This window comes from Pseudophryne corroboree, chromosome 4, assembly GCF_028390025.1.
Source record: "Pseudophryne corroboree isolate aPseCor3 chromosome 4, aPseCor3.hap2, whole genome shotgun sequence".
NCBI classification, from domain to species: domain Eukaryota; kingdom Metazoa; phylum Chordata; class Amphibia; order Anura; family Myobatrachidae; genus Pseudophryne; species Pseudophryne corroboree.
Genome location: NC_086447.1, coordinates 151,040,251 through 151,184,429, shown reverse-complemented (window position 1 = coordinate 151,184,429; position 144,179 = coordinate 151,040,251). Strand labels below are relative to the sequence as shown.

Below are 144,179 nucleotides of genomic sequence, written 5' to 3'. Positions count from 1 at the left end.
TTCGGAGCAAGGACAAGGGATCCTCAAGCAGCATTCGTGGATGCGCTGGCGGTGCCGTGGAGGTTTCGGCTGCCGTACATGTTCCCTCCGGTGTCACTCCTGCTCAGGGTAATTCGGAAGTTCAAGCAAGAAAAAGGAAATCTGCTTCTCATAGCTCCAGCGTGGCCCAGACGGCATTGGTTCTCAGACCTGCAAGGCCTATCGTCAGAGCATCCAATTCTACTTCCACAACGCCCAGACCTCCTCGTTCAGGGCTCCTGTGTTTACCAGGACCTAGCCCGGCTGTCTTTGACGGCGTGGCTCTTGAAGCTTCCGTCTTGAGGGCTAAGGGTTTTTCTGAAGAGGTCATTAAAACTATGTTGTGGGCCCGGATACCGGCTTCTGCACGGATTTACCATAGGGTCTGGCATTCCTACTTTGTTTGGTGCGCATCTAACAATTATGATGCTTCCAAGTTTAGTACAGCCAAACTTTTGGCTTTTCTGCAGCAGGGTCTAGATTTAGGTCTGCGTCTGGCCTCACTCAAGGTTCATATTTCTGCCTTGTCGGTGTGGTTTCAGAGAAAAATTGCAACTTTACCTGATGTTCATACTTTCACTCAGGGTGTGTTGCGTATCCAACCTCCCTATGTCCCGCCTGTGGCTCCTTGGGACTTGTCGGTGGTTTTGGAGGCGTTACAAGAGCCTCCGTTTGAACCCCTTGGTTCAGCGGACCTTAAGTGGCTTTACCTTAAGGTGGTGTTCTTGCTGGCTATTGCCTCTGCTAGAAGAGTGTCGGATCTGGGTGCCTTGCCTTGTAGTTCCCCATATCTGATTTTTCACCGTGACCGGGCGGTTCTTAGGACTCTGCCCGGATATTTGCCTAAGGTGGTTTCTTCGTTCCACCTTAATCAGGAGATTGTGGTTCCGGCCTTTGTCTCCAGATTTGTCTCCCAAAGAGCGGTCTTTGGATGTGGTACGGGATCTCTGTATCTATGTGAAGAGAACTGCTTCTATTCGAAAATCTGATTCTCTCTTTGTTTTGTTTGGATTTCACAAACGTGGCTGGCCTGCTCACAAGCAAACCCTGGCCAGATGGATTAGAATGGTGATTGCACATGCTTATGTGAGGGCTGGTCTGTCAGCTCCTGCTCACATTACGGCCCATTCTACTCGGTCTGTTGGACCCTCTTGGGCGGCCCAACGTGGTGCGACCCTAGATCAATTGTGCAAGGCGGCTACGTGGTCCTCTGGGAACACGTTCATAAGGTTCTATGCCTTCGATACTGCTGCTTCCTTTGGACGCCGGGTTCTTGTGCCCGCTACAGTGCGTCCCCTCCCATAAGGAACTGCTTTAGGACATCCCCATTGTCCCATCCTTGTGGAGCCCAGTGTTCCCCGCAACAGAAAACGAGATCTATGGTAAGAACTTACCTTTGTTAAATCTTGTTCTGCGAGGTACACTGGGCTCCACAAGGCGCCCACCATGATGCACTTAGCTTCTTTGGGTTGGTATGGCATTAGCCGCCGACACTTCTCTTGTCGTGAGAGTGTGGTGTATGTGGCTACTAACCGTTGTTATCTCTTTTCCTGCTACTGCATTGGGCTGGTTAACTAAAAACTGAGCTCCTGTGCAGGGAGGCGGGGTTATAGAGGAGGCGGTGCTGTGCATTCTGGGAACAGTCAAAGCTTTGAGCTTGTTGGTGCCTCGGATCAAGATCCTACTCTACACCCCATTGCCCAATCCTTGTGGAGCCCAGTGTACCTCGCAGAAAGAGATTTAACAAAGGTAAGTTCTTACCATAAATCTCGTTTTTTTTAAAAAGCCTGGGAAAACCCTGAGAAGACATTCCAGATCCGTAAAAGGGTCCTGGTGGTGTTTCCTTTCCCTCTGGAGGAAAGAAAAAAATGGGAGAACCCGCCCATTGTTGACGCGTCTGTATCCAGACTCTCAAAAAACGTGGTTTTACCTGTTCCAGGATCCACCGCCTTGAAAGAGCCAGCTGATCGTAAAATTGATAATACGCTCAAATCCATGTACACTGCTTCAGGAGCTATATTGCGTCCCACTATTGCCAGTGCTTGGATTGCCAAAGCTATAATAAAGTGGTCAGGCACATTACTTGAAGATTTGGATACTATGGATAAATCTGACGTTGAATTGTTTTTGCGTAACATTCAGGATTCGGCAGGATTTCTGGTAGAACCCATGAAAGACCTGGGTTCCATGGCTCCAGGAATTTCTTCCATGTCTGTCTCAGCTCGTCGAGGACTGTAGCTGCGACAGTGGTCTACCATTGGGGAATCCAGGAGGAGTGTGGAGACCCTACCGTACACAGGTCAGGCTTTTTGGTGGATCTCCACGGCTACAGCGGGTAAGTCCCCTTTCTTCCTTCAGCTGCACCTGCTACGAAGAAACCCTTTTCTTCAACTACATCACAGCCCTTTCAGGCTGCCAAGCCACGAAAGGCCAGACCGTCCAACACCTTCTTTAGGGGAGGGCCGGCCCAAATCCAAGAAACCTGCTGCGGCGGGTTCCCAGGAACAGAAACCTGCTTCAGGTACGCCCGAAGTCCTCCGCATGACTGTGGACTGCATACCCCGGAGGTGGGGCCGGTGGGAGTGGGACTCAGGCATTTCTGTCATGTCTGGGTGTCGTCTGACCTGGATCCCTGGGTGCAAGGTATCGTGTCCCAGGGGTACAGGCTGGAATTTCAAGATCTTCCTCCTCACCGATCTTCAAATCAGACAAGGCTGTCCTGCAGGCAGCCGTCCAGAAGTTGGTGGAGGCACAGGTTATTGTACCGGTCCCTCCTCATATGCAAAACAAAGGTTACTATTCAAACCTTTTCGTGGTATCGAAACCGGATGGTTCGGTCAAGGCCCATTCTGAACCTAAAATCGCTAAATCCCTTTCTGAAGGAGTTCAAGTTCAAAATGGAGTCTCTAATGGCGGTGATATCAAGTCTGGAAGAGGGGGAATTTCTGGTATCCCTGGATATCAAGGATGCGTACCTCCACATTCCAATTTGGCCGCCGCATCAGGCTTATCTTTGATTCGCACTGTTGGACTGTCACTATCCGTTCCAGGCTCTGCCATTTGACCTCTCCAAAGCACCGAGGGTGTTCACCAAGGTGATGGTGGAAATGATGGTTCTCCGCAGACAGGGGGTGAACATAATTCCATATCTGGACAATCTGCTGATAAAGGCAATGTCCAAGGAGAAGCTGTTACAGTCCATCCTTCTCATGACCCACCTGCTCAGGGAACACGGTTGGATCCTGAATCTTCCAAAATCAAATTTGGAACCAACCAGGAGGTTGTCCTTTCTGGGAATGATCCCCGACACTGGAGTGCAGAGGGTGTTTCTTCCAGAGGAAAAAGCATTGGTGTTACAAACAATGGTCCGGGATGTCCTGAAGCCAGCCCGGGTGTCGGTTCATCAGTGCATTCGCCTTCTGGGAAAGATGGTGGCCTCTTACGAGGCTCTAGAGTATGGGAGGTTTCATGCTCGGTCCTTCCAACTGGATCTCCTGGACAAGTGGTCGGGATCCCATCTACATATGCACCAGAGGATACGTCTGTCACCAAAGGCCAGGATTTCACTCCTGTGGTGGTTGCAACTACCTCACCTTCTGGAGGGCCGCAGGTTCGGGATTCAGGACTGGATCCTTCTAACCACGAATGCAAGTCTCCGAGGCTGGGGCGTAGTCACTCGAGGGGAGACCATCCAAGGAAGGTGGTCAAGTCTAGAAGCCGGCCTGCCGATAAACATTCTAGAACTAAGGGCCGTTTACAACGGTCTTCTCCAAGCGGCCCATCTTCTGAGAAATCGGACCATTCAAGCGCAGTCGGACAATGTAACGACAGTGGCTTACATCAACCGACAGGGCGGAATGAAGAGCAGAGCTGCAATGTCAGAGGTAACAAGAATCATCCTCTGGGCAGAATAACACATGTTGGCGCTGTCAGCCATCTTCATTCCGGGAGTAGACAACTGGGAAGCGGACTTCCTCAGCAGACACGATCTCCATCCAGGAGAGTGGAGACTCCATCCGGAGGTGTTCACGGAGGTAAAAGATCTTTGGGGTGTACCTCAAATCGACATGATGGCCTCTTGTCTCAACAAGAAGCTTCCGCGATATTGTTCCAGGTCGAGGGACCCGCAAGCAGTGGCGGTGGACGCCCTGGTGACTCCGTGGGTTTTCCAGTCTGTGTACGTGTTTCCACCACTCCCACTCATTCCAAGAGTGCTAAAGCTCATGAGAACAAGGGTTCAAGCGATCCTCATTGCTCCGGACTGGCCAAGAAGGTCTTGGTACGCGGATCTACTGCTAGAAGAGCCGAGTCCTCTTCGGGAGGACCTGCTGCAGCAGGGGCCATTCACCTTTGAAGACTTACCGCGGCTGCGTTTGACGGCATGGAGGTTGAGTGCCAGATACTAGCTCGGAAGGGCATTCCGAACAAGGTTATTCATACCCTGATACAGGCTAGGAAAGGAGTTACGTCTAAACATTACCATCGTATTTGGAAAAAATATGTATCTTGATGAGAGTCCAAGAAGTTTCCTATGGTGGAGTTTCAACAGGGATGTTTTCTCCTCTTCCTGCAAGCAGGTGTGGATATGGGCCTGAGGTTGGGATCCATAAAGGTCCAAGTTCCGGCCTTATCCATTTTCTTACAGAAACAGTTGGCTGCCTTCCCTGAGGTTCAGACTTTTTTGAAGGGAGTTCTGCACATCCAACCTCCCTTTGTGCTGCCTACGGCGCCCTGGGATCTTAACGTGGTGTTACAGTTCCTCCAGTCGGACTGGTTTGAGCCTCTACTGAAGTTGAGGTTAAGTTTCTCACGTGGAAGGCTGTCACTTTGTTGGCCTTAGCTTCTGCTAGACGTGTGTCGGAGTTGGGGGCTTTGTCCTGTAGAAGCCCATACTTAATCTTCCATAAGGATAGGGCTGAGCTTCGGACACGTTGTTTCTTCCAAAGGTTGTGTCGGCATTTCATATCAACCAACCTATTGTAGTGCCAGTTGTTACTGACTCCTCAATTTCATCAAAGTCCTTGGATGTTGTAAGGGCTCTGAAAATCTATGTAATCTCTGTTTGTCCTGTATAATCCCAAGAAACTTGGGTGTCCTGCTTCTAAGCAGACAATCTCTCGCTGGATCAGGTTCACTATCCAACATGCGTATTCTACGGCAGGATTGCCGTGTCCTACGTCTGTTAAGGCCCACTCTACTCATAAGGTGGGTTCTTCCTGGGTGGCTGCCCGGGGGGTCTCTGCTTTACAGCTACTTGATCTGGGTCGAACACGTTTGCAAAGTTCTACAAGTTCGATACTTTGGCCGCTGAGGACCTGAAGTTTGGTCAATCAGTTCTGCAGGAGCCTCCGCTCTGTCCCTCCTGTTCTGGGAGCTTTGGTACATCCCCATGGTACTAATGTGGACCCCAGCATCCTCTAGGACGTAAGAGAAAATTAGGATTTTGGTTACCTACCGGTAAATCCTTTTCTCGTAGTCTGTAGAGGATGCTGGGCACCCGCCCAGCGCTTCGTTTTCCTGCTATCGTTATTTGGTTCAGTACAACTTCGTTTTAGTTGGGTACTTAATTGTTACTTGGTAAGTAATGTTTCAGCGGTTGCTGTGTTTCAAGCTGATGTGCCTTGTATGTGTGAGCTGGTGTGAATCTCGCCACTATCTGTGTAAAATCCTTCTCTCGAAGATGTCCGTCTCCTCGGGCACAGTTTCTAGACTGTCTGGTAGGAGGGGCATAGAGGGAGGAGCCAGCCCACACTCTCAAACTCTTAAAGTGCCTATGGCTCCTGGTGGACCCATCTATACCCCATGGTACTAATGTGGACCCCAGCATCCTCTACGGACTACGAGAAAAGGATTTACCGGTAGGTAACCAAAATCCTATTATTATTTTTTTATTGTTTTTAGGCAGGTCTGGCCGGCACCAGCCTACCTGCTTCGTGGACTTAGGGGGGAAACGGTCCAACCTCCCTAGGGTTAATGGTCCCGTTCACTGCTGACAGGACACTGAGCTCCTGAGTGTCCCATTCACAAGCCCCACTACGGCGAGCGAACAGACCCGCAGCACGCCGCCTCCCCTAACAGAGCCAGAAGTAAGAAGAGTAGTGAGTAGGTGGCCAGCGTCCCGGTTAGTGGGTCACCGGCTGCAATGGCGGCACAAGGGGTAGGAGCGCAGAACTTATGAGCAGGCTGCGGCTCCAGACTTCAGAGGTATACAGGGTGCTGTGTGTTCTGCTGTGAGGGGCGAGCTGAAGCCACAACAACATATACCTACACTGGCAGCAATTCTACGGGGTTTTAACCCACTGTAGAACAGAAATTACCTCAGCCAGTATAAAAAAAAACAGGAAGACCGCGCGCCATTACTGGGGCGGGGCTTCACTATGAGTGGCTCTAGCAGCTCACCAGCGCCATTTTCCCTCTGCAGCTATACACAGGCAGACTGGCAGGGAAGCGCAGCTCCTCCACAAGGACTCCATAGCATCTCAGCGGTACCAGGGGGTCATAGCAAAGGGGGGAGAGGGAGCAATATTTGGTATACTAAACCCTATTTAGGGTACTTATTTTGCGACCCAGCTAAACTTGTACTTTAGCTATAGGGGCGCTGTGTGGCTGGCTCCATTATACTCTGTGTCTCCCTAGAGGGCTCTGTGTGGGTTAACTGTGTTTTACCCTATTTTCCTGTGTGTGTGTGTGTGTGTGTGTGTGTGTGTGTGTGTATTCACATTTACTATGTCAAAGGAGTGTGTATCATGCACAGCAGAGTGTTTTTCTCAATCTGGGGGATCACTGCCGTGTACTCAGGATCGTACACATTCTCAGGCTAGTGGATCTGAACCTGTATGGTTAGATTCATTAAAAGGGATTATTTCAAATATTTCTAATAAATTATCCCAAAATGAGGAGACACAATACTTAAGGCAATCTGTTGATGACCTGATGAATAGAGATTCAGTGGTCATTCCAGCGTCTCAGACCCCTACCATTTGTCCGCAGAAGCGTACTCTTGCCCAAATCATGGAGGCTGATACTGATGATGGTGATGTATCAGACCCGGAGGAGGGTGAGGTGTACTCGGGAGGGGGGGGATGCTGCTTTGTCACAGGGTATACAGGCCTTGATAGAAGCTATTAGAAATGTCCTGCACATTCCTGATAAGGTATCAAAGGACGAGGAGGAATCTTTTTTTTTTTTTATGTGAAAAGGAAATCCTCAGCTACTTTCCCTGCATCTAAGTAATTAAATTCCCTATTTGAAGCAACTTGGGTAAATCCTGACAAGAAGTTTCAGGTCCCAAAACGGTTACTCCCATCCTTCCCGTTTCCTCAGGATGACCGGAAATAAATGGGAAAACCAACCGATAATTGACGCATCGGTTTCTCGGCTGTCACGTAAGATAGTTTTACCTGTTCCTGGGGCAGCTTCCTTGAAGGATGCTGCAGACCGCAAGATTGAGACCACTCTCAAATCTCTGTACACAGCTGCGGGAGTGGCCCAGAGACCCATTAGGATCTCTAAGGCCATTGCTAAATGGTCAGTTAATCTAATTGACTGGTTAGATTCCTTATCCTGGGGGGAGATAATTTTCCTCCTACAGCATATACAGGATTCTGCTAACTTTATGATGGAGGCCATAAAGGAAATTGGTTTACTCAATGCACGCATCACTGCCGTGGCAGTGTCAGCACGCAGGGGCTTATGGCTACGCCAGTGGACTGTGGACGCAGATGTGTGGAAAGCCTACCTTTCACAGGTTTAAGCCCTTTTTGGAGATTAATTGGATATGTGGATATCCAAGGCTACGGAGGGTAAGTCTACATACCTTCCTTCTGCAGCTCCCCCGGCTGGAAAATCTTACACTGCTGCAACTCTGCAGTCCTTTCGGACAGCAAATTTTAAAAACAAAAACAAAGGTGGTTCTACGGCCTTCAAAGGCAATAGAGCTAAACCCAGAAAACCAGCAACTGCAGGTTCACAGGAACAGAACCCCGGTTCTACTCCCTCTAAGCCTTCAGCATGACGGTAGACCGCACTGCCTGGAAGATAGGCAGGTGGGAGCCCGTTTGAGATTCTTCAGTCACGTATGGGCAACGTCATGCCAGGATCCCTGGGTCAAAGATCTTATAGCCCAGGGCTACAGAATGGAGTTTCAGGAACTCCCACCTCACAGATTCTTCAAATCAGGCTTACTAGCTTCTCAAGAAGCAAGTATGACTTTACAGGAAGCAATTCAGAAACTGGTACGGACTCAGGTTATTGTTCCAGTTCCACTTCAGCTGTAAAACCAGGGTTATTATTCCAACCTGTTTGTACTTCCGAAACCGGACGGTTCGGTAAGGCCCATTTTAAATCTCCAGTCGTTGAACCCTTAATTACGGGTGTTCAAGTTCAAGATGGAGTCTCTGAGAGAGGTGATCTAGGGTCTGGAGGAGGGGTAATTCTTGGTGTCTCTGGATATCAAGGATGTGTGCCTTCATATTCCGATTTGTCCTATCTAAGGTTTGCATTACAGGACTGTCACTACCAGTTCCAGGCCCTGCCATTTGGCCTCTCTACGGCGCCGAGGGTGTTCACCAAGGTAATGGCAGAGATGATGTTTCTTCTCCGCAAACAAGGAGTGAACATAATACCATACCTGGATGATCTGCTGCTAAAGGCACTACCCAGGGAGAGGTTGTTAGTCAACATTGCCCTTTCAACCCGACTACTCCAGGATCATGGGTGGATTTTGAACCTGCCAAAATCTCATCTGGAACCAACACGGAGGCTTCCATTCCTGGGGATGATATTGGATATGGAGGAAAAAACAATGGTTCCCTAATGCACACCGAGTGAAAAATATTACTACATAATAGTCAGATTATACGGAGATCTTGGTTGCGTATATCTGCAGATATAGGGTTAAGCCCCCAGGCCGATCGACAAGGCCTCTCCGTCACTGGGGGTCCCTAATACTAGGTATGGGTCCGGGGTGCAGGACCCCATCATGTCGGTACAGGTCGGCTACCCCAGGTCAGCACACAGGTGAAAATTAATAAGGGTTAATAGGAAGCACAGAAGTGCTATGTAAGTGGTGTGATTAAAATAATACAAAAATATATACAAAGTGATAGGGAAAATCATAAGTGTTAATAAAGTGTTAGGGTGTGCCGACCTGAAGCAGCCCAGCCACACCGACACAGGGGCCACCACACCCACCCCATAAATAATTACAAATATGTCTGGGTTGAATTCCCAGTGTAAGGCCACATGGTAATGGCTCCTACAACATCTGAGAGCCAGCTTACCTGGAGATACCCCTAGCTTCTCCTATGGCAGTCTAGAGTCAGCAATCCCTCTTAATGCTGACCCTTCCATGCCTCTCAATACAATACAAAAAATGGTGAGCTGCTCAATCAGATAGTGATGTCACTCAGGTGCTAAAAGGGAGGGGTAATTCTGTGTAGGAAAAAACAATGGTTCCCTAATGCACACCGAGTGAAAAATATTACTACATAATAGTCAGATTATACGGAGATCTTGGTTGCGTATATCTGCAGATATAGGGTTAAGCCCCCAGGCCGATCGACAAGGCCTCTCCGTCACTGGGGGTCCCTAATACTAGGTATGGGTCCGGGGTGCAGGACCCCATCATGTCGGCACAGGTCGGCTACCCCAGGTCAGCACACAGGTGAAAATTAATTGTTTTTTCCTACACAGAATTACCCCTCCCTTTTAGCACCTGAGTGACATCACTATCTGATTGAGCAGCTCACCATTTTTTGTATTGTATTGAGAGGCATGGAAGGGTCAGCATTAGGAGGGATTGCTGACTCTAGACTGCCATAGGAGAAGCTAGGGGTATCTCCAGGTAAGCTGGCTCTCAGATGCTGTAGGAGCCATTACCATGTGGCCTTACACTGGGAATTCAACCTAGACATATTTGTAATTATTTATGGGGTGGGTGTGGGGTGTGGTGGCCCCTGTGTCGGTGTGGCTGGGCTGCTTCAGGTCGGCACACCCTAACACTTTATTAACACTTATGATTTTCCCTATCACTTTGTATATATTTTTGTATTATTTTAATCACACCACTTACATAGCACTTCTGTGCTTCCTATTAACCCTTATTAATTTTCACCTGTGTGCTGACCTGGGGTAGCCGACCTGTGCCGACATGATGGGGTCCTGCACCCCGGACCCATACCTAGTATTAGGGACCCCCAGTGACGGAGAGGCCTTGTCGATCGGCCTGGGGGCTTAACCCTATATCTGCAGATATACGCAACCAAGATCTCTGTATAATCTGACTATTATGTAGTAATATTTTTCACTCGGTGTGCATTAGGGAACCATTGTTTTTTCCTACACAGAATTACCCCTCCCTTTTAGCACCTGAGTGACATCACTATCTGATTGAGCAGCTCGCCATTTTTTGTATTGGATACGGAGGCGCAGATGGTATTACTTCCGTTGGAAAAAGCATTGGTGATCCAGTCTATGGTGCGAGATGTTCTAAGACAAACCCGGACATCTGTGCATCTATGCATTCGCCTTCTGGGAAAGATGGTAGCTGCTTACGAGGCGCTGCAGTACGGAAGGTTTCACGTAAGGCCCTTCCAGCTGGATCTGTTGGACAAATGGTCCGGATCGCATCTTCACATGCACCAGAGGATCCGTATGTCGCCATAAGCCAGGATTTCTCTTCAGTGGTGGCTTCAGTCTTCTCACCTGACCGAGGGCCGAAGATTCGGGATTCAAAATTGGATTCTGCTAACCACAGAAGCAAGCCTCAGAGGTTGGGGAGCAGTCACCCAGGGGGAACAGTTCCAAGGAAAATGGTCAAGTCAGGAAGCCATTCTTCCCATCAACATTCTGGAACTAAGGGCCATATACAACGCCCTTCTACAGGCATTGCATCTTCTTCAAGATCAAGCCATTCAGGTTCAGTCGGACAATGTGACAGCAGTAACGTACATAAACCGACAAGGCGGAACGCAGAGCAGCAATGTCAGAGGTAATAAGGATTCTCCTCTGTGCAAAAAGACACGCTGTGGTGTTGTCTGTGATCTTCATTCCGGGAGTAGACAACTGGGAAGCAGACTTCCTCAGCAGACACGACCTCCACCCAGGAGAGTGGGGCCTTCTCTCGGAGGTGTTCAGGTGCTTGACACGTCTGTGGGGAATGCCACAAATCGACATGGCCTCTCGTCTCAACAAGAAGCTCAATCGGTATTGTTCCAGGTCGAGGGACCCGCAAGCAGTGGCAGTGGACACTCTGGTGACTCCATGGGTCTACCAGATGGTGTACGTGTTTACACCACTCCCATTGATCCCAAAGATTTTCAAAAGAATAAAAGGGAAAAGGTTCAAGCAATTCTCATTGCTCTGGACTGGCCAAGAAGAGCCTGGTATGCGGATCTACTGAAAATGCCCATAGAGGACCTGTGGCCTCTACCTTTTCGCGAGGACCTCCTTCAACAGGGGCCGTTCGTCTATCAGGACTTCCCACGGCTACGTTTGACAGCATGGAGGTTGAGCGTCAAATTCTAGCCCGGAAAGGGATCCCGGATAGGGTTATTCCAACCCTGATCCAAGCCACAGAAAGGGGGTAACGTCTAAACATTACCACCGTATTTGAAAAAAATATGTTTCTTGGTATGAGTACAGGAAATTTCCTGTGGTGGAATTTAAACTGGGAAGTTTTCTCCTTTTTCTGCAATCAGGTGTGGATGTGGGTCTAGGTCTATGTTTGGGCTCCATAAAAGTCCAGATTTCGGCCTTATCCATTTTCTTCCAGAAACAATTGGCTTCTATCCCTGAGGTTCAGACATTTTTGAAGGTGGTTCTGCACATCCAACCGCCCTTTGTGCCTCCTACGGCACCTTGGGATCTTAACGTGGTGTTGCAGTTCCTGTAATCGGAATAGTTTGAGCCTTTACAGGACGTTGACGTCAAGTTTCTTATGTGGAAGGCCGTCACGCTGTTGGCCTTGGCTTCTGCGAGGCGTGTGTTGGAGCTGGGGGTGTTGTCTTACAAAAGCCCCTATTTGATTTTTCATGAAAATAGGGCTGAACTCAGAACTCGTCAGCAATTTCTTCCAAAGGTATCTCCAGGTAAGCTGGCTCTCAGATGCTGTAGGAGCCATTACCATGTGGCCTTACACTGGGAATTCAACCTAGACATATTTGTAATTATTTATGGGGTGGGTGTGGGGTGTGGTGGCCCCTGTGTCGGTGTGGCTGGGCTGCTTCAGGTCGGCACACCCTAACACTTTATTAACACTTATGATTTTCCCTATCACTTTGTATATATTTTTTTATTATTTTAATCACACCACTTACATAGCACTTCTGTGCTTCCTATTAACCCTTATTAATTTTCACCTGTGTGCTGACCTGGGGTAGCCGACCTGTGCCGACATGATGGGGTCCTGCACCCCGGACCCATACCTAGTATTAGGGACCCCCAGTGACGGAGAGGCCTTGTCGATCGGCCTGGGGGCTTAACCCTATATCTGCAGATATACGCAACCAAGATCTCTGTATAATCTGACTATTATGTAGTAATATTTTTCACTCGGTGTGCATTAGGGAACCATTGTTTTTTCCTACACAGAATTACCCCTCCCTTTTAGCACCTGAGTGACATCACTATCTGATTGAGCAGCTCGCCATTTTTTGTATTGTATTGGATACGGAGGCGCAGATGGTATTACTTCCGTTGGAAAAAGCATTGGTGATCCAGTCTATGGTGCGAGATGTTCTAAGACAAACCCGGACATCTGTGCATCTATGCATTCGCCTTCTGGGAAAGATGGTAGCTGCTTACGAGGCGCTGCAGTACGGAAGGTTTCACGTAAGGCCCTTCCAGCTGGATCTGTTGGACAAATGGTCCGGATCGCATCTTCACATGCACCAGAGGATCCGTATGTCGCCATAAGCCAGGATTTCTCTTCAGTGGTGGCTTCAGTCTTCTCACCTGACCGAGGGCCGAAGATTCGGGATTCAAAATTGGATTCTGCTAACCACAGAAGCAAGCCTCAGAGGTTGGGGAGCAGTCACCGAGGGGGAACAGTTCCAAGGAAAATGGTGGTGTCTGCGTTTAATATCAACCAACCTATTGTGGTTCCGGTGGTACTGACACCAATGCTACTTCAAGTCCTTGGATGTTGTGACGGCTTTGAAGATCCATGTGAAGCGGACAGCTCGTCACAGAAAATCTGACTCACTGGGTGTCCTGCTTCAAAGCAGACAATTGCACGCTGGATCAGGCTTACTATCCAGCATGCTTATTCCATGGCAGGTTTGCCGTGTCCATAAACTGTACAGGCCCACTCTACTAGATCGGTGGGTTCTTCCTGGCCGGCTGCCCGGGGTCTCTCGGCTTTACAGCTCTGCCGAGCAGCTACTTGGTCAGGTTCAAACACGTTTGCTAAGTTCTACAAGTTCGATACTTTGACAAAACTGAAGGTCCTCAGAGGCCAATCAGTTCTGCAGGAACCAGTTCGGGAGCTTTGGTACATCCCCATTGTACTAATGTGGACCCCAGTATCCTCTAGGACGTAAGAGAAAATAGGATTTTAATTACCTACCGGTAAATCCTTTTCACGTAGTCCGTAGAGGATACTGGGCGCCCACCCAGTGCTTCGTTTCTTCCTGCACTGTTACTTGGTTAAGTATTGTTGGTTCAGCGGTTGCTGTTCCTGGTTTAAAGTTTGGTTAGCTTGGCCTTCCTCTAGTTTGTTTGTGCTGGTTTGGAATCTCACCACTATCCTTTTATATCCTTCTCTCAAAGTATGTCCGTCTCCTCGGCCACAGTTTCCTAGACCAAGTCTGGTAGGAGGAGCATGGAGGGAAGAGCCAGCCCACACTATCAATTTCATAAAGTGCCCATGGCTCCTAGTGGACTGGTCTATACCCCATGGTACTAACGTGGACCCCAGTATCCTCTACAGACTACGAGAAAAGGATTCACCCTTATTTTTTCCAGGATAATCTATTTTTGCAGAAGTAACCAGGTGATGGTTAATGGTTCTGGAAGTGATATTGAGCATGTTGAATTGGAGGAGAAATTGATAGAAAATTCAGTCCAACCTAACACGTTGTTCAATTCTGGTATAAGAAAACGGTTCGCTAGCTTTAGAGTTTGGAGACACTATGAGGAGCTATTGTCTGAAGACTATTGTATCTGTAAAAAAAAAAAAAAAAAATTGTAACCCCATAATTGAGAAATGATACCAACAGTGACAGGCTAGCAATAATTTGAACATTAGCGGACATCCTTTAGAGCAGGCATTCCCAACCACGGTCCTCAAGGCACACCAACAGTGCAGGTGTTAGTGATATCCAGGCTGCAGCACAGATGGTTAAATCAAAATAACTGAGCTACTAATTAAATCACCTGTGCTAAAGCCTGGATATCACTAAAACCTGCACTGTTAGTGTGCCTTGAGGACCGTGGTTGGGTAATGCCTGCTTTAGACGATTCGTTGGTGGGAAAGGTCTTAAACCAGATGCAATGCCGGTTTTGTTCCCATGTGTCACAGGGGCAAAGTAATGTAGGACTAGTAACATTCTCATTAAACATCTCTGAGGTTCTCGAATTACAGAAAGGGAGGCCAATAGAAGGAGTGTATAATCAAAGTAGGTCTCCTAGTTTAAAACTTTGCCAATACTCAGTACATAAATCATTAGTATGCCTAAATTTCACATACCAAAAGGGATCAGAGTATTGGGAAGCTGGACAGAATGATCAGACAATAGCTTGTTCCAGAAGGTTTGATGAAAGACCCATTAAAGTAAAGAAAATACATGTAACTAAAGGAGACATGTACTAAGCAGTGACAAAAGAGAAGTGAGGCAGAGGAGAAGTTGCCCATGGCAAACAATCAGCTGCTCTGTATAATTTTATTATATGCAAATTATAAATGTTATGTCAATGCTGATTGGTGGTCATGGGCAACTTCTCCACTGGCTCACTTCTCCACTTTTATCACTGCTTAGTACATCTCCCCCTATGAAGAGTGATGGGCATCGGATAAGAGATCATGTAACCAGTAATAAAAGAGTGGTAGTTGAGAAATTTCCTGTAGGCTACTGCTAAAATATTATTCAGCTTGGAATTTGCTGGGAAGAAATGAAAATACTAGGTATGGGTAATTTTACTACCATACAGTGCTGTAATGACTCCTTTTTTGTCTTATGTTCTTCCAGATGATGTATACTATGTGGGCGAAGAGCATTTAAATGGTTACATCCAAATTCTATAGGAATATGTTTACTGGGTGGAGTAGTCCCTGAGACTATGGGGTCTATTTACTAAGCCTTGGATGGAGATAAAGTGCCTAATTCAGACCTGATCGCTAGCAGGCGATTTTTTCACTACTGCTATCAGATAGTCGCCGCCTACAGGGGGAGTGTATTTTAGCTGCGCAAGTGTGCGATCGCATGTGTAGCAGAGCTGTACAAACTGATTTTGTGCATTCTCTGAGTAGCCCAGGACTTACTTAGCCACTGCGATTGCTTCAGCCTGTTCAGGACCGGAATTGACTTCACACACTCGACCTGCAAACGTTTGGACACGCCTGCGTTTTTCCAAACACTCCCAGAAAATGGTCAGTTGCCACCCACAAATGCCTTCCTCCTGTCAATCTCCTTGCGAACGCCCGTACGAATGGATGCTTCGCACAAACTCATTGCTGAGTGGCGATCCGCGTTGTACCCGTGCCACGTGCCTACGCATTGTGGTGCATACGCACTACGCAGTTTAGGCCTGATCGCCCGCTGTACGAAAACGGAGTTTAGCAATTAGGTCTGAATTAGGCCCAAAGTCAACGGAGATAGGGGGTGGGGTACTTTTATGCTGAGGCTTCTTATACTATGCTGGAGGAAGAGAAATGCAGGAGCTGGTTGGCTGGTACTTTTATCTCCATCCAAGGCATGACAAAATGATTTATATATACACAGGTCTGCTCAACCTTCTTATATACATACAATACAATAATGAAACACATAATCAAAAGACGTTTGCTGCCTGGAGGTGAACATGTAGTGCGAAATTAAATTATATTCAAGAATGGGCAAAGTTACTTGATAATATCACAGAGATGTATGATGACACTTTTAGGTATACGGGAAAGGAGTTGCAAGCTTATAAAAGAGCGATAGTTCAACAGAGAATTGTTAAAATACCTCACTGCACTCACAGCAGTGGATATTGTGTGATATTAGCAACCCGTTATGAAATGAAATGTTGTACCTACATCACAAATGATACTGAGGATCCTAAGGACATTATAGCCTGTCAAATTGTTCTCAGGGTTAGGGAAACTGGTGCAAGAACTGGTTATTGCTATACAGTAGGTAAGCTCCTTGTCCTTATAATTGGTGTCCTGATAGTAATTCATTTATGTTTTTAATGTGTTCTAAGCTGGGGTTAAATTGAACCGGAACAGGGCGGAACCAGGCCAACCTAACCCAGGGAGATTCCCGGCTTGCAGGGAGATTCCAGACGCCTGCTGAGATTTTGCTACCAGCGGGCGCTCGGCTCCTTCCCCACAGCGGCAGCCGGAGGCAGGAGCTCACTCCTGAGCTCCGGCTTTGGCAGTATGTGCTATGGGAGAGATGTCATGACGTCTCTCCCATAGTTCCGAGGAGCGGGCGCCAGATGGACAGCGGCGGTCGGACGCAGGAGCGAGGCTTAAGGTGAGTATTGTGGGGGGCTTTTGTGTGTGTAAGGGGCATTACTACAGGAGGCACCACACTACCAAAGGGACATTAATACTGGGGGCATTACAAGGGGTACTACTACAGGGGGCATTAATACTGGGGGCACTACTACAAGAGGCATTACTACTGGGGTCACTACTAATGGGGGTATTGCATAAGGTGTATCACTCCTAGGGGTATAAGAGGCACTACCACTAAATGGGCATTGCTTAAGGGACGCTACTGCTGTGGGCAATTTTAAGGGGCACTACTGCTGTTGGCATTGTGCATAAGAGGCACTAATGTGGGTATTGTGTGAAAGGGGCACTACTGTGTGTCATAAGATGAATAAGGGACACTACTATGTGGTGTAATGTGAATAAGATTGTGCTACTGTGTTGCGTAAAGTGAACTGGGGATACTTTTGGGTGACCATGCCCTTTTCTTTTTGAAGCCATGCCCCCTTTTTTGCAACATGGACCTACAGCGCGCAGTCCCTTTATTTGCTAGGCACCTGGGAGTAAGGTGGGATGAGTTCCACCACTTGTCTAGGACCACTTTATGCACTGGTTCCGAGTATGTCAAATTGTGGTTACCACGGATCACAACAATGGGCCTGGGCCCTCATTCCGAGTTGATCGATCGCTGCCGTTTTTCGCAGCGCAGCGATCAGGTGAAAAAACGGCATTTATGCGCATGCACTAAGTACTTTCACACAAAACTTCGTAGTTTTACACTAGCTCGAGCGACGCTTTTCAGTCGCCCCAGTGTTCGTTGTTTGATTGACAGGAAGTGGGTGTTTCTGGGCAGAAACTCAGCGTTTTCAGGGAGTGTGCTAAAAAACGCAGGCGTGCCAGCTAAAAACGCAGGAGTGGCTGGAGAAATGGGGGAGTGGCTGGCCGAACGCAGGGCGTGTTTGTGACGTCAAACCAGGAACTAAACAGACTGCAGTGATCGCAAGATAGGAGTAAGTATCGAGCCACTCTGAAACTGCATGACATTTTTTAGTAGCAGAACTGCTAACCTTTCGTTCGCACTTCTGCTAAGCTAAGATACACTCCCAGAGGGCGGCGGCCTAGCGTGTGCACTGCTGCTAAAAGCAGCTAGCGAGCGATCAACTCGGAATGAGGGCCCTAATTCAGACCTGATCGCAAAAGCAAAATCTTTCTCTAATGTGCAAAACCATGTGCACTGCAGGTGGGGCAGATGTAACATGTGCAGAGAGTTAGATTTGGGTGGTTATTTTGTTTCTGTGCAGGGTAAATACTGGTTGCTTTATTTTTACACTGCAATTTAGATTTAAGTTTGAACACACCCCACCCAAATCTAAAGGCCCCCATCCACTAATCCGATTTGGGCACTTTTCATTAGATTTCAACGCATCCAGCAGCGGAATGGTACGCCGGGATGGTTTGCGGGTAGGCTGGAGCGTCCGTCCTCTCCATGATGGTCGTGGCGGCCATGCTTCCCCCCCTTCCCCTACAACGCCAGGCCGTTTCATCTTTCTAAGTACAGCTGCTGACACAGTGCAGCCGCAGACTGGACTCGCTGGAGCCGCGGCTATGAAGCTGCTGGATGCCGCCCACTATGCAAATAACCCAGCCGCAGCCAGCGCAGTAAGAGGCCGCCGGCTTGGATATGTGTGATGCCTGGCCTCTCACTGCGCTGGGTGCGGTTGGGTTATTTGCATAGTGGGTGGCATCCAGCAGCTTCATAGCCGCGGCTCCAGCGAGTCCAGTCTGCAGCTGCGCTGTGGCAGCAGCTGTACTTAGAAAAGATGAAACAGCCTGGTGTTGTGGGGGAAGGTGGGTGGGAAGAACGGCCACCACGGAGAGGACTACCCTGGCTGCAGCCCACAACACTCACACTGACACAGTCCCCTATACACACACAGCACCTTACACACTGACACACACACACACACACACACACACACACACACACACACACACACACACACACACACACACACACACACTGCCCCTGTACCAGCACCACACACACACACACAGCCACCTGCACCTAGACCCTCATCACCACCTGAAACACTGCCAGCTGTACTCAGCACCACACAAACTGCCCCCTGTACCCAGCACCTCACACAGCCCCCTGTGCCCAGCACCTCACACAGCCCCCTGCACCCAGCACCTCACACACTGCCCCTTGCACCCAGCACCAAACAGACAGCCCCAGCACCTCACACACTGCCCCCTGCACCCAGCACCACACGCAGCCCCCTGCACCCAGCCCCTCACACGCTTCTCCCTGAACCCAGCACCACACACACAGCCCCCTGGCAGCCAGCGTCAGTGGAGCCCAGCGGCGGGGTCAGAAGAAGAGGAGCCCGGCGGCAGCCAGCGTTGACAGCAGAGGAGGAGCCCGGCGGCGGTTAGCAGTGCTACTGGGGGCATATCTGTATCTGGCACTGGGGGCATATGTGTATCTGGCATTGGGGCATATGTGTATCTGGCACTGGGGGCATATGTGTATCTGGCACTATGGGAGCATAGGTGTATCTGGCACTATGGGGCATAGGTGTATCTGGCACTATACTGGGGCATAGGTGTATCTGGCACTATACTGGGGGCATAGGTATATTGGGGACATTATGTGGGCATTGGGCCTTATTCAGACCTGATCGCTGCTTTGCGTTTTCGCAAAGCGGGCGATTATCGATAGACTGCTTATGCACCGCAATGCGCACGCACATCACCAAACAACAACAGGCATCGCCGAACAGCAACAGGTTGGTGCAAAAATTTTGATCGCACAGCCATTTGCATGCTGAGTGACAGGAAGAGTCTTTTTGATGGTACTGTAACTGACCGTTTTCTGGGAGTGTCAGGGAAAACGCAGGCATTCCCAAGCATTTTCAGGGAGGGTGTGTGACATCAGCTCTGGCCCCGATCAGCCTGTTCTCATCACACTGTAGGAGTAAGTCCTGGGTTTTGCACACACTGGTAAAATTATTCAATGGTGAGTTTGGTGTGAACGGATTTGCAGCTGTCCGCTGAGTGAGGGACATTTGTAGCACGGCGTACACATGCGATCGCACACTTGCACGGGCGCATATCCACGGTAGGGGCTAGTGATTACTTTACTGGGGAAGCCACCAGGAGACCCCTGGCAACGTGTAGGAGACCCCTGGCAACGCGCAGGAGACCCCTGCGAGCATGGAACCCACAGCATGAAACCCCTGACACTTTGCATGAAACCCTTGGCAATGAGCATGAGACCCCTGACAACAGACAGGTATTTTAAAAGTAATTAGAAGCCTTACTGTGTGGCATAATTTGTAAGGGGTATTATTGTGTGTGGGGCTCAAAATAGAGTCAGGGTCATAACTGTGTGTGGCATAATATGTAATTGGCATTACAGTGTGTGGCATATGGGTGTTACGGTGTGTAGCATAATGTGTAATAGACATCACGGTATGTGGCATAATGTGTAATAGGCATTACGGTGTGTGGCATATTGCTTAATGGGTATTATGGTGTGTTGCATAATGTGTAATGGGCATTACGGTGTGTGGCATAATGTGTAATGGGCCTTAGTCACTGCCGCGGCCGTACGTTCATTCCCGCTGCAGCCTCCTGCTGAGCCGCTATGGCACACACACAGCACCCAGCCCCTCACCAGCACCACACACTGCCCCCTGTACCCAGTACCACTCACACTGCCCCCTGTACCCAGCACCTCCCACACTGCCCCCTGTACCTAGCACCTCACACACTGCCCCCTGTACCCAGCACCACTCACACTGCCCCCTGTACCCAGCACCACACACGCAGCCCCCTGCACCCAGCCCTTCACTAGCACCACACACACAGCCCCCTGCACCCAGCACCAGACACACAGCCCCCGGCATCCAGCACCACACATGCTGACACACACTGCCTTCTGTATCCAGCACCACACACACTGACACACAGTCCCGTGTTCCCAGCACCACATACACTGACACCCAGCCCCTCACCAGCACCACACACAGCCCCCTACACCCAGCACCAGAAACACAGCCCCCTGCATCCAGCACCACACACGCTGACACACACTGCCTCCTGTACCCAGCACCACACACACTGACACACAGTCCCGTGTTCCCAGCACCACACACACTGACACCCAGCCCCTCACCAGCACCACACATAGCCCCCTACACCCAGCACCAGAAACGCAGCCCCCTGCATCCAGCACCACACATGCTGACACACACTGCCTCCTGTACCCAGCACCACACACACTGACACCCAGCACATGAAACACTGCCCCCTGTACCTAGCACCATACCAAGTGCCCCCTGTACCCAGCACCACACACACAGCCACCTGCACCCAGCCCCTCACACACTGCCCCCTGCATCCAGCACCACACACAGACCCCTGCACCCAGCACGACACACACAGCCTTCTGCACCCAGCACGACACACACAGCCTCCTGCACCCATCCCCTCACACACTGCCCACTGCACCCAGCACCACACACACAGCCTCCTGCACCCAGCCCCTCACACACTGACACCCAACCCCTTACCAGCACACACTGCCCCCCTGTACCCAGCACCACATACACACAGCCCCCTGCACCACACACACTGACACACAGCCCCTTGCAACCAGCCTCTCACCAGCACCTCATACGCAGCCCCCTGTACCCAGAACCTCACACACTGACACAAGGCCCCCCTGTACACAGCATCTCACACACTGACACACACAGCTCCCTGTGCACACAACACCTCACACACTGACACACACAACCCCCTGCACCCAATACCACATACACTGACGCACAACTCCCTGTATACACAGCACCTCCTCACACACTGTCACACAGCCCAACATAACTGCCGGTATTGCTGTTGGGCGTTCCTAGGTGGTTACAGGCAGTTGTCTAATCAGACGCAGTTGTAACATTGTATGGACATATATATGAGTGACATGGGCGTGTTGCTGATAGTGGTTACGTATAGGGACACTGAATTGCTCACATTGGAGGCCATACTTAGATGGATGATCTGCACCTAGCACAGGGCTGGTGAAAGTGTCAGTGGTGTGACCGATGGTGGCGTCTAATGATGCACAAAGCATGATTGCAGCGTCTGTAGACACTGACAGTGGGCATCTCAGTCCTTGTCATCCATACGCACAGATGTAAACTACGGGGTGTCACGATCCGGGTTACTGGACGCCATTATCGACCTTTCAGGTGTCTCCTGAGGCTGGCTCAGCGTTCCAGGGCCGGGTTTCAGTCATGCTGCTGACATCCTCACTTCATATCTCCTCTCTGGCAGTCCGCAGACGCTGTCACAAGGAACTCTTATAGTTGGATGGCGTTTCTAGTCCTCCGCGACCTCCGCCGCCATTGCTGCACTTCCAGTACTCAGATGGCTCTGCATGGCATCTCCTGTCAACTGCGGCCTCTGCCGCCATCATTGTATTTCAAATGCACAAACAGGTCTGCGTGGCGCCTCTCGCCCGCTGCGGCCTCTGCCGCCAGCTCCGGGTGTCTGGTGTGCAAGTTGGCGTTCACTGTCCTCTGCGGCCGCCGCCGCCATTACTGTAAATCTCCATGTGGTGCTACAAACTAGATTTCCCTCCAAAGGCCAGTATGGGCGCAGCCATGTTGGTTCAAATCACATGACGCTATTTCCACCAATCCACAGCATCGCTGAACTCTGCCTGATTGCTCATCCAATCCCTGCACTGCTGAGGGTATAAAGGGCCTGTTCCTGAACCAGGAAGTTGTCAGTGCTTTGGTTGTCATTTCCAGTGTATCCTGTCTCTGCTCCTTGTGGTTGATTATTGAGTTCCAGGTATTCCAGCTCCTGTGTCGTCATTCCACCAGAGAGCCGCACCAATCACCACATTGCAGTGCAGCCTGACTCTACAGTGTCCTCATTGCTCTCTGCTACTGGCAGTGCTCTAAACACCGGCTTCCAGCGTCTGGCTCCCAGCGGTGTTCAGCTTCACGATATTACCGGTGCTCTGCCATCGGTTTCCCTGATACCATCGGTGCTCAGTCGTCTATTCTTCCATATCACCGATCTCTAGCGTCACCAGTGTCATTCAACTCTCCTCCTGTTAACACTGGTTCATTTGCACTTCTTCAACAGTTCTTCATCACCGGTTCCATCCGGCAAACCCGGCAGTCTACGTGTACCATTTACTCTACAGTACATTCAGCCTCTGTACAACATCTGCTGACCAGTTCCTGCCTCCATCTTACTATTCAGCACATAGGTGTTGGTAAAAGAGGAAATATAAAAAATATAATGAAGCGCTGTACAAATCAATATATAATTAAAACATATAACATTTAATTAACAATTACAAGACAAACATGAATCACACGGCCGGTGTTAATTCTATTATCATTTAAAACATATATAATATATGGTAAATAATGTAGCCACTCCAGAATAATTTAGGCTGAATTAGTAGGCTGAATGTTAGTAGCCATTAGCATGCCTTAATGAAGAATGGAAAAAGTTAAAAAGCATAAATCTCTTTCAGCTGATGGTTTGATTATAGTTCAAGGCTTGAAATTGGTTAGTAGCAAGCGTATTAGTGCAGGAATCTCCTTGCTCAATTGTAACAACTGCAGACAGATCTTAGTATGTTATTGTACTTATCAGTCCAGCGTGGCCACGCTAAGCAAACAGCAACTCGGCGTGTCTTCAGACCATGGTATGGTTTTACCGGGGTGACGTCTCACTCCTTTTACTCCAGACAGGTCCTCACGCTTGCGGTGCTGGTTGTATGCAGCAATTGATCCCAGCCGAGGATAGCACTTCTCTAACGCGTTTCCCCGCCTTTGTGCAGCTCGGCGGCTTCTTCAGAGAGAATGAATGAATGAATGGTGCTGTCTTACACCGCTCTGTATTTAACGGAGCTCAGGAACCTCCCTCTCTTTCCTGTTTCCGTAGATTGCGCATGCGCACTCCGTGCGTTCCAATCATGCGTTCCATCAAGCGTTTTCATGGTTGTTATGGTATCAGTTCCTGTTTATATTAATCTCGTGTTTTGCCCATTCATTATATATATATTACTTGTGTGATATTATTTAAAAACAAGCATCAGTTTGCTGTACATACATTAATCATTACTTATTAAACTATATATCAATCATCATCGCAATTTTCCACACCAATGATATATTTAATCTATCTCAGTTCATATTAAGAAATTATTATAAAATATATATTAAATAATAATACTCATAATAAGTATAGTAGTTATAATAATAACAACCACCACAGTTATCACATGATTTTCAAACAATCAAACACATAATAGTATTTTGTTATATTATTAATTTATTAATTTATTAATTCATCATATCGCAAATGATATATCTGGAGGCTAAGATAACAGTTAAAATGATATTACATATATATAAACATAAATATATATATGTGCATATACCTCAAAATATATACGCACATATATATATATAGAAGGGAACCTAATCATAGGAATCAACTATTAGAAGGAGGAAGATATATAAGCATGTGATGTAGTATAATATCATATCTCATAATTATAGGGAAAGAATTATCTACATATACCAATCATATAGATGCTCAAATTCTAGCCAATTAGTATTCAGTTTGTTAATTTTTATGTATTCATATATTGTTTAATTCCACAGTATCATTTAATCCTTGCGGTTTTAGTGTGCATAATCTAAAAATCCAAAATGCTTCGCGTCTGCATAGCCTATTGAAGCGATCACCCCCTCTCTGTGTCGCTCCAATTTGCTCAATGCCAATTATATTAATTTTATCAAGTGAACCCTCCACACAATTTGATACATGACTTGACAGGCAATGCGTTTTCAAATTTTTAGTGATGTTTCGTTTATGCTCCATAAATCTCGTGTGTAAGGTCCTTGTGGTACGTCCCACGTATTGTTTACCACAACCACAAGTTAGTACATATATGACATAATTGGAGCTACAATTTATAAAATCTTTAATACTATAGCATTCATTTGTGACAAATGATCTTATGGTAGTGGACTTTTTTTCAGTAAACTTGCAGGTCTCACATCTATCTTTCCCACATCTGTGGAAACCCATAGGTAATTTTATTGATAGCCAATTTTCCTCTTTATTCTCATTATTTCTATTTTTATTTGTCTTTTTATAATGACTTGGGGCTAGTATACTTTTAATATTCCCTGCTTTTCGAAATATTACTCCCTTTTCTGGTCCAATGAGATCCCCAATATAGTTATCTAACACTAAAAGTTGACTATTCTTTTTTATGATGTTTTTAATTTCCACCGCGTGTGAGTTGTATTGAGTTACAAAATTCAGTGACCTATCAATTTCTCCATCTCCTACTTGTCCTTTGTTTTTACTTTTATTTTTATTATTATTATTTTTATTATCATTTTTATTTTTATTTTTTGATCTCATAAGTATGGGCTCTCTTTTCATTCCCTGTACTTCCTTGTAAGCTTTATCTATCACCTCTCTAGGATAGCCCTGTTCTATAAAGGAATTGTGTAGTCTATGTGCTTGTCTCTCAAAGGCCAATTCTGATGAACAATTCCGTTTCATACGGATAAATTGTCCTTTTGGGATATTATCCCGCCATTTTTTCAAATGATTACTCTGATAATTTAGAAACCCATGTTGATCTACCTCCTTAACATGGGTTTCTGTAGTTATTGTATTATTTTCAACGGAGAGAGCTATATCTAGGTAAGTGATATTGGTAAAATTATAATTACTAGTGAAGGTAAGACCAAAGTGATTATTATTAAAACTATTTAAAAAAGGTGTGAGGGGTGCTTGGTTGTGATCCCAAATAAAAAATAAATCATCTATAAAACGACAATAGAGAACCAGGCCCGCCCCGAGCTCGCTCCCCCATACATGTTGGTCTTCGGGGCGGGCCTGGTTCTCTATTGTCGTTTTATAGATGATTTATTATTTATTATTTATTATTATAGATGATTTATTTTTTATTTGGGATCACAACCAAGCACCCCTCACACCTTTTTTTAAATAGTTTTAATAATAATCACTTTGGTCTTACCTTCACTAGTAATTATAATTTTACCAATATCACTTACCTAGATATAGCTCTCTCCGTTGAAAATAATACAATAACTACAGAAACCCATGTTAAGGAGGTAGATCAACATGGGTTTCTAAATTATCAGAGTAATCATTTGAAAAAATGGCGGGATAATATCCCAAAAGGACAATTTATCCGTATGAAACGGAATTGTTCATCAGAATTGGCCTTTGAGAGACAAGCACATAGACTACACAATTCCTTTATAGAACAGGGCTATCCTAGAGAGGTGATAGATAAAGCTTACAAGGAAGTACAGGGAATGAAAAGAGAGCCCATACTTATGAGATCAAAAAATAAAAATAAAAATGATAATAAAAATAATAATAATAAAAATAAAAGTAAAAACAAAGGACAAGTAGGAGATGGAGAAATTGATAGGTCACTGAATTTTGTAACTCAATACAACTCACACGCGGTGGAAATTAAAAACATCATAAAAAAGAATAGTCAACTTTTAGTGTTAGATAACTATATTGGGGATCTCATTGGACCAGAAAAGGGAGTAATATTTCGAAAAGCAGGGAATATTAAAAGTATACTAGCCCCAAGTCATTATAAAAAGACAAATAAAAATAGAAATAATGAGAATAAAGAGGAAAATTGGCTATCAATAAAATTACCTATGGGTTTCCACAGATGTGGGAAAGATAGATGTGAGACCTGCAAGTTTACTGAAAAAAAGTCCACTACCATAAGATCATTTGTCACAAATGAATGCTATAGTATTAAAGATTTTATAAATTGTAGCTCCAATTATGTCATATATGTACTAACTTGTGGTTGTGGTAAACAATACGTGGGACGTACCACAAGGACCTTACACACGAGATTTATGGAGCATAAACGAAACATCACTAAAAATTTGAAAACGCATTGCCTGTCAAGTCATGTATCAAATTGTGTGGAGGGTTCACTTGATAAAATTAATATAATTGGCATTGAGCAAATTGGAGCGACACAGAGAGGGGGTGATCGCTTCAATAGGCTATGCAGACGCGAAGCATTTTGGATTTTTAGATTATGCACACTAAAACCGCAAGGATTAAATGATACTGTGGAATTAAACAATATATGAATACATAAAAATTAACAAACTGAATACTAATTGGCTAGAATTTGAGCATCTATATGATTGGTATATGTAGATAATTCTTTCCCTATAATTATGAGATATGATATTATACTACATCACATGCTTATATATCTTCCTCCTTCTAATAGTTGATTCCTATGATTAGGTTCCCTTCTATATATATATATGTGCGTATATATTTTGAGGTATATGCACATATATATGTTTATATATATGTAATATCATTTTAACTGTTATCTTAGCCTCCAGATATATCATTTGCGATATGATGAATTAATAAATTAATAATATAACAAAATACTATTATGTGTTTGATTGTTTGAAAATCATGTGATAACTGTGGTGGTTGTTATTATTATAACTACTATACTTATTATGAGTATTATTATTTAATATATATTTTATAATAATTTCTTAATATGAACTGAGATAGATTAAATATATCATTGGTGTGGAAAATTGCGATGATGATTGATATATAGTTTAATAAGTAATGATTAATGTATGTACAGCAAACTGATGCTTGTTTTTAAATAATATCACACAAGTAATATATATATAATGAATGGGCAAAACACGAGATTAATATAAACAGGAACTGATACCATAACAACCATGAAAACGCTTGATGGAACGCATGATTGGAACGCACGGAGTGCGCATGCGCAATCTACGGAAACAGGAAAGAGAGGGAGGTTCCTGAGCTCCGTTAAATACAGAGCGGTGTAAGACAGCACCATTCATTCATTCATTCTCTCTGAAGAAGCCGCCGAGCTGCACAAAGGCGGGGAAACGCGTTAGAGAAGTGCTATCCTCGGCTGGGATCAATTGCTGCATACAACCAGCACCGCAAGCGTGAGGACCTGTCTGGAGTAAAAGGAGTGAGACGTCACCCCGGTAAAACCATACCATGGTCTGAAGACACGCCGAGTTGCTGTTTGCTTAGCGTGGCCACGCTGGACTGATAAGTACAATAACATACTAAGATTTGTCTGCAGTTGTTACAATTAAGCAAGGAGATTCCTGCACTAATACGCTTGCTACTAACCAATTTCAAGCCTTGAACTATAATCAAACCATCAGCTGAAAGAGATTTATGCTTTTTAACTTTTTCCATTCTTCATTAAGGCATGCTAATGGCTACTAACATTCAGCCTACTAATTCAGCCTAAATTATTCCGGAGTGGCTACATTATTTACCATATATTATATATGTTTTAAATGATAATAGAATTAACACCGGCCGTGTGATTCATGTTTGTCTTGTAATTGTTAATTAAATGTTATATGTTTTAATTATATATTGATTTGTACAGCGCTTCATTATTTTTTATATTTCCTGTATTAGTTGTTTGTGAGGTTGGCAGTGACCTCTGGGTGAAGCAGCAGTTCTAAATCATTAATAATCAACATCATTGCAATTATTATCAGCGCCCAGTTTTTGTGTTATTATTTTTTCGTGTTGGTAAAAGGACTTTCCATCTCCTAACCTCCCAAGCTTGTCTTGTTGTGGATACCACACCTAAGGACATACCATCTACTGCTGCACCTGGTGGAACTGTGTACTGTTTTTAATAATTTCTCCTATCTTACTAATGCAACTGCCGATGTACTATCTGAACTCTGCTAAATAAAAACTCATTAATTTTATTCTTGTTGTCGTGGTCACACCTTCGGGCGTTGGTGGTACAACTCCATCTGCATGTCTAGAAGTCCTATACTGCCACCCAGGTTTACATATACACCGGCCCCTACAAATGAGACTACTCCTGGTCAGCACCAGACCTCAGTTGTGACACGGGGCTGCATTAACAGAAAATAGCAGACCCAATTTCTGTAAAAGACCCAAGGTAGACTGCAACTGCATCCAACAGAATCAGGCCCTATGAGGAGTGAGTTTCCTTCCCCCCGTGACGGACTCCACCCCCTCAACAGACTCCGCCTCCAATAGGGCTGCATCCAGAAATTTCCCGGGCTGGTTTTCTATGCCAATCCACCCCTGGACACATCTGCCCAAAAAATCTGATGAAAAGTGTCACATCGGACAGCTGCTATGCTCCGATATGCGGTCCTGTGTCAGATATGTCTGAGCTATAGATCTTTGGTGCTGCACCAAGGATTTATCTGAATCTGAAGAAATAAGGTGCACATTAGAGTGTGGTTTTTTTTTTTAAATTCAGGTGTGTCGCATCAGAGTCATCTGAAGTGTCACTTGACTGGCATCTCCCTGGCCTCTCCCATCCACCGGTGGCGGCAGCAGCTTCATATCGCATCAGATCAATCACATTTATCATGTGTGCATCAGATATATCTGAATTGAATCTAGTGAGAATTTAAGCCCAGGATCTAATCCGATGCCCAGGAACTTGTTGGGAGAGTTCAAGAAAATCTGATGCGACATGCAGCTCAGACAAGTCGGCCTAGTGGATGGGGGCCTTAACTCTCTCTGCACGTGTTATTTATGCCCCACCTGCACTGCACATGGTTTTGCCCATTAGAGAAAAAGTTTGCTGTTGCGATCTGGTCTGAATTAGGTCCAATGTCATGATATTAAGAGGGGTGGTAAGCACAGACAATGAAAACTTATATTATGACCCTGAATTGGAAGCTTAAGGTATGATAGTGTTTGGTGCACTATCAAAGGGTGGACTGTCAGAGTCAGATATATTGGATGAAGACATTTCTTAATACAGGTCGCCAGTTATATTAACATTGATAATGGTTGAGGTTATGACTTGTAAATACAGTATATAACATTGGTGCATTTAAGAGGGACTTGCAACAAAAAGTAATATTGACACTTTTTATTACTAGCCAGCACACACAATGGGTGGAATTCAAATGTGTATCTAGCCAGCAGCCACTAGATGGCATTGAAGTGAGCTATTCTAATGTAGCTCCGTTCGGGCATGATCGGCATCTACATTTCAGCTCGTACCCAATAGTGATTCAGGCAAACAACACTCTTCCCAATCATGCCCATTAGTTTAGTCGGATTTAGACACTTTGGGGTATATTTACTAAAATTCGTATTTTTCAGAATGAGGTTCAAGTTCAAACACGAATGACATCGCAAGTGTAAATTTGCAACTTTTTGAATTTATTACGACTAATTTACTAAGCTGTCATATTCTGCATTTTCGTGTTTTCCGATGTCGAGAGAATAGTAAAACACTGCCGACATTAACACAATGAATCTCGGCCGGATCTGTGAGATCCGTGCAGGGCTTCATTGTGCACCTTTCGTATAAAAAAATAACATTGTTACAAATCATTAAAAAAAATGCGTGGGGTCCCCCCCCCCCCCTAAGCTAAACCAGCCTCGGGCTCTTTGAGCCGGTCCTGGTTGACAAAATATGGGGAAAAAAATATCAGGGGTTCCCCCATATTTAATCAACCAGCATCGGGCTCTGCGCCTGGTCCCAAAAATACGGGGGACAAAAAGCATAGGGGTCCCCCGTATTTTTGAAACCAGCACCGGACTCCACTAGCCAGGTACATAATGCCACAGCCGGGGGACACTTTTATCTAGGTACCTGCGGCCCTGGCATTACATACCCAACTAGTCACCCCTGGCTGGGGTACCCTGGAGGAGTGGGAACCCCTTAAATCAAGGGGTCCCCCCCTCCAGCCACCCAAGGGCCAGGGGTGAAGCCCGAGGCTGTCCCCCCCATCCAAGGGCGGCGGATGGGGGGCTGATAGCCTTTTGAAAAAAATGCGAATATTGTTCTTAGTAGCAGTACTACAAGTCCCAGCAAGCCTACCCCGCTAGCTGGTACTTGGAGAACCACAAGTACCAGCATGCGGTGGAAAACCGGGCCCGCTGGTACCTGTAGTACTACTACTAAAAAAAATACCCCCAAAAAAACAGGACACACACCGTGACAGTATAAGTTTATTACATACATGCACACCTCCAAACATACATACTTACCTATGTTCACACGAGGCTCGGTCCTCTTCTCCATGTAGAATCCTTGGGGTACCTGTGAAAAAAATTAGACTCACATAATCCAGTGTACCTTCTGTTCTTTGTATAATCCACGTACTTGGCAAAACAAAAAAATGGAAACCCGACCACGCACTGAAAGGGGTCCCATGTTTACACATGGGACCCCTTTCCCTGACTGCCAGGACCCCCCCTGACTCCTGTCAAAGAGGGTCCCTTCAGCCAATCAGGGAGCGCTACGTCGTGGCACTCTCCTGATTGTCTGTGTGTGCCCCTGTAGTGTCTGTCAGGCTGCACACGGCAGAGATACAATGTTGCGCTTATGCGCTCCATTGTATCCAATGGTGGGAACTTTGCGTCAGCGGTTGACCGAAAGTAACCTCAGCGCTGACCGCAAAGTTCCCACCATTGGATACAATGGAGCGCATAGGCGCAACATTGTATCTCTGCCGTGTGCAGCCTGACAGACACTACAGGAGCACACAGCCAATCAGGAGAGTGCCACAACGTGGCGCTCCCTGATTGGCTGAAGGGACCCTCTTTGACAGGAGTCAGGGGGGGTCCTGGCAGTCGGGGAAAGGGGCCCCATGTGTAAACATGGGACCCCTTTCAGTGCGTGGATTCTACGTGGAGAAGAGGACCGAGCCTCGTGTGAACATAGGTAAGTATGTATGTTTGGAGGTGTGCATGTATGTAATAAACTTATACTGTCACGGTGTGTGTGTCCTGTTTTTTGGTTTTTTTTTTTTTTAGTAGTAGTACTACAGGTACCAGCGGGCACGGTTTTCCACCGCATGCTGGTACTTGTGGTTCTCCAAGTACCAGCTTGCGGGGGAGGCTTGCTGGGACTTGTAGTACTGCTACTTAAAACAATATTCACATTTTTTTCAAAAGGCTATCAGCCCCCCATCCGCCGCCCTTGGATGGGGGGGACAGCCTCGGGCTTCACCCCTGGCCCTTGGGTGGCTGGTGGGGGGGACCCCTTGATTTAAGGGGTTCCCACTCCTCCAGGGTACCCCGGCCAGGGGTGACTAGTTGGGTATGTAATGCCAGGGCCGCAGGGACCTAGATAAAAGTGTCCCCCGGCTGTGGCATTATGTACCTGGCTACCCGGTGCTGGTTTCAAAAATACGGGGGACCCCTACGCTTTTTGTCCCCCGTATTTTTGGAACCAGGACCAGGCGCAGAGCCCGGTGCTGGTTGATTAAATATGGGGGAACCCCTGACATTTTTTCCCCATATTTGTTCAACCAGCTCTGGCTCAAAGAGCCCGAGGCTGGGTTTGCTTAGGAGGGGGGACCCCACGCATTATTTTACAGAAAATTTAACAGTTTCCCACCCCTTCCCACTGATAAACATGCACGGATCTCATGGACCCGTACATGCCTATCAGAACACGGTAAAAAAAAGCAGGTATGTTTTAAATTTGCTTTTTTTCACGATTTGTATTTTTTCACGGCAGTGTTTGGCTATTGCCGGCAGTGTTTGTGAAATACACTTTTTAGTAAATTACCGAGTTATATCAAAAAACAGTGGTATTTGACCGATGGTGTATTCATTCGTATTTTTTTTCTTTGACTTCCAAAAAAATACGAATGCCCTCATCACTGCCGAGATTTGAGTTTAGTAAATTCCCGAGATGACACTTTGAAGAAAAAACACCATCTCGGTCAAAATCGGGACCTTAGTAAATATACCCCTTTATGTGGCTAAACCCGACACTAATCAGCGAGATAGGGGATAATAATTGTATATTGCCCCCTGCGATCTCCTGTCACCTTAGATAGAAGATCGGGGGTAATAACATCTGAATTCACCCCCATTCTGTACTATAGGGATAAAAGTGATTTATGTACATGGTATGCAAATACAGGGGGTTATTCAGTAAGGATTGCAGATTCTGCTAAAAAGCAGAATCTGCAATCCTTTCTATCGCATGCTGAGAGCTGCCCATCGCAAGGCAAGGCCGCCCAGCATGCTAAATGGCCTGCCCAGTGGCTGCGACCACAATTTAATTGCGGTCGCAGCACCTGTGGATGAACCCCTGTAGCTGCAGCTAAGCTGCGTATGCAGGAGGTCCGCCGTCATTTTTCCCATCGGAGAGGCTGCATGTGACGTTACGCAGCTGCCCCGAAAATGCCGCCAGCTCACCCCCATTTTCTCTGTGCCGCCCCCGCAATGCTCCGTCGCCGCCCACGCGAACGCCTCCACCTGTCAATCAGGTAGAGGTGTTTGCAGCCAATGCGATCAGATCAAATTATAGTGCACGCGCAGGATGGGACCAAAGGTCAGAATAAATGACCTATTGCACTTTGAGTACTTAGGATGTCCACACCTTTCAACCTGTGAATGATGAGCTCTAACTTCTGGCTCTGGCAGTGTGCGCTATGGGAGAGACGTCATGACATCTCATAGTTCTGAGGAGCGGGCGCCAGACGGACAGCAGCGGTCGGACGCAGGAGCGGGGCTTAAGATGAGTATTGTGGGTTTTTTGTGGCATAACTCCCTTCATACTACCTCCCGCCCCCTATGGTCGGCCAATGACCGTCAACTCAAAAGAATTGCCTGTAGACCTCCGAGACAGGATTGTCTCGAGGCACAAATCTGGGGAAGGGTACAGAAAAATATCTGCTGCTTTGAAGGTCCCAATGAGCACAGTGGCCTCCATCTTCTGTAAATGGAAGACCATAGATCATAGAGCTGGCCAGCCGTCTAAACTGAGCGATCGGGGGAGAAGGGCCCGGTCAGGGAGGTGACCAAGAACCCGATGGTCACTCTGTCAGAGCTACAGCATTCCTCTGTGGAGAGAGGAGAACCTTCCAGAAGGACAATCATCTCTGCAGCAATCCATCAATCAGGCCTGTATGGTAGAATGGCTAGACGGAAGCCACTCCTTAGTAAAAAAAGCACATGACAGCCCGCCTGGAGTTTGCCAAATTGCACCTGAAGGACTCTCAGACCATGAGAAACAAAATTCCCATGTCTGATGAGACAAAGATTGAACTCTTTGGGGTGAATGCCAGGCGTAATGTTTGGAGGAAACCAGGCACCGCTCATCACCAGGCCAATACCATCCCTACAGTGAAGCATGGTGGTGGCAGCATCATGCTGTGGTGATGTTATTCAGCAGCAGGAACTGGGAGACTAGTCAGGATAGAGGGAAAGATGAATGCAGCAATGTTCAGAGACATCCTGGATGAAAACCTGCTCCAGAGCGCTCTTGACCACAGACTGGGGCGACGGTTCATCTTTCAGCAGGACAACAACGCTAAGCACACAGCAAATATAGCAAAGGAGTGGCTTCAGGACAACTCTGTGAATGTCCTTGAATGGCCCAGCCAGAGCCAAGACTTGAATCCGTTTGAACATCTCTGGAGAGATCTGAAAATAGCTGTGCACCGAATGCTTCCCATCCAACCTGATGGAGCTTGGGAGGTGCTGCAAAAGAGGAATGGGCAAAACTGCCCAAAGATAGGTGTGCCAAGCTTGTGGCATCATATTCAAAAAGACTTGAGGCTGTAATTGCTGCCAAAGGTGCATCAGCAAAGTATTGAGCAAAGACTGTGAATACTTATGTACATGTGATTTCTTAGTTTTTTATTTTTAATACATTTGCAAAAATCTCAAACAAACTTTTTTCACGTTGTCATTATATGGTATTGTGTGAAGAATTTTGAGGGGAAAAAATTAATTTATTCCATTTTGGAATAAACCTGTAACATAACAAAATGTGGAAAAAGTGAAGCACTGTGAATACTTTCCGGATGCACTGTATGTCACTATCTTATGATGATGGCACAGCAGCCATCCTTGGCAGTGGTTATTCGCTGCTGTAACACGGTGACCTGCCTTATTCGTCTCGTCTGAAAGCTAGCATGTATTTGTCCATTTAACTACAAACAGTCTAAGGTAAAAAAAATAATCATATGATTTTGTTCCGTACGGACAAAACCATTGTGTGTGAAAAGCCCCTTAGACTTCCACTGCAAGACTGCAGGCTTTCTTAAAGTCAGAAACAGACAGAACTGTGATTGGTGGGTATGGCTTGTTGTAGGCCTTCAATGCAGTGGGAATGGCCTGTTGAGGCAGCTGACTACTTCCCTGTTCCCTTAAGACAGTTCTTCAGTGTCACCAACTAAATTTGTCTATGACTGTACAAAGGTCATGATCCTTCAGAGCCACGGCAAATGCTAGTGGTACATTTTGTAACAGCTGGTCCACAGTCATAATAAGTTGGGTATCACTCTTAAGTGATAACCGCTTGCTGGCAAGCCAAAGTCTTTTTGTGAAAGAGTAGAAGACATTTATAGGAAAGGGGTGACTGTGAAAGTCCCGATTGCACTTTTTGTGGAAAATTCACTTGATAAGGGTTAGTTGTATCAATAGATTTATTAAAAACTGCATTTGCAAGTACTGCATTTAAACCATAAGGCGAGCAGACGCTACTACTAGGCACAAGCACTGAGCAAATGAACTGGTATTTAAAATGGACGTGATCTAAAAAGTCAGCCCCTGTGGCCACAAACTCCTTTCAACTGAATTTATTAACACGACTTTCAATTCATATTGGACTTTAGGTAGTTTTTTTTACATATGGCTACTGGCCAAATCCAACTACTATATCACTGTGCGTGTGGTCAACATTATGGTGTAAAACAAAGGACGATGCATAGAATAGAAACAGAGAATGTTGACGCCAGATAAGAACCACTTGGCCCATCTAGTCTGCCCTAAATACATTGGGTTTATTTATCACTGGTAGCCAATTAACCTACCAGTACATTTTTGGATTGTGGGAGAAAACCCACGCAAGTACGGGAAGAATATACAATCTCTGCACAGTTAGGGCCATGGTTAGATTCAAACCCATAACCTCAGTGCTGTGAGGCAGTATTGCTATCCATTATACCAGCTGAACTACGTATACCTTCTGTACTATGAGCCTAATTCAGATCTGATCGCAGGAGCAAATTTGTTAGCTAATGGGCAAAACCATGTGCACTGCAGGGGGGACAGATATAACATGTGCAGTGGGAGTTAGATTTGGGTGTGGTGTGTTCATACCGCCCAACTGTCCCGATTTTCATGGGACAGTTCCACCCGCGGGCAGCAGTGTCCCATGGTGGGGGGTGGGGGGAGTTGGGAGGCCCCTGCACTGGCTGCGGTGAATAGACTCTGTGAGCATGCGCACAGCATCTATGCACAGGAGACAGAGGGAGAGAGGGCATGCCAGCAGCTCACAGAGCGTTGGGCATGCCCTCTCAGTGACAAAATGTGGGCGGTCCTCCCATGAAGACATGCCCCCTTTGTAGGCCACACCCCCTTTGGGGCGCGCACAATTATTTCGCTCTTTCCAATGATCAAATGTTGGGAGGTTTGTGTGTTCAAACAAATCTAAATTGCAGTGTAAAAATAAAGCAGCCAGTATTTACCCTCCACAAAAACAATAAAACCCACCCAAATCTAACTCTCTCTGCACAGGTTATATCTGCCCCCCTGCCGTGCAGATGGTTTTGTCCATTAGCTAAAAAATTTGCTGCTGCAATCAGATCTGAATTAGGCCCTATATTTGTAGTATATTTCAACAACAGGTAGAGGGCAGTAGATCACAGATGCTAGAGATGTACCGTATAATGGAATTTTCTACACATATTTAAAATCAATGGTTTATGGCAGTGTTTTTTAATCGCTGCCAAGTATGCGCAAGTGTGCTACCGATCCGCTGAGTTGACACTGGAGGAGTTTATCCCCCAGCCTGCCTACTGTACTCCGCAGAGACAGGGGGTCCCGGCTTTCACTTCCCACATGTGTGTCTGCTCCACAGACAGATGGTGAAGGTGACAGAGCCTGTTAGCTCTTGCATTGGGCACTGCTGGAGGTGGGGGGTTCCAGTGTTCTGGAATAGCAGGTGAAGCTTCTCCACCCTGACTCGCAGAGCCTCCTATAGCTGCATTACAAAAGGGACTTGTTTATAGGTACAGTATATTTAAAAACTGTAAGAAAGAAAGACCCTTAGTTGGCGCACTCATTAAAAAACAAACCCCATATAGGAGTTAAACTCCTATATGGGGTTTGTTTCTTAATGAGTGCGCCAACTTTCTTTCTTATGTCTTGCATATTGACTAATCAGTAATGTTCTACTGCACCCTCGGTGCACCGCCAACTCTAGATCATACACAATATCGGGGGTAATTCCAAGTTGATCGCAGCAGGATTTTTTTTAGCAGTTGGGCAAAACCATGTACACTGCAGGGGGGGCAGATATAACATTTGCAGAGAGAGATAGATTTGTGTGGGTTATTTTGTTTCTGTGCAGGGTAAATACTGGCTGCTTTATTTTTACACTGCAATTTAGATTGCAGATTGAAATCACCACACCCAAATCTAACTCTCTCTGCACATGTTATATCTGCCTCCCCTGCAGTGCACATGGTTTTGCCCAACTGCTAAAAAATTTCCTGCTGCGATCAACTTGGAATTACCCCCATCAGTACTTTGGAAAAAAAAAGTTGGTCTTCTTTTGAATATAATAATTTCGGTTCTGAATGTTTATTGGTGCGGAAACATAACTATACTTCAAGATATTTAAATACTGTCTCAGACAGTAGAATTGTCTTCTCCACTGTGTGTACATGACTGACTTCATTTTAAAGTCATTTTTCCTTGTGATTGTGATTCAGATATGGACGCAGCCGCGTGTCTGTACACATCCGCCGCCTCCATTTCCAGCCGCACTACGCGTGCGTGACCCTTCTTGCAGCCGCATCATGAGGCGGCATCACACATGCTGGACGGCCCCCATCCCAGCATGTGTGGCACCACCCCACAATGCGGCCACAAGGCAGTGTAGCTGGTGCGCATGTGCACATTTTTGTTAATGATAAAACGTCTCCTGAAACATTGTGCCTTGTTGATTTTATCATCTTGTTCAGTGTGCCTGGGGTGAAAACAGGTTGGAAATCACTGTCTTGTGGGAAAGATAAAGAATAGTTGGAAATCTCAACTAATGGCAGAAGTAAAGAATACAGAAATAGTTGGATATGTATGGGCGGGATGTAATGGCGTCTGAGATCACCGGAGGTGCGGGATGCTGGCCGATCTTAGGCTTTTTTTTAAAGAGGCAATTACTTAGAAGGCAAAACCATGCCTTGTAAGTGATTGCTCCTTTAAAAAAAAAAGTCAGAGACCATCCGGCATCCCTCACCTCCGGCGATCTCGGATGCCACTACATCTCGTCTGTATACTTTTTTATACAATTGTTGCAATCTAGTAAATCAGTGATGTGCTAGACAAAGTCCTTATTACTGTATATTATAAAACATGTTTTTGGACAGTTTCCCTTTAATATACACTATAGACTACCTGAAAAATAAGCTATTTAAGGGCTACATGTCATCAAGGGTCCACCAGTTGTACCTAATAAACAAAAAGAAAATGGGGTTGTACTGCTAGGTGCACAAAACTGAAATAAAATTTAACTTTTATTGATACATTGTATTAAAAGACCGATATTTCGGACAGTGTGCGAAAAATAGGGTTAAAATTGAATAAAGAATCCAACAATGTGCTCTAAGATATAAAGGTGATAAGAATTAAAAATGTGTCTGCTCCTTTGATTGCACTGACTCTCTGGTGGGGTATTTTTAAATATGTATTTAGTATACTTAACATATATTATATGCCCCTGATAGAGAAAAAAATCAATCAATTGTATTTGAGGATACCAATCCTTTAATAACCCACTGTAAATTGAGTGGACTATGTTATGTCGGGCAAAAATATCCTCTGTGAATTCTGCTACTGCCACTTGTCAGTTGTCTGCAGATGTTAGATGTTTTGAAGACTCAGATTGTGACATGATATACAAACTGCTCACCACTTTCAAATGTATTTGATGGGGCAATGTACTCAATTAAAGGAAATTTGCCCTATTCCCCAATTACCATGGTGGTAATATACTGAATGCTGTCTGTAAGGTGGGCTGCTGCTGGTACACAGACCGCTGATCTTGCGTCTATTAAAAGATGTGTGTGTAGGGAGCTATCCGCAAAGTGCCCCATGAACATACAAATCTTGTGTATGAATTCACATAAGTTATACCCTGGTCATTCCACGGTGACCAATCGTCTCAATTACTATTCGAACCTGTAAGGGCAACGATGGCAATGACACTGGAAGGATACTGGGTATGGAGGCACATTGTGAATTTAACAATTTTATCATCAGCCTATTGCAATTTGTCCTAACTAGGAATTATTTTGTCTGTAATGAATCCCACCACCTCCAGGTAAGAGGAACAGCAATGGGGACTGCGTGTGCCCCTACGTATGCCAACCTCTACCTGGGGTGGTGGGAGAGGGAAGTTGTATTCCATGAGTCGATGGAAAAGTACATGGAAAATATCCTTTTGTACTGCAGATACATCGACAACATTTTCTTCCTATGGGAGGGTCAATGTCTAGATTTAAAACATTTAATCTCACTGCTTAATACCAATGACTTAAATCTCAAATTGACATGCGAAATGAGCCAGGAACAGATTAATTTCCTAGACTTAACTATAAAATTGGATGAGGGGGGTATTCTCTCTACAGACAACTTTAGGAAAACAACTGCCACTAACAGTATCCTGCATGCCCAAAGCTCACATTTTCCCCCTACTATTCGTGCCATCCCAAAGGGGGAACTTCTGCGGATTAAGAGAAATTGCTCCGAAGATGAAACCTATGAGAATAGAAAATTGGAGCAGAGCAGAAGATTCAAAGATAGGGGTTATAGTGGGAGGACCATAAAACAAGCTATTAGGAAGACTGAACAGTATCCCAGGGAATCCCTTCTGAAACCTAAACTGCGGTCCCAAATTGAAGAACCCATTCGATTCATTGGCACCTTCAATGCCCAGTGGCGGAACATAGATTCCACCTTACAAAAACACTGGCATGTGCTGAAAACAGATAGTGATCTCAACAAAATCCTACCAGCCAAAGTCAAGTGTAGCTGGCGGAGATCACCCAATGTACGGGACAGGCTAGTCCATAGTCATATGTCAAGAATAGATTTGAAAACCACCGCGCAGGGTTCCATGTGTTGCGGTCGATGTAAGGCCTGCAAATACATGGTCCCTGTAAAACATTATACGGATAAATTTGACAAAAAATTGACTATATCAAGCCTCATCACATGCACAACGGTTGGCACTATTTACCATTTGGAGTGCCCCTGCAAAAAAGCCTACATTGGGAAAACCATCAGGCCCTTAAAAGTCAGAGTATTAGAACATGTGGGCAATATACGCAATGTAGACAGGGACCGCAGCAATTTCAGAATTATATCACCTGTGGCGAGGCATTTCCAGAAGTTTCACAACTGTGACCCCAGTGGACTTAGAGCCTTTGGGATGAAGCACATCAAGTTGGGAATACGCGGTGGGGATCTGGATTCAGAACTTCTGAAAACCGAAACTAAGATGATATTCCTTATGAATACCCTACATCCCTGTGGTCTCAATGAGACCAACAGTTACAGTTCTTACTTCTTCTTCCTTCCTTTCCTCTTTTGTTCATTGTTCTTACACTATGGCAATCATGCGATTCATCATAATCAGAACCCCTAAAATTATATGTTAAAACATTTTTTGACCTTATATTAAATTAATCAGGTCAATAGATTACAGTCATGATAAGTCTCCATTGGATTACATAAGTATGAATGTAGCAGCCAGGTACCCCAAAGAAATGTGTAGTTTATCCATCTAGCATAATCAGATGTATTTCCACTGTCCTCCTCTTCAAAATAAGAAAGCATTATTACAATTTTGTAAATCAGTATTTTACAAATATACTGATAGTATCGTAAGCAGGTTTAACTGCAAACACATATATGGTTGAAAGATTTCTAATGAGCACTGCATATATGCAGTACAATTAGTCATGTCATTTTGAGGCATCAATTCCAGTAAAAATTAACACAATAAAGGTTATTAATGCATGGGGTCACTGTTTTTCTCTACTGTTTTCTAAACAACACCAATACAAAATGGGGTGTATTTTGACACTCCATCCTGCCATTAAGAGGTATAGAAGGCAGGATTTATACTATCTACTTGTATTTTAAATCAATATTTCTTCACATACACTCTTATTTTGTTATGATCAACATTTTCACTATTTATTTACTTATGTCATATCAACCTATCACTTTTGTTAGTTTTTATGCACTATGCACCATTAATTGTGTTTTGTTGTTTTTGATTGGCACCCTTTTTTTAGTCACATTATTAGCACTCAGCAGCGGATTTCAACCAGTAATTAATACTGATCACTTATCAATTTTTCTTTCTCACGCTGCACCTTAATACCTGAACACCATCACAATTATTACTGAACACCTATCAATTCTACTTCCTCACGTTGCACTTCAACACATCAACACCATTATAATACAGTGAACATGGATCAGATGTCCAATTAGTAACATCAGAACAATAATACATGTGTATAACTTTTTATTTATTCATGAAGTTTTGAACGGGACAGATAGTCAATTTATCAACTTAGGCAGTAATTAATTACACCTACACATAGTAAGGAGAGCGGGCAATTAAACAGAATATTTAGTATATAGGAGTGTAATGAACCTGGCCTCATCTGTGCAACCATAACGAGGAGTTGCGCAGGGTAATAAATCAAAATACGGGAGACGAATCAAGGGTATGAGATATAACCTAACTACTGATCAATATGATACAAGTATACACATCTGACATTATTGAGAAATGATCGTGAGGGGCATCCCACGTATAATAAAATCACCGAAATAAGGTGTTAACTATAACTACCCTCTGGTATCACGAATAGGAGAGGGTCAAACAGGTTGCCATAGAAGCAGCTGTGTGTTATTATGATCAATCAGCATCACAGACTCATAGCAAAACTTTATCCGGGACAGGGCAACTTCTAAGTACTAAATCAATTTAGCTGAGACGGTCACATGACCGCAGGATAATAGGTGATTGGCTCAATGATAGGATAAATTTCCTGCCAGTAGAGACATTCGGGTTAAGCCCTGAAAAAGCTAGTTGCGAAATGCGCGCATCGGCATTGCGGTCTGCTCCGATGCTCTTGCACTGACTGTTATTTATATATCTTTTGTTTGTCGGGGCTCCGTGACCTCTTGTACCATATATTGGGTTATCACAGTACTGCACAGCGAACACGGGAACATCCGTGGGTCGGACAAATGCCGATCACAAGCTGATGCAGTCGGGATACCCACAAGAACACCATTCCCCTTTTTTTCCTCTTTTTCTCTGCACTATAATTAGGGTTATCGGAGTACTGCACAGCGAATACGGGAACATCCGTGGTCGGACAAATGCTGATCAAAAGCTTATGCAGTCGAGATACCCTTAACATTAATCTGTCTAATCCCTTGTCTGTTATATACATTGTAATTACATGATAATTGACAAGCTTTGCATAGTGTGGTCAGTAACAGCAGCCAATTGGATCAGTGCTGATCAGTATTAACACTGCTACAACGCTGTCATTCACGTCAGGAATAGACTCCTATATATCGGTAGGAGCGTGACATAGGTGCAGCTTACAGCACCAGAAATAAGAAAATATCCTGTTAATTTGATCACTGCTGATTAATTCATAGATCTCTGTAGCGGTAATACATACTCATAGTGACTTGTTACATCCGTATACATGGCCTCTTGCACATACAGCTTATAACTGATGCGGGCTCAGCGGTCTGTGTGTGTGAAGCAATACAGTTTGCCCAACAATACTTATTAGACGTGCCCTATGTGTAGATTATTCACACTGATTACCATCATTGTTAATCCCAACATTATTTAAGACAACCCAGTACCACACAATTAATAGGGCAACATATATGTGAATCAGTACAAAGGAGATACATATCCACAGGGCACCGGGCATTCTACAGCCATCTTGTGAAAATATTCTGTCAATCAGACCACTGCTGATTAATTCATAGATCTCTGTAGCGGTATTACACACTTACAGTGATTCATCACATCAGCATACATGATTTTTTGCACACACAGCTGTTAATTGATGTAGGCCCAGCGGTATGTGTGTATGTAGCAGGTAGTTCATGATTTGTTACAACGGCATTATATACACAGCCTTGATTTGACACGGGCTCAGCGGTCTGTGTGTTTATAGCAGTTTATTTTTGTAACATTCATTAGACGTGTCCCATGTTCAGATTAATCACATTGGGAATACAGGAAAATCAAACACTTGAAACTCATGGGACAGATGTGTAATTTACACTTACAGACACTGTTGTTTGCCCAGTATCCTTCCAGTGTCATTGCCATCGTTGCCCTTACAGGTTCGAATAGTAATTGAGACGATTGGTCACCGTGGAATGACCAGGGTATAACTTATATGAATTCATACACAAGATTTGTATGTTCATGGGGCACTTTGCGGATAGCTCCCTACACACACATCTTTTAATAGACGCAAGATCAGCGGTCTGTGTACCAGCAGCAGCCCACCTTACAGACAGCATTCAGTATATTACCACCATGGTAATTGGGGAATAGGGCAAATTTCCTTTAATTGAGTACATTGCCCCATCAAATACATTTGAAAGTGGTGAGCAGTTTGTATATCATGTCACAATCTGAGTCTTCAAAACATCTAACATCTGCAGACAACTGACAAGTGGCAGTAGCAGAATTCACGGAGGATATTTTTGCCCGACATAACATAGTCCACTCAATTTACAGTGGGTTATTAAAGGATTGGTATCCTCAAATACAATTGATTGATTTTTTTCTCTATCAGGGGCATATAATATATGTTAAGTATACTAAATACATATTTAAAAATATCCCACCAGAGAGTCAGTGCAATCAAAGGAGCAGACACATTTTTAATTCTTATCACCTTTATATCTTAGAGCACATTGTTGGATTTTTTATTCAATTTTAACCCTATTTTTCGCACACTGTCCGAAATATCGGTCTTTTAATACAATGTATCAATAAAAGTTAAATTTTATTTCAGTTTTGTGCACCTAGCAGTACAACCCCATTTTCTTTTTGTGTATTAGGTGTTACTCATGGTTGTCTTAGGTAGCACCCCCGACATGAGATCATAGGATTTTTCCAGATATTACAATCGGGGTTTTGTTTAGATATCTTTGTATGGCATTTTGAGAGTGCAGATTTTTTTCTGTCTTGTTGTCGGTCCACCAGTTGTACGCCTTCATCACAGAAAATACCACACACAACTTGCTGTATATATACCAAACACTTTATTAGGTTTGTAATATTTACATCTATTTACATATTGCACATGTCACTTGGAATGTTTTATACATGTAATGTACATAAAACTAATGGCATCAGCCTGGGTATGTACAAACCTGCGTCCCCCATTTATTTACTCACAAACGTCTCCACAGTAATTTACATAAAGTGAGCACTTATTTTTATATAATGGTCTCTGCATAAAAATCCACTGTCCTGCGCAGACAATGAAGAAGGCGTTTGCCATGCAATTATTAAATAAGACCTAAATGTTAGTGATCATAAATATTACATGTTGGATTAAAAAAATATTTATATATGAACCAAACATTGCTGTCCGTTGCATAAGCATTACATACATCGTTGTACCAGTGTTGCAAAGCAGAACTGTTACAGTCTTTGGATACACACGAATACAAACAAAACTTTTGCAATATTAACATTAGTTATTCCAATGAAGGTCACAGCAAGTCTTTATGGCAGCATAACACTGGAGCTAAAAGTTGTCCGGTTGTCTACAAACAGTGGACACAGCCATTTTGTGAGGTAAACCTGCTATGTAAATTATGCCAAAGTGACCTTGTGACTGGCTAGGTGACATTTTGACAAGCATTGGTTCAGTGAACAAAATGGCTGTCTCCGCTGTGAGCATGATAGGTGCGACTGAAGTGCTGTCTATTATTGGTACTAGTGGCGGTTACTTACAGTAATTATACACAACATCCATCTGCCTACAGAGTGGACAACATAGAAAATGTATGTTAAAAATGGAAGTACAGTATTCTGTCAATATGCAAAAATAAATGTATTTGTTCACAATGGAATATGCTAGAAACATTTTAAACTTGTCCCTGTTGGTTTCCAAGGCACTTTTATTTTCTTAAGTTCTTTTTCATTTCTTCTTTGTTATCTGTTGAGATGAAGAAAATGAACAGTTGTAACGTGCGTTGGAATAAAGTGTTCTTACAATTCATAAGTCCAGATCACATTTCAAAGGAAACCCGTGGTTACTGTGTGCGTTTGTTGTACATAACAGAGACAATTTTCGCATTCACAAATCTGAGGTAAACATTTCAATACTTTAGCATATTTTACTATTCTTTGAATAGTAGATGGTTTATTTTAATAATTTAGGTTTATTTCCCTGTTTAACCAAACTTGCAATATATTTTGCCTCGGTAAGTGCCGGAGGAAGGAGAGTGGATAGAGTTAACGGCAATGTAAATCTGAGTACATACATAATACATACAGTATGTTGCATGGCTGCCTTACAGTCCAGTCACTTTTCATGACTGCAGTGCATGGTAAATTTAAACCATGTGCATTTCATGTGTGTGCAGAATTACATAACACCCCTTAAAAGAGGTGTGTGTGTGTGTGTGTGTGTGTGTGTGTGTGTGTGTGTACCTTTGTAAGTGATGGGGCTATAGGTACATGTGATAATGCCTTCACCCTGGCCACTTTATTAGGGAAATGGGAGGTACCTAGGAGGCTGGTTCTGGTATGAAAGGTCGACATTCATTGGGTCGACATTGACACGATCGACATGGACAAATGGTCGACACATGAAAATGTCGACATGGGATTTAAAAAAATGTGTCGTTTTCTGTGTAAAGTGACGGGGAACCCCAATTACTGCACCGTGTCCCCTCGCATGGCTCGCTTCGCTCGCCATGCTTTGGGCAAGGTTACCGTTCCCAATCATAGTCCACGTCGATTGTAAAGTATGAAAAAGTTCCAAAAAAGAAAAAAATATATGAAAAACTCATGTTGACCTTCTCATGTGTCGGCCATTTTCATGAGTCGACCATTTGTCCATGTCGACCATGTCCATGTCAACCAATAGTGGTCGACCTAATGAGTGTCGACCTTAACATTGTCGACCATCTGAACGGATACCTAGGAGGCTAGGGGAACTCACTGAAATGTATGGGTTTCCAGGACATTACGAAAGAGCAGGCAAGTATGTTTTGTACAGTGTCGGATTGGGGCATGAAGTGCCCAGCGGGGGGAATGCAGCTGTAGGGCCCATGCTTAGGGGAGCTGCCTGCCTCCAGAGGGGGGTGGTTAGCCAACTCAGAGGCTTGGCTAACAATTAGAGAGTGCATGGGGCCCTTTATAAAAAATATTCCATGCATGATAATTTACCAGATTAATGCTCTGTAGAAAAAACACCATGTCCTGTGCAATATAATGTAACATGTATGATGTATAACTAGTCTGGAACCTCAACCCTAGATGAGGACGTGGGCCTTCAGGCAGTGGGGACCACCAGGGGTTTCCCCTGTACCCCTGTGGGCTAGTCCGACCCTTGTTTCGTATACCTCATGGATTTGGTGGGATTACCCTGCATCTCAGACCCCAGGACTGATTCAACTGTGGATAGAGGTGCTATCACTGCAGGCTTCTTATATAAGGAGATGCCTCTTGCCTGCATTAGTGATTCGTGCTGCATCCTAGGCTGGCTGCAAGAACCATGAAGTCGCTCATGCTGGCTGTTGCAGATCCAACGAAGAGAACAAGAAATCTTGTCTTCCAATGGAGATCCTGGCCTCATCACTGTCCCAAAATGGAGGCGAAACACCTCTGTTTTTTTAGGAAATTGCAGCTGTCCCTGGCTCCAAACTGCAGCAGACTGTCATATCATTGACAGTCTACAGCCGCAGTGCGAACCAACGTTGCAGACCTGTACTGCACATGTACGGTAAGAGTCCAGCGCATGCGCAAAGTACCGAACATCCGTACTTTGCAGCATGTGCCGCAGATCCAATAGGACCTGAATCAGGCCCAATATGGCCTAATGGGTGCTCAACCCCAACCTATGTTTTCCTTTAGTAAATGGAATTTCAGAGACAAGAGAAATGAAAACTGTTATTTCACCAATACTGACCACTGCAGAAGGCACAGTGGACATCTCTTAGCAAAAACAATAATATCTACACGATGGCAGGTGTCTACATTGATTTATTGTTGTTTTCATACTTTAGGCGTGTCATGGTTTCATAATATCAATAAAATGTGAAGTTGAATTAAATAAAAGTGTAACATAGTCAGTGAGGCTGAAAAAAAGGCAGAGAGTTTGATTCAGACACTGTCGAGTGTTTTGTTTTTTGTTTGCTTATGCATCTAATACTGGGTACACACTAGACAATTTTTTTTACCGATGTGGCCGATTTCAACAGATCGAAAATTACACATCACTAAAATCGTCCAATGTGTACACACTATGGGCCTAATTCAGACCTGATCACAGCAGCAAATTTATTAGCAGATGGGCACTGCAGGGGGGGATGGGGGGGCAGATATAGCATGTGCAGAGAGAGTTAGATTTGGGTGGGGTGTGTTCAAACTGAAATCTAAATTGCAGTGTAAATATAAAGCAGACAGTATTTACCCTGCACAGAAACAATATAACCCACCCAAATCTAACTCTCTGTGCACATGTTATATCTGCTCCCCCTGCAGTGCACGTGGTTTTGTCCATCTGCTAACAAATTTGCTGCTACGATCAGGTCTGAATTAGGCCCTATGTCGCTGACGATGCGAGCTCCCGTGTGTCGTCAACGACATCTTTAGTTGGACCTACATGTAGATCCGACAGGCGACATCGCCGGCAAGGGCATGTGACCGACTGCAGCATGCCCCCGGTCCTCTGACCCACCACTTCCCATCACTGCCGATGTCATGCTGGGTACACATCGTCTAGTGTGTATCCAGCATAAGTCCCACTGCGTATGCATCCAGATAGCGCACACACAGTTGGAGTTGCTATGGAGACACACAGTCTCTGAATTGTTTTGAAAATGTATTGGGTGTTCCTGGGTGGTGAGTGGGAATTCTGCTGTTCCAGAGAGCAAATAGTACCAGCAGGTGTTGTAGTATAATTACTAGTGTCTACCTTTCCTCCCTGGACCTCTTCCCCGCTCTCCTCACTCTCATCTCCAACTGTCTCTCAGCTATCTCTTCCTGGATGTCCCAGCGCTTTCTTAAACTTAACATGTCTAAAGGTGGGTACACACTAGTAGATATATCTGCAGATCAATTGATCTGCAGATATATCTATGGATGGATCGGGCAGTGTGTTCAGCATACACACTTCCCGATCCGTCGGGGACTGACGTCATGAACTGGGCGGGCGTGTACACACGCCCGCCCAGTTCAGCTGTCAATCACCGCCGGCCGCCGCAGCATGTGTACAGTCGGTCGGCCGACCGCCCCGTACACACACAGCGACGCGCCAATATATCGGTAGATATATTGGCCGTCGGCTGTGCTGCGCGGCCGACGCGATATGTCTGTGAACAACGGAGTTCACAGACGTATCAGCCGTACACACTGGCCGACGCTCCCGCGATATATCGGCCGTTCAAGAGAACGCCCGATATATCGACCAGTGTGTACGGGCCTTAAGACTGAGCTGATAATCTTCCGTCCCTCCCGCATAACCTCACCTCCCACAATTTCATTATCTATTGATGGCACGATTATGTCCTCTAGCCCCCAAGTGCGCTGTCTGGGAGTAATCCATGACTCCTCCCTCTCCTTCAAACCACACATTTAGCACCTCTCACAAACCTGCCGTTTTCATCTAAAAATATTTCTAGAATCAGACCCTTTCTGACCCAGGATGCCACCAAGACCATTATACACTCACTCATTATTTCCAGACTGGACTACTGCAATCTCCTTCTAACTGGCATGACAAATACCTCTCTCCACTCCAATCTATCCTTAATGCTGCTGCCCGGCTCATCTTCCTCACCAAACGCACTAAGTTTACCTCCCGTCTCTTACAAGACCTTCACTGGCTCCCCTTCCCTTTCAGAATCCATTTCAAGCTTCTCACACTCACTTACAAAGCCCTCACCCAATCCTCTCCCATTTACATCTCTGACCTTATCTCCCTATACACCCCAACCGTCCTCTTCGCTCTGCTAATGCACGCCGGCTCTCCTGTCTTCTGATTACTTCCTCCCACTCCTATCTCCAAGATTTTTCACGTGTTGCTCCTTTCTCTGGAATTCCCTACCTCTCCACCTCTCTATAAAACTTCAAATGGGCTCTCAAGACCCACTTCTTCATCAAACCCAGCCAAATCTCATCCTATCCCTCTGTTCCACGCTCTCTGTGTACTCCATCTGTGTCACCCCTGTCTATCTACCCTCCCCTTTAGAATGTAAGCTCTCACGAGCAGGGCCCTCTTCCCTCATGTGCTTATCCTTTCTTACTTTAATAATCTTCAACTGCACCAAATTATGCGGTCTTCTTCCACATGATACTTATTTCAGTGTCATCTGCTGATGTAGCTATGTTTATTTACCTTGTACTTGTCCTATATTGTCTTCAACTGTCAGTTGCTGTTTTCCTGTTTTATTTGTTTATGTACTCTGTAAATAGGCGCTGCGGAACCCTTGTGGCGCCATAAAAAATAAAGGATAATAATAATAATAATAAATTAATAAATACTGGGAAATGTTAAAGGGACCGCAGGAATAATCAGTAATTTCCTGAAACATAATAACTACTTCTGCAGCCAAAAATGCCTGAATAGGGGGTTATTACTGCTGGATAAGACAAAATAATTGATGGCCGTGCAATATTAACTGACAATTTAATAATACATTTTTGTCTTTGGATTACTGGCCTGCGAATTACATTTCTTTAAAAGCAGTATTCAGATACAATCATCCACATTATGTATAAACCTACTGATGTAGAAAGTCCAGCAAAATAAAAGTACATATCTGCAGCCAGGGAATGAATTGTATATGAATCCGTTACTATAGCAACTGTAAAACATCCCTAAATGGGTTGTGAAAAATAAATAAATATTTAGACACAACTGTAGCATAGAAACTCTCAACTGTCAATTATATACAGTATAACCAGGTAAGCCGAGATTGGGGACGGGTACAACACATCATGGTCACACCACTTTCAGATCAGGGCCCGATTGGCCTTTTACAGTGCATTAGCTGTGCGTGTTCTTCAATATGTGCTAAGGATTAGTGTAAGCACTATAGAATGTCAGACAAAGAACTAGATAACCCTCATGCTTTTCTTATCACTATAAGCAATGGCCACTGCTCGGTTGGTATACTATATCATGCTTTTAGATAACTGAGCAGCGACTGCATTTCTCTGGGGGAGATTTATCAAACCTTGGAGAGAGGTTTGAAGTGGAAAGGCATAAAGCCCAAGCAATCACTGCCTAACTGCCATTATACAGGATGTGTTTGAAAAATGACAGGAGCTGATCAATCTTCTCTCCAAAGTTTGGTATATCTCCCCCCCCCCCCCCGGCCCTGTAATAATCTTGTGAAGACTATTTATAAAATTATGAATCTGAGGTTTTCAGTAATCACAAAGATCTGGAGAACAAAAATCAGTTTGGTCTTGAAATATGCACATTTTCATAAAAAAATGTTCCTCAAACTCGTGGACAACAGGCTTATTACAAAGATTGCGCATAATGCCTCCATCTGTTACAGAATGCCGTCTTCCATATGTCTGGTTTCATTTTAGATTTACTTCAACTGTAAATAGTTCTGCACCTTACTTGAAAGGGACTGCTTCTGTTCTAGTCATATGTTTTTATTTTAACAGTTGATTCTTGTTAATGTACTAAAGTCTTATAGGGTTATACAGATGACTAGAATTGATAGACTTGTGTCACTTGTACACATGCCCTTCATTAAATGTTACTGAATAACAGTGATGTGCGGTGAGGTGAATGGCTGGGGAGGCACACATGGGGATTGAGTCTGAATGCTGGGAGCCTGTCTCACCCCCTACTCACTGTAACTCTCCCCTGACTACACTAAGCTACAGTGTCCATTAAGTCTCCTACTTGCATCCTTGTGTCTTCTCTTGCGGCTGCTGACTGAGCTCTGACTCGAGTGCACTTCCTGGTCACATGACACATCCAAGTATCCATCAAGGCACACCCCCACACTCAGAGGCATGCCTCTATTAGCTCCCTTTCTGACCAGCTTTACTGCCCATGTTGTGCCCGGTCCCCAGCTCTGCAAAGCAATGTCTGACTGTAGAACCCGAGGCAGAGCTCGTGCTGCCTCATCTCTCGTCTCCCTGCAGCTCCAGGAATCTCCACAAAACTGTTGAGTGTTAAGGTCCATACACACTAGACAACGTCACTCTATGAGCGACGTTGTCTAGTGTTTCCCCTCCCGGGCCGGGCGGTCGGTGGCCGCCCGTACACACTGAGCGATATGACCGTTCAGTGATGTCAGGCGGCGGACGGCCGTGCATGCAGCTCCTGGATGATAGTCCAGATAGAGCATGCATGTACTGCCGATAGCGACAATTGTTGCTGACCCACGGGGCCACGCATCGATCATCACTGGCGGCATACACGCTTACCGGGAAAATGAGCTACGTTGCTCATCTTCTCGGCAAGTGTGTATGGGCCTTTAGTTATAAAAAGGATTACAATAAACAAAGAAGATATTTATGTTATGGTATTATTCTAATTGATTTTATATAAAATCTCAGGAGTTTGACAGGGAGGACTGTATGACAGGGGAGACTACCTACTTCACTGAACGTTCCTACTAAATATGCTACTTTCTACTTCTTGCTCCCTACATGCTTCTCGCCAATTCATTTATTTAATCTAGGTACAGATGTTTATTTTTTTGTACTTTGGATACAACAATGCTGCTCTCTGTATATAACTGTTCACAAAGAACAGTGGGTCGTGACCTAATCGGGTGTGGTTCATCAAATCGACAGTGTCTAGGTCGACAATGTTTAGGTCGACCACTATAGGTCGACAGTCACTAGGTTGACATGGATGGAAGGTCGACAGGGTTTCTAGGTCGACATGTGCTAGGTCGACAGGTCTAAAGGTCGACATGAGGATTTATTTATTTTTGGTGTCGTTTTCTTCGTAGAGTGACCGGGATCCCAAATTAGTGCACTGCATCCCCTCGCATGGCTTGCTTCGCTCGCCATGCTTCGGGCATGGTGCCTTAGCTCCGCTACCGCTTCGCTCGGCACACTTTACCGTTCCAATCGTAGTCCACGTGGATCGTTAAGTATGAAAAAATCCAAAAAAAAAAAAATTGTGAAAAACTCATGTCTACCTTTAGACCTGTCGACCTAGCACATGTCGACCTAGAACCCCTGTCGACCTTCCATCCATGTCGACCTAGTGACTGTGGACCTATAGTGGTCGACCTAAACATTGTCGACCTAGACACTGTCGATCTTCAGACCGGATCCCGACCTAATCGGCTCGTGTTCATTTTGTGATAATAGCAAGCACTCCTGTGTGCTCTGCAGCTATATTACCTGTTTTAAATCCTGCCTTGGTGGTTGAGTCATGGTTCACCTTTCAGTGACGGTTTCTGCTGGAGCTGCTGGTGAATGAGACGCTGTGCAGCAGGATTCCCATCTAGGCCTAGCTTGTTGTGTGTGCGTTCCACCTCTGTTGCTTCTGTGGGGCCTCTTTCCAGACCCAGATGCCTGTCACATCTAGTTGCTGTTGTCTGCAGTCACTATGAAGTCTTTCTATGCTGGTGGTTCCTGGTCTGTTCTACCACTGTGATCCATCATCTCTCCTCTCCTGGCTGTTCAGAGTTTCCAGCTGATGCATTTTTCTGGCCCACTGCTGTCTTCCCTCTGAGCCTACTCGGCTTGTTGTATACAAATCCTATCAAACGAAGCTCATTTGGGGCTTGGATGAAGTCTCGTGGCTAATATCACCTGCTGTCCCGATTCTCAATGACAGGTCTCCATGACTGACTCTCCCTGCGCATCCCTTATTCCGATTCAGACACAACCCGCGGCAGCCATATTTAGTACCTTATGCATTATCCAGTATCCATGCTGCTTCATGTGTGTAGCTGCACTGCCCAATGTTTTTCCATTCACAGCCACAATCATGTTCATTAGTATTCGGTCTTCCACCAGTCTCATGCTAGCTGCAAAAGATTTGTCAGAAACATACTTTTCTCTGCGCACACACTTCAAACTAGCACAGAACTCTTGAGACACAACCATGACACTCCTACAACACTCGCAAGACAGATCTTTTCCATGTGTTCCGCCGCCAAGTTGACCCCCAGACTATGAGTGGTGTATGATGGAACGCCTGTGTTCTTCCATATGTCCTGGAAGGCTGCAGCTTGTATGGACCGTCGTTCCCTTAGTGTCTTGGTGTCTGGGAGAGCTGACCCTAATCTGAGAGTTACCCATATACCTGAGGGTGCAAGATGTAGGATTAAAAGTTTCTAAACGGATTTGATAATTATCGAGCATGTTGGATGACCTCTGTTGACCTGAATGCCTAGTTGTCTCCTAACTGCAGTAACATGCATCAGCGAAGCCTGAAGTGACCTGGGCCTAAGTGCAGCATAGACAAATGTGATACAAAGGTGTATAGATAAACTGGATAATTCTCTTGTACTGCCCATCAAAATCGCAATGTCCCTGAATTCGAAAGTGGTTAAAGTTGCAGCTCATGCAGCAAAGTGCTGATGTTCAAGTAGTTTAAACTTTTACAGTCTCACCTTATTATTAAAAAAGTCTAAAAGCAAAGTTCTGAGATCTTTGATATTTTGCAATTACAGTTAACACTTGGGGGGAATTTAACTGCTAGGGAAGGGCGCGAATTGCCATTGCGTTTAAACACCTTGCCGATTCGTGCCTCAATTTACACAGAAGTGCTCGCTACCATATGGGGTAGCAAACTTCTGCGTGATATCCTGCAGCCGTAAATGCGATCAACGCAACAATTGAATTTCCTCCTAAATAGTGCAAAAAAGTATAGAAATTGAAAAAACTATTTTCCCAGCAGACAACTGGAAAAAAAAATTACAAAGAGTAAAAATATTGCAAATAATCTTTTTTTGTTTTTGTTTAAATTGGGAATACGATCAGAAATATACAGATGCCTTTTATGGTATTTTTCAGGAATGCGATTTAGGCCGGAATGCAATACTGTTATTCTTTCGTTCTCTGTGAGTGGTCACCTGCACATTAAAGGTTGTGTTAGGTTCCACTAATTCTGAAGTTTATACACATTTAAAACTAATCACTGATCAAACACCTGAATACAGCTATGAAGAATGATTACAGATAGCCAGTCTAGAGCCAGTATTACCAATGGTTAAAAAGGGGGAGGGGGGGGGGGGGGGATGGGGGGTCCAACAGTTAAACAGCAACTGCTATTAAAATATAATTTCAATGAATGTTACATCTTATACAAACTTAAAGTTATCAAGTTATCGCATTGGTTATTTGACTGTTATCTTTTGGCTGTGATCCTGATGCCTATCCTCTGTTGTTTGTATTCATAGCTTGAAGCTATTGTTGCTACAATTGCAATGTATGGCTGACGAAAGGCTCTCCAAACACAGCATTACTACTCTATCGTATAAACTACAAAAAAACAGGTTTCTATAAACATTGTGAATAAAAATACTTTGATCCTCTGTTACCAAAACATTAACACTATTATAATTACTTGAAGCTGTACTCAACAAATTATAGTTCCACATAAAGCACTATATGTTCTACTGACCATGTACCACAGTCTTTACATCCTAACCTGTCCTACCTGACTTAAAACATAAATTCGATCTGAATTTAAGAATGAATTTGCTATGCTTTTTAAGTGGGTTGAGAACCTGCACAAACGTTTAAAGGCAAGTATCTGTCGGTTTTTCGACTGCCGGGATTCCAACCGCTGGGATCCTAACCGGATCCCCCCCCCCCCTCCGCCTGTTACAGTATATACCCAAGGACTTTTCTGACGCAGAGGAGAGCTACACACAAAAAGGCTTTGGTCACAACTCTATTTTAACAAAAAGGCTACACAATATTGTGCTCATGGTATCCATTATACTCATTCAATGGGGTAAAACATCAGGGGGAGCCTACTCACTCTCCAGGTGTCGTCTCCTCCTTATGCTCCCTTTGCTATGCACACATATAGGAAACTGGAATCCCAAATCAAACCAACAAAAGCAGTGCAGGGTGCAAGCAGGTACAAGAAGGCCACCACTACGGTGAGTAAGGCCACGGAAGGGCAGTGGTGAATGACCTGAGCGAGTGGATTTAAGCCTGTGGTACGGGGCTATAAGGCCACACATCCCAGGGAAAAGAAGGAACAAAAATATCAGAAAAGACAGAGAGATGGGAGAAACAGGGAGAGACAGAGATCGGGGGAGGCAGACAGAGAGACAAGGGGGAAAGGGAGAGTGAGAAGTGGGTTAAGTCAGGGCAGGAACATTGAGAAAGGAGTGATAAACAGAAGCCCTGCAATGCTGGGCACAATACCTAGCCCCCTGTCAAATGGCGGTCTGCAATACTTGTCAAGTGTAAAAGTATACAAATCCTAACACTCACATCACTACTATTTCCTGTGCATCACAATAACTTTATTGGGGAGTCTCTAGTATTTTTCTTTGTGGCAACAATGATGCAGCTTTACAGTAAACCATTAACATTTGTATTTTTCAGCCACAAAGATAGAAAAAATGAATAACAATATAATATCTTATCAATAAAGGAATACACATTTACATCTGACTTTCCATTTCAGGTAGTGATGAGCGGGTTCGGATCCTCGGAATCCGAACTTCACCCTTTTTACACAGGTCCAAGGCAGATTCGAACCTTCCCGCCTTGCTCGGTTAACCCGAGCGCGTCCGAACGTCATCATCCCGCGGTCGGATTCTCGCGAGATTCGTATTCTATATAAGGAGCCACGCGTCGCCGCCATTTTTCACTTGTGCATTGGAAATGATAGTGAGAGGACGTGGCTGGCGTCCTCTCAGTTTTATTCAGGTGGCTGCAAATATCTGTGCTCACTGCTTTATTGTGGGGACTGGGGACCAGCAGTATTATATAGGAGGAGTACAGTGCAGAGTTTTGCTGACCAGTGACCACCAGTATTATACGTCCTCTGCCTGAAAAACGCTCCATATCTGTGCTCAGTGTGCTGCATATATCTGTGCTCGCACTGCTTTATTGTGGGGACTGGGGACCAGCAGTATTATATAGGAGGAGTACAGTGCAGAGTTTTGCTGACCAGTGACCACCAGTATTATACGTCCTCTGCCTGAAAAACGCTCCATATCTGTGCTCAGTGTGCTGCATATATCTGTGCTCACACTGCTTTATTGTGGGGACTGGGGACCACCAGTATTATATAGGAGGAGTACAGTGCAGAGTTTTGCTGACCAGTGACCACCAGTATTATACGTTCTCTGCCTGAAAAATGCTCCAGGGGGGTCATTCCGAGTTGTTCGCTCGCAAGCTGCTTTTAGCAGCTTTGCACACGCTAAGCCGCCGCCTACTGAGAGTGAATCTTAGCTTATCAAAATTGCGAACGAAAGATTATCAGAATTGCGAATAGACACTTCTTAGCAGTTTCTGAGTAGCTCCAGACTTACTCGGCATCTGCGATCAGTTCAGCCAGTTTCGTTCCTGGTTTGACGTCACAAACACACCCAGCGTTCGCCCAGACACTCCTCCGTTTCTCCAGCCACTCCCGCGTTTTTCCCAGAAACTGTAGCGTTTTTTCACACACACCCATAAAACGGCCAGTTTCCGCCCAGAAACACCCACTTCCTGTCAATCACATTACGATCACCAGAATGAAGAAAAAACCTCGTAATGCCGTGAGTAAAATACCTAACTGCATAGCAAATTTACTTGGCGCAGTCGCACTGCGGACATTGCGCATGCGCATTAGCGACTAATCGCTCCATTGCGAGAAAAAAATAACGAGCGAACAACTCGGAATGACCCCCCATATCTGTGCTCAGTGTGCTGCATATATCTGTGCTCACACTGCTTTATTGTGGGGACTGGGGACCACCAGTATTATATAGGAGGAGTACAGTGCAGAGTTTTGCTGACCAGTGACCACCAGTATTATACGTTCTCTGCCTGAAAAACGCTCCATATCTGTGCTCAGTGTGCTGCATATATCTGTGCTCACACTGCTTTATTGTGGGGACTGGGGACCACCAGTATTATATAGGAGGAGTACAGTGCAGAGTTTTGCTGACCAGTGACCACCAGTATTATACGTTCTCTGCCTGAAAAACGCTCCATATCTGTGCTGCATTGTAGTATATAGTAGGAGTACAGTGCATAATTTTGCTGACCACCAGTATATAATATATAGCAGTACGGTACAGTAGGCCACTGCTCTACCTACCTCTGTGTCGTCAAGTATACTATCCATCCATACCTGTGGTGCATTTCAGTTTTGCACTGTTTGCTGACCACCAGTATATAATATATAGCAGTACGGTACAGAAGGCCACTGCTCTACCTACCTCTGTGTCGTCAAGTATACTATCCATCCATACCTGTGGTGCATTTCAGTTGTGCGCAGTATATATAGTAGTAGGCCATTGCTATTGATACTGGCATATAATTCCACACATTAAAAAATGGAGAAAAAAAATGTGGAGGGTAAAATAGGGAAAGATCAAGATCCACTTCCACCTCGTGCTGAAGCTGCTGCCACTAGTCATGGCCGAGACGATGAAATGCCATCAACGTCGTCTGCCAAGGCCGATGCCCAATGTCATAGTAGAGAGCATGTAAAATCCCCCCAAAAAAGCTCAGTAAAATGACCCAAAAATCTAAATCAAAATCGTCTGAGGAGAAGCGTAAACTTGCCAATGTGCCATTTACGACACGGAGTGGCAAGGAACGGCTGAGGCCCTGGCCTATGTTCAAGGCTAGTGGTTCAGCTTCACCTGAGGATGGAAGCACTCATCCTCCTGCTAGAAAACTTAAAAGAGTTAAGATGGCAAAAGCACAGCAAAGAACTGTGCGTTCTTCTAAATCACAGATCCCTTCCTCTTGTAACCAAGCTCCTGCAAACCACACCACCAACTCCCTCAGTGTCAATTTCCTCCTTACACAGGAAAGCCAATAGTCCTGCAGGCCATGTCACTGTCAAGTCTGACGAGTCCTCTCCTGCCTGGGATTCCTCCGATGCATCCTTGAGTGTAACGCCTACTGCTGCTGGCGCTGCTGCTGTTGTTGCTGCTGGGAGTCGATCGTCATCCCAGAGGGGAAGTCGGAAGACCACTTGTACTACTTCCAGTAAGCAATTGACTGTCCAACAGTCCTTTGCGAGGAAGATGAAATATCACAGCAGTCATCCTGCTGCAAAGCGGATAACTCAGGCCTTGGCAGCCTGGGTTGTGAGAAACGTGTTTCCGGTATCCACCGTTAATTCATAGGCAACTAGAGACTTGATTGAGGTACTGTGTCCCCTTACCTCATTGCGCCTCTTTTTTTCTTTGCATCCTGTGCTGTTTGGGGACTATTTTTTTGAAGTGCCATCCTGCCTGACACTGCAGTGCCACTCCTAGATGGGCCAGGTGTTTGTGTCGGCCACTTGTGTCGCTTAGCTTAGCCATCCAGCGACCTTGGTGCACCTCTTTTTTTCTTTGCATCATGTGCTGTTTGGGGACTATATTTTTTTGAAGTGCCATCCTGCCTGACACTGCAGTGCCACTCCTAGATGGGCCAGGTGTTTGTGTCGGCCACTTGTGTCGCTTAGCTTAGTCATCCAGCGACCTCGGTGCAAATTTTAGGACTAAAAATAATATTGTGAGGTGTGAGGTGTACAGAATAGACTGAAAATGAGTGTAAATTATGGTTATTGAGGTTAATAATACTATGGGATCAAAATGACCCCCAAATTCTATGATTTAAGCTGTTTTTTAGGGTTTTTTGTAAAAAAACACCCGAATCCAAAACACACCCGAATCCGACAAAAAATTTTCAGGGAGGTTTTGCCAAAACGCGTTCGAATCCAAAACACGGCCGCGGAACCGAATCCAAAACCAAAACACAAAACCCGAAAAATGTCCGGTGCACATCACTAATTTCAGGTAATTATGGAGAGAATAGCCAGTGGGCTGGTTATGCTGCACTAGCCAGACAACACTAGCCAGCCACTCTGTATAGATACATATGGAAGCCAGAGAGAGCCTAGCAGACACAGCATGCAGATCTCACACTACCACTGACAGTACCATGCATCCCCAGGCCATGGCAATGTTGGCTTTTGATCTTGTTTCTATAATACAACATTGTTGCACACCTGCCAATGTTTTAATCTGTGAATAACAACACCTGGGTGACAGCACTACACAGGAATTGTGAAATGGCGTATCCTGAGGTTACATAGCTGCTATGTTAGACACATATATCATGCATTTTTTACCTTACTCTTGGCACATTGCATCCAGTGATCCAGCACAGCACGTCCTCCGCCTGACCCTGACTCACACTACCTTCTCAGCACCTATTATCACCAACCATACTGTGCAGTACTGTATATCTGCAACATCCCTAGCACAAAGGTTAGGGTTTAAAGAGGCATCAAATCCCATCTGTTCCATTAAAAAGGTAGTAAATAAATTCCATGGCTGTTGGGGCTTGTTACATGCACAACTGATGAATAACAGGGTCGCTAACAGCCCAATACCCCTTACCCCGCACCACTGGCATGGCATGAAACATGTAAGGGTAGTATTTTCGGGTGGAAAACACCACATGACCACTTGATGGGGAACTGGTGAATGGGCTTAGGAGAACAGCAATGTAACGTTGGCTAAACATGGAATACAGGATAAAATAGACTTTGGTAGACTTGTCAACTTCAGCAACTTCCTCTTTGGGGTGTAAATAGATGTATCAAACCTTTTCAAAAGGAGAGGTTGAGAAGTCAACCACTGCAACCAATCAGATTCTAGTTATCATTTTATAGAATGCACTTCATTAATGTTAGGTAGAAAATAATTGGTTGCGAATGCTGGCAATATGAAACAATAAAGCCACAACTCTTATGAATTAAGTACTGGAAAGGTGAAAACACAAGCAGGCAGTCAGAAGAAACTGCATAGTGATGCTGAGGGTCACCACATACATCCGAGGACCATCCGTCCTGTATCTACAAGAGACCGGGCCGGACTGGCCATCTTGCATTTCTGGCAAATGAGGGGCCGATGGCCTGATGGGACGCTCTTTCCGGCCAAGCAGTTCCACCTCCAGGTACTCTGCCTGGCTGGCATGTAGAGAGGCATGTATGTTCAGTAAAGCCACGCCCAATAACTCACACCAGACCCCCATAAGATGTTTGCATGCCCCTATGAAGTGTGGCCATACCCCTTTTTGTGTGCACAAAGATAGTTGCCAGGCTGAATTTCAGTACCAGTCCATTCCTGGCAAGAGACGTGTCTCCTCTGAGTCGCATCTAGGGATGGTCCACACCTAATTATCATTCATGAATACTCCTGTACTGTGCCGAGCTTAAGCCGACCCTGTTATGTCCTTTTAGATCAGGGGTGGGGAACGTCCGGCCCACGGGCCATATAAGGCCTGCACAGCCTCTTCACCCGTCCCGCAGCTGCGTGCGCACGGCTCCTACCCCTCAGCGGGAGCCTGAGGCAGAAGCTCACTCCTGAGCTCCGGCTTCCGGCTAAGGCGGTGTGTGGTTGTGCACTATGGTAGGGACGTCATGACATCTCTCCCATAGTTCGAGGAGCGGGGTTTTTTTTTTTTGTGTGTGTGTGTGTATAAGTGGCGCTACCAGGGGGCCCAACTACTGGGGGCACATCTACAGGGGGCATAACTACAGGGGGTATATCTACTGGGGGCACATCTACAGGGGGCATAACTACAGGGGGCACATCTACAGGGGGCATAACTACAGGGGGCATAACTACAGGGGGCATATCTACTGGGGGCCTATCTACTGGGGGCATAACTACAGGGGACATATCAACAGGGGACATATTTACTGGGGGCATATCTACGGGGGGCACATCTACTGGGGGCACAACTACAGGGGGCATAACAACAGGGGGCATAACTACAGGGGCCACATCTACAGGGGGCATTACTACTGAGGGCATATCTACAGGAGGCATATCTACAGGAGGCATATCTACTGACTGGGGCTATAACTACTGACTGGGGGCAGGCTAAGTTTTAAGGGGATCAGTACTAAATGCCGCCGGCCGGAATCCCAGCGGTCGAAATACCGACGCCGGAATCCCGACCACACAATCCCGACAGGGGTGGCGAGCGGAACGCAGCCCCTTGCGGGCTCGCTTCGCTCGCCACGCTGCGGGCACGGTGCCTCGCTACGCTTGGCACACTATTATATTCTCCCTCTATGGGTGTCGTGGACACCCACGGAGGGAGAATATGTCGGGATTGTGGCGGTCGGGATTGTGGCGGTCGGGATTCCGGCATCGGTATTTCGACCGCCGGGATTCCGGCCGGCGGCATCTTGACCGCATCCCGTTTTAAGTTAATAATTTTTGTATGGCCCCGGAATGATTTTATAAATATCCAAATGGCCCTTGTTAGAAAAAGTTCCCCCATCCCTGTTTCAGATAAAAGAGGGAGCAAGTCTACAACACTCAAAAATCTAGATACAGATACAATTTTGTTGTGTACGAGCAGCACAGAATTGCATATAATATAGCAGAAAATGAGGCATATATCCAAATGTAAATGTGGCTCATCATGGATTAGTTTACGTAATAAACCATAAAAATAAAAAAAGCAAAAACTCTGAGCACTCCCTTCCACCCCCATTCCTCCATACCCTCCGGTTATGTTTTTTCCCTGCCGTGCGTCTGTTACCTTATTTCATTAAACAAATGTGTTCAATATTACTTAAAAATAATAAAGCACATATTTAATGTGTAGGATTTCAATTATGTAGCACCAATAAATAATTTAGCTAAATTGGAAAATTATTTAAGCTAAGAAGCAGAAAGTTATGGGGAGCAATGTGATGCTGTCCCCTCAGGCAGCTAAGGAGATTTAATATCGCAAGTAATTGATATGAATATTTTATCAATGTTCAGTACAGATTAGCAGAAGGTGTGGCGTTGTCTGGCAACAACAGAGGAATCCTATTAAATAGCTAATAAGGTTCTTCCACATCACAACATCTGTGAACGGAAAATAAATGCCAGGACTAAAGCTGCCTGCCAGTTAATTAAGAAGAAAGACAAATGATCACATAAAAGCATGTATTATATTATTATATATTATAGTATTGTTTTTTTAGCGCGTGATTTCATGAACTAGCCAAAAGGAGGCACTAACTACTTTTTTATGACACCATCTCCAGATCAGACGTAAAAAAGTATATTCTCCTTTTAATTAAAATACAGCTCTATAATCATGCAGCTCACCAAAAGAACAGATCAAATCCATCTACAAAGAATCATTGTGACACCATATGCCTCATGCCTCCTTGATGTCACTAATTCTCAAAGAATTGATCAAATGCAGTCTTATGAATAATGGTTACGTCCACACAATGACTGCCTCTAGCGTGCTTCCTGTCGGAGCCTGCACATGGGCCCTATACTCTCTTAAACCGTCCCTGGATCACATGTTACCAATGCACACAGCTATGTACTATATCATACAACATGGGACCCCCCACAATGACAGCATGATCAAACATGATTATTTAGACTAATTGTATGCGCCTACGTTACAACAATGCAACACCGTTAGAGATGGGTAACAAATCAGTGCACCTACTGACAGTGCATGATGTTGCTCTAATAATTCAATCAATGGGCAGTCCAGATGGTGTAATGGTTAGCATTCCTGCCTCACAGCCTCATGGGTTTGATTCCCACCACAACTTGTAGAGTTGGTATATTCTTCCCATGTTTGCAGGGTTTTCTCCCCCAATACAACAATATACTAGTAGGCCAATTGGCTCCAGACAAAAAATTAACCCTGCATGTGGTAGGGAGTGTACAGTATGTGTGTATACATTTAAGCTTCACTGGAGCAGGGACTGATATGAATGGTTCCGGTATGAATGGTCGACCATGTTATGGTCGACAGTCATTAGGTCGACCACTATTGGTCGACATTGACATGGTCGACATGGACACATGGTCGACAAATGAAAATGGTCGACACATGAAAGGTCGACACATGAAAAGGTCGACATGAGTTTTTTTACTTTTTTGGGTGTCGTTTTTTGCGTAAAGTGACTGGGAACCCCAATTAGTGCACTGCGTCCCCTCGCATGGCTCGCTTCGCTCGCCATGCTTCGGGCATGGTGCCTTCGCTCCGCTACCGCTTCGCTCGGCACAGATTACCGTTCCAATCGTAGTCCACGTGGATCGTAAAGTATGGAAAAGTTCCCCAAAAGAAAAAAAAGTTAAAAAACTCATGTCGACCTTTTCATGTGTTGACCTTTCATGTGTCGACCATTTTCATGTGTCGACCATGTGTCCATGTCGACCAACAGTGGTCGACCTAATGACTGTCGACCATAACATGGTCGACCATGTGAACGGATACCGATATGAATGGCCAAATACTGTATGTCAGGAGTATTCAACATGCAGCCATCCAGCTACTGTGGAACTACAGACACCAGCATGGAACAAACCAGGTTGGTCAGACATTAGTACATAATAAACTTCCAATATTTTCCTGACTATTTTGTTGTTATATATTAAAGTTCCACAGAAAACTGTTATTGAGTTACAGTATCTTGTTACACAGCAGCAAAATGTGTTGATGTAAGTGAACATCTCCTGATTTTTCCTATACTACCAATGTACACGGTCGAGTCACATTATTATGACCACCAGTTAAAAGTCAGAGTAACCGCCGTGTGCAGTACGGACAGCAGCTAGACGGGCTGAACTGTCATATTAGACACACGTCTGGTAGTCCCCAGGTTAATTTTGACGATGCGCTGCTCCACTGTAGCATGTCGGTCGGGCCTCACGCACCTTTGTAGCCGACATTCACCTCTCACATCAATGGCACGTGGTGCTCCGCAGTTTCCACGGCTATTATTCGCAGTGGTGCTATTTGTCCAGACACGATACACCTTCACCAGATCAGCACGTGAACAGTTCACAAACGCCGCTGTTTCAGATATACTGCCTCCCTTGGCCCGAAGCCCGATAATCATCCCTTTTTTCAACTCGAATAAATTGCCCCTTTTACCCACGACAGCAACGATATGTGCAGACGGCCTAATGCACACCTTATATACACACCAAGCCAGCGCACGACGCGTGACATACTTCATGCGCTACACGCCAGGGATGTGCAGTGAGCTAAATGGCTCAGGAGGCACTGGCTAACGCCAGAGCCAGATTTACATGCAATTTATGAGCCAAAGAGTACATCTGGACATTATACACAGGTGCAGCAGTATAACCTCCTGGAAATTTGGTGAGTTTTGATCAGAGATGTGCGGAAAAGATAGCCAGGTGAGGCACTGCCTCACCTGCCATAGACTTTTTACTCCGTAGTTTTGGCTATAAAAATTATTAGAATAATGCAAAGAAGATATTTCAAACATATTCTTTGTATTTTTCATATACTTCATACAGTAAAAACTCTGGCACAAACGTTAGTATGGCAGGAAAGGCTCTGCCTCACCTGCCTCACCCGACGTCACTGCTACACGCTGCCGACGTCAAACGTCAGAGGTGGTCATAATAACGCCACTCGACCATGTATTAATCAGTACATGTTGTATTCATGCCACTACATCTCTTGCAGGTAGCACCTCCCCAATGATTAAGGACACACTGGGGGTAATTCCAAGTTGATCGCAGCAGGAAATTGTTTTGCAGTTGGGCAAAACCATGTGCACTGCAGGGGAGGCAGATATAACATGTGCAGAGAGAGAGATTTGGGTGTGGTGAGTTCAATCTGCAATCTAATTTGCAGTGTAAAAATAAAGCAGCCAGTATTTACCCTGCACAGAAATAAAATAACCCACCCAAATCTAACTCTCTCTGCACATGTTATATCTGCCTCCCCTGCAGTGCACATGGTTTTGCCCAACTGCTAAAAAATTTCCTGCTGCGATCAACTTGGAATTACCCCCATAGTAAAAAAGAGATACATTTCAGAATCTCCAGTCATTAATGAGCACTTTTTCTATCTTGCTGATTTTTTAGCTTGTCTCACAAACTTTGACCTTGCCCTTTCTTCTAGAATATACATCGTCCTGAACAATTCAGCTAAGTATAAACACATAAGTAATTCCAGGCATACTATATTCAGACATCGGAGCTGTTGGATCGGCCGGGTGTAGCAGCCGGCAAATTCCCTGGTCTCAGCCCCGACCCATGTAAAGAGTAGGGTCGAGAAACCGGGACTTAGGGGTCTATTTACTAAGCCTTTAATGGAGATAAAGTGTATGGAGATAAAGTCCCAACCAACCAGCTCCTGTCATTTTTCAAACACAACCTGTGACATGGAAGGTAGGAGCTGATTGGCTGGTACTTTATCTCCATACAAGGCTTAGTAAATAGACCCCTATGTTTGCATTCACACATACAAAAAACCCAGGTGATGCGCGTTCACATGCAACAACCAGGAACTTTTGTGCTATTGTGAATGGGGTAATATATAGACTAACGTCAAACGTAATTTGATCTGCTCTTTACCCCGTTAGCCTACTTTTAGAGCTATTTGGGTTAGTCACATTCCAATATCAATATTGTTTATGCGGTACCAAGCAAATGATTTCATTTTCCAGAAAATAGCATTAGTTTGTTTATATCTTGTCACACAGCCATGACAACCTACCCAAAATGGGCACATTTTTTATTGCATGCATTTGTCCAATATAACCTTTGTGGTTCTTGCTTTGGTATTCACCCACCTTTCCAATCAGCAAAAATCTGGATTCTAAACGTAGGTTTTTATAATAAAATCTGCATTTGAGGCTGCTTTCCCCGCTTCCCTCCTCTCGGTTCCAAGGGCTCGACTCCTGAGAAAGGCTCGCGACCATCTCATTGTCTCCCATTCTCTGTCGTTATGGGACTCAGCTGCCCACAAATTTGGCCTTTCTCCACCTTCAACCACAACCATTCCTCTGTTTAACTTTTTGGATTTCCCCCCTAGCCTGATCCCGTCCGCTTTTTCCAATTGGATAAACAGTGGTATTAGATACCTGAAAGATCTAACTCGCCACAACTCCTTTCCCTTATTTTATGACATTCAAAACAAATTTCATATCCCCATTAAAACTTTTCCCAATACCAACAGCTATGAAATTTTCATGGCAAAGTTAAACACCTTCTTGCTCTCCAACCTCTGACTTCTGTTGTACTGCTCTGCATACATCAGTCTTCCACTGCAGGACTGATTTTGACATTATATTCTGAGCTTTCCATAGCCTCAACACCTACTGTACATGAGACCCGCACAAGCTGACCTGGAAGTGGAACCTGGGTGAGTCTCTAGTTCCTGATGACTGGGCTGAAATTAGAGAGGGAGATGCCGCTTGCTCAATCTGTGTGAGGATTAAAGAGAATGTTTACAAAATCCTCTATAGATGGTACCTGGTCCCCTCCCGTTTGAAAAAGATGTTTCCTGATGCCTCGGATAGATGTTGGCATGGCTGCACATTGGAGGGTACGCTTCTCCACATCTTGTGGAGCTGTCAAAAACTTACTGGTTTCTAGATGGATATAAAGAACAAGGTGATTCATCGCGCCCTACTGGCGCTCTTCAAACTGTCGTGAGGGTCTGCACCCCCTTAACCCCTGCACGTCCTATGGGCGGCCAATATTTGTAATATATTGAGTATTACCTTCAAGGATAATGTTGTTAGTGGTAAAATACTTTATGGCCAAAGGGCGTGCGATGGTCAAGGGGGCGTAGGCCCTTGCGACGGCGTGAAGAGCGGACGCAGGGCAGGATGAATTACCTAGTGTGTTAATAATGTTATGTGTACATAATGTAGGTATGCAGACAATGTTTGGTAAAAACCACATACACAGTGTGTGTGTGTGTGCGTGTGTGTGTGTGTGTGTGTGTGTGTGTGTGTGTGTGTGTGTGTTAGGAGATTATTTCTCATATATATATCACTATACAGCCGCTTCCCCTATATAACATCACATACACAGTATGTGCGCTGGGGACTTATCCCTCATAACAGTATATGGTATTAGCCTCTCACCAGCCTCATTGTCCCCGCACACTGCACACTACAGACTCTCACTCTGCACCAGCACCAGAAACAGCAACCACCATGTTCCTTCCTGGCTGCGCATGCCAGGAGTTGTAGTCTCCCCACAGCACTGTTGTGATATCATGGTGACGCGCACCCTCCGCAGTCTATCGTGCCAGATACACATATGCCCCACAGTGTCAGATATACCCCACAGTGCCAGTTATACATATGCCCCACAGTGCCAGATATGTCCCATAATGCCAGATATACATATGCCCCACAATGCCAGATAAACATATGCCCCACAGTGCCCGATATGCACCAGAAAGACAGATATACATATGCCCCACAGTGCGAGTTATACATATGCCCCACAGCGCCAGATATGCTCCACAGTGGGAGTTAGACATATGCCCCACAGTGCCATATATACATATGCCCCAAGTGCCAGATATGCCCCATTATGCCAGTTATACATATGACCACCCCACCCCACACTTCCCACCTCCCTCCCGCTGCTCACCCACTGCTGCTGTGTCAGGGTATGGAGAGAGTGTGGGCCCATCCCTCAGTGCTGCTCAGTCAGACTCTGGTGGTCTCCGGCCGCGGCGTGTATCTTCTCAGCTGAGCACTGGTTTATTAGCCAATCAGAGCTCATGGACCTGCAGCCGCAGCTCCTAATTGGCTGCCGGTCCGCGAGCTCTGATTGGCTAACGAATCGGTGCTCAGTTGAGAAGATACACGCCGCGGCGGAGACCAAAGTCTGACTGAGCAGCACTGAGGGATGGGACCGCGCTGCGCTCTCTTCTCCATCCCTGACACAGCAGTGGGCTGGGAGAAGGGGAGGAGGAGCACATCGGCGGCTTTTACCGTAATAGCCGCTAACGGTGGCTATGGTGTGTGTGATTGGCGGCCCGTAGGTACAGCGTACGGGCGGCTAGATTCTTAACGGTATGCCATACCCGAGCGTACTGCCACCCTTGCAGGCCTGGTCTCTCCTATCCAGATCTGTGACTCTATGAGTCAGGGCTCTAAGCCACGCCCAGTGATAACAAATGAGTCATATAGTCACAGATACGGACAAATATATATGAAATTTGGTTGCTATGATTCTCCAACTCTTGATACCTCTAAAACTTTAATTTTTATTATTTTACCCCTGGCCATCCCTAATGCCACTTACCACCAATATAACATTCTCTTAGCAGTCCCTCCCCCCCACCTTCAATCAATTATTAGTAAGGTATGGCTGATTCCAGCGCATGTAATTCATGACCAGTACTCTTCTAGTTCTTTGGGATGGTCTGGGGCCCCTCAAAGTCCTTCTTTAATGCCTGTTCCCATTTACTTAATCAATCAATCAATCAATCAATCAATCAATCCTTCCTTCCTTACCTGATGAAAAGTGTCACATCGCATGTCATTTTCCTTCGACTCCAATCAGTGGCACGTTCACGTGCTCCTCGGCTCGGAGTCGCAGATCGTCATGGCTGCCATGAATATTTATCGCAATCGGAGGTAAAAAGGTGCACATTGGAGTGCATTTGTACACCTGCCATCCTACTGCAGATGATAGCTCGGAGGAGTCACTTGACTGGCACCTTGGACACACCCATCCACACGCCCAGCAGCAGCAGCAGCGGAGGATAAATTGGATGCAATATATCGGATGTAAGAAAACCTCTCAAATAACAACTCGTAATCGCAGGACTCCTGGGATGCTGCCGGGCAGATTGGGTGTAAATCGGATACGACGTTTAGATCAGATAAGTCTCACTAGTGGATGGGGGCCTTTACAGTTAGGAGCTGATTGGTTGATACTTCATCTTTTTCCACTTTACCTCTCTCCAAGACTTAAGGGCCCTCATTCCGAGTTGATTGCACCAAGCAACTTTTTGCTGCTGGTGCGATCAACTAATCCCCGCCTATGGGGGAGTGTATTTTAGCATAGCAGGGCTGCGAACGCTTGTGCAGCCCTGCTATGCTAAAAAAGTTTCCTGCAAAACGAGACCAGGGTAAGAGTTACTTACCTTGTGCGACAGATCCAGCGATGAAGGTCCCAGTCCTGACGTCAGACATCCGCCCTCCAAACGCCTTGACACGCCTGCGTTGGACTCACCACGCCTGGAAAACGGTGAGTATCCACCCCGGAACGCCTCCCGCCTGTCCATCTTCTTGTAATCGCCGCTTCGATCAAATTTGTCGCTGGCAGCGTCGCTGCCTGGCAACGATCGTCGCCAGGCAATAGCGCGCGTGCGCAATGCGTCCGGCGCGCATGTGCATTTCTGACCCGTTCGCACCGCAGCGAAGAACCGCTCTGTGCGAACGGGTCGGAATGACCCCCAAAGTGCATACACACTGGGCGATTTTGAGCTCAAAGTAGTTCATTTTTGGCATTTTGAGCTACTTTGAGCTCAAAATCGCCTAGTGTGTATGGCCGGGCGATGAGCAGTGAGCTTTGAGGCACTCCTGCATCATCGCTGTCCGTCAGCCTGTTTTACCGGCCGAGTGAACCACTTTCCACAGTCTCCTACTATGGAAAGTGGTTCACCACCGTGAAAATCACTGGGCTGGGTGAAAATCGTTCAGTGTGTATGCACCTTTAGTATATAGACCCCTTTGTCCCGGGAGAGCACTGGCGAATGTGCCTATCAGACACCTTTGTATCTTCTTAATGTTACACTTCATTGATTGGTTCCAGTTGTGGTTCCAGCTACTGCTACAACCTTTGCAGAATTCATTGGTAGTCTATTTCAAGATCGTCTGTGCCAAGCCTACAATCAGTGCTGGTTCCAAAATTAGCAAAACTAATAAATAACACTTCAACGCCAATTTGCTGCTAAGTGGGGATGATATACTAAATGTAATTAACAACATTAGTCCCTAAAAGATAAAGTGTTTTATCTTTCTCTGAAATCTAGAAGGGGTTTCCCTGTATCAGTCCATAACTCTTCTGGGTGTCTATAGATAAGTCTTTAATTGCACTAGAGGTGGAACCTCATTATCCTCGTGGGACTGCTGCATTGGCAACAGCTCAGCTAATGACACGCTCACTCATCTCATCACTCTGCAGCATACAGTATATAGATTTACCATCAGTCTGGGAATCAGATAATGCTACGTGCAGCTGTACAAGCCATACAGTGGTAAGGGAGCGTAGGAGTTATTTAGCTATGCTAAGACTTTATGCCAACCATCTATCTTCAATAGGCATCATTAGGTAGACTTAATAACATCACTTTCTTTAGTTTATTTTGCAAAAGTCAAACATTTGTATCTGACTGCCTTACTCACCAGGTTCTAGTTGTAAGATATTTCCAAAAATTAAGTCCATTAAATTCAATATATAGAGAGCAGGAGATATGATCACTAGGAAATCTGTCTACCTCTGCTGCTTATAGTATACTGTAAATTAAGATCTGTGGGTGTTTAAGAATTAAGGTAAGATGTATCAAAGCTTGGGGAGAGATAACGAAGAGAGAGATAAAGTATCAGATAATCAGCTCCTGTCACTTTACAGGCTGTGTTTGAAAAATTACATTTAGGAGCTGATTGGTAGGCAGTTTATCTCTCTCCACTTTATCACTCTCTAAGTCTTAGTACATCTGTCCCTTAAAAGTTTGAACTGACACAACAGCTTTTCTACAAATTCTATAATACAATATACATAACAGTGAATATTCTCTGCATGAACTTAAAATCAGCGGTGGCTCTTTAGGAGCTGGTTGATATGTACTTTATCTAACTCTCTACTGTGTCTCTCTCCAAATTTTGATAAATCTCCACTTTAGTGAGATCATAATTTACGAACAATAATTTAAGGCTATTTCTGAAGCAAGAATGAGATATACTGCAAAATAAAACAATATATATCATTCAGGTATTATTTGGGACAAGTCAATGTCCTGTATATCTCTAGAGAAGTTTTAGATGGAACAAGTCTTGCAGTTTTATCATACAGTAAAAGAAATGAATAACAAAAAAAAATAGTTGCACAACTGCCTTCCACCATGTCATACAATGCTGCTACACCATATATTGCATTATACAAGGAGTTCAAAAAGTCCCTCTGCAGTGACTGTGTGCTAAGCATGTCCATCCGCAAACAATGTGTGCTAAGTAATATGACAACATCATTGATTTACATACATTAAATAAAAGAGAATTTGTTATGTACTTATCCACATGAAGTGTTGAAAGTGTTGTCCCTCTGTGGCCTCTCACCGGGGTGTAGTATGTTATGCCGGTGCTTGGGATCTCGGCGCCCAGCATACTGGTGCCGGGATCCCGACCGCCGGCATGCAGGCAGAGGGGTGAGCGCAAAAGAGCCCCTTGCAGGCTCGCTGCGCTCGCCACACAGCGGGCACGGGCTATTTATTCTCCCTTTAGGGGTGTCGTGGATACCCCAAGAGGGAGAATAGTTATCGGTATGCTGGCTTTTGGGATTTTTTTTTGTACTCACTGTATAAGCCATACAACATGCATAGGGCCTAATTCATGATCGCAGTCTGAAGCCCTTGCTGGAGTGCGCACACGCAGTGCTGTAATGCTCGTACACACCCTGGGAGCCCAGTGAGATGCTATCAGCATATCAGGGCTACAATCGCCTCTACCTGATTGACAGGTAGAGGCAGTCACGGGGTAGGAGGAGGCGTGCCAACGGCGTTAGAACGCTATTGGCGGGGCATGGTCTGGACATCACACGTAGCCACTGCAACCCGGGACGTGCCGAGTAGCGGCCTGCCAGTACGCAGGTGCTGCACTGGCACGGAGCTACTCGGCAAGTGCAAAAGCAACGCCGCTGTGCAATGCTTTTGCACCCTTGTAAGGGGGAGGGGGGGTTAGGGCCAGATATGCGGGGCGGACTAGCCCTGTGCTGGGCGTCCCCCCGCATGTCTGAGAAACTGATCATAGATGTGCTAAATTTAGCACAGCTACGATCAGATCTGAATTACCCCCATGGTTACACCACAGGCAATTCTTATGGGCATACTTACTTCCCAGTGGTTCTTGCCACAGGATTTTAAAGAACAAATATATTAAATGCAAAACACTCCTGGTTTTTAATATTATTGCCCTTTTAAATCTCACAGCCAGATCCTCCAGACAGTGGCAGCTTTGAAAAGTCACCGTTTAGTAAATATACTGCCTAGAAGGGGTCGTCAACATGCAGCCATCTACCAGCTGTGGGCCTACCGGTTCAGTATGATTTCCAGATGGACGGAATGCCAGCGGTCAGAATACCGTCAGCAGCATCCCATCCATCAGAATCCGTACAGCCCCCCAGTAAGCCCCCTAACCCTCACCTGTTCCTTACCCTAACCCTCCCTTCTGGATGCCTAACCCTACCCACCCCGCATGGTGCCTAACCCTAACCCACCCCGCATGGTGCCTAACCCTCCCCGCATGGTGCCTAACCCTAACCCTCCCCGCATGGTGCCTAACCCTATCTCTCCCTGCATGGTGCCTAAACCCTCCCTTCCCTGCTGCCTAAACCTAACCCTCCCTGCTTGGTGCCTAATCCTAACCTCCCCTGCTAAGTGCCTAACCCTAACCCTCCCACCCCGGTACCTAACCCTAACCTTCCCATCAATGAACACTAAACCCCCTTCTAATGGCTAAACCTAACACCCCCCACTGAAAGAAGTATCGGGATTCCGGGCATCGGTATATAGATGCCGGGATCCCGGGTCCTATCGAGCTTTAGACACCGGTGTACCTGTGGCGAACGGGATTCTATTGTCGGTATTTCAATCTCATCCGTTAGGAAGCTGACTGCTTCCCATGTCAGCATGCCCTGCCACAGTCTTGCTATTAGGGCTAAAACTTCTGTAGGATATGCTGGGATGTGTAGTTCCACATCAAATGGAGGGCTATGGGCAACATCTCCACCATTAAAAAGCTGCACTTTAGTAAATTAATATGAATATCCAGTTAGTCAGCACAGGCTCCTGGTGCATCCCAGTCGCATCTTGTTGCAACTAAGATGCATTTTTGACAACATAGACACAAAAACAGACACCCAACACTAGCAGAGTCTCACGGGTCTGGTGTGCCAAGAGGGTCTGTTTGGTGCAACTGCAGCAAAGATGTATGAGGACACATCTGTAGCTCTGTTGTTTTAAGATGCATAATACAATTAAAGTTTGTCAATAACTGTTTGGTACAGTATGTCCTTTTATATTGGTTACTATTGTTACTGTTTTCATTTGATGAAAATAAATAATATAAGGATATTATTACCGTACCACTTGTGAATCATTAGCACAGCCATACCAAGATATAAAAGGAACCACTACGTACATTCATTAAGATGTTCATAACCTCTAATAATAGCAAGATGATTTCCAAATTATTGTTATTAACTTTTCTGATGCTTTCTGGTAGGGAACTTCGGGACAGGTTCAATTACACGCGAGCTGTCATCGGCTGTCCATACTGTGCGTTTTTCTGCCAATTACAGTGGACTGATTCTGCTTTCACCTTCATAAGTTGCGGGTAGAGTCAGCCACCTGCGAGTTAAAGAGGAATACCCACCGGAACCCAACAAGTCCCGTGAGCTATTAGGGCCAGGAAGTTGCAGCATTCCAAAGAGATGACACTCTTGGGTAACTGACTGAGAGTGACTGGAGAACTCTCCGTCACATAACAGCAATTCTGCAGTCAAAATGCAGCACGGCAGAATGACACTGGCGTGAGAACTGAACAGTGTTCTGCATTCAGTTTCATGTTATGTTGACTAATTGGATAATAGTTTTAGAATTACGGAGTTTCCTGGTAATAAAATTGTCAAATTCTAAAGCACCTATCTGATACTCCTTCCCTATTCACAGCAAGAGACACTTCTTGCCAAAGCAGTTAACCATTAGAGGTTTTTGCAGGATAAAAGTTAAAACATAAATGGACATCTCTTTTAAAGTAGCAATCGCATGAAAAACGAGGTATGAATTCAGTATGATATCCCGGCAGACAGGATGCCGGTGGTTACAATACCAACGCCAGCATCTCGATAGTGTCAATCCCGACAGGGTGGAAGTAAAACTTTTCCCCCCTCTCCCCTAACCCTCCCTTTCTGCGGCCTAACTTTGTACTCCCCCCTTAACGCCCGACCCTAACCCGGTGTTGCCTAAACCTAACCCAGCCTTCCCCACAATCTAACCCTAACCCTCCCCCCTTAGAGCCTAAACCTAACCCCCCCGTGGTGCCTAACCCTACCCCACCCCCTTAAGAGCCTAAACCTAACATTCCACCCGGTTGTGCCTAACCCTAACCTTCCCCCCTTAGAGCCTAAACCTAACACCACCATCTCCCCGGTGGTGCCTAACCCTATCCCCCCCTCCCTCATCCTAACCCTAACCTAACTCCCTCCCCCGGCCCTATCCCAGCCGCTATACTTATGGTTGGGATGCTGGCTGTCGGGATTCCGGCATCGGTTTCCTGAATCTGTCGGGATTCCGGCGTCGGCATTCTGACAGCATCTTGACCGCATCCCAGAGGTATATGTTGTGTTTTTCACACAAATCGCTATAGCAGGCTATGAAAAGAATCTTTGTAACTACCATTTTACCTTGGTTTGTTTCTTCAGGCTTGTATTAATGATTTAGACTTCCACAAAGTTTCATTTGACTATCATGGCAAAAACAGTCGCATCGCACAAGAATGGAGTGAGCTGAGAGGTTTCAAAACACCCCTTAGACCTCTTTCATATGGTGTAGCCCCTTAGGGCATCTGTGTAGGAGAAGCTCTCCTTCATCCTGCTTTTTATTGTGTTGAAAAGGTGAATTAATGCAGGTGCAAGAACCTCAATATATGTATTTTTTGTGGTGTTACTAGTGAAAAAATATATAAAATACATTAAATATACATTTGTTTTTAGTTTACTTTCTTACAATTTCAATAAAAATATTTGTTTTTTTGCCCAGTTTGGTAAGATTTGTATCTGCCATGACAGGAGGAATAAGCAAACTATTAATAATTTCTGTAGATTAAAAATGTTCTGAGAAAAAAAATATATATAACTCCAGAAAAATATTAATGATATTGATGAATGTGATGACTCCGCCCCACCTTCATTTGTCAAAAATAGACACATAAAAACAGGTTAATCTGAATGCAAAGTGTTCATTTGGCCCTAGGCAGGAGTTTAGGATGCGTAATGGATGGTCATCTGTGATTCCTAGTACCATAACAACAATAGGTTAAAGTTTGAAGTAGAGACTTACCAAATCACGTTATCCATCCATACACATAGGACTGACTGCCAATCTGGTCAGAAGTCTAGCACATCTCTTGTAATCTGTTGTGAAAAAAAGGGCACTGTTAATTGTTAATGACAATAAAGTGTTGCTAGATTATGTAAATCAGTTAATTTACAATGGGATACAGTAAAAATGCCAGCAGTCGGGATCCCAGCGGTCAGGATGCAAACGCCGGATCCCGGCAGTCGATATTTTACCAGCGGTCGGCATCAAGTCACCCCCCAGAATTCCCACCCAATTGGTGGGTCCATGCCACTAACCGGATGGGAATAGAACCTGTGGCGAGTAAAGCTCGCCACCAGGGCCAATGGGTGGTGAGCGGACTCGCTGCCAATATTTCAGCAGACAGGATGCCACTGTCGGGATACTGACAGCTGGTATCCCCTCCACGGGTATTACATACCGGAACCCTTACAATAAATGTCCATTTTGACAATATTATATAACCTTTCCTGTATTTAGAACAAAAGTGTGCTGAATTACATTATTATTTTATTATTATTCATTTTGTTTGTGATAATTGCAATCAATGAAGAAGTTAGACCACTTGCTAAACATATTCATAGAAGTAATTAAATAAAGTTGCAGGTTAGACGCTATCAAATCAACTTTCAAAGACTGCTTTCCCAAAAGTGAAAGTGCCTTAATTTTAATGAGAAAGGAGAACCCTGTATGATTCATTTGTTTCTTGTTTGTGTTTTTGTATTATACAATTACCTTTGAATTAAAAGCTGACCAATGTAGGTTTGCAAAGAGAGCCTAAAAAAACCTAAAATAATAAATACAATTACATTGCTCTTAACTATGATAAGCGTAACTGTTAATATTGTAAAATCGGATAGTTTTGGGCTTTTGGCAAACAATTTAAAAAATGACAATAGAAATTATAACAGTCCACCACGAAAATGAATGATTAATTAGTCATAATGTTACAATACAGCTGAAAGCTCCCGTTCACGTTCTAAGAGAGAGATACAGTGGAGAGAGGGAAAAGACTAGCCAATCAGCTTCTGCCATGTTATAGGCTGTGTTTGAAATATGACACCAGGAGCTGGTTGGTTGGAACTTTATCTCTCTTCACTTAATATAGCTCTCCAACCTTTGATGAATCTCCACCCATATCACATAAAAAAAGGCCGTAAAGTTTTTTTTATCTAATGCCAATGCCAAGTATAGTGATATTTCAGATCTGCCAAATCTAATAATAAGTAAATAAAAAAATTAAAAAAATGATTAAATGACAGGTGTAGGTGAGTAGATAAACAATTTTAGTATCGTGTATAATACCTCTTTCATCAACTTATATAATAATAATAATAATAATAATAATAATAAAAAATATTACAGGTTGATTCTCACATATACGAAATGCTTGGGACCAGAAGTATTTTGGATTTTCCGTATTTTGGAATATTTCCATACCATAATGAGATACATGATCAAGTCACATCATTATGACCACCTCCTACGTTTGACGTCGGCAGTGCGTAGCCCATGAAGTATGTCATGTGTTGTGTGCTGGCTTGGTGGGTATATAAGGTGTGCAATAGGCCATATGCACACATATCACTCATTGCTGTCATGGGTACAAGGGACGATTTATCCGAGTTGCAAAAAGGGATGATTATCGGGTTTTGGCCAAGGGTGGCAGTATTTCTGAGACAGCGCAGTTTGTGAACTGTTCGCGTGCTGCTGCGGTGAAGGTGTAATGTGACTGGACAAATGCCATCATTGCGAATAATAGCCGTGGAAGCTGCGGAGCACCAAGTGCCACTGATGGGAGAGGTGAACGTCAGCTATGAAGGTGCGTGAGGGCCGACTGACATACTACAGTGGAGCAGCTCACCGTCAGAATGAACCTAGGGGCTACCAGACACCAGTTCTGCCGGTCTAGCTGCTGTCCATGTTACACACGGCGGTTACTCTGGCTATTAGCTGGTGGTCATAATAATGTGACTCAACCGTGTATCCTGGAGATTGGACCCAAGTTTATACTCAAAATGCCCAAATGTTTCATATACACCTTATACACACAGCCTGATGGTAATGTTACACAATATTTTTAATGATTGTGTACATAAAACTAAGTTTGTCACTGAACCATCAGAAAATAATGTTGTCACTGTCTCTATCGCACACAAACATTTCTGGATTTCTGAATATTTTGGATATTTATTTTTCGGATATGAAAGACTCAGTTAATAGTAATTGGTATTCATAAAGCTACATACTCCCAAAAAGAATGTAATAATAATAATAATTAAAATGAAATCAAGTAGGGCAAGAATCAGAAGAACAGCCAGGACTTGCCTACTGAGTCACAGCCTTGGTCACACACGTACATAGCAATCCAATGAACAGGTTTCTTTGTTTTATCACCTGCCTCAATCCCTTATTAGCAAGATGAGGAGATAACCCACAGAATCTAAGCCAAAAATAATTTTTACACCTAGTGTTGGAGGTGATATGCGTATGGATGGAAACCTGGGCCAAGTTCAGGTTAATCACGTTTTAAAATGAATTAGGAGTATTACTGCCATCAGAGAAACAGACATTAATTTGTTTGACAGGCTTTGTTGTATCAAGTTAAGTTATGCAAATGTTAAAAAGTTTTGTTACAATATACTGTATGTTAATGAAAAGAATATAGAACTGTTGGTTGTTCTACCAACAGGGTGGGCTCGCTTACACCAGGATTTCCATCATTGCAAGAAGTGTGTTTTCCACCTCCATTCCCTGGCAGCTATTCCTACAAGGACTCAGGAGACTCAAAGTCAAACTTCCATTTCAACTTACAAGAGAGTCGTAACTAAAATAGAAGCATATTATGTCCTATCTCTTACTGTACTTGGCATCCAAAAGTAAAAATGGGGTGTCACAGCTTCCTGTTTAAACAAGGTGAACGTGTGAATGTAATTACTTACAGAGGTGTGAATCCTTTATTTTGTTTCTGTGTTTACTACATTAGGTAACTGCATTTGTATAATTGTGTGTTGTGAACATCTGAATGGTTTGATTATACTGTAGGGTGGCCTAGACTTATGAATGTTTTTATACTAGGATGGTTCCATGCTCGGACTGGCTATTGGTTAGTCTAGCAATTTGATGTTCTAATGCTCTGATTGGCTACAAATCGTCTAGAAATAATCCAAAAAAGTGAACATTATATTATTCTCATTGGCTATGGGTTAGTCTAGCAATGTGATCAATCTATTGCTCCAATTGGCTTAGTCTAATTATGTGAATGTTCTAATGCTCTGATTGGCTATAAACAAAAAAACAAGGTTTGTTGGCGCTGGGCAGGTCTGTGTAGGTATACACCCTGGGATTAGCAGCCACCTCGAGAGGGGGTAGCCAGCCTCCTCAAACAATAGGACAAATGCAAAAAAATACCAGGTAGGTGCTTAGTCCAATGATGCAACCAGAAAATTAAAAAACACAATTTATTACACAACAAAAATAAAAAACAATAAAAACAGTAATGTAGACCAAGATGTATGCCGGGAGTATGAGACAGCGGCTTTGTGCATTTACATTGTGCCGTACGAAGGGGAACAGCACACAGCAGGCCGCGCCGCTAACAGCCATCTCACACGTGCAAAGGGTAATAATACAGAGCGGTTCTGCATCATCAACTCTGTGTCGTACTGGTGCAGTGAGCAGAAACTACCACTAAGTACATATTATTGTAAACTCACTTTATTGATACAGCGGATTAAAGTGGATGGACACTTTTCATTTAGAGTCCACACTGGTTCAGGACACATTCTTGCACCAACTAATCAGCTGGAAGATTTACCTACACTCATACTGTGGGCTGTAAATTAAGCTTGAGTGACTGACAAAACTATCCTGAGAGTCTCTTATATATGAGTATCAGCCTTTTCCTTTTAAATGTATTTTATTAGTGAAACTCTTTTCTATACTTAATGTGTATGCTATATATATCAGAGGTATCATAGGCCTCAGGTTGAAACCAAATATCATACATCTTGGTCTACATTACTGTTTTTATTGTTTTTTTTATTTTTGTTGTGTAATAAATTGTGTTTTTATAATTTTCTGGTTGCATCATTGGACTAAGCGCCTACCTGGTATTTTTTTGCTCTGATTGGCTATGAGTTAGTCTAGTGATATGAATGTCCTCATTGGCTACAGGTTTGCCTAGTGGTGTGAACACTGCTTTGATTGGCTAAGCGTAGTCTAGCAATGTGAATGTTCTAATCTTCTGGTTGGCTATGGGTTAGTTTAACAACTTGAATCTTGTTATGCTCTGGTAAGTTACAGGCCGTTGCAGTAATGGGGCATTAAACAGAGCATCCACACATACTAACTACAAGTTGGTTCTAGATCCACTGACTTTAAATTAACTCACATGCAGAGGTCACCAAGATACATATAATATGCACTTTTGCCCCAATATAAAAGCATTTAAAAGTGATCCTTGCCACTGACTTTCAAGAGAAAATCTACTAAGTCTTACAGAGTGAAAATGGAGAGAGATCAACTACCAACCAATCAGCTCCTGTTATTCTTTAAACACAGCCTATAACATGGCAGTAAGGAGCTGATTGGCTGGTAATTTATCTCACTCCACGTTATCACTCTCAAAGGCTTAGGGGAGAACTCAATTAGCCCCGATAATTTGGAACGTGTGCTTTATTGAGATTTTTTTTTTTACGGGCGATCTAATTGGATAGCCTGTAAAAACATATCATTTAAACATCATGAAAAAGGGCAAAACACTGAAGTTTTTCCGCAAATTATGTTTTACCGCTGCTAATTGGATACCGCCCATAGAATCCTTTTTTTTTTTAATGCCCGATTCACGAAAACAGTCCAAGTATTGGGTTTTTTTTTCGGAGCCTGTAAATTAGCGCCTAAGTAAAGTGAGTTACCCCCTAAGTAAATCTCTCACATCGCAGGTTAATTTGGTCCTGCGGTAGATTTCTATTAAAAAATAGGCCATGAAATGCCTCCAATCAGAGCAAGATATGTGAAACGGACTCTTTCTAGAAAGTATACATACTGCATCTAATCCATTCAGGAAGTATGTATTCTACTATCAACAACAGCAAAAGTGAAAAATAAATAAGCAAAACTCTTTGAAGCCACTTTCAGTTCCCACACACTAAAAAGTAGCTCAAAGGCCTTTTGTTCTACACAATTAAAGAAACCGCAGAGTCAAAACACGTTTAGAATCTTTCAACATCCAATTTTATTTATCTAGAACGGGTATGCATTTGCATGCTCTTTAATCAGATAGCATATTAGTATATTAGACTCCCAGGTAGTCAAAGTATTGACTCACAAACCTTCAACTTCGTATTAATGAAATCCTTCCTGACACTTCAATAATGTTTAACCTAAACACTCTTGGAAGTATTCCAATCTCTTGATAAAACAAACATAGTTGTGTTTAATGGAAAGCTATGTTTTAAGCAAGTAAAAAATGATCCCCTGTATTCAGGAGAAGGTAAACAGATCCCGGATACTCTGTTTTCATCTGTGACTTATTAATAGGCTCGAGTCGGATGCAATTTTCTGCTGCATAGTTGCTATTTAAATGTGTACATGGTAAATGATAACATCCTATCATTAGATGCTGCTTACTTAACATCCAAAATAGATCTTAGGTTCCACTTAAATAAAAACCCATGTGGGTATTCAAATTAATGTTACCAGGATACTATTAATTGTGTATTATATATGTTAATCTGCTGGACACTACTGATAATGTTATTATAGGTCTAGAACTTGTTAAACTATATAGTATCTATGGAGAGAGAATTGACTGCATAGGAAAGGAAAGAGTTAAACATCTGGTGAGGGGTGGACCTAGCTGTGAAGAAAGTACAGCCCTTTTTGAAGGGGAGGGTTTGTGATATATAAGAAAGGTGAGGCCATTTTAGATCTCTCTTGTGGAGATTTTGCCTTGGTGAGTACTGCTGTGCAGACATTAATATTGTCCACACATATTTTGTGGTAATTTTGGGTGCAATTCTGCTGTGTTCCCCCCTGCCAGTGCCATCCTTCAGTGTCAGCATACTGCTGTGCAGACATTAATATTGTCCACACATATTTTGTGGTAATTTTGGGTGCAATTCTGCTGTGTCCCCCCCTGCCAGTGCCATCCTTCAGTGTCAGCATGTCTGCCCGCCCTCACCGTTCCGCTGGGCCTCCAGCTCGATACCGCGGTTCTAGCGGTGGAGCTGAGCCAGGGGAAGGGGTGGTTGGCCTGGGGGACGGGGCTCCGTCCCCCAGAGCCTCCACGGGCGCGGGCAGGAGAGCGACTCAGTGGGCCGGATCGGCCTCGCCGCTTGGGGCCGGGCAGGCGTTGCCGGCTAGTTACGGGCGGCGGGGGGCGCCGGAGGTCCGTCCAGGCCGCCCGGGGGTTGACGGGCTTCGGCCTTCGCCTCCGGGTGCAGCGGAGGCAGTGTCGGCGTCGGGCGCCAGGTGATGCGGGCAGACCCGGCCTCTATCTCCCCCCCTTGCCGCGGCCGGGTGGAAGTGCCGGGCAGGGGGAGAGGGCCGGACAGAGGTCGCCTGTTCGCCGCGCGGGGCCTGTATCTGAACCTCGCGCGGCGGCAGCAGTGGATGCGGCGGCTGGGACATTCACGGTGGGCGGCAGTGGGACGCGCGCACGCCCGCGCTCACCGCAAGTGGCTGCAACCGCGCACGGGGGCGTGCAGGGACATCACCAGCGCTTCTGTCCCCTCTCATAGCTCCCCGGCAGCCGGGGGCTGGCAGGGGCCGGGGGAGGGGGACGGACAGGGGGGTGCAGCGCATGTCAGTTGAAGGCAGCGCTGGGCAGGAGAGACCAAGGCAGGGGCAAGAGGTCCTTTCAGTGAGCGGTGCTGGCGCGCGTACACGGCGTGCGCGCGTGCCCACCGCGGGCGGTGCTGTACGCGCGGGACCGCGCGCAGCAGCACCGCGGCCCTCCCTGTCTACCCAAAATACTTCACCGGAGCCAGAATACAGTGGCTTCCGGGGGAGGAGGGGTGACAGGGAATGGGTCAGCGGCCGGAGGGCCGCAGCACGCGCTGCGTGGCAGGATGGCGGCTCCTCCCCGGGTTCGGGGGATAACTCTGAGTTCCAAGGGGAGGAGGCGTTTTCTGATGGGGAGAGTGGGGGTTCCGACAGGGGTGCCCCCGCTTTCCCGCCTGGGCGGCGGACGTCGGGTGCCGGGAGCACGACCGTCGGGCGGCGGACGCGGGATCGCGCCCGGGCGCTGGCCGGGGGTCCTTCGGGGTCCGTTACCGGTTTTCGCGGCGGTCGGAACCCTCCCGGGGCACTGGCGTCGGCCCTGGCCACAGTGGTGGAGGCGTTGGGGCCGCTTGCCGCGGTGGCCTCCCCGAGGGCGGCAGCAAGTTCCGGCGCGTCTGCGGAGGCAGGTGGGTTCGGCAGACGGGGAGCCTCAGCAGCGCAGCGGGTGGCCCGCGCCTGCCGGGAGCTTGGAGCAGCCGCTGCGGAATTGGAGCTAGGGCAAGGACGGGATGGGCAGGGGCGCGTGGGCGCAGGGCCCCCCACTCGTGGGGCTCGGCATGCGCCGCGAGTGCGAGCCGGGTCCCCCTCTTCTTTGTCTTTTGTAGAACACGAGGACGAAGGGATGGCAGGCTTCATGGATGAAGACGTCGAGGTTGACGCGCCAGAGGATTCCATGTCGGAACAGTCGACAGCATCAGGTGAGGTGGTGCAGTCAGTATCGGGGTCCTCCGCAAGCTCTAGTTCGCGCAGCTCTTCTTCTTCCTCCTCTTCATCTTCCTTGTCGTCGCAGGCGTCCGAAGTAAGTAGCACTACTAGGGCGAGGAAGAGGGCGACGAAATTCGCCAAGCGGGCGGCAAAGCAGCAGAAGAGGCGCAAGAGGCGCAAGCGGGATAGCGAGGAAGCTCGTAGGGCCAAGAAGCGCCGCGATTTGCCCGGGGTCGTTCGCTGCGACTACACCGCAGTAATGCGGGGGCTGCGGGATAGCTGCCGCAAGAAGATTCGTAGGGGTGACTTCGTGGACGTTTTCGTTTTAACAAGGGCCATGAAGAAGGATTATAAGGCAGCGGCCGCAAAGAAGGGCATGGGGGCTGAGGCTTTCCGGTCCTTCGATAATTGGCTGGCCGGGTTCTGCGTATTTGCGGCATGCTACTTGGAGGATAGGCCGGAGGAGCACATGAATGTAATCCGGTATCTGCATCTCGTACACGACATGCAGCGCACATCCTCGGGCTCGGAGTGGCGTCGGTATGATCAGGAGTTTCGGGAGAAGCAGGATGGCTTGCGGGTCATGGACTTCGGATTTAAGGATGTGGAGGTCTGGCTCAAAGTAACCCGGGCCTCGCAACAGGAGGAGGAACCCCGGAAACAGGGGACGGATGGGCGACGCGCGGGGCCATCAGCCCAGGCGTCCAGCGTGGACGGCGGATTTGCCAAGGCAGGTGGATCGGCCGGCCGGGCAGGAGGGCGTTCCGCCACGAGAGGAAAGTGTTTCGCTTTTAACAGCGGAACATGTTCCTTTGGCAAGCAGTGTCGTTTTCGTCACTCCTGCTTGCAGTGTGGTGGATCCCACCCAGCCTCCTCTTGTTTCAAAGGCGGTAGACAGGGAGCGCGGGGTAAGCAAGCGTACCCCAAGCAGGCCGCGAGCGGGTCCGCTCCGCAGAGCTCCAACACCAATTAAGTTGGGGACTATGGGCTGGTGGTTGGAATTGTATCCGAATAGAGAGGATGCAAAATTTTTGTTTGACGGTTTTAAGTTTGGTTTTCGCTTGCCTGTTGCGAGTGAGGTGTCCGTGCGGGCACAAAGGAACCTCCAATCTGCCCGAGCCTTGCCGGGAGTGCTTCGGGAGAAAGTGGATAAGGAGGTCAGGTTGGGCAGGATGGAGGGACCGTTTATGTCACCCCCGGTGGATGATTTGGTCATCTCTCCGGTCGGGGTGGTTCCTAAGAAGACTCCAGGCGCTTTCCGGCTCATCCAGCATCTTTCTTACCCGTTAGGGGCGTCGGTCAATGACGCAATACCGCCGGCTCATTGCTCGGTGGTGTATCAGTCATTCGACGAGGCGCTAGAGATGGTCCGCAGCTACGGGACCGGGGCCCTTATGGCTAAGATTGATGTTGAATCAGCTTTTAGGTTATTGCCGTTGCATCCGGACTCATTCCGTTTTATGGGTTTCCGGATTGGAGCGGAGTATTTCATCGACAAATGTTTGCCGATGGGATGTTCCGTTTCATGCTAATTTTTCGAACGTTTTAGCACGTTTCTTCATTGGTGCGTGGAGTCTTCGTCAGGGGGTCACGGGCTTGCACATTACCTCGATGACTTTCTGTGTGCGGGTCCGGCTAATGCTACGCGGTGCGGGGACTTGCTTTTTAGCATCCGAGCTCTATTTTACCACTTCGGTGTGCCCGTGGCCGTGGAAAAAACAGAGGGGCCGGCCTCATGCTTGTCATTTTTGGGGATTGAGATTGACACGGTGGCGGGAGAGTGTCGGCTGCCTCGGGACAAGGTTTCGAAGCTCCGCGACTCCATTTGCCGGTTCGAAGGGTCGCGTAAAGTCACGCTGCGGCAGGGCAGTCCTTGCTGGGCATGTTGAACTTTGCTTGTCGGGTAATACCGATGGGCAGGGTTTTCTGCCGGAAGCTGGAAAGGGCGACAGCGGGGTGTGCCAGGCCACATCACTTTGTGCGTTTGTCCTCCGAAATAAAAAGGGATTTGGCCATATGGGCCTCGTTCCTGGAGGAGTTCAACGGGGTGTGCATATGGCAAGCGCCAGCGGTGGACAGCGAGCGGTTGCAGCTGTTCACCGACGCAGCGGGTGCCTCTGGATTCAGTTGTTTTCTGGAGGGATCTTGGTGCGCGGCATCCTGGCCGTCAAAATGGCATAGCGAAGGTCTAACAAAAGATCTGGTGCTTCTGGAGCTTTTTCCTATTATGGTAGCGTTGGAGGTCTGGGGCGATCGGCTGGCTAATCGCAGCATAATGTTTAGATGCGATAATCTGGGCGTGGTGCATGCCATTAATAACCAGAGGGCAAAGTCGTTGGTGGTTCTGCGGGTGCTAGGGCAATTGCTTTTGACATGCTTGCGCAGGAACCTGTGGTTCCGCGCGCAACATGTGCCCGGTTTGGAGAATGGAATTGCAGATGCTTTGTCGCGAGGACAGTGAGAGAGGTTTTGGTTGTTGGCACCCGAGGCCGACGAGCAAGGTTTTCATTGTCCCGGTTATGTTTGGCAGGTGATCGGGCCGGACTGGAGGGTCTAGCGTTGCGGTCAGTCGCGCCAGCCACGCTCAAGGCTTACGGACAAGCTTGGAACGAATGGGAGGAGTTTGTCCAAGGTCGTCAGCAGAAAGGTAAGAGCAGGCATCGGCTGATGCTTTCTTTTATTTGGCAGCTGTATGTTTCCGGTAGGTCCCGTGCGGTGGTATCCCGGTACTTGGCTGGAGTCTCGTTTTTCTGCAAGCTGCGGGGCGTCCCCGATGTGACAAAAAGCGATGTTCTGCGGAAGGCTATGAAAGGGTGGGCGCGAGTAGCGCCGACGCCTCCAGATGGGAGGCGGCCCATCGATGCGGCTTTGTTGCCGGCCGTCATCGCGGCGGTGGGGCGAGTCGCGTCGTCCAGGTTTGAGACGCTTTTGTTCAGTTTGGCGTTCTCAATGGCTTACCACGGGGCCTTTAGGGTATCGGAGTTGGTAGCGCCTTCCAAGAGAGCAGATTCGCGCATGCTGGTCGGAGACGTGGTAGTGGGTGAGAGGTCCTTGCTGTGTAGATTGCGGCGCTCTAAGACAGACCAAGTGGGGAGAGGTCGCTGGGTCACTTTGGTTCCGGCACAGGAGGAGAGCGTTTGCCCAGTAGGTCTGGCTGTGCAATATGTGGCGGTGCGGCCCGCTAGGAGGGGGTCATGGCTATTGCATTATGACGGACTGCCAGTGACGAAATACCAGTTTCGTTGGATGCTGAGGCGTTGTTTGACAGGCTTGGGCCTCCCACCCGCTGCGTTCGGTACCCATTCCTTTCGAATAGGCGCTGCGACGTCGGCTGCGGCAGCGGGTTTGTCCAGAACTGAAATCCAGGCGGTGGGGCGATGGAAGTCGTCAAGTTACAGACGATATATTCGCCCCGTGGCATGAGAAGGCGGATTGCGCATGGCGCTCTGTTTATTTGCGTTTGTATTATGTTGTTACAGTTCTGTAAGTTATGGTATTGTGCGTCTGTTGGTTTCCCCCTTTTTATCCTACTCAGGGATTAGCTACTCGTCGTTGCTGGCATGAGTCGGCAGCGGGGGTCTGGAGTTATTTTGCGATTTTTTGCCTGACTTGACGGACTGAATTCTAATATACAATTCGGCTAATCTGTTCTAATCAGAGTCCCTCAGCAGGTCTTTACGCTTTCACCTCCAGCTGAGTTATTACATGTGTTTCCAATTTTATCCCCCCCCTTCCCCCCCCCTTTTTAATTTCGTTTGAATTTATTTTGAACTTCCCCTTTGTGTGTCTATGTTCGCTTCAGATTGGCAAGGAAGCATGGTGCAGATCGGCTAGGCCGTGACTGCTGCAATAGCGAGATCTATAAGTTTTTTCTTTTTGGCAGATCCTTCAGGTGAAAGCAATTAATGAAGCTTTAGTAATCAATTTTACCCCTCTTTTCCCCTTCAGGTTGGGTTGAAGACAATTTGGCTATTTGGGTGGTCGGCCACTCCTATGTGTACTGGGCGGCCAAGTTTGTGGCATCGGAGGGGGCTCAGGCGTTGCCTGGAGCACAGGGTGTTAGATAGCTTGGCTGGCGAGGGATGATGTGGAGCGAGCTGAAGAGTAGGCTAGTTAGCCAGGCCAGCAAGCATGGAGTCCCTAGGGTCTTGGTTGTCCATCTAGGTGGCAACGACCTGGGGAAGAGGACATCCCTGGATCTGCGGTGGGCCATGATACAAGATCTGGCAAGTGTGGCCGCGGCATGGACCAATTGTGTGTTGGTTTTTTCATTGATGGTGCCGAGGTTGAGTTGGAGGGGGTGTGGCGGATGGTCGCCAGATTGATGAGGCCCGGAAAAAGGTGAACGGGGCGGTGGCGAAGTGGGTGCTGTCCCACGGAGGGAGGGTGGTTCGCCACCCTAGGATTCGGTTCAGAGACAGCCACCTTTTCCGGCCTGATGGGGTACATCTATCCAATGAGGGGATGATGTTGTTCCTGGAGGATCTTGGTTTCGTTTTGCAGGAGTTAGGGTAGGTTATGGTGGCGGTGCGAAGACTTTGGGGATGAGTCTTTCGCTGTTGGTGGAAAAGAACAGCAGTTTTCTATTTGTATGGTAAACTGTAGTGTTTTACAGTTTAGTATGGTTTAGGTGCACTCACCTCCATCGACTTATTGGCCGCTTGACCACCCGTCCGGGAAGGCAGCGGCAGGGCACCCAGGAGCGGTGGGTAGTCACTGTGGGGGTTGAGTTGTCACCTATTACCGGTGTGTGATGGTTGTATTAAAATTAGGATCGTTTCGAAGTTTTAGTAATTTAAGGTTAATTTAGGTTAATAGAGCCGTTCTTTTTGCTGCCACCATATGCCGGCTGGATCGGCATCTTAATAAAAATTTCTATTTACAGGTTTGCTATTGGTTAGGGACAAATAAATAGCTAGCAATTTTTCTGCCAAAATTCAAGTCTTCGTGTCTTTATTTCTGGTTGTGAAGGTAATGAAGGTTTACTTTAAAGAAGGGGGTCCACCAAATATCACTAGGATGTTTAGGAGAGAGAATTGACTGCATAGGAAAGGAAAGAGTTAAACATCTGGTGAGGGGTGGACCTAGCTGTGAAGAAAGTACAGCCCTTTTTGAAGGGGAGGGTTTGTGATATATAAGAAAGGTGAGGCCATTTTAGATCTCTCTTGTGGAGATTTTGCCTTCCCACCCTCCCGCCCTTGTGGTCAGAGATTCTGGCACGTGGTGCCTTGGCGTTAAGTTGTTGGCTGGTTTTATCGTTGGCTATTTATTGGCGGAAAAGAACGGCAGTTTTCTATTTGTATGGTAAACTGTAGTGTTTTACAGTTTAGTATGGTTTAGGTGCACTCACCTCCATCGACTTATTGGCCGCTTGACCACCCGTCCGGGAAGGCAGCGGCAGGGCACCCAGGAGCGGTGGGTAGTCACTGTGGGGGTTGAGTTGTCACCTATTACCGGTGTGTGATGGTTGTATTAAAATTAGGATCGTTTCGAAGTTTTAGTAATTTAAGGTTAATTTAGGTTAATAGAGCCGTTCTTTTTGCTGCCACCATATGCCGGCTGGATCGGCATCTTAATAAAAATTTCTATTTACAGGTTTGCTATTGGTTAGGGACAAATAAATAGCTAGCAATTTTTCTGCCAAAATTCAAGTCTCTGTGTCTTTATTTCTGGTTGTGAAGGTAATGAAGGTTTACTTTAAAGAAGGGGGTCCACCAAATATCACTAGGATGTTTAGAATATTATTTTCATTTAATGCTATATGATCTGTTTCAAGCTTTACTTACGTGCTGGAATGGTGCAGTCTCTTGTGCTGTTGTAGAGCCTTCGAAAGTGTTTATTGCAGTTTGGACTTGTGAAGGAAAGTCGGCCTGAAGAAAAAGACAAGTAGTTCATAATAAACAATGGGGATTCCTTATAAAGTAGTACAAAAATAGTGTGTGTGTGTGTGTGTGTGTGTGTGACTGTGTGTGAGTGAGTGTGTGTGTGTGTGTGTGTGTGAGCTGGTTACATACGAACACACACAAAGACGCACTATGGGTCTGAGTCGGATTTGGAAGCAAGACTGAAAAAGCAGGCAACTTTGTATCTGGGACAAACCATTCTGCAATGCAAGGCGATGAAATATGTACATTTATATTTTTCTGTGCAGGGTTAATACTGGCTGCTTTTGTATGTAGCCCACAAATATAAGACAGCTTTATTTTTACACTGCAATTTAGATTTCAGTTTAGACACACCCCACCCAAATCTCTCTGTGCATGTTACATCTGCCCCACTTACAGTTCCACATGGTTTTGCCCAGTTGCTTGCTTTTTTGCTTTGCTTCCACATCTGAATAACCCCCAATACGCAGAGTTATGAATACCGAGAAACAATACAAAACAGATTGTACAATGCATGTACTGTAGTTATGCTTTAAAAACCAGATAATGGGTGCATCATACAAGTTCTATAAAAGGAAACTAGGGGGTCTATTTACTTGGATGGAGATAAAGTGCACAGATAAAGTTCCAGCCAATCAGCTCCTAACTACCATGTCACAGGCTGGGTTTGAAAAATGACAGGAGCTGGTTGGCTGGTACTCCCCGGACCAAGGGGCCATATTCAGAGATGGATGCAGAATGCACAGACGCTGAGTGAAAATATGTTAAGGCCACAGAAGGCGTCTTGTGCTGGTTTCTGTAATCTGCTGCTGCGTCCGAAGATGCAGCATCAGATCATATGTGTGACCACTGGTCAATGGTCATCTGTGTAACCCTCAAATTACATGGGAAGGCCGGTGTGATCACGTAGCAGAGGCCAGGATATCTGCATTGGCAGACGCAGACCCTGTCTTCAGAACACATACAAAACAAAGTCAATACGCCCCTATTTTGTCAAGCGCTCACGTCGCCATCTCTGCCATGCCCCCAAACGGCCAAGGGGGCAAGTGACCGTCATCACAGAAGCTAATCTGCACTTGCACAGTGTTAATCCTGCGCATTTGTGGATAAGTATCCATTGGAAATGAACATCTCTGAATCACGCCCAAAGGGCGATTTGGTCTCAGGCCAATAGTTAGCTTAGGAGTTATTTATCTGGAAGCAAATGCAGTGTTCTCACTGGTCCCTCTGAACAATACGCTCATTTACAGCCAAGCAACATACCTGTTAAATGTTTTAAAAACTTCTCTTTCATCCGAAGGTCCCTGGGAACTATTTCTGCATGGAGAAAAGACACACAGACATTAAATATACTGGGCACAATTGTTCTTAAGAGTGGGGAAAGTACATGTGAAGACGTGACCTCCTGATTGGCATATCACAGTGGGGATAGGAGATTCTGCCAATGTACATACAGTAAGACAGGGAAATCCAGGCTTTCAAAGTAGTAACCTTGGCCTGTACTATCGTGAACCATTTAAAGAAAATCCTTTCACAAAGCGTATACTGCACCTTCTCATTACTGCTGCCAGCACATCGGCTTGATGAAAGAAAGAGTTAGGCCTGGTGGTGTAAACAGGGATGGCACTGTGTCTGATGGAAACAACATAACTAGGTTTCTTTTACAGGCTTAAAATAAAGCTATAACTAAAGGACAAATGACACCAATATGTCCGAGCATCCCGGGCAATAGGATTTATTAAAGGAAAATGAAATGCACTAAAACTGTGTTATTTTCTTTCAATAAGCAATGATATTAATTACTTTATAGCTTGTGTATAGTTCCTTCTCTTCAGCAATTTGACATCAGATTTCTGTGTGTTAGATGTTATGCCTAAATCAGGCCTCCACACATTTGCACCGACCGTGCTCTAGAGGAGGGTGTGGTCATGGTTACCAGGGCACGGTTAAGCATCCAGCAAATCAAAGTTCCGAATGCGAAGATTGAATGAGTCCTTAATGCATAGCAAAGCAATGGCAAACATAGTAGGTGTTTTGAATGGGAAGTGAGGGGTTAAGGGGAAGACAAGGTTAACAACTAGACAACACGCTTGAGGAACAGGTGGAGATGTACTATAAAGTAGGGGGAGATGTACTTAGCCCTGGAGAGTGATAAAGTGGAGTGAGATAAAGTGCTAGCCAGTCAGCTACTATCTGCCAGGTTACATCTTGTGTTTGAAAAAGGACATGAGCTGAAAGGTTGGTAGTTTATCTCTCTCCACTTTTTTACACTCCAATGCTTGGTACATCTGCCTCTTAGAGATGTCAAGTTGTAGCCTCTGTAGACCGGTGGAAATACTATTAGTTCTGGTAAGACAGAGAGATTACAGATGTTATGTAAGGCTTGCATCAGCACAGGGGGTCGCAATTTACTTATTTGAGAAGCACAGGGTCAAATGGATAGGTAGCAAGGTAGAAGGAGAAGATACTCGTACTTCCTCTCACTTGTGGGTTCAAATGAGTACAAGGTGCCAGAGGGTGCAGGAAAGGAATTGTGTAGGTTGGTGCACGGGAAAGAGGCATTCATGCTGGATCTTGCCAATCCTCATTAAATGTATTAGGCATGCATTTGGGGTTAGGAGCCTCAGCAGAGATTAAAGACTTAAATTGTTTGTCCAAAGCTTTTTGACAGGAGTGGTAGATAGCAGGATCCTTAATTTGGCAAAGGATGAGATTTTCCCACATTCTTCTTCTTTGCAGGAGAACAGAGCGTGTTCCTCTAGTATTCCATGGATAAGATTATGGTAGACGCTGAGAGGCAAGAATAGCTAAAGCCATTTGACCAAGGGTTGATACTGGCATTTGGTTGTTCTGCCAGATCAGGACAAGAGAAATTAGGAAGAGAAGTTGTTGCAGAAAGGTGATACGTTTTCTGTGAAGGTTCAGTAGAAAGGTTAATGGGGGAATGTTTGCAGGTTATGCTTTGAAAGAGGGAAGAAGAAGAAACAAATCCGAAACTGAACAAAAATCAAGATTAAACAAAATCAAGGAGGTGACCCCCATTGTCTTGTATGGAAAGCTGTTCCACTGAGACGGTGGCATGCTTACAAGGAGATGTGACTCTGACCATTTTCCAGAACATGTGGCCATGTCCCGATTCAAAAACACTGAATGTTAGGAGACCCCTTTTCCATCTAAACTATACAAAACTCACTGCATCAAAAAAGGAATTTCACAGACTATTAAGAGTTTGATTTGCAGCGTGAATATTAAAGGCATTGCACAGACCATTGTAGTTTGATTCCCAGGGTGAATGCTAAATAAAATAATAATAATAATAATAATAATAATAATAATAATAAAAATGGCCCTAATCGCTCAAGGAGCAGAATTTTCATCTTGTGACTTTTTTTTAAATGGTATATTTATTGTAAACAATTAGGTGTGGTTTTACCAAACATGACAGAGGTGGGTAGGAGATAGAAAGATGCAGCTGACTGTAGCGATATGGCTGAGCAGTGATGCTGAGGATATGCATTACCACTGGGGGTACTCCTGAGTTGAGAGGCATGAGAGGAGAGGGAAGAGAATCTCCACCACAATAAGATTCCCATAAAGGAACCTTCAATATAATGACAGCTATAAGCAGATTTATTGGTTGCTATGAGCAACTTCTACACCTGTAAAACAGAGAGAGTGGAAGGTTCAGCTATCTGGCGCAAAGCAGCCCGTACACTGAAAATATCAAAATAAATGTCACCACATTTATATAACAGTCAAAAAAAAAAAAGGAAGGAGATATTAATCCGTGTCCAGGGCGCTCTAACCGAAGGAAGGAATGACTTCCGAATTTGGTGATATGGTGCATATAGCTTTACGAAGGGCCTTATGAAGCATCTTTTCATCTGTTAAAGTGGAGTGGGGTACGCTACCATTCTTTGGATGTGTCAAAGATTTTATGTCTTCATTTTGCATATGAAAACTGTTCTACACATGTGTGGTTTTATTTGTGTTTTTTCCTCCTCTGTATGAGCCTGGAGAAGCTTTTTTGAGACGGGGCGGAGAATTCAGGACTTAAGTGGACCTTTCTAATTGGATTGGAGTACAACTGGATTTAGAATTCATCGTTATATAAAAGGGATGTATTATATTTCATTTCTCCATGTTTTATACATAGGAATACCTTTTGTTAGAGCGCCCTGGCACACGGATTATTATCTCCTTCCTTTTTTTAACTTCTACACCTGTGTCTTTAGAAGATTTCAAACACCACCCTAAAAGGAGATACTCAAAACTAGAAATTAACTTTTTTAAACAGCAGTGTGCGTAGAGGAAGATTAAATATAATTTCCATCCCTTGAGTCTGGGGTGAGTGATGACGGAGAGATCACCAATGTGTATGCGGCACTCAGATCTGGATGGGGCAACAGAGAGGATCACAATCAAGGTCACAGAGACAGGGCTGCAGAGAAAGGAGTGATAGAGCCTGTGAGAGAGTGTGTTGGGACTGTGGGAGCTACTTGTCCAGCATGTAAACTTCACTGAAACTAAGATATCACATTATAAATGTGCAGGAGGAGATAAGAGATGAACTTTCTTCTTTTGATTCATTGCAATCTAGTCTGTGCAGGAGGAATGCAGAGATGATTTTTTTTTTACTGTGTTTGCAACAAAGCTGATGTGCAGGACAAAAAGGAATACCAATCCTCCGGGCCGTCAAAGGGCAAAATTAAATAAAATCTAATATAAAATAAATCTACAAAAAAGATGGTGTTCAAAAGGGCAGTTTTATCCTTCATAAAAAACTACATTAATAAACCAAAGCAAACAGCACTAGAAGTAAATTTCAGTCTCAAGGATCAGATAAACAAAATGATTCAAGCAGAATTAATATATGATAACTATGGCGCTGGCTTCAATAAGTAAATGCAATTTATTCCTAAATATCCAAATCACTGTGATCACAATACACAACGGGAAGAGAGTGACTATGGAGCTATTACTGATAATTTGTTTACATCTATCAAGCAAATATGTTTAAATCTATGTAGTAATTAGAAGATAATTAAGATTTAACACTGCCAAAATATTCACTTTATAGTTGATCTAAAGATATTAGTATCAATTGAAAAGTGTTTCAGCTGATTACTTAGTATGACAATTAATAGATTAATTAGAACTCTACAGTTTAAACATGGGTAACATTTTACACTCATATAAACCTCTGAGGAAGTCACCTTGGTGAGGAAACGCATCAGTAGTGAAGTCTGAACGTTTTCTTAGTGGTACCTATTATGGGAGGTTCCCTTTTCCAAGCCATTGACTGATAACATCACTATGCATTTCCAGAAAGAGCTATAGTGAAAAATGTTCTACCTAAAATACTGTGAGACCTCTTGAGAGAGGCTGCCTTCCTGAAGATATTGACTATTATCACTGATACTGGGCTTTAATGAGGCCTCTTCTTAGATATGCTCTTCGAAAGGAACTGGTGAGCTTGCAAAGTGGTTCTTTTATCATTCAACGTAATGTTGCAGTTATACAGAATAAGTTATGGCTGAAATTTATCAACTGCTTGCCATGTACAGTGCAAAGTCCACCCAACTACTTCCGATTTTGCCTTTTCCTCTGGCAGAACGCTACATTGAAAGGCTTTGTGTTAGTGACATTCTAAAATCTTATTGCCCATGCGCGGGCCAAAGACCCCGTGCATGGCCAGTAAACATATGCCCCTATCTTATACTGGGCATGTGGCAGCGAATGTCCAAGCATAAATGATTTGTGCATAGTATGTGCAGCACTTCTCTAGAGAACAACATACACTGACGGGCATATACAAAGTATAACGTCATCCTGAAATCCCCTTATTTCTTCTACAAAAATTTAAATATGTTAAATTACTCAATAACTGCATAACAGACTATAGGGTCTATTTACTAAGCCTTGGATTAAGATAAAGTGGACGGAGATAAAGGGCCAGCGAATCAGCACCTAACAGCCAGGCTGGGTTTGAAACATGAAAGGGTTTACCAAAAAACTGGAAAATCGGGCGCTATTGGGTCCTGTGTCTCTAATGCTGCTACTAGCAACGTTTGGGATAGTCACGCCCAAACCATACAATGCAAAAACAAACAACAACAAATAGCAGCGCTAATGTTTTGATAAATTAAAAATTGTAAATTAAGAAGGATTGAGTGATAGTTTATACACATTTAATAAGATATAAAATTAAAACCAGATAAAACCATATATATGGTATTTCTAACAAATATTACTAAAAGTGGGGTCACAATAATTCATGCCAATATCAATGTATCACGTTCCTATTAACAATATAACTGGATAGCAGAATAGAGACGGACTGACAGCGCAGTCTCACCCTTAGATTTTAACCAGAAATCGCTAGAGGTAAAGTCCCATGAAAGAGTCTCTTACATCAAGTCAAAACCAGCCCGGTTTTGAGGGTCCTCAATTAGCGCGGTGTCCTCCTTGAATCTGAAGGATTGGTGGTGGTCCCAAAGAGTTAAACGTCTCACTTGTTTTACTGCAAAGTTCAAACTCCAGTGTTGGTCCGGATACAGTTCGGCAATATAATGGATATAGCTGATGACCCCAAAGGTGGCTTCCTGACGCGTTTCGCTGCAAGCACTGCAGCTTTATCAAAGGTAGTTTGCATGGGTACACTGACCAGATATTTATACCCTTATTGATTACTCAACAGACAACAGCTGTTCACTCAATCCTTCAAATTACCTTAAAAATCCTTCAAAACAATAAGATTTTACCTTATTTTCAATGTAGGCATAATCCTTGGACAGACTCAGATCAATAAATTCTATTCTGTGCATTATTAAACTATAACACCTTATATTTTAATAACAAATTCAATATCTGTTTGTACTACTTCCGGGTCATAGGGGACACACGGTTCAGTCTCATGTTCCATATCTCCACACTGGCCCGGAAAATTCAATGTACATCATTCCCTTATCGCTCTCATGGATGACCATTAAGCATCAGAATTACGAATTATTTAATTATTTTAACATATTTTTAAAACAATTGCAGCTAGAGGAATAATTTCCAGGTCACTTTGGGTTATAACATCGCCGCTATTTGGACCGCACTTGCGTTCCACGCGGCGGTCACAGGAAGCGGCGTCACTTTCTGTGTCTGTGCTGCCGGTCACGTGACCGCCGTCTCTCCGCAAAATAGCGCGAGACTCAAATGTTTGTATGTCATAAGGATGTGTTGTGAGCACAATCAAAGGTGCAGCGTGAATAGCATCTGGTTGGCATGGTAACTGTCAATCAATGAGTTTCTCTACGTTATTCAGTTATAAACATTATAATCCTACGAAAATCTAGCCTAATTTTAGGCTAGATTATGATCGTGATATAATATATACATTGAGGCCTCGACGAGACCAAGGGATACATTGAGTATAATTTAATAATTAGATGTCCCCAATGGTGTCTAGATAGGGCTGAATCAAATTAAAATATCTAGAGTTGACTGAAACTAATGCACTCTGTGATCATTGTTTATGTTGCTGTCCCCACACTGTGGAACCAATATTATCGTGTGGACATTATAAGCTGAATGGATACTTGCTGTGAGACGACAACATAAATAATTATGATGTATTAATATTATCCAAATCTGACATCTAATTGAATTTTTTTTTTTTATTATCTTGGATTGAGATATATTCCACTTCCAAGGTAGCTAATAAATAATCTGTGGGTTTTTTTCTGTTGAAAATAATAATCTTTAACAACAAAACTAATGCGGTGTTCAATTATATGCATGATTTTATATTCCCGCTATATCAAGAATCTTGATTTTCGTAGGATTATAATGTTTATAACTGAATAACGTAGAGAAACTCATTGATTGACAGTTACCATGCCAACCAGATGCTATTCACGCTGCACCTTTGATTGTGCTCACAACACATCCTTATGACATACAAACATTTGAGTCTCGCGCTATTTTGCGGAGAGACGGCGGTCACGTGACCGGCAGCACAGACACAGAAAGTGACGCCGCTTCCTGTGACCGCCGCGTGGAACGCAAGTGCGGTCCAAATAGCGGCGATGTTATAACCCAAAGTGACCTGGAAATTATTCCTCTAGCTGCAATTGTTTTAAAAATATTTTAAAATAATTAAATAATTCGTAATTCTGATGCTTAATGGTCATCCATGAGAGCGATAAGGGAATGATGTACATTTAATTTTCCGGGCCAGTGTGGAGATATGGAACATGAGACTGAACCGTGTGTCCCCTATGACCCGGAAGTAGTACAAACAGATATTGAATTTGTTATTAAAATATAAGGTGTTATAGTTTAATAATGCACAGAATAGAATTTATTGATCTGAGTCTGTCCGAGGATTATGCCTACATTGAAAATAAGGTAAAATCTTATTGTTTTGAAGGATTTTTAAGGTAATTTGAAGGATTGAGTGAACAGCTGTTGTCTGTGGAGTAATCAATAAGGGTATAAATATCTGGTCAGTGTACCCATGCAAACTACCTTTGATAAAGCTGCAGTGCTTGCAGCGAAACGCGTCAGGAAGCCACCTTTGGGGTCATCAGCTATATCCATTATATTGCTGAACTCTATCCGGACCAACACTGGAGTTTGAACTTTGCAGTAAAACAAGTGAGACATTTAACTCTTTGGGACCACCACCAATCCTTCAGATTCAAGGAGGACACCGCGCTAATTGAGGACCCTCAAAACCGGGCTGGTTTTGACTTGATGTAAGAGACTCTTTCATGGGACTTTACCTCTAGCGGTTTCTGGTTAAAATCTAAGGGTGAGACTGCGCTGTCAGTCCGTCTCTATATTCTGCTATCCAGTTATATTGTTAATAGGAACGTGATACATTGATATTGGCATGAATTATTGTGACCCCACTTTTAGTAATATTTGTTAGAAATACCATATATATGGTTTTATCTGGTTTTAATTTCATATCTTATTAAATGTGTATAAACTATCACTCAATCCTTCTTAATTTACAATTTTTAATTTATCAAAACATTAGCGCTGCTATTTGTTGTTGTTTGTTTTTGGGTTTGAAACATGACAGGAGCTGGTTGGCTGGTACATCCACGGCTTAGTAAATAGACCCCAATGGGGATACGGAAAACCCCAATATTAAAAGAAACCTGTTAATACCACAAGTCAGTGGTAACCCCTCTCTCTGGCAGAAATTACAGTGGTTATCACCGCTTGTTGACCACTCTGACCACTCCAGGGATTTAATCAATTTACAACATGGTGTAATGGTTCTCTTATGGCTACTGCCTCACAGCACTGAGGTCATTGGTTTAATTCCCATCATGCCCTAACTGTGTGGAGTTTGTATTTTCTCTCTGTACTTGCGTGGGTTTCCTCTGGGTAGTCCGCTTTCCTCCCACAATCCAAAAATACACTGGTTGTTTAATTGGGTCTCACCAACAAAAATGAACCTTAGTGTGTAAGTGTGTGCATGTACATGGGCAGACTAGATGGGCCAAGTGGTTCTTATCTATCGTCAAATTCTATACTTCTGTGATGTACCTTGGGGCAAATACAGTGTAATAGGGTGGATAGAAAATACTTTTTGATGTTTTCTTTGATTTTCTGTTCCTAATTAGATGTCATTATTATATGTCACAATGTGGTAAAACATACTTGATTGAGATATTTAGATAGATTGTCTGCAATGGTTCAGAAGTATCTTTCTCCTCATAAAGTAGTATTTTTATACAATTAGGAATAAATGGAATTGATTTATTGAAGCAGGTTCACTGATTATTGCATCTTATTTGTGCCTAAATAACTGCATTTATTTCATTTTTGTCATGTAATATTTGTTATGCACACATGCACAGGAGTGCCGTCAAGTAGGTGTATGAAAAAAGTTCCTTTATAGTTACAACATAAGAGACGGTATGGCGCTCATTACACTTACATGTGACTGTACTGCTATAAGCGAGACTGCACTTACACATGGGTGGTCATTCCGAGTTGTTCGCTTGGTAATTTTCTTCGCATCTAAGCGATTTTCCGCTAATTGCACATGCGCAATGTTCGCACTGCAACTGCGCCAAGTAAATTTGCTAAGACGTTTGGTATTTTACTCACGGCATTACGAGGTTTTTTCTTCGTTCTGGTGATCGTAATGTGATTGACAGGAAGTGGGTGTTTCTGGGCGGAAACTGCCCGTTTTATGGGAGTGTGTGAAAAAACGCTACCGTTTCTGGGAAAAACGCAGGAGTGGCTGGAGAAACGGAGGTGTGTCTGGGCGAACGCTGGGTGTGTTTGTGACGTCAAACCAGGAACGAAACTGACTGAACTGATCGCAGTGGCAGAGTAAGTCCCGAGCTACTCAGAAACTGCTAAGAAGTGTCTATTCGCAATTTTGATAATCTTTCGTTCGCAATTTTGCGAAGCTAAGATTCACTCCCAGTAGGCGGCGGCTTAGCGTGTGCAATGCTGCTAAAAGCAGCTTGCGAGCGAACAACTCGGAATGAGGGCCATTGTTGCTTAACCTGCACGTGTAGCACTATCTGTTCAGTCACCCACAATACCCTGGGTGGCAAGTAAGTACTCCTCTCTAATAAATGTTAACTTATAAATGTTATCAAGTACAGAGATTAAATTACAAGAATTGCTTCTATCGTGCACAGAATAATTATGCTGAAATCAGTATATACTGAGTTAGGGGGTGGACAAATATTATTAAAGCTGATATCCCATGCACGCCCTCTAGTGTTTGGTCTGGTGAACTCACACATGAACAATGTTTTACAGAGTGTGACTTGTAGATTATTGTTGTGTGTAAAGCCTATATTTACTGCAGTCACTGTCCTGATCTACCAGAGAAGCCATGTCAGCTACTGTAGAATCATCTTCTCCTTGTGTGCTTTATAAAAGCCATAGTTAATAATACTGTAAGGACACATTAAGCGCTGCTTATTATCCAAGTTTTTACAGACAATCTTGTTTTTTTAAATATTTATTTATGTTTAAATGTGTACAGCATATATACTGGCAATGCTCCTGAAATGTTTAAGCAGAGGTTGTTCATTTGTGGCTCTCTGCCTGTTACTGAACTACAAATCCCAGCATGTATTGGAAACAGATAACTTGTGGTTCTTAAGCTACTACAAGCTATAACATGAGGCATATGTTTTTACAACAACTGAAGAGCCACAGGAGGCTCAAGCCTGCTGCAAAAGAGCAATAATGCCTATAAATGAATATTATCCTTAAAAAATAAGAATTTACTCACCGGTAATTCTATTTCTCGTAGTCCGTAGTGTATGCTGGGTACTCCGTAAGGACCATGGGGTATAGACGGGCTCCGCAGGAGACTGGGCACTCTTAAAAGAAAGATTAGGTACTATATCTGGTGTGCACTGGCTCCTCCCTCTATGCCCCTCCTCCAGACCTCAGTTAGGGAAACTGTGCCCGGAAGAGCTGACATTACTAGGAAAGGATTTGGAATCCAGGGTAAGACTCATACCAGCCACACCAATCACACCGTACAACTCGTGATAACTATACCCAGTTAACAGTATGAACAATAACTGAGCCTCTCTCAACAGATGGCTCATACAATAACCCTTTAGTTAAGCAATAACTATATACATGTATTGCAGAGAGTCCGCACTTGGGACGGGCTCCCAGCATCCACTACGGACTACGAGAAATAGAATTACCGGTGAGTAAATTCTTATTTTCTCTGACGTCCTAGTGGATGCTGGGTACTCCGTAAGGACCATGGGGATTATACCAAAGCTCCCAAACGGGCGGGAGAGTGCGGATGACTCTGCAGCACCGAATGAGCAAACTCAAGGTCCTCCTCAGCCAGGGTATCAAACTTGTAGAATTTTGCAAAAGTGTTTGAACCCGACCAAGTAGCAGCTCGGCAAAGTTGTAAAGCCGAGACCCCTCGGGCAGCCGCCCAAGAAGAGCCCACCTTCCTCGTGGAATGGGCTTTTACTAATTTAGGATGCGGCAGTCCAGCCGCAGAATGTGCAAGCTGAATCGTGCTACAGATCCAGCGAGCAATAGTCTGCTTTGAAGCCGGAGCACCCAGCTTGTTGGGTGCATGCAGGATAAATAGCGAGTCAGTTTTTCTGACTCTAGCCGTCCTGGAAACAAAGTTTCAGGGCCCGGACTACGTCCAGCAACTTGGAATCCTCCAAGTCCCTAGTAGCTGCAGGCACCACAATAGGTTGGTTCAAATGAAAACGATGATACCACCTTAGGGAGAAATTGGGGACGAGTCCTCCATTCTGCCCTTTCCATATGGAAGATCAGATATGGGTTTTACATGACAAAGCCGCCAATTCTGACACACGCCTAGTCCAAGCTAAGGCCAAAAGCATGACCACTTTCCACGTGAGATATTTTAGCTCCACGGTCTTAGCTGGCTCAAACCAGTGGGATTTTAGGAATCCAACACACGTTAAGATCCCAAGGTGCCACTGGAGGCACAAAAGGGGCTGAATATGCAGCACCCCTGTAACAACGTCCGAACTTCAGGCAGTGAAGCCAGTTCTTTTTGAGAGAAAAAGGGATAGGGCCGAAATCTTGGCCTTTATGGATCCTAATTTTAGGCCCATAGTCACTGACTGTAGGAAGTGCAGGAATCGACCCCCCTGGAATTCCTCTGTAGAGCCTTCCCGGCCACACACCAAGCAACCTATTTTCGCCATATACAGTGAAAAAGTCTTGCTGTCACGTCTTTCCTAGCCTTTATCAGCGTAGGAATAACTGCATCCGGAATGCCCTTTACCGCTAGGATCCGGCGTTCAACCGCCATGCCGTCCAACGCAGCCGCGGTAAGTCTTGGATCAGACAGGGTCCCTGTTGCAACATGTCCTGACTGAGAGGCAGAGGCCATGGGTCCTCTGAGAGCATTTCTTGCAGTTCCGGGTACCGAGTCCTTCTTGGCCAATCCGGAGCAAAGAATATTGTTCACACTCCTCCGTTTATTACAATTCTCAGCTCTTGGGTCTGAGAGGAAGAGGAGGGAATATATAGACCGACTGGAACACCCACGGTGTTACTAGTGCGACCACAGCTATCGCCTGAGAGTCCCTTGACCCAGCGTAAAACCTTTTTTATCTTTTTATTGAGGTGGGACGCCATGTAGTCCACCTGAGGCAGTTTCCATCAATTTGCAAAACTGCGTGAAGACTTCCTGATGAAGTCACCACTTTCCCGGGTAGAGGTCGTGTCCACTCCCGGAATGAACACTGCTGACAGTGCGCTTACTTGATTCTCCGCCCAGCGAAGAATTCTGGTGGCTTCTACACTCGCCACCCTGCTCCTTGTGCCGCCCTGGCGGTTTACATGAGCCCCTGCGGTCTGACTGGATCAGAACCGGTTGGTCGCGAAGCAGGAACTCCGCTTGACTTAAGGCGTTGTATATGGCCCTTAGTTCCAGGATATTGATGTGAAGGCAAGTCTGTTGGCTTGACCACAAACCTTGGAATTTTCTTCCCTGTGTAACTGCCCCCCACCCTCGGAGGCTTGCATCCGTGGTCACCAGGACCCAGTCCTGAATGCCGAATCTGCGGCCCTCGAGAAGGTGAGCACTCCGCAGCCACCACAGTAGAGACACCCTGGCCCTGCATCTGAAGATGTGATCCGGACCACTTGTCCAGTAAGTTCCATTGTCCTTGCATGGAACCAGCCGAAGGGGATGGCCTCGTATGATGCCATCATCCTTCCCAGGACTCGAGTGCAGTGATGCACTGACACCTGTTTTGGTTTTCAATGGATTCCTGACCAGTGTCATGAGCTCCTGAGCTCTCTCTATCGGGAGATAAACCCTCTTCTGGTCTGTGTCTAGGATCATGCCTAGGAGAGGCAGATGAGCTGTAGGAACCAACTGCGACTTCGGAATATATAGAATCCAGTCGTGTTGCCGTTTCACTTCCAGAGAAGGTGATACGCTGTCCAGCAACTGCTCTCTTGATCTCGCTTTTATGAGGTGATCATCCAAGTATGCGATAATAGTGACACCTTGCTTCCGCAGGAGCACCATCATATCCGCCATTACCTTGGTGAAATTGGTAATAACAATCCCGTACCGCAATTCTGAGGTACGCCTGATGAGGTGGATAAATGGGGACACGAAGGTATGCATCCCTTATGTCCCGATTCATTTCAGGCTTGCAATGACCGCTCTTAGCGATTCCATCTTGAACCTGAACCTTTTCAGGTATATGTTCAGGGATTTTAATACAATATGGGTCTAACCGAACCGTCTGGTTTTGGGATTATAACATGGTCGAATAATAACACCCTCTTGTTGAAGGAGGGGACCCTTGACCACCACCTGTTGAAGATACAATTTACGAATTGCAGTTAACACTGGCTCCCTCTCTTGGGGGGAAGCCCGCAGGGTCCTCGGTGAGGGGGCATCTTCTCACAGTCCAGCCTGTATCCCTGCGATACAATTTCTATTGCCCAGGGATCTAACAGGGAGTGAACCCACTTGTGGCTGAACTTACGAAGGCGTGTCCCCACCGGGCCTAGCTCCGCCTGTGGAGCCCCAGCGACATGCGGTGGATTTTTGTAGAGGCCGGGGAGGATTCTGTTCCTGGGGACTAGCTGTGTTGTACAGCTTCTTTCCTCTTCCCCCGGCTCTGACAAGAAAGGACGCACCTCAGACTTTCTTGTTTCTTTATTCGAAAAGCTGCATTTAATAATGTCGTGCTTTCCTAGGCTGTGCAGGAATATAAGGCAAAATATCCGAATTACCAGCTATAGCTGTGGAGACCAGGCCCGAGAACCTTTCTCCACACAATCCTCAGCCTTCCATATGCCTCTTAAGTCGGCATCATCTCTCCAATGTATATTCTACAGGACACGTCAAGCAGAAATCGACATAGCTTTTGTCTCTAGGACCCAGTATACTCATGTCCCTTTGGGCATGCTTTATAATTATATATCTATCACTTAAGACAGCATCTTAAAATATTTATATGCATACTAGGGTCTCAATCTCTGCTGATAAGGTACCTGTCCACGCTGCCACAGCGCTATAAACCCATGCCGACACAATCGCCGGTCTGGGTAGTATACTAGAATGTGCACACTATCTGCAGGATCCCTGAGAATAGCTAGTGCAAACAGGACACCCAAGGGGAAGATTCTCAACACATCCTGGCCCTAGTGGGGAAAGGATACAGCCTGAGAATTCTCTTGTGGGAAGCTGCAGTCTCTTGTCTGGAGATTCACGCTCTTTTTCCTCATGAGAGGAGGGAAATTTACCTCAGCATTCTTCCCCTTAACATGTGTACTCTCGTGTCAGGGACAGATGAGTCATCAGTGATATGCAAATCATCTTTTATTCCAATAATCATATATTGACTATCTTTTAGCCCTCTTGGCTGTAACTTTGCATTATCGTAGTCGACAGTGGAGTTAAACTCCGTGTCGATACTTTGTTATTTTGGATAGTGAACATAGAGAGACTCTGAAGGTCTCTGTGACATAGGGACAGACCAGGATAGATTTCCTTTCTGTTCCCTAACCTTTTGTGCAATAATTTTACCTCAGCACTTACACATATCCAAACAGGTGTCGGCGTTGTCGACGGAGACACCCTCCCATACACATATCCGCTCTATCACCTCCTTAGAGGAGCCTTTTACCTCAGACATGTCGACACATGCGTACCGACACACCACACACACAGGGCATGCTCTATTTGAAGACAGTTCCCCCACCAGGCCCTTTGGAGAGACAGAGAGAGAGTATGCCAGCACACACCACAGCGTTATATAATACAGGGATGTACACTATACTGAGTGATTTTTCCCCTATAGCAGCTTATATACACAGTTTTGCGCCTAAATTTATGTGCCCCCCCTCTCTTTTTTACCCTTTGTGTACCAGGATACTGCAGGGGAGAGCCTGGGGAGCTTCCTTCCAGCTGAGCTGTGAAGAGAAAATGGCGCCGGTGTGCTGTGAAGAAGGCCCGGCCCCCTCAGCGGTGGGCTTCTGTCCTTTTATGTACTTTAATGGCGGGGGTTAATGCACATATACAGTTTATCAGACTGTATTATGTGCTTTTCGCCAAGTAAGGTAATCTAATTGCTGCCCAGGGCGCCCCCCCCCCAGCGCCCTGCACCCATCAGTGACCGGAGTGTGTGGTGTGCTAAGGGAGCAATGGCGCACAGCTGCAGTGCTGTGCGCTACCTTAATGAAGACCGGAGTCTTCAGCCGCCGATTTTCAACTTCTCTTCGTTCTTCTGGCTCTGCAAGGGGGACGGCGGCGCGGCTCCGGGACCGGACGACCGAGGACTGGGCCTGTGTTCGATCCCTCTGAAGCTAATGGTGTCCAGTAGCCTTAGAAGCACAAGCTAGCTGCAAGCAGGTAGGTTCGCTTCTCTCCCCTCAGTCCCACGTAGCAGTGAGTCTGTTGCCAGCAGATCTCACTGGAAATAAAAAACCTAACAAATACTTTCTTTTCTAGGAAGCTCAGGAGAGCCCCTAGGGTGCATCCAGCTCTGGCCGGGCACAGATACTAACTGAGGTCTGGAGGAGGGGCATAGAGGGAGGAGCCAGTGCACACCAGATATAGTACCTAATCTTTCTTTTAAGAGTGCCCAGTCTCCTGCGGAGCCCGTCTATACCCCATGGTCCTTACGGAGTACCCAGCATCCACTAGGACGTCAGAGAAAGTAATATACCGTATATGTGTATGGTAATTGGGATACACATTGACAAATTTAGACCACGGTGAATGCTCCAACTATTAAAATGCATGACTTTTTTTTCCCCAATGTAGGTGTAAACACAAATTTATATTATGACAGACGTAGTACTTGCATCCCTATATTTCTTTGCAACCAAATTTGCAGACTATGGCAGGTGCCTCATTACAGGGCTATCCCGTAGCGCATATATATCAGTGGTGTAAAATGTAGTCAGACATGGTTCAAGTTATGATATAGTAGGCTAGATGCACCAGCCAATCAGATACTAACTGCCATGTCACATGCTGTGTTTGAAAAATGGCAGTTAGGAGCTGATTGGCTGGTACTTTTTCACTCTCCATTTTATCACATTCCAAATGATGATGCATCTAGCCCTATGTCCCTAATTATACTGTAGATATGACAGCACATTGATAATACAAATGCTGTGTTTTGTGCTTAAGTTGCTAGTTTATCTTACTTACAATGTCATTTTAACCTATGTATTATAAACTTGTTATAATTGTTCAGTTCAATGCCAAAAAATTACAGAAAAGATTACGACTCTGGGCAACTATTAATTAGATACATCAATTATCTTACTTGTCCTAAAACACAAAACATGTAAATGATCCTACTGGTCCTACAACACAAAACATGTAAATGATCCTACTGGTCCTAAAACACAAAACATGTAAATGATCCTACTGGTCCTAAAACACAAAACATGTAAATGATCCTACTGGTCCTAAAACACAAAACATGTAAATGATCCTACTGGTCCTAAAACACAAAACATGTAAATGATCCTACTGGTCCTACAACACAAAACATGTAAATGATCCTACTGGTCCTACAACACAAAACATGTAAATGATCCTACTGGTCCTTAAACACAAAACTTATACTCAATTGGGAGCTACAGAAAAAAGTGCTGATTACACTTTGCTGCCTCCTTACATAGGGGTATATTTACTAACATTCGTAATTCTCCCGATTTGGTGGGAGAATAATCACGAATGACATCGAAAGTGTAAAACTGCAACTTTTTGAATTTGTTACGACGGATTTACTAAGCTGTCGTATTCGGGTTTTTCTTTTGTTCCGATGTCGATGTCATTCGTGTTTTTATTTTTATTTTTACGGCAGTGATTAGCAAAACACTGCCGACTTTTTTTACAATGAATCTCGGCCGGATCTGTGTGATCCGTGCTGGGGTTCATTTTTTTTTTTTTTTTTAATTAAACACTGTAAAATCCAAAAAAAAAATTGCGTGGGGTCCCCTCTCCTAAGCATAACCAACCTCGGGCTCTTTGAGCCGATCCTGGTTGCAAAAATATTGGGAAAAAATTGACAGGGGTTCCTCCATATTTAAGCAACCAGCATCGGGCTCTGCGCCTGGTCCTGGTTCCAAAAATACGGGGGACAAAAAGAGTAGGGGTCCCCCGTATTTTTAAAACCAGCACCGGGCTCCACTAGCTGGACAGATAATGCCACAGCCGGGGGTCACTTTTATATAGTGCCCTGCGGCCGTGGCATCAAAAATCCAACTAGTCACCCCTGGCCGGGGTACCCTGGGGGAGTGGGGACCCCTTCAATCAAGGGGTCCCGTCCCCCCCAGCCACCCAAGGGCCAGGGGTGAAGCCCGAGGCTGTCCCCCCCCATCCAATGGGCTGCGGATGGGGGGGCTGATAGCCTTTTGTGATAATGAAAAGATATTGTTTTTAGTAGCAGTACTACAAGGCCCAGCAAGCCTCCCCCGCATGCTGGTACTTGGAGAACCACAAGTACCAGCATGCGGCGGAAAAACGGGCCCGCTGGTACCTGTAGTACTAATACTAAAAAAATACCCAAAAAAAGACAAGACACACACACCGTGAAAGTAAAGATTTATTACATACATGCACACAAACATACATACATACTTACCTTATGTTCACACGAGGGTCTGTCCTCTTCTCCAGTAGAATCCAAGGGGTACCTGTTGAATAAATTCTACTCACCAGATCCCGGGTCCCAGGGTCCTCGGGGCAACCATTTGTAATCCAGGTACTTGAATAAAATAACAAAACGGAAAGCAGAGCCACGAACTGAAAGGGGCCCCATGTTTTCACATGGGACTCCTTTCCCCGAATGCCAGAAACCCACTCTGACTGATGTCTAAGTGGGTTTCTTCAGCCAATCAGGGAGCGCTACGTTGTAGCACCCTCCTGATCGGCTGTGTGCTCCTGTACTGTCTGACAGGCGGCACACGGCAGTGTTACAATGTAGCGCCTATGCGCTCCATTGTAACCAATGGTGGGAACTTTCTGCCCTGCGGTTGACCTAAAGTGACGTCACCGCTGAGCAGAAAGTTCCCACCATTGGTTACAATGGAGCGCATAGGCGCTACATTGTAACACTGCCGTGTGCCGCCTGTCATACAGTACAGGAGCACACAGCCGATCAGGAGGGTGCTACAACGTAGCGCTCCCTGATTGGCTGAAGAAACCCACTTAGACATCAGTCAGAGTGGGTTTCTGGCATTCGGGGAAAGGAGTCCCATGTGAAAACATGGGGCCCCTTTCAGTGCGTGGCTCGGCTCTCCGTTTTGTTATTTTATTCAAGTACCTGGATTACAAATGGTTGCCCCGCGGACCCTGGGACCCTGGATCTGGTGAGTAGAATTTATTCAACAGGTACCCCTTGGATTCTACTGGAGAAGAGAACCGACCTGCGTGTGAACATAAGGTAAGTATGTATGTATGTTTGTGTGCATGTATGTAATAAATCTTTACTTTCACGGTGTGTGTGTGTCTTGTCTTTTTTTGGGTATTTTTTTAGTAATAGTACTACAGGTACCAGCGGGCCTGTTTTTTCGCCACATGCTGGTACTTGTGGTTCTCCAAGTACCAGCATGCGGGGGAGGCTTGCTGGGCCTTGTAGTACTGCTACTAAAAACAATATATTTTCATTATCACAAAAGGCTATCAGCCCCCCCATCCGCAGCCCATTGGATGGGGGGGGGACAGCCTCGGGCTTCACCCCTGGCCCTTGGGTGGCTGGGGGGGGGGACCCCTTGATTGAAGGGGTCCCCACTCCCCCAGGGTACCCCGGCCAGGGGTGACTAGTTGGATATTTGATGCCACGGCCGCAGGGCACTATATAAAAGTGACCCCCGGCTGTGGCATTATCTGTCCAGCTAGTGGAGCCCGGTGCTGGTTTTAAAAATACGGGGGACCCCTACTCTTTTTGTCCCCCGTATTTTTGGAACCAGGACCAGGCGCAGAGCCCGATGCTGGTTGCTTAAATATGGGGGAACCCCTGTCAATTTTTTTCCCATATTTCTGCAACCAGGATCGGCTCAAAGAGCCCGAGGCTGGTTATGCTTAGGAGGGGGGACCCCACGCAATTTTTTTTGAGAAAATAATCACTTTCCCACCCCTTCCCACTGATATACATGCACGGATCTCATGGATCCGTGCATGCCTATCCAATCACGAATAAAAAAAGCAGGTCTGTTTTTTTTAAGCACTTTTTTACGAGTTGTAATTTTTCACGGCAGTGTTTTGTTTTTTTTTGCTTTGCACTTCTTAGTAAATGACCGAGATTCATACTTAAACAGCCGCGTTTTGACCGATGGTGTATTCATTCGTGATTTTTTTCCTAGGACTTCCAAATATTACGAATGCCCTCATCACTGCCGTGATTTGAGTTTAGTAAATTACCGAGATGACACTTTGATGAAAAAACGGCATCTCGGTCAAAATCGGGACCTTAGTAAATTTACCCCATAGTGTAAGCTGAATTATAAAGCACGCCTGTTCTCTTGAAAGTTATGGCATGATTGATGCTAATGATCTGTAATATACAGGATTCTAGCTTCATACCTGGCTGCAAAAAATATATAACACACACAAGAGGCACTCTTTACAAGCTGAAGCATGTGCCAGCATCGGCTTACACAACACCAGGGCAATGCCAAAACTGTCTGCTTCCCACTGCACCATTGCCTAAGACCTAGATATAATATACTGTAACCTATTTTACACTTTACTGTAGCTTACATTGCTACTCACACAGTGCTGAGACAGGGTGGGTAAATACAAACCAGTTTAAGGATGAAATGATGAAAAGTCACTATTTCCTTCCATTAATTTATGGAAGTGAGCGATCATCGTATGATCTTCCTTCCACTGATGGGCAGCATAGAGCAATGTACTGCAAGGTTACTCTGAGACAGATTCCCAGTGCTGGCAAACAAATACTAGAAATAATGTGACCTTTTAAGGGTATTACTGTGCATTTCCAGGTTTGAGATTGTTATTTCTATATATTTATATATATATATATATATATATGTATATTTTTTTTATTACACACACACACACACACACACACACACACACACACACACACACACACACACAAAAAGTTTCTTCAGTCAAATGACCACAATATAGATCAGGATATATGTAATGAAAAGAAAACAAATATACGGCCATATGTAATAAGGTCCAAGTTTGCTGCAATTTTATCCTCCCCTAGTTCGTATTGCTTCTTAATATGACTGAACTAAGCACAGTGATTAATTAGGAGCTGACACTCACTTTGTGGGGGAAACGTACTAAGCCATGAAAAGTGATAAATTTCACGGTGATAAAGTACCAGCCAATCAGCTCCTAACTGCCATGTCACATGCTGGGTTTGAAAAATGACACTTAGGAGCTGGTTGGTTGGTACTTTATCACCGAGAAATGTATCACTTTTCAAGTCTTAGTACATCTCCCCCAATAGATGAGGATACTTTATTGTTTATTTTTTAGTCCCAGCCACATGACTATTGAAGTTTTGATGTTATACTGAGCACCTTTTTCTCCTATTATTCATATACAGAATATATAATATATATGTTTTAGTTAACATCACAGGTCTACTATGAATGCAGTATGGTCGCCGGCAAAGTGAAGACCATCCTGGTCCCCCAGCTCCTGTTATACCCCTTTCTTATTTCCCTGAGATTCAGCCTATTCTACCCAATAGTCACTGAATTAACTGCAGCATCAAACCTAAAAACGCAAATGCATTTCTATCCAAACTGTTATTAAGCACCATCACAGCACTACCACACAGATATCGTGTTAGCTAATAAGTATTAGAGTTGCTATTAGTTTATTAATCCTTGAAATATAAATGACATTTTGTTATTGAATATTATAGAATAATCAGGATAGCATTTCCTCTAGGCATTGTCAATGAGCGTTACTATGTTCAATTGTATTTCCTTACATACTTACCAATACTCCTTCACCTGTGCGTCTGGGACTAAACAGGTGGTTGGTAAAAAGTAAAAACTAAGCTTAAAAAAGTTAAAATAAACTGAACCCAGTGCTGTACCGCCCCATACAGGGCACTACCCTAAGCAGGTGACTTGTGCCCTAAGGGGAATGTGCCACATGGCAATGCACTAACTTCTTTTAATCTCTGAAAATACAAAAGGGATAAATGATGGCTCTTACCTACTCTCTGTTCCTGGTAAGAACCATAATCAATGTCCTCCTTCTCCTCAGGGTAAAAAGCTTGCTTGGAGGCATACTGCACTCCATTGTCCTCTTCCATGTTATACTTTTTAAAGTTTTTTATAATCTTCATGATGAAGCTGAGCAGGTTTTTGTCAGTCAGGTTGCTGGAGTCAGTCCTATCTTTGCAGTATCCAGATGAGAGCAATAAAAGCAGGATAGCCAGCATGGCAGAGTACATGACATCCCTCATATTTCATCCAACACCTGAAGTCTATCTCCCCAGTTCCCTGCGATGTTGCTGGCTGGAGTTGAATAAACAGAAAAGTGAACATGTATGAGTATGATCAGACCAGCTACTGAATACAGTCATTGCTTCTCTGCTAGCCAGGACGCCTTACCAGCCTGCAGCCAGGCAGCACCCTCCTGCCACTTTTCCTCCACGCCTTACACACATTTCCTAAACACCCTCATGCATGTCTCAGGTAAAACCTGAGTACACACAGCACAGATACTCTCAACAGGCAAAGCTTAGAGCATGGAACCAGAGCAAACACATAAAGTGCATGTACAGGATGTATCCTGCAAATCACATCAGAAGTGACCTAAAGCACCTGTAAAGCAGAAACCTATGAGCAGTGTTACCTGGTCTGTAGCTGTACTGTGGATCAGATCCCTTCTCCTGAATGCAGGCAATGTGTCAGCCTCCTGTTAGGTAAGTCTGCAGGTACCCAGCAGCTGTGTCAGGCTGTATGCACCATGCCAGTGCCCCAGATGACTCTTATATAGAGTTTAGGTTGCCCATGCAGTGGCTGCATCTGATAATATCGAATTGAATGTGGGAGGAAACAATAAAAGTCAACTTGTGAGTGTGGAAGAGTGAGAGGGTTCTCCAGCTGGGCAGCCTGCTCAGTCTCCTCTTATGCGCTCCTGCTGCAGACGTAGATGTCCCTGGTGGCTCATTGCATGCACTAGTCTTTAATTAGCAGTCCCCAGGAAAATCCATTGCTGTATTCCCGACCATCACACCTCTAGGAGAGGGAAGTCCAGGCAACCCCAGAGTTCTCATCTTACACTGCCTTACCAGCAGCAACTTTTCTAATGATCTTCAAGGAGAATTATTACTGGAACCCATTAAAGGGGGCATCCTGATTCTCACATCTCCGGAGCCAGAAGAATAATATTCATATCCTCACTTGTGTTTTCCTCATTTCAGGAGAAGCATTAAGCTTAATGCTGCTGATTGCTGTGATGCAGCAGGGTGTACAGGGTGCACACAGCCGGGGCTGGTCACATCGCAGGGTGTCAGGGGCAGAGAGAGTCACAGTTCCCCCCTGTAGTGGTAGGTGGATGCAGAAATCTGATCTGCTTCAACTTTCCTATTTGCTTTCACCTCTGTGTGTGTTTAACACTCCCAGCAAAGAGTAAACATAACGTTGGTTCGCGGTTTGTCAGCAGCTGAAGAAAAAGAAACAGAAAAAAAAAAATAGAGAAGAAATAAGTGTAAAACTGAAAAGAAACTCTGTAGTTCTCAGTACAATTCAGGTACAGTGGTTACATATAGCGTCTCTGGGTGACACTGGCTTTGCTACAGGTACAGACGATTGCACTCTGACGACACGCAGTGGTGACCAGCGGAATTGCAATCACATCCACGACTTCATGTAATCATTACAAATAGGGTATCCGGACTCCAGGTCGACACCAAAAAGGTCGACACACCTTAGGTCGACACAACTTGGTCGACACACCTTAGGTCAACGTGGTCAAAAGGTCGACATCGACAAACGGTCGACATGAACAAGGTCGACATGAGTTTTTAAAATTTTTTTAATTTTTTTGAACTTTTTCATACTTTACGATCCACATGGACTACAATTGGGAATGGTAACCTGTGCCGAGCGCAGCGGTAGCGGAGCGAGGCACCTTGCCCGAAGCATGGTGAGCGAAGCAAGCCATGCGAGGGGACGTGGTGCACTAATTGGGGTTCCCGGTCACTCTACGAAGAAAACGACACCCAAAAAAAAATAAAAACCGCATGTCGACCTTTTTCCATGTTGACCTAAGGCGTGTCGACAAATTGGTGTCGACCTAAGGTGTGTCGACCTTTTTGGTGTCGACCTGGAATCCCATACCCTACAAAAAGTGTGTAGTATAGTAAATAACGAAGTGTCAAAGTGACTGGGGCATAAAGGGTCCAATAGGGAAAGTGATGTTAGGGGTACCACTTAATACCATTGATTCAGGGGTGTATCAAGAGATGAGGGGTCCTATGTACTGTCTCCGTCTGGCCACCCTCCTCTCTAGAAACGGGTATTGGAATAGACAATTGCGCTGTGACTGCACATGTGCAAGTCTTTAGGAAAATGGCTGGGTGACCATTGTCCTGATGAGTTTTCTACTGAGCATGCGCAAATCACTAGGAAATTTAGCTGTCACTCCATTTTCCTGGTGATTTGTGCAGCACTGCTGTTGCCGACACAGTGCTCCAGAAAGGGCATGGGTGGAGGGTGTGCGGTAGGAGCATCCTCGGACCCAGGGGCCATGTGCACCGTACTCCCTGAACCCACTATAGATACACCAATTGATAGATTGCTCCACCACAGGAGAGATGCACAGAGAAGATCTTGCAGGGAAAGACTGGTACTTAGCAACACTTAACCCTTTCGCTGCTGAGGGTTGCCTCAACTCTATGCTGAGCTTATTTCTCTACATTGCGCTTGTCACACAAATATCATGAAATGCGGTTATGTTATCGGCACTTGGGATCCCGGCTGTCAGCATGTTGATGTCGGGATCCTGAATGACACCTATTGAGCGGGAATAGAACATGTGGTGCGCTCACCCCCTGCCGGGATCCTGGTGTCTGTATAACATACCCAACCCAATATAATTTATCTTTTGAAGCATCGGCCACACAAATGTATAGCTCCACAGACCGAGAAGTGTCTTTTATAGGTGCCCATCATAGGAAAGAGGTAAGTATTAAGATATAACTTGTAATAGTTGCATTTAAAATTGCCTGTTGTTTGTGAAATTGTTAAAAACGTAAAGCGTAAAAGTGTGAATGAAGACTTTGGCTGGGGGGGAGGTGACAATGTTAAATTCCTTTGTCGTATAACAACCCTTTATGAAGCTAAGAACACTGTACGCTGTTTGCTTAAGAAGTACCGTAATGGTACGCTATTGGCGTAGCGATCGCTCAGCCGTAGGCGAGACGCTCAAGCGTCACGTTCGCTCACGGCCCAGTGATCACAGGACACGTTATAGGCTATGACTAGAGTAATGATTCGCTATGGCGTAGCGGACGCTCGAGACCACGAGGAGATCACCAGCGGCGCAGACGCTCACAACGCTATACCTTTATGTTAAAACCTTATACCAATGAAATACACTGAATACCTTAATGTGAGTACAGGGTGTAAATGTAACCTTGTGTAACCTGACTAACTACAAAGCTGCTTGAGCGTCACCGACGCTCAAGTGAACACTTAACACTATAGAAAATACACAGATACTGGTTTAGGTTCCAAAGCCTATTAACTGTATTATATCTAATATACTTGTAAAAGGGGATAACAGTACAAATGATACACTACAATATAACAGAGACTTCCTAACCACAGAACTAAACAATAAATACAAAAAGACAATACTACACTGACCTAAATGCAATACAATACTATCTAATACAATACAATACTAGCCTAGTCTAGGGGAGATATGAGAGAACAGAACAGGGAGAGAGAGAGAGAGAGAGAGATGAGAGAAATTGGCTCACAGAAAGACAATGATTACGGAGAGAAACTTACGCACAAAGGGTATGATCGCCTGCGCCTCGATATCCAGCTCCCGGCTATCAGCAGATAACCGTTGATGAGAGAGTGAGAGCTGGATGTGGTCGGCCTGCCTATTTATGCCCCACACACAATGCAATCTCCTGGTCCTAACAATCCCATTGTCCATTGGCCGAAGGAATTCGGCCCTGCATCATAACAAAAGGTCATAGGGTGATTCATACAGGTGGGCTGTGACGATTTCCAACAGCTCAGGTGGGTGGGAAACTGGGTTTCCCGCCGCATACCTGAGTATGAGTAAATAATAGAAATGGACATAAACTTCTTATGTCCATAACTATTCGCACGAGCGATTAATACGCTCCAAACCAACACCGGAATATTGCTAATTAAATACTCTTCCGATGGGTACCAAACACTGCTGTATGATTCCTGTTAGACCCTTCGTACGATATAAAGAGGGATTCCTCAGCTCTGGGACATTGTATTTTAACCAAACTTTCAGAATCTATCAAAGGGACCATGATCTATAAACTACATTAATTGTGAAAATATGTAACGAATGAGTCGCACGCTACGACCACATAAACTCTACCGTAAATGCGCATACCGCGCCTGCGAGTGCACGCTATTGCGGGTATGCGCCTCCACGGGAGAGCGTACGCACGCGCAGCGCGGACCAGTGTGCGGTGCAAATATGGCAACGTGCATTGAGACATTTTTCTGACTTTGACAGTCCACCCTTTGGCAGTCAATAATAACTGCCACAAAGCATTTAAGGAGAAAAATGTAAGTCAGGGGTTAATTGATTTCCATGGTTGGGTAGGGGAGAAGAGTGGAGTAGGTGTGAAGAGGGTATGACCTAGTGAGAAAGTAGAAGCATGTGTGTATGAGTCCATGTTTGGAGGGTCATGTATCATCGTGCCGTACGTGTGGTAAATCAAGCTTCGAGGTATTGCGAAGTATACATTTGAATTCCTTCTTATCCTGTGGTACAGGTCTGTGGATGGGCTGTCAAACTCTACCGAGCTCATTTCGGCTGTGGTTGTAACAAAATGGGGATGCACATTTTAGTTGATGATACATGAATGGGGGAGGTATGTGGTTGCTGATATCTGTGCCTGTATTCCCTATCGACTATGTGTGTTATTACCTGAGGGTTGTAGAGATGAAGATAAAGAACACTTATGGAAAATGCAATGATATTCTATGTCAGGGAAATGTACATCTGTCGTCGAAGTTGTGTTCGGTATCTGTTGAGAGTCGTCTTCTTTGCGCTATTTTGCTCCTTAGGCATGAGCAACAAGCTTTGTCAGTGCCATCAGATTTACAAAAATGTTGGGCTAGCGTGAGTTTAAAAATACTAGGGAAACTGGGGATCCATGGCAAAGTTCATCAAGTGTCCATATTTAAAGTTGTCAAATCTTCTTCTTTGGTGCTTGTCTGTTGTCTGTATAGCGTCTCGTCAACTTCCTCGTCCAAGGGGGTCTTTGTATCTGGGAGAAAAGCAGAAAAACAGGTGAAAGAAACGGACCGTATAATCGCATTTTCATCACATTCTGGTTTCTATCATTGGGTCATAAATCAAATCCAGGTTAATTACAGTTTCCTCACTCCTCAAGCTCATCACTTTTGTACTTTGTTTGCACCTCATTAAAGCCTGCCCGCATCTAAATATCAATCCAATCGATATAACAACACCCAAGATACATAGGAGAAACTTTCCAACATCCATTATGACTCCTTGAGCCCAGTCTCCTAAACCGGAGAACCAATTTCGCGGGTTCAACCATGACACCCAACCAGTCAGCTCATTACCTACAGCAGCAAGGGTGAGATTGTGTTTTCGACGAAATTCCCACTTCAATTGGAGAATATCGTCCATCTTTTGGTCTATGACCTCTACCGGATCCTCGGTGCTATTTGTGATATACGTGCAACACTTTATGCCATACTGTGTTGCCAATGTAACACAATATCTGCCTGTTACTGCTGTAAGATAATTAAGAACCATCCTATGCTGAACTAGTTCTGTTTTGTAAGCTTGAAGTTCTCTTCCAGTGTATCTAAACGTGTCATCATACATTTCAGTGATATTATCTAACAAATTGGCGAGTGCGGAAATGTATTTATAATTCATCACTCCTCGAGCGGTGCGAGTGAAATCTAACGCTACCAGAACCTGAATCCCGGTGGATTCATGGATAAGATCAGAGGCCGGATGCTCTAACCTTTCTGACAGTTGTCTTTTAACTCGGTGCTCGTAATGAGTGTGAGTATAAGGAGCTTGGGCACCACGGTGTATGTCCTTCATTTTGTCATGTGTAACAGTCATCACTTCAGGCAATACTTTTCCAATATAACACAATCCTTCAGAGTTTGGGGCAAGCCACTTGTACGCCTTTCTCCCGCATATGAAATATGCATCATCGGGGAGAACATATGGGACGGAGAAGGACATGACCATGTTACAAACCTTCCAGGTGAAATCTCCTGACCCTAATTCTTCCATCTGCCTAATGCACGTATCGGTTTGTACGATATGTGCACAGTATCCTGGTGATACCTCTCCAACTCTAGTAATCCTATTTCCTAGGGTATATCGATATCGGAAAGATTTTCCTCTACTGGCTATGTGGCGTACGAGCTCTGTATCTGTAGGCATTCTATCTGCTCTGTGTGAAAAGGTCATGGTAAGGTTGCTCCATGACACTTCCCAATTTCCCGGTTTTCTGGGATTGGAGATGTTAAAACATATGAGGGACCTATCCACATGGTATTGGTGGAGCTTCAAACTAGGAGGGCTGGAGATGTTAAACCTCCGGTCCACCGGTCTCCCACCACTTAGCTCAAGTACCTCCCCTAACGTTAAAGGAAATGGTACTAGCCCTGATTTACTGTGACCCTGAGGTACTTGAGAGCATACCCAACAATCTGTTTGGTTTAACACGTTACCCACTAGAGAGTGATAGTCACTCAATGGATGCCGGTCCATATGGATATTAAAACTAGATTGACATTTCTTTATGCATCCATCTTCAACCAGATTATCACAGAGCCTACAGATACAATTTTCTTCAGCTAACAATCCATCACAATTTCTTCTATCGGATCGTTTTCTGATACTCGCCTTTGCTTGTTGGTTTGGTTGATCTTGGAAAACTACGCCTCCATCATCATAATCGGAACCCATTCCAGAACCTCTCTCGACCTCTATGGTACTCTCGCCGGAACAGACTGCTCTGGTCAACATCATGGTTAACATCAAAATCCGGATCACAGTCTCTTGGGGCAAGTCCATCTTTGAGGAGGAAATAGAGAAGAATGAGAAAGGGGAAAAAGAAATCTTAAGGGAGAGGGGCTGGGAAGTGGAGAAAAACAATAAAAGGGAGAGGGGAGTCGACAGCTGCTTTCGATCTTCAAGGCTCAGGTGCCGCCTCAGTCCTCCTGGAACAGACACTCCAGTGATACAACCTCTACCGTCTGTTCCTTGTCACGGGACTTCTCGGGATCAGCAACCTTCTTGCAGTGGGATGAATGGACCCAAGTCTCTTTCTCAGCAACCTTCAATGCTGTGGTGCTGGTCAATAAGACCTGGTATGGTCCTTCCCATCTATCAATAAGACAACCTGAGCGTAGAAAATTTCGTATCATTACATAATCCCCAGGTTCAATGTCATGACAATTACTATCTGGTAAATCAGGAATCACCAACTTCAGATTATCATTTTGATTCCTCAACTGTTTACTCATGTTAATCAAGTATTTTACAGTTACTTCATTGTTACATTTCAAATCATCCTGAGGGTTAATCATGACATGCGGTTGTCGACCAAACAGGATTTCAAAAGGAGACAGATTAAGGGGGGACCTGGGAGTGGTTCTGATGCTATACAAAACAATGGGTAAAGCTTCTGGCCACGTCAATCCTGTCTCTGTCATTACTTTACTCAATTTATTTTTAATAGTGCTGTTCACTCTTTCGACCTTCGCACTCGCCTGTGGACGGTACGGAGTGTGCAGCTTGCTATCAATACCCATCAACTTACACATTCCTTGAAAGACATCACCTGTAAAATGGGTACCCCTATCACTTTCAATGATTCTAGGGATACCATATCTACATACAAATTCCTGCACAATTTTCTTAGCTGTAAACATAGCGGTATTTGTAGCTGTTGGGAAAGCTTCGACCCAATTCGAGAAAACATCTATACAAACAAGTACATATTTCAAATTTCTACATGGGGGTAATTGAATGAAGTCAATTTGTATTACCTGGAAAGGGCCGCCGGCAGGTGGGATATGGGATGGTTCTGTAGGTATTGCTTTTCCAATATTCTTTCTCAGACAGGTAAGGCATGACATTGCTCTTTTACCCGCATGAGAGGAGAATCCTGGGGCGCACCAGTATGCTCTTACCAATTTGCACATCCCCTCCTTGCCTAGATGAGTCAGCCCGTGAGCTGCTTCAGCCAGACATGGAAGGTATGCCCTGGGGGCCACTGGTTTACCATGTCCATCCGTCCAGAGCCCTGAGGACTCCTGGCCATATCCCTTTGCCTTCCAGACTGCTCTTTCCTGTGTGGAACACAAATTCTGCATCTCACACAACTTCTGTGTGTTGATGGTATTAAATACCATCAACTGTGTGGTGTCTGTCCGTGTGGGGGTAGCAGCTGCAAGCTTTGCGGCTTCGTCTGCTCGGCTGTTACCAAGGGATACTGGGTCTTGGCTATATGTATGTGCTTTACATTTGATAACAGCCACTCTGTCGGGTTCCTGTATCGCTGTTAGAAGCCTTTTTATGTGAGCTGCATGCGCTATCGGTGTACCAGCCGCCGTCATGAAATTTCTGAGCCGCCATAGCGCTCCGAAATCATGTACTACCCCGAACGCGTATCTAGAATCGGTGTAGATATTGGCAGACTTACCCTTAGCCAATTCACATGCTCTGGTTAGGGCGACCAGTTCAGCAACCTGGGCTGAGTGAGGTGGGCCTAGCGGTTCCGCTTCTATGGTGTCTTGGTCATCTACGACTGCGTATCCAGTACACAAGTCTCTCGAGTCTGACTGTCTGTGACAACTACCGTCCGTGTAGAACGTGAGTTCTGCATCTTCCAGTGGATTGTCACTGATGTCAGGCCTTGCGGTAAAATTTTGGGTCAAATATTCCATACAATCATGTGTATCTTCCTTTGCATTAAATCCTCCTTCCCCATCACTCTCACCTTCCACCCTTTGTGTCTGACCAGGCACACCTGGGAGAAATGTTGCAGGGTTTAATGCACTGCATCTCCTTATGGTGATGTTTACGGGGGCCATTAATGCCAATTCCCATCTTGTAAACCTTGCTGATGAGACGTGTCTGGTTTGGGCAGAATTCAATAAGGCAGATACCGCATGCGGTGTATGGATTGTGAGATTGTGGCCTAGCACGACATCTTCGCTTTTCGTCACTAGCAATGCTATCGCCGCAACGCTACGCAAGCATGTGGGGAGGGATCGCGCTACCGTGTCTAGCTGAGCGCTGTAGTATGCAATTGGCCTGCTGGCATCACCGTGTTTTTGTGTTAGTACACCTGCTGCGCACCCAGCACTTTCTGTTCCGTATAGTTCAAAGGGTTTCCCATAGTCTGGCATACCTAGTGCTGGTGCCTGCGTTAGGCACTGTTTGAGTCTCTCAAATGCTGTTTCAGATTCGTCTGTATGCGAAATCCGATCAGGTTTGTTTGAAGAGACCATTTCCTGCAAAGGTAGCGCCAATATGGAAAACCCTGGGATCCAATTACGGCAATACCCACACATTCCTAGAAACGTCCTGATCTGTTGCTGGGTTTGTGGCAGTGTCATGTCTCTAATGGCTTGGATTCTATCAGCGGTCAGGTGTCTCAGTCCTTGTGTTAGACAGTGTCCCAAATATTTTACCTTAGCTTGGCATAATTGCAACTTGTCTTTGGAAACCTTGTGACCTGTGTCTGAAAGATGAAACAGGAGCTGTTTCGTATCCTTCAGAGATGCTTCCAGTGAATCTGAACACAGTAATAAATCGTCCACATACTGTATCAATACTGATCCACTGTCTGGTTGGAAAGACTGTAAACAATCATGCAAAGCCTGAGAAAATATACTTGGACTATCTATGAAACCTTGGGGTAACCGAGTCCACGTGTATTGGACTCCTCTGTATGTGAATGCAAACAAATATTGGCTGTCAGGGTGCAGAGGTACCGAAAAGAAAGCGGAGCAGAGGTCAATAACAGTGAAAAATTTGGCAGTGGGAGGAATTTGCATTAGGATGACAGCTGGATTAGGCACTACGGGGAACTGACTCTCAACTATTTTGTTAATCCCCCTTAGATCCTGCACTAGCCTGTAACCCCTCCCCCCACTCTTTTTAACAGGGAAGATGGGACTATTTGCTGTGCTGGACGTTCTTACTAGAATGCCCTGTTGTAGCAAGCGCTCTATTACGGGAAAAACTCCTAACTCCACCTCTGGCTTCAGAGGATACTGTGGGATTTTTGGAGCTATCCTACCATCTTTTACTTGTACAACTACTGGAGCTACATTTGCCATTAATCCAGTGTCCTGTCCATCTTTTGTCCAAAGTGACTCTGGTATCTGAGATGTCATCTCTTCTACTTGGGATGGATTCCTATTTGTCATAATGGAATGTGACATTAATTTTGATGGGGAGTCTAACATGTCTCGTACTTCCTGAGCGTGATTCTCAGGAATGTCCAAGAATACACCTTCAGGAGTACAATAAATGACGCAACCCATTTTACATAGTAAGTCTCTTCCCAGGAGATTAGTTGGTGCAGATGCAGCCAGCAAAAAGGAATGCTTGGTATGCAAAGGCCCTATTGTAATCTCGGCTGGTTTGCTAACAGGGTAGTGCTGGACTACTCCTGTTACTCCCATGGCTGGAATTGTCCTACCAGTGGTTCTCATGCCCACTGTCGAATTTATCACTGACTTGGCCGCCCCTGTGTCTACAAGAAAGTTTAAAGTTTTACCAGCTACATTGATTGCAATCTCTGGTTCGCTTCCAAGACTGGCAATCAACTTAACTGGCTGCAGATTACAGGTATGGCCACACCCCTATTGGGTATGCTGACCTCCCTGAATCCCATTGGCAGCAACTACTTGTGGGGGAGTTAGCTGGGAACTACCAGAGGCATGCCAATCTCTGTTCGGGGGATATCTTTTTGTTTCCCCTGTATGTGGCTCAAAACTCCGCCTCTGTGGACCCTGCTCCCAATGTCGTGTGTTGTGTTGTTGTCTAGGGGGTTGAAAAGATCTTTGTACATTCTTTGTTCTACATTCTCGTGCAAAGTGTCCCGGTCTGTTACAAGAAAAACATGTTATTACACTTGCCTTACCCACAGGATTCGGTGGTACATACGCAGGCTGCCTTGTGGTCAGCGCCTGTATACTTACGGACATCAACTTATCACTTTGCGACTCCCTGTGCCTAGTGATATTTCTGTCGTGATCAATAGCAGCCTCTCTCAAGCCAGACACTGACAGACCTCGCCAGCATGGTTGCGTGGTCTGAACCCTAGTCTTTAATGTTTCCTTTAAACCATCCATCAGTACAGATACTGCTACTTCTCGATGGTTTGGGTTGGTCTTAATGTCTTCTATACCAGTGTACTTTGCCATTTCTAATAGTGCCCGGTGAAAATATTCTGTTGCCGTTTCGGACTCCTTTTGCTTAATGGAAAATATTTTATTCCATTTAACAACGGCTGGGAAATACTCTTTTAGCTGTAAATTTATCCTTTTTACATTATCCTTGTTGTACACGTCTGTAAGCGGTACATCTTTATCCAATGCACAATCAGCTAAAAACTGAGTTGCATCAACATTGGAAGGTAAACAAGCTCTTAGCAGTATCTGCCAATCCTTGTTGTTGGGTTCTACAGTGTTACCTAGATCCCTGATGTATTTTTGGCTAGCAACTAAATCCTTCCTGGGGTCAGGAAATTCGGACACTATTGTTCTTAATTCCATTCGGGAAAATGGAGTGTACATGGCAATGTTCCTTATGGGAGTGGCTCCAGACACATCTGTTTTTCCATTGGGAACTGCTATTACCCTTACAGGAGCAATTCTAACAGCCTCTTCCTGTGTAGATTCTACAGCTTGTTGTGGTACAATTGTTTCAGTGTAGTGCATGGTGCCGTACTTACCCGTTGACACGACCTCACCTATCCCTCCGCTAGGGGCTTTCACTAATCTCGTGGGTGTCGCTGTGCCTACTGTGGTCTCTGCTATGGTGGCTGCAAGAGAGAGAGCTGAAATTGTTGCTGAATCGTCTTCTTGATCACACTCCTGAGGAAGGTTCAAAACAGGGTACATCTTGCACGGGTTAATACTTGCATGAGTTATTTGGTTAACATCATTAACATTTACAGTGTTACTAAGAGTTTGTGTTTTACAACCCAGTGCGTTTCTCTCCGCAATCAACTTCTCTCCTGCAATGTATGGTGGAGGAGGAGCTGTGGCAATCAACTTCCTGACTGCCCCAGATCCCGCCGCCAGAGCCAACCCTCTCTGTATCTCACCTTCCTGGTGCCATAACTGTAAACAATCATGATGTTGAATTCGTCTCTTTGTTGATTTTACGAGACATATCCTCCTCCTTAAATTTTGTAACACTTCTGGACTGAAGCTACCTATTCTTGGGAATTTGTCCCTGTCTTGTACAGTCATTCTCTCCCATTCATCACATAAAACCTCTGTGTGACTACCGTATTTTTCACACATTACATATCGTGCCGACCCAACTGGTCGGTTCTCTGAATCAACCCGAACCGAGGTTGATCGCCCCCTACCTGAACAAATGGCCCCCATAATCTGCAGGCGTTGCTTATTCCTCCTTGGATCTTTATCTCAAGGTTTTCAGCGAACCCTTACAAACAAACCAAGATGTCCTTGGGCAGGCCGGCGGTGGTGGTTTATCAAGTACCCCACTTACTTCTCGCCCACGTTGGCCTGTGCTGCAATCACTGTAACCAGAGCTGCTGTGCCCAACCTAGGGCCCCTGTGAACCTTTATTTACTGGGGCGCGTTCCCCAGCAAGTATCGGTTGTTGGATAGTTCCTGAGTGACCAGCGAACTTCCCTTCCAAAAATAAAAAATTACACAAATCACGTCAGAATGTACAAATAGCGTTTGTGACCACTTTACTCTAATGGTATTAGGTCAGATTACTAACTACTGCACACAATTACGTGCGGTCCAATCGTTCAGTACACGAGCACTACTTGTCATGTACTGAAAGATCAATGGAATCGATGTTTCCGGCCGCGATTCCTTCAGCAAGAGCTTGTATGGCCTATATGGGTTCTGCACCAACACCCCAGGCGTTGTGCCACTGGACTTTTATAGCGGACCTCTTTGTCTATTTTACCTGTTACCTTATGACCTCCTGGTCTGTTACCTTATGACCTCCTGGTCTTGTTACCTTATGACCTCCTGGTCTTGTTACCTTATGGTCCGCTATACTCTAATGCTCAAATATTATTTAACCAGGGATGCCTCCCTAGCCACCGTATATGTCACTTACACGTATGTCCCTTGACGAGTACCCGGCTTTCCTTTTGGTTCCACCTTAAAGTTATATAAACTTTTGTATACAAAACACACTCACTCAACACATGTACACTTTTGTTTCTATATCTATTTCTGCGCAGAAATTGTCTTTAGGCCAAAAGTGTTACCAATTAGGAGCAGGATCTGTTAAACTAAATTTCAGATTTTTCCAAAAATAGATTTGCGTTATTTACCGCGTCGCGTTATCTACCGCTGTGCGTTAATTATCGCTTTTGCGTTACTTCACTTTATCACAGCTTGAGCTACGTGGGCGTAACCGGACGCTACGTTGCGTAATGAACGCTGCGTGCGTCTGCCTTTGGATTGCGTACGCTAGTCTTTGTTAGCGACACGTGTACGCAATATAAAGATCCACCGTAACACAATTTCTATTTTTATCAATGTAAATGATCCCTGATCATCTACCGCAATCCACACTGACTGCCTTGTATCTCAGACAAACCGTGTGTTTGTTCTATACTTTAACTATCACCTCTACTATGAAATAACAGCAAATCTCTTTTTAGCACTTTCTATCAACTATAAAATTGGCAAACAGGAATAGTGATATACGAAAATGAAACAGAAATGCAGATATATGCGTGCGTACGCAAGACAAGAGAAAAATAAACAGTTTTAAAAGACACAAGCGTTTTGTTCTTACTTCCGGTTACCGGATTCCTTCAGCACTCTTTATCTAAGCGAAGCAGACGCTTATCCCGCCAGCACTATGAGACAACCTCCCACCCTTTGCTGGGGGGATAATGTCTGCTGATCTACCTAGTGCAGATGTGAGAAGTATAGGACGAGTCCCCAATTGACAATGTTAAATTCCTTTGTCGTATAACAACCCTTTATGAAGCTAAGAACACTGTACGCTGTTTGCTTAAGAAGTACCGTAATGGTACGCTATTGGCGTAGCGATCGCTCAGCCGTAGGCGAGACGCTCAAGCGTCACGTTCGCTCACGGCCCAGTGATCACAGGACACGTTATAGGCTATGACTAGAGTAATGATTCGCTATGGCGTAGCGGACGCTCGAGACCACGAGGAGATCACCAGCGGCGCAGACGCTCACAACGCTATACCTTTATGTTAAAACCTTATACCAATGAAATACACTGAATACCTTAATGTGAGTACAGGGTGTAAATGTAACCTTGTGTAACCTGACTAACTACAAAGCTGCTTGAGCGTCACCGACGCTCAAGTGAACACTTAACACTATAGAAAATACACAGATACTGGTTTAGGTTCCAAAGCCTATTAACTGTATTATATCTAATATACTTGTAAAAGGGGATAACAGTACAAATGATACACTACAATATAACAGAGACTTCCTAACCACAGAACTAAACAATAAATACAAAAAGACAATACTACACTGACCTAAATGCAATACAATACTATCTAATACAATACAATACTAGCCTAGTCTAGGGGAGATATGAGAGAACAGAACAGGGAGAGAGAGAGAGAGAGAGAGATGAGAGAAATTGGCTCACAGAAAGACAATGATTACGGAGAGAAACTTACGCACAAAGGGTATGATCGCCTGCGCCTCGATATCCAGCTCCCGGCTATCAGCAGATAACCGTTGATGAGAGAGTGAGAGCTGGATGTGGTCGGCCTGCCTATTTATGCCCCACACACAATGCAATCTCCTGGTCCTAACAATCCCATTGTCCATTGGCCGAAGGAATTCGGCCCTGCATCATAACAAAAGGTCATAGGGTGATTCATACAGGTGGGCTGTGACGATTTCCAACAGCTCAGGTGGGTGGGAAACTGGGTTTCCCGCCGCATACCTGAGTATGAGTAAATAATAGAAATGGACATAAACTTCTTATGTCCATAACTATTCGCACGAGCGATTAATACGCTCCAAACCAACACCGGAATATTGCTAATTAAATACTCTTCCGATGGGTACCAAACACTGCTGTATGATTCCTGTTAGACCCTTCGTACGATATAAAGAGGGATTCCTCAGCTCTGGGACATTGTATTTTAACCAAACTTTCAGAATCTATCAAAGGGACCATGATCTATAAACTACATTAATTGTGAAAATATGTAACGAATGAGTCGCACGCTACGACCACATAAACTCTACCGTAAATGCGCATACCGCGCCTGCGAGTGCACGCTATTGCGGGTATGCGCCTCCACGGGAGAGCGTACGCACGCGCAGCGCGGACCAGTGTGCGGTGCAAATATGGCAACGTGCATTGAGACATTTTTCTGACTTTGACAGTGGGAAATATAATTTTATGTTGACAGCCCTAAATCGCAGAATGTCACCCCCTCAGGGGCAGGTGGACTTGCCCACCACACCACCTTTCCGATGACAGATTATATATATATATATATATATATATATATGGAAAAGAGAATAATGGAGGGCGCAATGGTGAGTATAAAATCACAAGTAGTTTACTGGCATCATAATCACTCACGTACATTCAAAGTATAAAATAACCAGCGCGATGTCGATCATCAGTGGAGCCTCCGGATACCCGCACCGATGAACCCCGTCGCTCTCCGGATACCAACAGCCGCTAAATCCTTCTAGCCGCACGGACTCAATTCACGGACCACACGCGCCGACACTTCAAACGCTGGATCCAAGTACCTCGTCCTGCAGGACGAGGTACTTGGATCCAGCGTTTGAAGTGTCGGCTAGAAGTGTCGGCTAGAAGGATTTAGCGGCTGTTGGTATCCGGAGAGCGACGGGGTTCATCGGTGCGGGTATCCGGAGGCTCCACTGATGATCGACATCGCGCTGGTTATTTTATACTTTGAATGTACGTGAGTGATTATGATGCCAGTAAACTACTTGTGATTTTATACTCACAATTGCGCCCTCCATTATTCTCTTTTCCACATGTGCTGAGGAGTACGGGTTTACTCCTAAAAGAGGATTGCTGCAATAATACATATGGACTGACATATACTTCAAAGACTTTGTGTTGGATTGCGCGAGACTACTTTCTGTTTAAAATATATATATATATATATATATATATATATAAAATTATAGATAGATATCATATATATGTCTAGCTATATCTATATTTATATAGATATTTCAAACTAAAAGAGCTCGGCATAGGAAACGCCATTTGTACTTGGGTAAGTAAATTTGGTAAGTTATGGTTATTGGGATGTTCTCCACCTGGGCCACTGTATTCAGTGGTATACTGCAAGGGTCAGTACTTTGGCCATTACTGTTCAATATATTTATTAATGACCTACAGTAGGAATATGGGCCCTCATTCCGAGTTGTTCGCTCGTTGCCGAGTTTCGCTATATTGCGATTAGTCGCTTACTGCGCATGCGCAAGGTTCGCAGAGACCATGCGCTTAGTTATTTTACTGAAAAGTTAGGTATTTTACTCACGGCATAACGAGGATTTTTCATCGTTCTGGTGATCGGAGTGTGATTGACAGGAAGTGGGTGTTTCTTGGCGGAAACTGCCGTTTTATGGGAGTGTGCGAAAAAACGCTGACGTTTCTGGGAAAAACGCAGGAGTGTCTGAAGAAACAGCAGAGTGTCTGGGCGAACGCTGGGTGTGTTTGTGACGTCAAACCAGGAACGAAACTGACTGAACTGATCGCAATGTAAGAGTAAGTCTGGAGCTACTCAGAAACTGCTAAGAATTTTCTATTCGCAAATCTGCTAATCTTTCGTTCGCAATTCTGCTATGCTAAGATACACTCCCAGAGGGCGGCGGCTTAGTGTGTGCAATGCTGCTAAAAGCAGCTAGCGAGCGAACAACTCGGAATGAGGGCCATGGTCTGGAATGCAGGGTAATTAACTCAGACAAGGATTCAGAGTCCCTACAGAATGACATATTTAAACTGGAAGTTTGGGCATCTAAATGGAGAATGAGATTTAATATAGATAAATATAAAGTCATGCACTTCAGAACTAAAAATTACTATGCATCCTACAAATTAAAAGGAGAGATTTTAGTAGACACTGTATTAGAAAAAGGTTTGGGGGTGCTCATTAATAATACATTTAGCAACAGTCAGATTGCAGCAACAAAGGCAAATAAGGTTTTAGCCTTCATAAAATGGGGAGTTGAGACAAGGGATGAAAGTGTAATCTTACCATTATATAAATCATTGGTATGTCCACATCTTGAATATTGTGTACAATTTTGGGCACCTCAATATAAAAGATATCTTAGAGCTTGAAAGGGTTCAGAGACGAGCAACTAAATTGATAAGGGGGTTAGAGACGCTGGAATATGAGGAAAGGCTTGCTAGGTTAAATATGTTCTCACTTGAAAAAAGGCATTTAAGAGGAGATATTATCAATATATATATATATATATAAATATACATAAAGGGACAATACATGGAGCTATCAGGCGATTTGTTTACTAGGAGACCTATACAAAGGACACGTGGACACTCTCTAAGGTTAGAAGAGAAAAAATGTAATACCCCCTGAAGGAGAGGGTTCTTCACAATAAGGGCAGTAAGGATCTGGAATACCTTGCCTGAGAAAGTCATAATGGCGGACTCGGTAACTGAGTTTAAAACTGGGTTGGATAAACTTGTATCTGATAAAGATATCTAGGGATATAACACTTAAAAAGACTGTATTGAGTTACTACGGGTATACTTCGGTTACATTCATAACAGTATAGGATCAAAACAAGATTGAACTCGATGGACAACTTGTCATTTTTATACCTCACTATGTAACTAGGGGTCTATTTACTAAGCCTCAGGTGGAGATGAAGTTGACGGAGATAAAGTCCAGGCAATCAGCTCCTAACTGCCATGTTACAGGCTGGGTTTGAAAAATCACAGATAGGAGCTGATTGGCTGGTACTTTATCTCCATCCACTTTATCTCCACCCAAAACTTAGTAAATAGACCCCTATATTCCTATCCATTTCTATATATACTGTACATACACACATATGCACACATTTATGTTTAAAACCGCATATAGGACACTATGGGGAATGCAGATAAATTGTGTAATACAATAAAAATGCCACATTAAGGGCCCCATTTATTATTTATTGAGTTTTAGACATCATCACCCAGATGTATTATAAAACACATCCAGGGACAGGTGCTCTGAGAGGGTTGGTGGGTGCGTTTGGGTCCAAGGGGGGTGGGAAGCACAAAGGGGAGCTGAGGGGAAAGAATGGAGGAATATTAGAAATGGGAGGTGAGAAGGGTGCAGGGCAGGTCCCAGAGCAGGGGCCAGCCCACAGTAACTAGTCACACACTGTAGTGACTGGACCTGAGTGCAGGGAGGGGGAGGGCCCAGGAAGTGGATAGAGAAGGGCTATGTGGTGGGAAGAGGTAGAGCAGCTGCAAAATGAGGTTATCTCCATCCTGACACTGCCCATGATAACACTAGATGGTGCCCTGCATTGACTGGTGTCTCTCAAATATCTAGGGTAGCCAGCTGCACCATTGCCCCACTCATTCCGACACCGGTGCTGGTTTAGTTATCGTCAGGTGATCGTCAGGCAATACTTACTAGTGACAAAGCAGGGTGCAATGGAACCATTGGCTTAGGCAAATGCAGGGGGAAGGGGGTGGGTTCTAGTTGCTAGAAAAAAACAACCTTCCCCAGAGCTTGGCCCAGTGGCAGATTTCCCACCAAGTCTGCTGTGTGTGTCTCTGGATCTTGCCTCCAACACTCAAGAGGTCACAGGGCTGGGAGCAGAAAGATGGATGGAAGGCATGTTCTTAGAATGTGCCCTGTGCCTTTCTTGTTCATAGTGCGCTCTGTGCTGTTTCCTAGGTGTGACAGGGTCCCCATAGTAACAGAGATGTGCTGCTGTGCATGCCCAAACCTCAACCCAATGCTTCTTCACATGTGCACCTTACTGCACATTCTTCTTCCTCCATCCTCTGGACAGAAGGGAGGTGCCCCTGAGTGTCACTTAGAGAGACAGACATACTGGTGCCACATATAATAGTGGCAGTGCCAATATGCACTACCATGCCACCACCTCTGGCCGCATAACAAGTCCCACTGCCACCAGTGCATGTACCTTCTGGTTCACATTACAAGCACCACATTTCACCTGTATTAACCGTCTCCTGGTAGGATCCCATTGCATGTACCAAGCTACCAACAGAAATTGTACGGGCCAAGCTACTGCAGTTTCAAAAGAGCATATCTGTTGAGACCAATGCTGAGAATTCTATTCTACTGTCAAAGGGCTCAAAATGAAAAATCCAAAATACAAGTGCTTCAAGTGTCACAAAGTGGGACATAAGGACTCAATGTAGTGCAATGTCAAGCAAATGAACCCAGTGGTATTTCATCATGCAGAAGAATAAGTCAGCACTCAATGTAGCAGCCACCAAAAATATTGTTGGTGTCATGATCCAGGCAGTTTCAAGTAGAAATAGCCTTGTTAAAAATCAATGTTTGTAATATCAATATTCTGATCAATGTATTAATGTACCAGTGTGTGATAACTGTCTTTGCATGTCAAATGGTAGAAGCTTGATTGATCAATCAAGGATAGGCCTCAATCGGCCAGCCCAACTTCAGGTGAAGCTGTGTTTTTTCCTATTTTTATTTCATTTTATTTGAAATTGTATTTATGTGTGTGACTATTTACAACTATTATATTCTTGTAACTTTCTTTTTTCTGTAACAATAAGCATTGAAATTTATACTTGGATTAAAACAATTCTTAATCTTATTTCTGTTACCTGTGTTTTCCAACCCAAAGCCTCAAGAGAGGTCAGGTTACCAAATTATTGCGTATTAATAACTTTGTGTGCAGGTGAGAACAGAAGCTCACCCTGGGTGGGGTCCCTAAATGTCGCTTAGCCTGGCAGACGCAGTGACTGGTACTTCTGCTGGTGGTAGTTTACAGTGTGGATTTACCACACATGCTGAGGTAATCAGTATGGTGTCACGGGCAGCATTCTCAGATTGGCATATCTGGAGAATCGCAGCGCGGAGAATCGTGACAAACTGGTTGGCAGCGGTGGTATATCTTAAAAAAGTTATTTTTTTTGTATGGAGAACTTAAGTGAATAAAATTCACCAGATACTAGAATGCCAAGCTACTTTGGAGAGAGAGAAAGCTGCTTTGGAAATGGCGGTTACGGAACGCAAACCTGCTCTGGACAGAGAGGCGGCTGCTGCAGAAAAGGAAGCTGATCGCAAGTTCCAGTTGGAGTTAGCTAGACTTTCTCACCAGCCTGTGGCCGTAGACGCATACCCCCATCGACCCTGTCGAGATCACTTTCCAGTGATGGAAAAGGATGGTGAGCTGGACACCTTTTTCAGGACTTTTGAAAAGACTTGCAGACAATTTCAATTGGATTATAGTCTGTGGGCCAGGTATTTAACCCCTGCCCTATGGGGAAAAGCGTTGGATGCATTCGCTGACCTCACACGGGAATGGATGGGAATTATGCAGAAATTAAAAAGGCATTGCTGGCCAGTTTTAACATTACCCCGGAAGCTCACAGGCAGAAGTTCTGAGGGCTATCTCGCAACGCCTCTGATACTTATGCTGGACTGTCTGCACAGTTAACAACCTTCCTGCGGCAATGGCTGGATGGAGTGGAGGTGACGGACTTTGCTGCATTAAAGGACCTCATCCTGTTGGAGCAATTAATTTCCCTTTGCCCAGCTGACATCAAGGAATGGGTCCTAGATCGTGACTCCGAGTCAACAGAGGAGGCTTCCAGCCTTACGGACAAGTATGCTGCTACATGGAGTGCCACAACTAAGAAGAGTTGGGGCCACCTGGGCAACCTTCCTGGAGAGAAAAGTGACCTGGAGGAGCCGTCCCATAACCCCTACAGCGGTGACCCCCGCTTCATCCCAAGTTAAGATGGTGGGGGGAAAGCTGGTTTGGGTCAAAAGCCACCGGTGTTATGTATGTGATGACCCCAGGCACCTCAGTGCTATGTGCCCAGTGAAGAAGATGGCACCCTCTCCTGTGGGGAGCCAACCATCGAAGCCCGTGCCTGCCGTTTTATATGCACAAGGACCCCAGGCAGGAGACAGTGAGAATCTGGTCATAGAAAAGCAGATAACTGTGGGGCTACGTGATACCGGGTCAGATTTGACTTTAGTTCACCCCACTTTAGTGGAACTGGAGAACTTTATTCCCAGAAAGACAATTGCTGTATCGGGCAAAACACACTCCGAAGTAGCCGTGGCCTGTGTATACAGGCAGAGGTTTCCAGTAGGGGGGAGTGTTGCCCCATTGGGCTGAATGCGTGCCACAAACTTAACTGAACCTGATGTGTCTGATGCGATGTTGCCAGTTCTCCCAGCTAACCACATTCCTCCCCAGGTATCAAGTGATCCCAATAAAGTACACGTCTTTGTGTAATGAGGGGGCAATGATTCCATGTAGTGGGGAAAATGGTCATGTTGATGAGCAGATACCCAGAGGGAATACACCAGGTCAGGCTAATTCTGGTAATGGTGATTCTGTATTGTCTTTTACCAATGTGGGAAATGTTGTACCATGTGTGGGGAATGACTCAATGGGTCTGGTAGGCATTACTGATATGTCTGTTGAGGGTACTGCCAGGATAGGGACTGAGGAGGGGGCTGTGTGGGTGGCCGCTGTTTCTACTCACTCTCAGAAGTCTAGGGAGAGCCAGACACACGCTGCAGCTATTCCCCTTCTAGTCCCCCTCCCTGCGAACAGGCTGCACACAAACACACCACAGGGGTCCACTCCACACACTGAGGGCTCAATAGAGAGTGTGTCTTTCAAGGCAGAGTTGTTAACAGATGCCTCTCTGGAAAACCTCAGAGCTGTGGCTGCAACTGGAAAGTTGGTCAGTCACAAGGACCCTCACAGACTTTCCTGGGAGAATGACTGTTTGTAATGGGAACTAGTTGTCCCAGATACCTTACCAGGGCAAGTAACTGAGCATCAGCTAATAGTATCCTAAACTTATTGGGAGGATCTGCTTAAGGTAGCCCTTAAAATTCCCCTGGCCAGACACCTAGGAGTTAAAAAGACCAAGGCCCACATAAGACAGAATTTCCACTAGCCACGTGTGCTGGATGAGGTAGACAGGTACTGTTGGTCCTGCCATACCTGCCAGGTGGTGGGGAAGGCAGGGGATGTAGGGAAGGCTCCCCTCATTCCCCTCCCTGCGATGGGTCAGAACCATTTGAACGGGTGGCCGTAGATATTGTAGGTCCCCTTGCAATACCCAGTAGCTCAGAGAAAGAATACATTCTCACTGTGGTAGATTACACCACCCGTTACCCCGAAGCTGTGGCTCTCTCATCCATTAGGGCAGACAAGGTAGCGGACGCCCTTATTGCCATATTCTCCCAGGTAGGATTTCCCAAGGAGATGCTGATCGGACCAGGGCCCGCAGTTCATGTCCAGCCTCATGCAGAGCCTCTGCAAGAGGATGCATGTGCATCATCTGATCACGTCCCCTTATCCCTCGGGGAACGAGCTGGTCGAGAAATTCAATGGCACCCTGAAACAAATGCTCCGTACATTTGTGGAGTTCCAGGGAAGAGACTGGAAGTGATTCCTGCCGCACTTCGTCTTTGCGTACCGCGAAGTGCCACAGGAATCGTCTGGTTACTCACCCTTTGTACTCTTGTTTGGACACCGGGTGTGCGGTCCCCTGGATGTGATCTGAGAGGACTGAAAAGGGAAGATAGCCACCCCTGAGACTTCTGTGGTACACTATGTCATGCAGTTCAGGGACAGGCTGCAGACACTGATGGAGTTAGCTCAGAGCAACCTTAAGGCTGCCCAAACCAGGCAGAAATGCTGGTATGACCGGAATGCCCGGGAGTGCAAATTTGAAGTTGGGCAGAAGGTTCTGGTACTAATTCCAATGAGGCAGAACAAACTGCAAGCTGCATGGGAAGGTCCTTACATGGTACTCCAGTGCGTAAATGATGTGAACATTGGGGGTCATTCTGACCCAATCGCTCGCTACAGTTTATCGCAGCGATCGGGTCGGAACTGCGCATGTGCCGCAGTGCGCGGGCGTATGCCAGATGGCCGAAGGCTGAGGCAGAGGTGGTCGCTGGGCGGGAGGGGGCTGGCAGGCATGGCCGGATCATTGGGGGGTGGGCCGCGGCAGCTGCATTATGTCACACGCAGCCGCTGCAACCCGGGGCAGCGAAGAAGTTCTCCCGGCCAGCCGCAGGAGCTGTGCTGGCCGGGAGTAACTCCTGAGATGCAAAAGCATCGCCGCTGTGCGATGCTTTTGCATTTCGGCAGGGGGGGGGGGGGCGGCACTGACATGAGGGGCGGACTAGCCCTGTGCTGGGCAACCCCCGCATGTCTGAGTGCCTGATAGTAGCTGTGTTAAATTTAGCACAGCTACGATCAACTCGGAATGACCCCCTATGTCATTGCCAGCGATGAGGGCAGGAAGAGTCATAGGGTATATCACTTCAATATGCTCATGGCCTACCAAAGCAGGGACACCTGCATGCTGGCAGTTTGCAGCCTCCCAGAGGAGGACCAGGAACCGGACCTACTATTAGACCGCGGCTGCGTCAGGGGGTTCCTTGCCAGATGCCCAGTATGGAGAGGAGCTGACAGAGATGCAGTGGAGTCAGCTGTCTGATGCCTTGCGCCCCTACCAGACCTGCTTCAGAGGGAGGCCAGGGAAAAGGCACCTAGTCACCCACCATGTAGACACAGGTACCCAAACACCCCTGCGACAGCCAGCATACCAAGGCACATTGGAGGTGTTTCAGGCAATGAGGCGAGATGGATGAAATATTGAGACTAGGGGTGGTCCAGAAGTCCTGCAGTTCCTGGGCTGCGCCTGTGGTGCTGGTCCCAAAGAAGTGTGGGGGCACCAGGTTCTGTGTGGACTATAGGTGATTAAACTAAGCCACGGTATTTGATGCATACCCCATGCCCAGAATGGATGACCTATTAAGTCAGCTGGCCACTGCGCACTACATCACCATTATGGATCTCAGCCGCTGGTACTGGCAGTTCCCCTTGTTGCCCAAGACCCGCTAGAGGTCAGCCTTTATCACCCCCTTTGGCTTGTATGAATTCCTCGTCATGCCCTTTGGAATGAAAAATGCGCCGGCTTCCTTCCAGCGTTTGGTTAATGACCTGCTAGAGGGCCGGGAGGACCACGCGGTGGCATACCTGGACGACATTGCAGTGTTTAGTCACACCTGGGTGGAACATTTGATCCATTCGGATGATGTGTTAAAGCAGATTGCTGGGGCTGGCCTGACAATCAAACCAAACCAGAGATATGCCAGCTGGGCAAGCGTGAGGTACAGTACCTGGGGCACCGAGTAGGTGGGGGCACTCTCCATACCGAACCAGGGTAGGTGGAAGCTATTGCCGCTTGGTCTAACCCCAAAACCAAGAAACGGGTCATGTCCTTTTTGGGGATGGCAGGGTACTATCGCAAGTTTGAACCAAAGTACCACGCAATTGCAAAGCCCCTAACCGATCTTACCAAAAAGAAGCTTCCCCAATTGGTAAACTGGAAAGAAGCTTGGGACCAAGTCTTCTGCACATTAAAGGCAGTCCTGTCTGAGGCACCGGTGCTGCAGGCTCCTGATTTTAACCACAGGTTCGTGGTGCAGACAGACGCATCTAACTATGGGTTTGGGTCTGTGCTCAGCCAGGTCGATGACCAGGGGGGGGGGAACACACCATTATGTTTCTGAGCCGAAAGCTACTCCCTCGTGAGGTAGCCTATGCAACCATTGAAAAAGAATGCCTTGCAATAGTCTGGGCCCTCCAGAAACTGCAGTCCTATCTCTGTGGACGTGATTTTACCATAGTTACAGATCACCATCCTTTGCGCTGGTTACATAGAGTTGCAGGTGACAAGGGCAAACTGCTCCGGTGGAGCTTGATATTGCAACAATATAACTTCACAATTCAGCACAGACATGGTGCATACCATGGTAACTGCGACGGGCTGTCTCGCCATGGAGAAGACAGCAGCCCATCTAGGCCAGGTACTGACAGTTGTCAGAATACAGCATAGGAGACTGCGGCCTGACATGCCACTGCTCCCATGCTGATCTTAAAGGGGGATGTGTCATGATCCAGGCTATTTCAAGTAGAAAAAGACCTGTTAAAATCAGTGTATGTGATATCAATATTCTGATCGATGTATCAATGTACCAGTGTGTGATAACCAGTGATGCAAGTAGAAATATTTTCTTAGTGGTACTGAGTGTTGAAAATGGTCGTGGCCATGTGTTGTGAGGGGGCGTGGTCACATGTTGCTAGTGGGAGTGGCTATATGACATTAGCAGCGTGGCCACATGACAGCAACTTTTTTGGGGGGCATCTGGAGGCAAGGCTAAAAATATAGGCCCTCATTCCGAGTCGTTCGCTCGCAAGGCGAATTTAGCAGAGTTGCTCACGCTAAGCCTACGCCTACTGGGAGTGTATCTTAGCTTCTTAAAATTGCGACCGATGTATTCGCAATATTGCGATTACAAACTACTTAGCAGTTTCAGAGTAGCTTCAGACTTACTCGGCATCTGCGTTCAGTTCAGTGCTTGTCGTTCCTGGTTTGATGTCATAAACACACCCAGCGTTCGCCCAGACACTCCCCCGTTTCTCCGGCCACTCCTGCGTTTTTTCCGGAAACGGTAGCGTTTTTATCCACACGCCCCGAAAACGCCGTGTTTCCGCCCAGTAACACCCATTTCCTGTCAATCACACTACGTTCGCCAGAGCGAAGAAAAAGCCGTGAGTAAAAATACTATCTTCATTGTAAAATTACTTGGCGCAGTCGCAGTGCGAATATTGCGCATGCGTACTAAGCGGAATTTCACTGCGATGCGAAGAAAATTACCGAGCGAACGACTCGGAATGAGGGCCATATAGTAATGCCTCCAGTATAATAGAACTATATAGTGATACCTCCAGTATAATAGAAATATATAGTAATGCCCCCAATATAATAACAATATATAGTAATGCCTCCCTTATAACAGGAAAAAACAGCCACTGTCGCACTCCCAGTAACCCTGCAAAGTGGGAGGAGGCATCATGCTGCCAAGCACCATGGTCTTGTTGCTTTGTGGCACATTATATTTGTGGTAATTGCAAAGTGTGTGGCAGGTGATACTGCGTACCCGCTGCCAAATTCTTAAGGGTACTCCGTACCCGAGCGTACCCGCATACTTGCACCCCTGGTGATAACTGTCTTTGCATGTCAAATGGTAGAAGCTTGATTGATCTGCTGGTCAGACACACTGACCAGAGCTAGTTTAATTACCCCAGAACCAGAGCTATTACCAGAAAGGTGTTAAACCCTTTCTGGCCTGTATCTTCTCAGAACTGGCCATTTGTTTACACAAGAACCATGGCCAGAGCTTCAAAGGCTATTAGAAGATAAGGCCTTCCACCCCAAGAGAGTGGCTGGTAAGCCCACTATGAGCTGACACTCAATATCTTCCCTGCTTGGAAGAGTTAAAACGAACCCAGAGGGAGGGGGTCTGAAGGGGGAATGCAGCCTTAGTTTTAAATAGGAGAAACACAGGCTGTTTGGGGTTCATTCTGCATGAGGGTATCGAAGGGTACAGATGTTCCAAAAAGTCAATCAAGGATAGGCCTCAATCCGCCACCCCAACTTTAGGTTAAGCTGTGTTTATTCCTATTTTAAAAAAAATTGTATTTGCAGTACGTGACTGACTATTTACAACTATTATATTCTTGTAACTTTCTTTTTTTCTGTAACAATAAGCTTTTAAGTTTATACTTGGATTAAAAATTCTTAATCTTATTTCTGTTACCTGTGTTTTCCAACCCAAAGCCGAGAGAGAGAGAGAGAGAGAGAGAGAGATAAGGTTACCAAATTTTTACGTATTAATAACTTTGTGTGCGGGTGAGATCAGAAGCTTGCCCTGGGCGTGGTTCCTAAAAGTCGCTTGGCCTACCAGACACAACGATTGGTACTTCTGCTGGTGGCAGGTTACCACGTGGATTTACCACACATGCTGAGGTAATCAGTACGGTGTCACAGGCAGCGTTCTCAGATTGGCGTATCTGGAGAATCGCAGCATGGAGAATCGTGACAGCTGGTACTCAGGGGCCACGAGCTGTAATGAAAGTTGGTTGAAGTTACTAAAGTCATGTGAACCTGCAAATATTAGTGGAATAGGAAATAAAGTCCTAAATGACATGAAAGTCAGGACACTTACTGCGTGCTTGAGGATCAAGGGTGAAACAGTTGTCACAGACATAGAAGATGTGTTGTTTGCACCAGATCTAGGAACCAGTCAATTGCCATCAGAGTACTGGAGAAGAAGTGACACAAGGTCCTGGTGGCGCTGATCAAATGACCGGCTCTGTAGCAGCCGCATCCCCTGCAGCTACGGTAGCTACTCCTTTGCACACATGTGCAAACAAAGACATACATAACTCCTTCCATCAGGTGCTCTGTTCCTGTACTTTTCTCTAAATGTATGATTACCATCACCAGTGTTAAAACATATATCTCTTCAATCAACTACTTCAACACAGGTGACAGCGATTATAAATGAAATGGGAAGTCCAGGAACAGAACATATTGTACCCGATGGAAGGGGTCTTGTTGGAGGGTCTGATATCCAGTAGGTATACATAGACACACACAACACACACACACACACACACACACACACACACACACACACACACACACACGCACAAACAGATGGGGTTTTAATCACACTCAGCAGTTGCTGATTTCTGAGTAAACTTTTTAATCTAAATAAGCAAAAATGACTGATGGATTCATCAAGTTACCCTGGTTTTAGTAGGCAGTGTTACAGAGTGTTAATGAAATGAATATGGATGTAGTCATTAGGTTGACAATAATAATGTTGACACTACAGTGTCGACAGTTATGATGTCAACATTGTTAAAATGTGGACATAGGACATGTCGACATGGTCACAATGTCGACATTAGTGTTAGGCTGCAGGATCGGAGGGTTAGGCACAAGGGGGGGGGGGGGCTATGGTTAGGCTATGAGGGAGAGGTTAGGGTTAGACACTAGGAGGGGAGTTAGGGATGAGGGTTAGGCATAGGGGAAAATACTCATCAAAACTACTGCGCCGTCAGATGTCTGTGCCGACTCAGAGACTCAGAAGATACCGCTGGAGCCATTGGGACCAGATAATCTACTGCCGGGCCACCAGACATTATATGTCTGCATTTTAACATGTTGACTTTTCATGAGTTTCTACAAGATGAATGTGGAGATGGCCATTGTCAACATTAGGACTATGCTGGAATTCTCATGCTTGTCACAACTGAGGGCTGGTGCTGACTATGGAAAGCCTCAGTTGTAAGGGCTGAGGAGTACTTAAACCTGGGAGGTAAGATAGGACTCCTGGACATGCGTGTGGACCCGTAGTACCAGTGCCCAAAGGCGTGACAACGACAACTGAAGATATGTTCAACGTGTTTTATTAAGAACACAGCACAACAGGTGTATTGGCAGTTTGCAGTATGGTATTCAAAGAAACAAGTCACAGTTCCTAGAAGTTCGTTAGAAAGTCTATAGGTGTGGTACAAACAGGAGACAGTGTTAAAGGACCTGGAGATGGTATGTCTTTTACCAACACCTATGCGCTTAGAAGCGGATTGGAAACAGGAACTAGCCAGCTGAGGTAATGCAGAAGCTGGTGACTGTGTTGTAAACTGCCGGGTTTTACCAGATGGGACTGGTCTAACTGAATAGCTGTAGTGGAAGTGCTGGAGTGCACTAATGTAGCTAGGGAGCGAAGAAATATCACAGGTGAATGTAGCTAGGGAGCGAAGACATGTCACAGGTGATGCTTGGGATCGCAGATTACTGGAGAACGATGGCAGGGCATCGATGTGGAACAGAGACAGGACACCGCTGGAAGCTACAATGCTGGAAGCCGCTGTTTAGTAATCTGTCAGACGCAGGGTGCAATGATGAGACACTGCAGAGTCAGGCTGCACCATGAGGAGTAGGACTGGTGCGAGTCTCTAGTGGAGTATTGAAGACAGGAACAACCACAATGAGGAGAGACTAGTATCACTGGGATGACAACTGAAGCACTGACAATCCTCCAGCTAGGAAACAGGATACTTATACCTGCTGGGATGCAGGCATTGGCTAGTCAATCAAGCAGAGTTCTGTAGCGCAGTGGATTGGAGGAATCACTAGCATGTGATTAGAACCAAAATGGCTGCGCCAATGTAATCACTTGGAGGGAAAGTCAGCTTGGGGAAAACCATATGAAAAACAACAGCAACGGCGGCGGAGGCTGCGGCAGGCAGGAGACGCCACACCATCCACCTGCACAGCCAGACCACAGGGACAGCGGCAGAGGCCGCAGTGGGCAGAAGATGCCACACCCAGCTCTCTGCACACTGAAGGCACAGGACCGCCGGCAACGGAGATCGCAGCGGACAGGAGGTGCCACACCCGCCCACCTGCGCAGCAAGGTCATAGGAACAGACAGAGACCGCAGTGAGCATGAGACGCCACACCCAGCTCTCCGCACACCAAAGGCACAGGCACGACTACGGCGGGATGAGAACGCCACGCCGGGACCCGACAAGCACACCGAGAAAGGCACCACAACAGCGCTGCGGGCCAACAGTGAAGCGATGCAAAATATATACATCAGCAACATTGCTGGGACCCGACCCTGGAACGCAGAGCCAGCCTCAGAAGACACTTGACTGGTAAGAAATGGCGACCAGTTACCTGAATCGTGACAGTGCTGACATTATAAATGTCAATATAATGGGGGAGATGTGCTAAGCCTTGAAAAGGGATAAAGTGAAGGGTGATAAAGTACCAGTCAATCAGCTCCTAACTGCCATGTTACAGGCTGGGTGTGTAAAAATAAATAAATCAGGAGCTGGTTGGCTGGTAGTTTATCACTCTCCACTTTATCACTTTTTAAGGCTTAGTATATCTGGCCAAATGACTGTTATCATACTGTGGGCGGGATGCAGTAATCATGGCATTTTGCATGCGATGCATCCCGTCACTCTACTCATACATATCGGCATTTGCTAATGCCGTATGCATGCAGAAAATCACAAAGGACAGCTCCTGTGGTAAGAGCTGTCCTTTGTGATTATAGGACTTCTGGAGTCCTATTTGCGCATGCGTAGAGTGATGCACGCGCAGTGGGGGTTGCTGAGAGGGATCTGTCTGGATCCCTCTCAGAAAGGGCAGTGCAATAGAAGCCCATAGGCTTCTATTGGGCAACGGCATCTGAAGATGGCATTGCACACCACATCCAAGCCCCAGAATTAATAGCATTCCAGGGCTTGGTGCATATGCGGTATACAGCCAAACGTCCGGAAATGCCATTTTCAGAGGTTTGGCTGCAAGTTTAAGCTTCCTGCATCTCGCCCTGTATCACACCACACCCAAATGAATCCTGAGGTAGCAACAGTCAGCAGCTATATCTTTCTGCAGGATAATCATGGCTTTTACAACTACTTAAGACTTGTGAGAGGAGATACATGTGGGCACTTATATTGCTTCTAGAAAAGAACTTAGAGAATCCAGTCTTTGGCATCATCTGTGATATAGCAAACTACAAAGAGCTAATTATAGAGATTACTGTACTCGTATTACCAGTGAGGGCCTCGGCATAACAATAATAGCCGATATTGCTACTATTGAGGATGGTGAAGCTCGTACAATTTATCCTGCTATGCTTAATACTTAAAAAAAAAGCTTGACATTAACTTGAATAAAGTGGTGGGGCCAGGCATAGACACAGCTTCTGTCATGAAGGGAGGAAGAAATGGTGTAAGGGTAAGGCAGATGCAGGCGGGAGCAATATATTTAATTCAAATACGCTATGCTGCACAGAATACATACTATTTACCGATGACCGGGATCCTGGCCATCAGTATGCCGGCAGCGGGGCGAGAGCTTGAAAGCCCCTTGCGGTCTCACTGCACTCCCCATGCTGCAGGTACAGTGGCTCGCTGCGCTTACCACAGGATCTATTCTCCCTCAATGGGTGTCGTGGACACCCATAAATGGAGAAAAGCCTGTACGCCGGTATTCCGGTAGCAGTATTTCACCGCCTGCCAGGATTGTGGTGTGGCATTGTGACTACCAGGATCCCGACAGGTGTTTCCTGATTGCCGTCTGTGCTGCACATAAGTGGTCATTCCGAGTTGATCGCTAGCTGCATTCATTCGCTGTGCAGCGATGAGGCAAAAAAAGCCACTTCTGCGCATGCGTATGTGGCACAATGCGCACGCGCGACGTACTATTACAACGAACAATGTCGTTTTGCACAGGGTCTAGCAAAGCTTTTCAGTCGCACTGCTGGCCGCAGAGTGATTGACATGAAGTGTGCATTTCTGGGTGTGAACTGACCGTTTTCAGGGAGTGTGCGTAAAAAAACAGGCGTGCCAGGGAAAACGCAGGCGTGGCTGGCCGAACGCAGAGCGTGTTTGTGACGTCAAAACAGGAACTGAACAGTCTGAAGTGATCGCAAGCGCTGAGTAGGTCGGAAGCTACTCTGAAACCGCATAAAATTATTTTGTAGCCGCTCTGCGATCCTTTCGTTTGCACTTCTGCTAAGCTAAAATACACTCCCAGAGGGTGGCGGCTTAGCGTTTGCACGGCTGCTAAAAACTGCTAGCGAGCGAACAACTCGGAATGACCTCCATAGAGTCTTTAGCCTTCTCTTAGGCAGCCAAATAAACATTCCAGAGGTTAAACACCTGGCGACCTAATTATCATTGGGGGCCAAAGGAGCAGATGTAATAAGCATTGGAGCGTGATAAGGTGGAGGGCTATAAACTACGAACTCCTAAATGTCATTTTTCAAACACAGCCTACAACACGGCAGTTAGCAGCTGATTGGCTGGTACTTTAGCTCTCTCCACTTTATCACTCTCCAAGGCACAGAACATCTTCCCCTAAGTTTCAACTTGCTGCGAGCTGCCGCAGGGTATACTTATCACTGTAGCAATTCAGCATTGTTCTGGTGTGGAGCAACTGCTCTGAAAAGCAGCAGTCCACCGCTATCAGTAACACTGCTACTTCAGCAGCAGTGATACTTACCACCCCTGTTGCAGCAGTGGAGGGATTAGCTTGGATCATTCTCTGCAAACCAGAACTTTCTTCCCATTGGAAGGAGTGGGGCGCAGAGATCCAGCGCCATCTTAAGATGTCATTTGTTCTCTCAGGCAAACTCCAAAAATGTAGATTTTTTTAAGTCTGCTTAATATTAGGTGGGATTATCGGGCCCCTAATAATAAATGGGCCCATTACATAAAACATTTGTGATGGGCCATTAAGTGATGATAAAGAGGCCCCATATAACTAACACCGTCACAGTTGTATTTGTAGAATTTTTTACTTACAGTCCTGTAAGGGAAAGTGTCTGGTATGAGAGTCACAAAATAAATGACAACATAAGCATTAAATTAAAAGAATCAAAACAGATAAGGTGCTGGAGCATCCATAAAGCAGTTAGCGCTGAATCAACATCTGATTCAGAACTAACTGAAGTGGTAGAACACATTTCTGAGAAAAACAGGGATATATAGTAGCCAGGTCATATAGGAGGGTGCGTAGAGGAGGAAGTATGGGGGCATGGAGGAGGCGGTACGGGGGCATGGTGTTGTGAACGCGTCA

At 45.3% G+C, this 144,179-nt stretch overlaps 1 protein-coding gene across 1 annotated transcript; it reads right to left on the bottom strand.

The window, feature by feature from the left end:
* Positions 1 to 44,121: 44,121 nt before the first annotated feature.
* Positions 44,122 to 112,680, bottom strand: ALKAL2 (ALK and LTK ligand 2). Its single transcript, XM_063919512.1, has 6 exons — positions 111,810 to 112,680; positions 111,165 to 111,469; positions 90,227 to 90,280; positions 88,865 to 88,948; positions 75,351 to 75,424; positions 44,122 to 45,045 (listed from the first exon to the last, which is right to left on the bottom strand). The coding sequence occupies exons 2-5, from the start codon at positions 111,415 to 111,417 to the stop codon at positions 75,360 to 75,362; spliced, it is 456 nt and encodes a 151-aa protein (XP_063775582.1). The 5' UTR covers positions 111,418 to 111,469; positions 111,810 to 112,680; the 3' UTR covers positions 44,122 to 45,045; positions 75,351 to 75,359.
* Positions 112,681 to 144,179: the final 31,499 nt, after the last annotated feature.

Coding starts and splice junctions, on each gene's coding strand:
- ALKAL2 (XM_063919512.1), bottom strand. CDS start 111,417: ATGAGGGATGTCATGTACTCTGCCATGCTGGCTATCCTGCTTTTATTG. Junction 88,949..90,226: donor GTTTTTAAAACATTTAACAG/GTATGTTGCTTG, acceptor CTTTTTCTTCAG/GCCGACTTTCCTTCACAAGT. Junction 75,425..88,864: donor AGACTGCACCATTCCAGCAC/GTAAGTAAAGCT, acceptor TTTTCACAACAG/ATTACAAGAGATGTGCTAGA.